The sequence below is a fragment of the Euleptes europaea genome, chromosome 19, assembly GCF_029931775.1.
Source record: "Euleptes europaea isolate rEulEur1 chromosome 19, rEulEur1.hap1, whole genome shotgun sequence".
Classification (NCBI taxonomy): Eukaryota; Metazoa; Chordata; class Lepidosauria; order Squamata; family Sphaerodactylidae; genus Euleptes; species Euleptes europaea.
The window spans coordinates 16,965,098-17,081,939 of NC_079330.1; the positions used below are offsets into that span (position 1 = coordinate 16,965,098).

At 47.7% G+C, this 116,842-nt stretch overlaps 5 protein-coding genes across 6 annotated transcripts; all 5 read left to right on the forward strand.

The window, feature by feature from the left end:
• The first annotated feature begins 6,653 nt into the window (after positions 1–6,653).
• On the forward strand, positions 6,654–7,298 carry LOC130491422 (claudin-3-like). The gene has a single exon (XM_056865157.1). The coding sequence runs from the start codon at positions 6,654–6,656 to the stop codon at positions 7,296–7,298; it is 645 nt and encodes a 214-aa protein (XP_056721135.1).
• Positions 7,299–20,311: 13,013 nt separating this feature from the next.
• Positions 20,312–29,844, forward strand: ABHD11 (abhydrolase domain containing 11). The gene is made up of 6 exons (XM_056865333.1): positions 20,312–20,418; positions 23,112–23,247; positions 24,185–24,358; positions 26,829–26,999; positions 27,961–28,142; positions 29,674–29,844. Exons 1-6 carry the CDS (start codon positions 20,312–20,314, stop codon positions 29,816–29,818), a joined length of 915 nt encoding a protein of 304 aa, XP_056721311.1. The 3' UTR covers positions 29,819–29,844.
• A 2,377-nt stretch (positions 29,845–32,221) lies between these two features.
• LOC130491223 (caspase-1-like) lies at positions 32,222–43,486 on the forward strand. Its single transcript, XM_056864932.1, has 8 exons — positions 32,222–32,248; positions 34,705–34,980; positions 35,490–35,623; positions 37,191–37,373; positions 39,324–39,558; positions 40,849–41,001; positions 42,071–42,180; positions 43,387–43,486. Exons 1-8 carry the CDS (start codon positions 32,242–32,244, stop codon positions 43,477–43,479), a joined length of 1,191 nt encoding a protein of 396 aa, XP_056720910.1. The 5' UTR covers positions 32,222–32,241; the 3' UTR covers positions 43,480–43,486.
• Positions 43,487–52,637: 9,151 nt separating this feature from the next.
• CASP1 (caspase 1) lies at positions 52,638–60,080 on the forward strand (the record flags this gene model as incomplete). The annotated part of the gene is made up of 3 exons (XM_056865580.1): positions 52,638–52,692; positions 58,643–58,752; positions 59,975–60,080. Coding segments are annotated over 3 exons (258 nt in total), but the record flags the coding sequence as incomplete, so codon positions are not given.
• Positions 60,081–70,874: 10,794 nt separating this feature from the next.
• On the forward strand, positions 70,875–114,458 carry MTMR4 (myotubularin related protein 4). Of its 2 annotated transcripts, none has more exons than XM_056864931.1 (18): positions 70,875–70,905; positions 86,390–86,479; positions 89,342–89,458; positions 91,366–91,448; positions 92,638–92,804; positions 93,606–93,702; positions 95,176–95,289; positions 97,664–97,860; positions 98,749–98,877; positions 99,585–99,696; positions 102,452–102,647; positions 104,400–104,585; positions 106,197–106,367; positions 106,461–106,615; positions 109,556–110,753; positions 111,439–111,549; positions 112,962–113,050; positions 114,090–114,458. In XM_056864931.1, the coding sequence occupies exons 1-18, from the start codon at positions 70,903–70,905 to the stop codon at positions 114,265–114,267; spliced, it is 3,393 nt and encodes a 1,130-aa protein (XP_056720909.1). In that variant the 5' UTR covers positions 70,875–70,902; the 3' UTR covers positions 114,268–114,458. The 2 variants fall into 2 exon arrangements, with proteins under 2 accessions (XP_056720909.1, XP_056720908.1); XM_056864930.1 differs by lacking the exon at positions 70,875–70,905 and adding an exon at positions 80,473–80,606.
• Positions 114,459–116,842: the final 2,384 nt, after the last annotated feature.

The window sequence follows — 116,842 nt, forward strand, 5'->3', positions numbered from 1 at the left end:
AGTCAGACTCGTTTCGTTTCCTTCTTCAGAATGAAATTCATAGCATAATATCCATCGGACCGCAACATTTGCTGTTCTTGGAGAGACTCATATGTCATCTGTCTGGGACTGCCAACCACCTCCATGTGCCTGCTCTGCAAGGGAGGATGGCTTATAAAACAGGGATGATTCATTCTGTCGGCTTGGGTTGCCAACCTCCAGGGACTAGCTGGAGATCTCCTGCTATTACAACTGATCTCCAGCCAATAGGGATCAATTCACCTGGAGAAAATGGCCACTTTGGCAATTGGACTCTATGGCATTGAAGTCCCTTCCCTCCCCAAACCCTGCACAGGCACAAAGGAGCCATGCATTAACGGCCTGGGAGAGAGATTTAGGGAGGGGAGGGACCTCGGTAGGGTATAATACCAAGCAGTCCACCTTCCAAAGCAGCCATTTTCTCCAGGAGACATGGAATAAATGGTTTGCATAAATAAATCATAAATAAGTGATTTATGGAGCCTGTTGTAATTCTGGGAGATCTCCAGCCCCACCTAGAGGTTGGCAAGCCTAGTGATGGTGCTGGGTGGTATGTGGAATACCATCACTGTGCCCACCAGGAGTGCCACTATTGTACACCACTGGCAAGTCCTTCCCTGGCAGCATGTAGTTAGGGGGCTCTGCTTCAGCGGGCCCTGCCCGAAACCCTGGGCCCTGGCAAAAAAAAAACAACCATCAGATATGCTGGCACTAGCCCTGGGTACATTCTCTGAGCCTGTCGTCCCAGCAGGATGGGAAAGAAATAAACAAAAAATTCCCCTGTTTTCATTATAACAAAAGGGGTGCTTTCTTCTATCTCCCTGGAATTGGGAGGATTCTGACTTAGGGAGAGGGGAACCATCTCTGAGAAAGTTTTCCCAGCCTAAACAAACAAAAAAAGTTCCCTCCAGAAATAAAACCAGTGGAAATGAATTCAGAAGAAGAAGAGGAGGAGGAGGAGGAGTTGGAGTTGGTTTTTATAGGCCAACTTTCTCTACCACTTAAGGAAGAATCAAACCGGCTTACAATCACTTTCCCTTCCCCTCCCCACAACAGACACCCTGTGAGGTAGGTGGGGCTGAGAGAGCTCTAAGAGAGCTGTGACGAGCCCAAGGTCACCCAGCTGGCTTCGTGCGTGGGAGTGGGGAACCCAACCCAGTTCACCAGATTAGCATCTGCCGCTCATGTGGAGGAGTGGGGAATCAAACCCGGTACTCCAGATTAGAGTCCCCCGCTCCAAACCACCACTCTTAACCACTACACCACGCTGGTAATAACAACAGGTCCAAACAGAAGTAATTGTTTAAATAAAACAATACAAATCTGACTCAATATTTGTCCGTTTTGCATTGTACAGTGTTACGCGTCTGGTCCACGTGAAAGCCAGGATTGACGTGGGCTGCAGGGAGCTTCTGCCTGGACAGCAGTGGTTTATAAACCCACAACAGGAAGCTCATTAGAGGTCCTTTCGATTCAGCCTCCCTTCCCCGTTACCATCGCTCTTAGCAGAAAGGTTGTAAAGTGTCCTGATAAAACAGCAACCCTCACAATATTTGCAAACTGAAGTCTGATGCCAACAGCGGGCCGTGTTTCCCTGCAGGCTGGCTGGCTTGGAGACACTCGAAACCCTGGCAGAAGGCCATGAATCAGGCGTGTCAGCGACAGAGATCGTCGGGTTGACGCTCTCATCCCCGAAATATGAGGAAATGGGAGAAAAACACTTGCAGTGCGCCACAATTCACAGCAACCACCACCAAAAAAACCCGCATTGAAAGGGTGCCTGCATCCAGGAGGAGGGAGGGCGATTTGGGGCGTGGTGGCAGCATCTCGGTTCGGAACGGCAGAGGGCGGTGGAGGGAGTGTGCGAAACCGTTGCATAAATCCCGATTCAGCCACTTCATGCTGGAGCAGGGTTGCCTACCTCCAGGTGGTAGCTGGAGATCTCCCACAATTACAACTGATCTCCAGGTGATAGAGATCAGTCCCCCTGGAGAAAATGACTGCTTTGGCAACTGGACTTTAGGGCATTGAAGTCCTTCCCCTCCTCAAACCCAGCCCTCCTCAGGCACCGCCCCAAAAACCTCCCGCCGGCGGCAAAGAAGGACCTGGCAACCCTACTTGTAAATGGGGATAGAGCTGGTGTGTTGGTTTGTTGCAAGGTCTGGTCCCTGCATTTGTATCTCTGCTTGATGTCTTATCGATAGAGAATGGGAGAACAATGTACTGTCCCCTAATTTATTGAAGGAAAATGTGGTTGATAGATAGTTAGGGTTGCCAGATCCCTCTTCGCCACTGGCAGGAGGTTTTTTGGGCGGAGCCTGAGGAGGGTGAGGTTTGGGGAGGGGAGGGACTTCAATGCCATAAATTGCCAAAGCTGCCATTTTCGCCAGGGGAACTGATCTGTATCGACTGAAGATCAGTTGTAATAGCGGGAGATCTCCATCTAGTACCTGGAGTTTGGCAACCCTATGGATAGTATGTATATGGAAAGAAAAGAGGTTTTTCTGAAGGGTGTGACACCAATACGGTTGCTAACCTCCAGGTACTAGCTGGAGATCTCCTGCTATTACAACTGATCTCCAGCCGATAGAGTACAGTTACGATGGAGAAACTGGCCGCTTTGGCAATTGGACTCCATGACATTGAAGTCCCTCCCCTCCTCAAACCCCGCCCTCCTCAGGCTCCACCCCAAAAACCTCCCGCCAGTTGCAAAGAGGGACCTGGCAACACTAGACACCGATCCTCCACAAACCACATGTTCAAGTGGGGAAAGGTTGATCCTTTTTATTTTAAAGAAAACATCATTGATGTTTCGATGAAGGAGGCTGGAATTCCCCTGAGAGCAGGCCAGGCACGTGGGACTCTTGTGGCATCCCTGTAGCACTTTCACTGTTGAAATGGTTTTTATAAGGCCTTACTTGGCCCTCCATAAAATCTTAGCTGCAACCAATCCTTTGCAATGAGAAAGAAAATTGATTCACTTCCTTGGCCGGGATGGACTGGAGGGAGGAGGTATGGCCCGAGACCGAAACTACACTCTTTCGTTGGATGGATTCTTTCTACTTCCTTGTCTAAACAAGGCAATGCATCCTAAGGACGGCGCGTGTGCCACCAAGAGACTGAATTGCTAAGAATGTGTATGCAGCGATAGCCGACGGGCAATAGTCAACAAACCGCCTTTGCTGGGATAGTTGGTTAAACAAGATGGCTGATAGGGGAGCCGTCCCAGCTTATATAAACTTCAGGTTGACACAGCGAACAGATCTTTATGAAGGATCATTTGCACAGACCAGAGCCAACTTCCACCAGTTCCACCAGAGCCAACTACACTAGAGCCAGCATGGTGTAGTGGTTAAGGGCGGTGGTTTGGAGCGGTGGACTCTGATCTGGAGAACCGGGGTCGATTCCCCACTCCTCCACATGAGCGGCGGAGGCTAATCTGGTGAACTGGATTTGTTTCCCCGCTCCTACACACAAAGCCAGCTGGGTGACCTTGGGCAAGGTACAGCTCTGGTAGAGTTCTCTCAGCCCCACCTACCTCACAGGGTGTCTGTTGTGGGGAAGGTAATTGCTAGCTGGTTTGAGTCTCCCTTAAGTGGTAGAGAAAGTCGGCATATAAAAAAACCCAACTCTCCTCCTTCTCCTTCTCCTTCTCCTTCTCCTTCTCCTTCTTCTTCTTCTTCTTCCTCCTCCTCCTCTGTCCCTGATAGTGGCTGTTCAGGTGCCTCGGAAGCAGAGCAGAGCCACAGGTGTTGGGGGCTTCCCAGCAGACCAGAAAGCCAGCTCCTTAAGCACATATGAAAACCACAACCAGTTGGCCAGCCTAGAAAGGTCTGATTAGGTGCTAGGCTTTCTAGTTTCTCTGCCTCCTGATTGGCTCCTGGCCTCTACCCAAGACGTTAGGAAGCCTTTCAAGGCATGTCAACGCCATTCCTCTGCCAATCTCAGCTGTTCACCTTGGCTTTTCTCATCCGCCACTTGAGGGGGATGCCCAATCTTCGTTCTGTTTCTAGGCTGCTTCCTAACTCTCCTGATCTTTGCAAGTGACCATCAACAGATATTAGCTGTTGCATGATGGGTACATGGAATCTCCATGTTCACCTTTAAATACCAGGTGCTGGAGACCAAAATGTCAATTGCCTTCATGACCTACTTGTGGGTTTCTCAGAAGTGTATAGTTGGTCCATGTTGGAAACAGGATGGTGTACTGGATGGAACTTCGGTCTGATCCAGGAAGCAGGCTCTTGAGTTCTTCGTTCATTGAACCATGGACAAATTGCTGGATCCCAAGATGGCGGCTCTTCCCTGCCTCGTGGAGTATTCACAGGAGCTGAGGCACAATGTTCTTCCAGCAAATATAGTCAGCCTTCTTTCCAGAAGGGTGTGGAGGAATAGAACTGATTCAAGTGTCGTTATGCAGGCCTGCAGAACGGCTCTTGGGCATTTACAGGGGTAGAGAAACGGCCAAGAAGGCCCTGAGGAAACTGAAGGCCTCAAGAGCTGCAAGACAGAAAGTCTTTCTCTGTCAGGCAAAAGGCCAAGTTCCTGTTATTTATGCCCGGCTTGTTTACCACAGAGGCCAGTACTGAACAGATGAAGCTTCTTTATACTGAGTCAGTCCTAGGGCTGCCAACCTCCTTCTGAGCTCCCTCCTGCCCCCAAACTCTGCCCTCCGCAGGCACCGACCCCAAATCTCCAGGAATTTCCCAAGCTAGAATTGGCAACCTTAGCATATGCCAGCTGGGCACCTTCTGTCTGCAAACCATACGCTGTACTACTGAGCCACAGCCCATTCCCACTACGGTCATCTTCCAAGGCCCTGCTTCGGGGGCTTCCACCTTCTGAGGCAGGGGGCAACCCAGGAAAGGGCCTTCTCAGTCATGGCACCAAAGCTCTGGAACTCTCTTCCCAGGTAGATTTGTTTGTACCCTTCTGTTGTCCCCTTCTGTTGCCATCTTTGTTTGTCCCCTTCTGTTTGCCATCTTCATCCAGCGGTAGGGTTGCCAACCTCTAGGTACTTAGAACAACTCTAGTACTGGGCTAGAACAACTCTAGTACAAAATCAAACAATGCACAAGCAAACTATGCAAACATATATTGTGAAACTTATACATCTACAAACAGGTGAAAACGTAAGTGAAAAATATATACAAGTGTATCCAAGTGTACTAGCTGGAGATCTCCTGCTATTACACCTGATCTCCAGTGAACAGAAATCAGTTCACCTGGAGAAAATGGCCACTTTGGCAATTGGATTCTATGGCATTGAAGTCCCTCCCCAAACCCCACCCTCCTCAGGCTCCGCCCCCAAACCGCCCACCGATGGCGAAGAGGGACCTGACAACCCTATCCAGTGGGTGAAGACTTTTTTGTTTCGTTTGGTATTCCCTCAGTGATCCCTCCTCTTTAACCAATATTTTAATTGCCGTTTTATGTCTTGTACATATTTTTAACTCTGTTTTCAATTGTTTTAATGTCTGTTTTGGGGGGTTGGTTTTAGTGGTTTTAAAATGTGGTTTTTATCATGTATGTTTTAAATTGTTAGCTGCCTTGGTAGCCTTTGTTAGGGTAGAAAGTTGGGGTATACATTTTGTAAATAAAAATAAATAAATAAATGTTGCCGACTCATGCTCCCTTTTACACCTGAAGGGGGCTCCGATGTCCAAGCACACTCAACCCCAAGTAATTCGCTAGATCAGGGGTGTCGAACTCGATTGTTATGAGATCTGGATATGACATAAATGTCACTTGGTTGGGCTGGGCCATGCCTCGGCAGCCCAGATCGAGAGTGGGGTGCATTTGGCTGCCTTGGCTAGTTTGCCAGCCTTATAAGAACATAAGAAAGGCCCTGCTGGATCAGACCCAGGCCCATCAAGTCCAGCAGTCTGTTCACACAGGGGCCAACCAGGTGCCTCTAGGAAGCCACTAACAAGACGAGTGCAGCAGCACCATCCTGCCTGTGTTCCACCGCACCCAAAATAATAGGCATGCTCCTCTGATACTAGAGAGAATAGGTATGCAGCATGACTAGTATCCATTCTAACTAACAGCCATGAATACCCCTCTCCTCCATAAATATGTCCACTCCCCTCTGTTTGACACCCCTTAGCTAGCCTATCCCAGCCTCAAGTGAGGAGGTTTTGGGTTCAAATGCCGGCAGTCATGCAACAAAATGGATGCCGAGAACATCAGCCTCACCCATGGATATTCGGGGACTCGTGAGGCCAGCTTAAAAGTCAAGAAAATCCTGCGTCGTTCAAAGCACTCCGGAAGGTGTTTCCCTTCTGCTGCCTTGTCCCTACTTGCCAGCCTCCACTTGAAACCAGAAGCGGTCACGGCAAACAAGAGGGTGGAATTCAAGGCCCGCTTCCAGCTTGCCCTCCCTGGTCGGCCTCCATCTCTCAGGGTTGCCATCTCCACAAACAAACAAAAGGGGATGGCGTGAAGGAGCGGCAGGGCGAGAGTCCGTTGGCAAAGCCACACCCCTTGCCTGAGCTAACACAGCCCTCCCCGGCTATAGCGACGGTTATAAATCAGTCCAAGCCAAGGTGCTTGAGCAGTTCTACCCGAAGCGACGCTCCGAGAACTACCGATTCCTCTGCTTGGCAAGCGCTAACCGATTCGGAGGCGTCAAAATGTCGATGGGCCTGGAAATCGGCGGGGTGTCCCTGTCCGTCCTGGGATGGATCGGCTGCATCCTGTGCTGCGGGCTGCCCATGTGGCGGGTGACGGCCTTCATCGGCTACAACATCGTCACTGCGCAGATCACCTGGGAGGGCCTGTGGATGGACTGCGTGGTGCAGAGCACCGGCCAGATGCAATGCAAGGTCTACGACTCCATGCTGGCGCTGGCCCCGGACCTGCAGGCCGCCCGTGCCCTGGTGGTCATTGCCGTCCTCATGGGCTGCCTGGGCATCCTCATCTTCTTGATGGGGGCGCAGTGCACCCGATGTATAGAGGAAGAGTCCACCAAGGCCAAAGTGACCATCGTCTCCGGGATCATCTTCCTGTTGTCCGGCATCCTGGTCCTCATCCCTGTCTCCTGGTCGGCCAACACCATCATCCGTGACTTCTACAACGTGGTGGTCCCCCAAGCCCAGAAGCGAGAACTGGGAGCTTCTCTCTACATTGGCTGGGCAGCGGCCGCCCTCTTTCTTTTCGGGGGTGCCTTGCTCTGCTGCTCCTGCCCCCCTAAAGACGACAGGTACAGACCCACAAACATGACCTACTCAGCCCCCAAGTCGACAGTGGCCAGCTACGACAAGAAGAACTACGTATGAAGCAGTCGCCTGCCCTGGGCATGAAACTAACCATCTGTTGCTTCACCTGCCGGGAGGCTCCTGAACTTTACTGTCACTTGCTCAAGAAAAGAGACATATATCTCGGGGATAAATATACAGAGATATGTTCTGCTTAAACTTTGGGGACTGAATGAAGTCTCTCGGCCGGCACTCCCCCACCACAATGAATTCCTGAAAAGGAGAAGGGGAAACCCTCGACTCGTCTTTCCTTGTCTTCTTGTGGATAGCCGTTGACTTAAAACACACCCCGCCCTGTCTTGGACTTTCGTCGAGTGCCTCCGCAAGATTAGACCCCGCTTCCCATCCCTCAAGCTTCAGCCAGGAAAGGCTGGCGTGGGGCCAGGGACCGGCTGGGCGCTGTTTGTAAGACTGGGAAGGCCCCAATGGGTGCGGCCTCCATATTGCTTCTGCTGTTCAAGGCCGGTCTACCTCAGACCTTTGTTTCTGTAGGGATTCCTTGGGAAAGTGATTGGTTTAAAGGGTGGGGGGAGGGTGTGATGATATTCTAGGGGACAGAGACCATGGGGAGATACGTCCTCCAAGCTTGCGATCGGGTTGATATTGAGAACGCTTGTGAGATGACAGGGGGTGGGAGATGGTATCAAACTAGACGCTCTTTTTAAAGATGAAATAGCAGCTTTAGAGTACCGAATTTGGTTTGATTGGGCGAAGAGGCCAGCGTTCTTGCTGGCGACAGGCTTTCAGGGAGGAATTAAGACGGCCTCCACCTCCTCCTCTATGCTGTGAAAGAAATCACTCTGCCTCTCACCCTAAGGTAATAGCTTTGTCCCAAACCAGGCCTCCGGGAAATAAATGGTTCCACCCAAGGTATAGGGAAGCGGCCATGGAGAAAGGTGGACAGGGCATCTGGGCAAACAGTCAGCCGTTGCTGGGAGCGAGAAGCTTGCGGTCGGTTGGTGAGGGAGAAAGAAAGATGTCCGGCATCCCTCGTTTTCTCAAGCCTGGCCCTTCAGCGCAAGCGGCAGCTGCCCCGGTCATGAGAAAACAAGCTGACAAGCAGGTGCCATCAACGAAAGATGGTGACAACTACTGGAGCAGGGCAGAGGAGTATATAAGAAGCTGCCGGAAAAGTGAACCTTGACTGGTCGCAGCTCTTCAGATTTTCTGTCATGGACGTTTTAACCAGAGATACCAAGGAGGATTCACAACCAGCGAAACGGGGAGGAAAACAGATTCATTGTTACGGGGCTTGAGGGAAACTGTGACTCCCCATCCTGCTTTGTGTTTGTGCTGTTATATGGTGTTTCCTTCTTTCTCCCACAAATAAAACTGTGTTTTAGTAACTCGATCAAATGTTGCATTCTTGAGAATTTGGGTCTGGCATGATTGGCAGCCGCTTCAAACTTCTTGGGAACAGCCGGGCTGTTCGGTCTCATAGTTCCATCCGCATTTACTGGCAAGCGTCTGCATTCTTGCTCTGGGTTTACTTTGTGGTTCAGTGTGTGCACAGCCCTTTTTTGTTGTATACACTGCAACGCTGCACTCGGTTTGTGCTTGCAGGGGGCTCCAGGAGGCGAGAGACTTGCGGGATCTCTCGCGGACAGGGCTTTGGGCTCGGCGACGAGTCCTAATCTTTGCTCAAAAGCACCAGCGCATCTCGACAGCAATCTAGGGGTAGCCGTAGGCAAATCACGAATATTCTGGAAACGGGTAAGGTTTCTGAAAAGAGAAGGATTTTAAAAGAGATTTTCTGCTTAGTGCTAGCCTGAGCGCGCCCTGATCCTGAACCACAACCCAGAATCCTACTCTGAGGTAGGGACGAGTAGATGCCTCAGGCAGTATATTTTGGGTGCCGTTAAGGGGAGGTGAATGGGAAACAAACAGAACTGGCCCTTGGGGCACAATACACCAGGAGGTTCTTCTGCCCAAGCGCCACTGAAATGAATGGGGATCTGTGCAAGGGACCATGAAGAATGGAGAGAGACATCTCCCCCTCCCCCTCCCCAGTGATGGTCATCTGCAGTACGGAAGCAGGTCGCTGCCCAGACAAGATGTGACGGAACTTAAGGAACTCACTGGCACAAGATGTGGCAATAAGGTGCCTCCAAAACACACACACACAGTTAGATACATTCCAGAAGCTTTAGCTATTACAGCTGTAAATATTCAGAGGCAGAATACTTCTGAGTAGGAGAATCTGGAGAGGGCAGGGAGTGGTCTATCACGCTCTGCATGGGAATCACTCCAATAATCTGTCTGGCCGCTGATGGAAATGGAACCAAATGCTGGTCTGGAGGGATCCTGCTCTAGCCATACAATTGTTTATATTCATATCAGGCAGAAGGCAAATTCTAGGTGGATGTTAAGACACAATAAATGGAACTTCCGTGTACAGAGGTAGTATACATCTGAGCAAAAGGGCTTTCTCTGTCATGCTTTGCCCACGAGCTTACTTTTGGCCACAAAATGGACCCGTGGCTTGAACCAGTAGGACCATTCTAGTTATTGGGCTTCAGGTGCTCCTTGTAGACTTCACTTTTGGAAACCGGAGTCTTATCCTGCACGGCTCTTCTGAAGTCACCTGGGGAATCGCAGGTTAATGTTAAATATTTTAAATCAAATAAATAGACAATGTTTCAGGGCACTCTGAATCGAATCCTGTGAAATTCGCTATGATTCTCTCGTCCCATATCAGGGCCAGGGTAGACTTGATCGGGAGGGGAGGGGCAGCCATGTTGTATAAAGCATGGGATTCGTTTTACCACTGAAAAGGGGGGGGGGGTCAATTACTGGAGATACCACAAGCATTTCTCGTTTCCGTCTTAGTTTTGTCTCTGCCCATTTCCTGGCCTTCATCTCTATTCTCTGATATGCATTAATGTAACTATGTTTCTACATCGGTTATATACACAGAGAGAGAGAGAAGATTAAAGTGCGGAAAGCACAAGCTAATGGAGCTGAAACATTCCCTCTCTCCCCCTTGACTTTTCCTCCCCTTGGTTTGCCACTCTGGGGCATTTTATTCTCCTTGAGGCTCAGGTTTTGGAGGTGGGTCTTGTATGCACCGGAGGGGGTTGTGTGCCCCTCATTCAAGCATCCGTCCAATAAAACCAGAGGCACGTTTACACTCTGCTTGTTGTATAGAAAGAACAGGCTCAAAGCAACGTGGTTGCCTGCACTGTATCAAACGTAGTCCTTATTTTGTGTATCTTTGCAGTTGTGGAGGGGAACATCTCAATTTTCCAACGTAAGTATCTTTCTTTCTTTTTCTCTTTCTTTTTCTCTTTCTTTCTTTCTTTTTCTCTTTTTCTTTCTTTCTTTCTTTCTCCCCCCCCCCATTCTTAGACCAAGATCTTGAACAATAAAACTTAAATAAGACACCTCCCTTCATCTCTTCCCTGCAGCCTCCAGAAAATGAGCAACAAAATCAGAATGCCGAGGGTCAGAGTCCTCTAAGAGGAACTGAACCATCGGCTCCAAAGTTGCTTGAGAAGATGTGGACCATTTGTTAAAACATGGTATAATCCATTTTAGCCTAAGTTGGTATACGTAAGGACAGTACAAAAGGATATGTATCAAGGAGTCCACTGACTGAAGAATCATAGAATCATATAGAGTTGGAAGGGACCACCAGGGTCATCTAGCCCAACCAGGGACACAGCCAACTTAAGTACCAAAATGCCCTGGGCCGGCCTGACTCCCACCCCACAACTGCCATTTCTGTCGTGGTTACGGAGCACGCTGGCCTTGAGATCAGAGCATCCCAATTCAAATGCCTCTGCGGGCGGGGTTTGGACAGTCACTAGTCTAGGCTAAATAGTGGGTCGAGATGATGAAGGCTAGCACGGGCCCTGATCAAAGGAAGTTGCTTGGATTCACTGGCTGCAGCGCCATGGATAGAATCGCTGGAAAGCCAGGGATCAAAGCTCACAGCTAGTTGTTGGGCGAGATGATATAAAGCCAACCTTTATCCCTTGGGTAGGAAGTCGGGGGAACATCATGATATCATAAATTGATAGAGAAATAAATGGAAGGGACAGAGACCAAAGCAAAGGCCGCATTGCTATCAATACAAATTTCACGGCTCCTTGGATGGAGCCCACATCTCCAATCCGGAAGCCACCCATCGAACAGAGGTCCTTCGAAGGCAAAACCAGCACATTGCAGGCAGACTCCAGGTTGTCTCTGATCTGGGGCTGCTTTAAAAAAAAAAAAAAAGTACTGGGACTAGGGTTGCCAGGTCCCTCTCTGCCACTGGCAGGAGGTATTTTGGGCGGAGCCTAACGAGGGTAGGGACTGGGGAGGGACTTCAATGCCATAGAGTCCAATTGCCAAAGCAGCCATTTTCTGCAAGGGAACTGATCTCTATCAGCTGGCGATCAATTGTAATAGCAGATCTCCAGCTAGTACCTGGAGGTTGGCAACCCTAACTGGGACTGAAGACAGCCTTCAAGATTAGCTTGAAATCTTACTTTCCCCTCCTCCCTGATTTTTGCTGTGGCTTGCAATTACTCAGTGTTGGTGGGGTATGTGCTTTGCACATGCCCAGAAACCCTCTTCTCTGCACTGTTCTCATGTACCAAGTCTGAGTTCCCTGGCACCGAAAAGACATCCTGGGACTGAGACCTGGCTGCAACCGAACCCGCATAGTGCTTGGGAATTAAAGTGACGTTATGTTTTGCCATTGCCTCACTAAGAGCGGTTCAGGCTGCTTGGTGCTTCCTGGAGAAGGAAGGGATGGATCTCCATTTCCCCGAATGCTTGGGGTTTGGGGCAGATTGAGCAAGCTTCTGTTTGTTTTCGCCTGTTCTGAGCTGCACCCGGTGTGATAGGCAGCCCACGCCCTCCCGCTTGGCTCAGTTCACCTGCTGTCGACCAAGAGCTATGTAAACTCTGTACAAAGGGATCTAAAGCAGGGGAGAGGGAGAGAGGTAAATAGAGTAGAAGGAAATGGCCTAAAAAGATGAGCTGAATGGTATAATCGTTTGGTGTCTCAGTACAACAAGGCTCCTTTGCCTTTAGCAGTTGGCTAGAAGAGATTTTACTCTGCATTAGAAGTTGCAGAAGCCAAAATTCCTTGACAATACCGAAGCCCCAATGTCATCCTTTGCACATAGACAATGCATTTAACCCTGGGATGGGCATTAAGGAAAACCTTCCTTTTCCAGTTCTTGAATGCAAACACCAGAAGCAGATATCACGGGTCCTTCCTGCCCGGGCAGGACACGAAGATTTACCGCACTGCAAGAAGCCTCCAGCCTAGAAGACAAAGCCACCTCGTTGTTGCTCCCAACAACTAGAATTCAGAGGAACACTGCCTCTGAACATGGAGGCTCCATTTAGTCATCATGCTGTTTCCATCATCCCCATGGAATCGATCGATCCCTCTTTTAAAGCGTCTAATAGACCTGTTTCAGACCACGCCTCAAGGCAGAATGTTTCAAAGGCCCTTTCCATGGATGAAAGGCGAGCGTTCTAGCGGAGAGAACTCCACGGAGCAATGGTCAAGCAGCTCTCTCTGTGGGTGATGCAGACTGAGGTCACCTGTGGTTCTGCTGGGATGCAGGGGGATCTATGGCAATGGGGCGGGGGACACCCTGGGATTATTCTGAGAGGGATTTCCAGGCACATGGGCAACAAGGGAAAAATGAGCACCTTCGTTTCAGGGTCACACTGGCTAAAACGCTTTGCTCCACAAAAAGAGACCATCGTAATGAAGAAAAAGAAGAGTTGGTTTTTATACTCTGCTTTTCTCTGCCGAAAAGAGTCTCAAAGTCTTACAATCACCTCCCCCCGCCAAACAGGCACCTTGGGAATACATTAATACACATGAAGCTGCCTTATACTGAATCAGTCCCTTAGTCCATCAAAGTCAGTATTGTCTACTCAGACCGGCAGCAGCTCTCCAGGGTCTCAGGCAGAGGTCTTTCACATCACCTACTTGCCTGTTCCCTTTAACTGGAGATGCCAGGGATTGAACCTGGGACCTTCTGCATGCCAAGCAGATGCTCTACCACTGAGCCACATCCCTTCCCCTTGAGAGATTGGCGGAGCTGAGAGTGTTCAGAGAGAACTGTGACTGGCCCAAGGTCACCCAGCAGGCTGCATGTGGGGGAGCGGGGAATCAAACCCGGTTCTCCAGATTAGAGTCCGCGGCTCTTAACCACTACGCCACGCTGGCTTTCGGTAACCCTGTACATTGTGGGCACATTGCTGTTTGTCCAAACACACCAGCGGGGGCAATGCGGGTGGCACAGCAACCGGAGTCCCAAAAACAGCAATGGCGGGCGGCGGCCCCTTTCATTGCCGACTTTAAGAATTTGGATCCCCCACTCTCAGCTAACATATTATTTTTTAAAATGCAAAGAACTGATATTTGTTTGCTTCTGCTGGGGGAGGGGAGCTGATGTCTGGGTGGAACTTGAGTAGCTCCCTGTGACAGAGGAGCCGTTGTCCACAGGAGGACACAGGACTCCGTGCAGGCTGAGCCAAGAACAAAGGATGGGTTTGTAGGGCCTCCACGCCCCGAGCATGTGACCGATACCTGGGACAGGTGCAAGAGACTTGGCCGGCAGCCAACCTGTGTGCCGCGCTCCCATTTAACTCTTCCTCTGCCGTCCAGGGTGGAAGCCCTGGCAGTCAGGTAGGCCTGGGGACACCTGGTGCCTTCTCTGGAGGATGGAGTAGTCAATGCACGTCTCTGTGCTCACCTGGCAGGGGCTGCCAACCTGATATCTCTCCTAGGAAAAGGGGAAGAGCCTTTTTTAAATGGAAGACACCAGGGCACAGGTGGAGTGCTGGAAGCTTTGCTGGTCCCTGATGGATAGCTCTCAAATCACCTGTAATCCACCTGCATGGATTGTGACACAACCCTCTCATCGTTACTGATAGAAGAAGAAGAAGAGGAGGAGGAGGAGGAGGAGGAGGAGAATTTGGGTTTTATATGCCGACTTTCTCTACCACTTAAGGAAAAATCAAACCGGCTTACAATCACCTTCCCTTCCCCTCTCCACAACAGACACCCTGTGAGGTAGGTGGGGCTGAGAGAGTTCTGAGAGAGTTGTGACTAGCCCAAGGTCACCCAGCTGGCTTCATGTGGAGGAGTAGGGAATCAAACCCGGTTCTCCAGATTAGAGTCCTTCGCTCATGTGGAGGAGTGGGGAACCCAACCTGGTTCTCCAGATCAGAGCTCTTAAGCACTACACCACACTGGTTCTTTATACTGAAATCCCTGGTGAGCTGTCATACATATGCTGCTGATCTACCTTCTGTTCCTGGATCCACCCTGCAATTGTGCCAGATAGTAGGAAGTGGTTGTGATAATTCAGCAGTTAAGGGAAAGCACACTGCACATGTTCAGAGATACTCCTCACATCTTCTTTCGTGCTTAATCAAGTTTCAGAGGCTGGGCGCTGGCACAGGTTCCCGGGAGGGGCGTGTGTACGTGTGTGTCAGAGTTTTGATCTGGAGGGAGTTGGTAGTTTAGAGCCAAAAGAGACCAAAAACTCCTCTGGCCCAGTCCCTGCTCAAAAACAGGAAAAGCCAACCTGCTGCTTCCATAGAGCAACAACAACAAAATGACGGCCACTGCACCATAGCAGGTACAAGAGACACCGGCCAGGAAATTTCAAACAAAGAAGCCATATTTGTGGATTGCACAGGTTGGGTTTGAGATCCCACCCTGTGTCAGACTCAAGCTGCAGGTTCTCCTCAATGTGCATGTGGGACCTGCTTGGGCTTACACCCATGGCCTGCATAAAGACGGGTTTTTTTCAGCCTCTCCCCCTCTGCCCTTCTCCCAATATCATCATCATCATTTTATTTGCAGCCATAGACCATCAAACAAATTGAAATTTACATAACTGAATAATATAGAGTAAAACAAGTACAAAATACTATTAAAATTTAGAAGCTTAAAAGGGGGGGAATGCAGAGGTACATAGCTAATTAATATCAAGTAGAACGAAAGCAGTATATTATTAAAGTTGGAATGCTTAATCATAGCAAAAGCATGGTAAAATGTCTATCAGAAAGAATATACATTAAGTATATATAGGGTTGCCAACCTCCAGGTACTGGCAATTCAAAATAAAAGCACCAGCAAAATTACACACATAGGTAACAATAATGCAATTGCTTTTAAAAATATATTCATTCAACTGTGGTTCTAATTGATACAAACAAATTGAGCAGGCAACTCAGTAGTAGTTTACAAATGGTCCAGTAATGACCCCAGTACAGAAACGCAAGGCGTTAAGAAAGAAATAAATTAATTAATGACAGGCAAATTGCTCAGTACTTGAGAGTCTCCGCTGCCTAATTTATTGCATTTGCACTTTATGTGTATGAACTCTCAAGTACTGAGCAATTTGCCTGTCATTAATTAATTTATTTATTTCTTAACGCCTTGCGTTTCTGTACTGGGGTCATTACTGGACCATTTGTAAACTACTACTGAGTTGCCTGCTCAATTTGTTTGTATCAATTAGAACCACAGTTGAATGAATATATTTTTAAAAGCAATTGCATTATTGTTACCTATGTGTGTAATTTTGCTGGTGCTTTTATTTTGAATTGCCAAAACTTTCCAGTAGCACTAATAGCCTGCTTTTGACTACAACCTCCAGGTACTAGCTGGAGATCTCCTGCTATTACAACTGATCTCCAGCCAATAGGGTTCAGTGCCCCTGGAGAAAATGGCCACTTTGGCAACTGGACTCTAAGGCGTTGAAGTCCCACCCCTCCCCAATCCCGCCCTCCTCAGGCTCCACCCCCAAAATCTCCCACCGATAGCAAAGAGGGACCTGGCGACCCTAAGTATGTAGATAAATAAAGTACGCAGAATGCACATTCCCAATTTCCTCGGCTACTCTTTGCCTAACCAAGCAAATCTGGCCAAGCTAGCAGATAAGTTAACTATTGTGTCTGATAGGAGGAGCGCAAGAAGTTGTTTTCGAACAAAGAAGTCATGTTCACAGATTGCACAGGTTGGGTCTGAGATCCCACCCTGCGTCAGACTCAAGTTGCAGGTTCTCCTCAATGTGCACATGGTACCTGGTTGGGCTCACACCCACAGCCTGCATAAAGATGGGTGTTTTCAGCCTTCCCCCTTCTGCCCTTCTCCCAATATCAAACAGTATCGGGTGGTGCCGTTTAGTCCAAACCCACATTCTTGGGTTTTTCCCCCAACAGACCAAACGGGGCCTCCCCCTGGGACTGTTGCAGGTTGGAGAAATGGTGCCAGGGGGGTGGCTGAAGTCCCTTCTCCGCATGCGCCACGGTCCTGACCCAAACTGGAGATGCCTGCAATTAATGTCTGGGCTAAATTTCAGTCGGCGGAAACCCCAAACCCAACTGGTGTAGTCTCAAATGTGTGAATTGGCATCAAGCGCTAGGAGAGGCACCATAAAATGACTCCAGGCGGCTGAAGCAAATGGAATCGAGCCACACACTAGGGCAGAAAATGAAACCTGGCTGACCAAGGTCCACCTAGTGCAGCACAGTTTCTGTAGGCTGCCAGCCAGCTGTCCCAGAAAACTCACAAGCAGCGCATGAAAATAGCCCTCCCCTGTCCCTTGCAGCTGTTCAAAGGTATACTGCACCTGAACAGAGGCTTCATTTAGCCAATCTAGCTGTTAATACATTGATAGACGGAGTCCACCAAGGCTGTGTCTGATGGGCTGATGCATGGGGAGGGGCCGTGGCTCAGTGGTAGAGCATCTGCTTGGCATGCAGAAGGTCCCAGGTTCAATCCCCGGCATCTCCAGTTCAAGGGACTAGGCAAGCAGGTGATGTGAAAGACCTTTGCCTGAGACTCTGGAGAGCTGCTGCCAGTCTTGAGTAGACAATACTGACTTTGATGGACCCAGGGTCTGATTCAGTAGAAGGCAGCTTCATGTGTTCATGTTGCTGTTGACATGTGTGCATGTGTTTGGGGTGGCACTGGATCTTACTGGGAGCCACTCCTGGCAGTTTATTGTGTTTCTCGTTGTATTTGCTGTTTTCAAACATTCTTCGGAACATTGATTAGAACAGGGGTCCCCAACGTGGTGCCTGTGGGAGCCATGGCGCCCGCCAACACCTTTTCTGGCACCCGCCAAGTGTTTTTAGGGAGTAGGCGGGGCCAGGTAGGGCTTTTGCCCAGCCAGGCTTCTGATTGACTACTGGATATTTGATTGGCTGTGCAGCTTTTTTTAAATGAACACACATGAACCCATGAAGCTGCCTTATACTGAATCAGACCCTTGGTCCATCAAAGTCAGTATTGTCTACTCAGACAGGCAGCGGCTCTCCAGGGCAGAAGTCTTTCCCATCACCTACTTGCCTAGTCCCTTTAACTGGAGATGCCGGGGATTGAACCTGGGACCTTCTGCAAGCCAAGCAGATGCTCTACCTCTGAACTACGGCTGCCACCACAGCACAAGAATCTGCACTGTGTTACTGAAGTTAAGCCGTGCCAATAATTTTACGATTGGCTCTGGCCCTGTGGCAGCCATTTTGTTGCTGCGCCCACCATGCCCTGTCAGAACTCCTACAGGCACATTGGGAACCCCTGAATGAGAAGATGACTCCTAAACTTTGGCTAAGAGCACTTGTGGGATAGATAGGTCTGAAATAAATGAATATTCTTCCCCAGTTGATTGCCCTCAGAATGTTGTGTTCAAAGAATATAAGAAAAGCCATACTGGAGCAGACCAGACCCCATCATGTTCAACAGTCTGTTCACACAGTGGCCAACCAGGTGTCTCTAGGAAGCCCACAAACAAGACAACTGCAGCAGCATTGTCCTGCCTGTGTTCCAATGCACTTAACATAATAGGCATGCTCTTCTGGTACTGGAGAGAATAGGTGAGCATCATGACTAGTATTCATTTTGACTAGCAGCCATGGCTAGCCCTCTCCTCCATGAACATGCCCACGCCCCTCTTAAACCCCGTCCAAGTTGGCAGCCATCACCACATCCTGGGGCAGGGAGTTCCGCAATTTAACTATGCATTGCGTGAAGAAATATTCAAAATATATTCTAAGTCCGACCATGGAGGTTTCGTTTAGTCCTTGCATATTCTCAGTTGAAATAGCTCAGGGAAGGGATTCAGCAAATCCACAAGGGATAAGACAACCAATTGGAATTGCAAAGAGAAATGGCCCTGGCCACATTCCAACAGAAAACGAAACGCATGGACGGCTCTGTTGAAATCAGCGGGCTGAATCATGTTCATTTCTGCGTTGAATCAGCTTCCCAGCACTGCCACGAGCATTCTGACCCTGCAAGACGACGGTTCACATTTTCAACGTTTTCTGCTCAGCATTGCTTCTCCAGTTCCTCTTAGTGACGCTTATCTGGCCCAAAGAAGAGGTTATCGGCTGCTCTTTTCCAACCCTCCTCAAGAGTGACAAACGATCACAAATGGACTGCTTCTGTAAACACTGCCTGCCAGAGCTTCTGTTTGCCTTGTGGGAAGGGCAGGTGGGGAGGGGGGGAAGAAGAGCGCTTGCAGTTTCACACAGAAAAATAAAGAAGTCCAAAGAAATGAAAATCCCCTCCAATGCAAGCCCTGCATACTTGGGGGGAAGGCAATCATACTGCCCTTGTACAAATCTATGGTGAGACCACACCTGGAATACTGTGTACAGTTCTGGTCACCTAAAAAAGGATATTGCAGAGCTTGAGAAGGTACAGAAAAGAGCAACCAAAATGATCAGGGGGCTCGAGCAACTGCCCTATGAGGAGTGGTTAAAATGCTTAGGGCTGTTCAGCTTGGAAAGAAGGTGGCTAAGGGGAGACATGATAGAGGTCCATAAAATTATGCATGGTTTGGAGAGAGTGGACAGGGAGCAGCTTTTCTCCCTCTCTCATACTAGAATGCGGGGTCATCTGCTGATGCTGGAGGGTGAGAGATTCAAAACAGATAAAAGGAAGTATTTCTTCACACAACACCTAGTTACACTGTGGAACTCCTTGCCCCAGGATGTGGTGATGGCTGCCAACCTGGAAGGCTTTAAGTGGACATGTTCATGGAGGAGAGGGGTATTCATGGCTATTAGTCAAAATGAATACCAGTCATGATGCATACTTATTCTCTCCAGTACTAGAGGAGCTTGCCTATTATATTAGGTGCTGTGGAACACAGGGAGGATAATGCTGCTGGAGTCGTCTTGTTTGTGGGCTTCCTAGAGGCCCCTGGTTGGCCACTGTGTGAACAGGCTGCCGGGCTTGATGGGCCTGGGTCTGATCCAGCAGGACTTTTCTTATGTTTTTATGTCATTAGGGACCCACATGTGCTCAGAGACACTCTTGGTTGTCATTTCCTGTGCTCAGCCTTTAGTACTGGACGGGTCTGAGATGGCAAGACCTGCGTTGCGGGAAGGGAGAAGAGGCAAAACCCCAAGGGGCGGAACGTGCCCCTTTCCACACCCCTCGACCCATCTCACAGGCGGCAAGTTGCATTCTCCTTTCCTCTGCAAACCTAAGAAAGGCCGTGCTTTGCAAGGCTTTGCAAGTATTTTTTTATTTATTTAGAAAAGTCTGTGCTCCCATCTCAAACGGGACACCTGAAGGAAACACAGTTGCACAGTAAGTTGCACAGACCCAGGCCCGTCAAGTCCAGCAGTCTGTTCACACAGAGGCCAACCAGGTGCTTCTAGGAAGCCCACAAACGAATGCAGCAGCATTTACCCTGCCTGTGTTCCACAGCACCTAATATAATAGGCACGCTCCTCTGATCCTGGAGAGAAGCCCAATTGCACGAAACCTGCCCGATCCACTTTTTTTACAATGCATCTTTCGAAAGAAGCGCTCTGTGTCACTCAGAAGCGAGCACAAACCCATCTCCGCGCGCCCCCTGGCGGTGCATGTGCGTATCACGCCCCATCCCTGCCCTTGAAAAGGCGGGTAAACACCGGCACTTAAACATTGAATGATCGGTCCTGCTGAGCCGGAAGTCCCCATGGTAACAGACCCGGAAGTAGCCCTGGGCCTTCCTTTTCCCGGCCTCCTTTGTCTCCTTAGTGACCGACAAGCCCTCCCAAAGATGCTCCGCGCGCTCGCTTTCCCCAGGTGGGCCCGAGCGTCGCCCCTCCGACCCCGCGTCGTCATCCTGGCCGAGGAAAGGAGGGCCGTCGCCAGCAACGTGATGACGTAAGTCCACCGGAAGGGGAGACTAAAGAGGAGGGCTTACGTTGGGCTAGGCCTTTTTTTTCCCCCAGAGTTCCCCGCGCGCGGTTTGCCGGGGCCTCAAACCCCTGGATGTGGATGCGGTGAATGCCCGGATGGAGCAACGGCCGGAGTGCCCGGATGGAAACCTGTTCCATGGGTAGCCGTGTCAAGTGCCCGGATGATGGCCACTATTGTGGCCAGCCTGAATTACAGGCCTGCTTCGCACGCTGATTTTCTCGTGCTGTGCGGATGATACTATTTTATTGTTAAGTTCATAGACATATATGTGCTTAATAATGTTTTGTGCCTCGTGCTGTGCGGATGATACTATTTTATTGTTAAGTTCATAGACATATATGTGCTTAATAATGTTTTGTGCCTCATGCTGTGCGGATAATACTATTTTATTATTAAGTTCATAGACATATATGTGCTTAATAATGTTTTGTGCCTCGTGCTGTGCGGATAATACTATTTTATTATTAAGTTCATAGACATATATGTGCTTAATAATGTTTTGTGCCTCATGCTGTGCGGATAATACTATTTTATTATTAAGTTCATAGACATATATGTGCTTAATAATGTTTTGTGCCTCGTGCTGTGCGGATAATATTTTATTATTAAGTTCATAGACATGTATGTGCTTAATGTTTTGTGCCTCGTGCTGTGCGGATAATACTATTTTATTATTAAGTTCATAGACATATATGTGCTTAATAATGTTTTGTGCCTCACAGAGGAAATAGGTGTAATAATAAATAATGCCCAAGCACGTGTAGCATGGGATAAAGAGAGCACGCCCCACCCCTTACTGTCCAACTGCCTCTTTCCTGCCTACAACTGATGTGGGCTTTGCAAGTATTTTTTTTATTTAGAAAAGTTTGTGCTTCCATCTCAAACGTGACACCTGAAGGAAACTCCTAAGTTGCACATGAAAGAGATTCAAAAGTGTAGAGGAGTAGTGGCGGTGATGTATTGTCTGCCGTGTTTTCCACAGACTTTCAAAGGCAGTGAAGTCAGCATCCATTGTTAATCCTCATAACAGCCCCTCGAGGTGGTAGAGCTCAAAGGGTGGGTCACCCAGTATGCCTCAGGGCACAACTGTAGTTCAAGTCCAACCACTGCACCGCAATGACTTTGTTTGAAGTCTATTTTTCGAATAGATTTATCTAAGTGTTGTTGCATTTTTTTATACCTCACCTCAGTCTTGTAATGTAATGCCTATAATCTTCATTGTTATTGGAAATGTATGCTTTTATACTCAGTCTGCATACTCACACTTATAAAGATGCTAAGCCCGGGGCATAAGGGTTAGCATCTAGCACAATACCATATTCTGCACACATATATAATGGCAATACCCCATGTATAAGGGGTCAAGTATTATTCTTTGGTTCCTATTCACTCCTGTGTGATCACTGAGTTAGCATGAACTAGCAGCCATTATGAATCAGGTGCCAGTGAGATCATCCTTCCAGGCCTGGTACAGCTAGCCACCCTAATGAGGCCCAAGGCAGTGATTTAAGGGTGTCAGATAAGAATGTTAAATTTCGTTTCTCCATTACAGATCATGTAGCCCCCTAAATCCACGCCTCAAAACCACACTGATAGGTTATGCTAATCCAAATGTATCCATTATTGGGTCTTTGTGTTTGTACGCACTATATGACATATTTGTAACACCCCTGACCAGAAGTTATAAACGTTGTTGCAATCCTTTGTTCTGGGTGTGAATTGTCCTGCACATTTGGGGCAATTCTCACCCGGTGTGTATATTGGGCCTAATAAACAAACTGCTTTGAACTCTCAACCTCCTACTGTGTTATTGTCATTGGGAATTAATACAATAATACAGGCATATCAGTAAGGGACCTGCATTTCCCAACAAGTGCTGGAAACAACAATTCCACGTTCTTAGCGGGAAGAGTTTTCATCTCTCCGAGACCTTGGGACAGCCTGAGATCTTTTTTGTGCCTTAAATGGCTGAACCACACAAGTTTACCAGGGAATCCATCCCTTTGAGTTTGTGGCACATTCCCAATGAAGGATTAGGCTGCACATCTGCTTAATCCTTCCTGTGTGCCATTTGGAGTCTAGCAGCCTGTGTCATGAAGGGCTTTTTCATTATGCCCAGCCTCTTTTGCTCTCCCTCCCGTTTTGTTTTGTCTTTGTTTTTGTTTTGTTCATCATTTCAGAGGAAGAATTCTACAAAAAGCTTGCTTGCTAAGCTATGTTGTTTTGGATTTGTCTTAATGAAAGGTGTTTCAGCACTGGTGTTTTTGGATTTGCATTTTGCTAAGCATGCGACCCCTCGGAGAGCACAGTTCCCTGAATGTGAGGATGTATGATATGTGGTGGTCCAATCCTTATTTTGGGTTGCATAACTTTTAAATTGTCCTCAATATTCTTTGGGAACTAGGACATGCGAATAAGGAACTGGGAATAGGGAACGACCTGGGAACCAACTTCAGCCTCTTATTTTGTTATGCTTTTTACTCTGTGGTATGAGCATAGCCAGGCAGGCTTCCAACAATCCTGTTGTATGGTTATTGGAACTCGATGTTGGTTTAATAGCTGTGGAGCAAATCCCTAGTACTTTTGCTAATACTTGATGTTTGTCTAGGGTGTAAGAAGTCCAGATCCTGCTAATTGCCTCCCTCCTCTATTGGCAGGCCACTGCCCCTCTCCTACACAGTGTTTGATGGCCCCTCACCTCAACCGCCGCTTGTTTTTCTACATGGGCTCTTTGGAAGCAAAACCAACTTCCAGTCCCTCGCCAAAAAGCTGGTGCTCCAGACCGGCCGCAAGGTATGCCGGGGGGAGGGGGGGCTCAGGAAGTGCACACTGTTTGCTGGGACCTCCGGATCAACTGCAACACCTCCAGATCAACTCATGACATCCTTGAGGCCCAATGATTTGTTTATCGAGAACAGTTATGTCTCTCACTTCTACTTAAAAAGCATTTAGGACGGCTTACAAAGAACATATAATAACAATCGATCAATAAAAAATAAAAACAGAATAACCAAGTCAATAAAATAGACAATGGGGTGGACACAACCAGCATTTCTGTTGATGAAGGAGGAAGGGTGCAGGGAGGAAGGGTCACTTTTGACCACCTGAAAAGGTTATGCAAGGGGCCTTAGGACCTACATGGACAAAACCCATGTGAGAAACGAGCTGTAGGGAGCAGAGGAGTGAGATAGATTGGAAAAGCTGGTCGGATCCAACCCAACAGTAAAACACCAGCAGTTAAAATTTCTACTATTGCCTACCCAAATCTAGCTTTAAAACCCTGGAGCCCTTAAAAGTATCCACAATAAAAATGATAACCGCCTTGGATTCTTTTGTGTATTTATGCCAAGGTTGTTGGTATGAGAAAGCAGGCTTTGTATACCCAATTGTCAGAGGAAATCCTGCCATCCTGAGAAGAAGAAGCAGTTCCTTCATTGCTTGATATGGCTCCTGCCAGGGTCTAAGCAAGGCCTGCCCTGTACCAACTTGTGTGTGTAAAGTGCCATCAAGTCACAGCTGACTTATGGCAACCCAGTAGGGTTTTCAAGGCAAGAGACGAAGAGAAGTGGTTTGCCATTGCCTTCCTCTGCATTGCAACCCTGGTATTTCTTGGTGGTCTCCCATCCAAGTACTAAGCAGGGCCAACCCTGCTTAGCTTCTGAGATTTGGCGAGATCAGCCTAGTCAGGGCATACCAACTTAGTGCTGTTCATCTTCTCCTGCCCAGTTAGGTGCTGACCATAGATGCCCGTAACCACGGCAGCAGCCCCCACAGCCCCTTGATGTCTTATGAAGCCATGAGCGCCGATGTCCAGCTCCTCCTACACCAGCTGCGCCTCCACAGGTGTGTCTTGATCGGGCATAGCATGGGTGGCAAGACGGCCATGGTACTCTCGCTCCAGCGGGTAAGTATGCTACTGAGCAGGCTGAAGCATCTAGCTGCTGGAGGGGGGAGGCTGCTGGATGGGGGAATGGGGGTCAGCGTGGGGATGGCAAGCCTGCAGACTCCCTGCTCAGCCATGTTCATTCTGCTCTTTAAGAATCCAGATTATGCACTGAGGAAGCTCATTCTGCGAACAGGTGGAATGACACAAGCTCAGCTCTTTGGCATGTCCTGTGCTCTGTCTGTATCTGACTCTGGAAGAAGAAGAGTTGGTTTTGATATGCCGACTTTCTCTGCCACTTAAGGAAGACTCAAACCGGCTTACAATCACCTTCCCTTCCCCTCCCCACAACAGACACCCTGTGAGGTAGGTGGGGCTGAGAGAGCTCTAAGAGGACTGACGAGCCCAAGGTCACGCAGCTGCCTGCATGTGTAGGAATGGAGAAACCAACCCAGTTCGCCAGATTAGCCTCCGCCGCTCATATGGAGGAGTGAGGAATCATACACGGTTCTCCAGATCAGAGTCCACCGCCCCAAACCACCGCTCTTAATCACTACACCATGCTGGCTCTCCAGGATCCAGGCTTTTGAAGAATCTGGTACTGTTTTGGCAAGGAGAGGAATGTGGCTCAGTGGCAAAGCTTCTGCTTTGCATGCGGAAGGTCCCAGGTACAACCCCCAGCATCTCAACGCTCAGGTGGCAGATGCAGGAAAGATCTGTCTGTTCCAGAGAACACCTGTCAGCCAGAGACTGAGCCAAATGGGCAAGTGGTCTGATTCAGTAGAAGGCAGCTACAGACGTTCAATAGCAACAGTCTAAGCTGTATTCTTCCGCTTTTAGCCCCAGGTGCCATAGCTCCGTGGCAGCTCATGGGTCTTGCAATGCAGAAGGGCCCACGTTGAGCCCCTAACATCTCCAATTAAAAGGATCTTGGGTAGCAGATGGTGGGAAATACCAACCCAGACCTGGGGGAGCTGCTGCCAGTCAGAACAGGCAATACTGAGCTGGAGGGGGAAATGTTCTGGCCTAGCAGGCAACTCCGTACATGGAGAAGCACTGTGGCTTGGCAGTACGCTATCTCTGGAGAGCTGCTACCAATCAGAGTAGGAAATACTGTGTGAGATGGACTGATAACATGCCAAGAAACTGTACAGCTTAGTTGAGTGTGCTGATAGAATGTGAGAGCTTGCATCATTCCTGGGAAGGATGGCCATGAGAAAGAGCCACGGCGTCACCTCTGCTGAGACGATGCCAAACACAAAGTCCGTTTTTTCTCTACAGCCATGAGGGTTACACTGTGCTTGAAACTGGAGGCTCTACAGATCTGTTCCCTTTCTGTGGTGCACCTGCCAGCGTGGTGTAGTGGTTAAGAGCGGTGGTTTGGAGCGGTGGACTCTGATCTGGAGAACCGGGTTTGATTCCTCGCTCCTCCACATGAGCGGCGGAGGCTAATCTGGTGAACTGGATTAGTTTCCCCACTCTTACACTTGAAGCCAGCTGGGTGATCTTGGTCTAATCACACACTCTCAGCCCCACCTACCTCACAGGGTGTCTGTTGTGGGGAAGGGAAGGTGATTGTAGGTCGGTTTGATTCTTCCTTAAGTGGCAGAGAAAGTCGGCATATAAAAACCAACTCTTCGTCTTCTGCATGTGGATAGTTCTGGCCAACTCATCTCAAAAAGGATATTGTAGAGATGGGAAAGGTGTGGCAACTGAAGTAATCAGGGTTGGAGCATTTTCTGTTTAAGAAATGGCTTTTTATATTTTATGAAAAACGATGGACGGGGAAAGAGGCCTCAAAGAAATTTATAAAATTACAAGGAATGTGATGAAAGTGGAGAGGGAAGCTTTTCTTCCCTCTCCCCAAATATTAGCTCTCTCACGGTGTCTGATGAAGTGAATGAGCTGCAGATTTCCACAACACCCAGTTAACTAATGGAACTCACCACTGCAGGATGTAGAGATGGCCGCTAGTTTAGATGGCTTTCAAAGGGATTAGACAAATTCGCAGATGGAGTACATTGGTCCTGCTAGCCATACGGGATCTTCATGTTCAGAGACGTGTCCTGAATACAAATTGCTGGGGGCGGGGGAGAACAAAAGTGGCTTCAGCCACTATGTCCTGCTTATAGGCCTTCCAGGAGACTTTGGGCGCTTTCACACATGCCGAATAATGCACTTTCAATCCACTTTGCAGCAGGATTTTACTGTGCGGAGCAGCAAAATCCACTTGCAAATGATCGTTAAAGTGCATTGAAAGTGGATTGAAAGTGCATTATTCAGCATCTGTGAAAGCACACTTCATTTGGTCACTTCAGAGAACAAGATGCTGTGCTAGAAGGCCTTTGGGTGTGACCTAGCATGGCTCTTCTGAGGTTCATGTGGATGGATTCTCCAGCTTCCCCAGGGAGGAGTCTGCCCTTTGCAGCTGACCCTTCTTGCCAGGTCTTCCTCTGACCCACCCCCCCTCGGCTTGCTTGTCCCCACTCAGCCGGAGCTGGTGGAGCGCCTGGTGTGTGTTGATATCAGCCCCAGCGAGACGTCCGCTGTCACCAGCTTCCAGGCCTTCGTGGCCGCCATGCGGGCTGTGGACATCCCATGGGGCCTCCCCCGCTCCACTGCTTGCCGGCTGGCCGAAGAGCAGCTGCGCTCAACCGTCCAGGTAAGATCACCTTTCCAAGGTCCAATTAAATCTAAGCCATTTCAAATGCAAAGATGTACTTCAACAATTAACAAAAGCAAAGGAAAAGTGGGGCAGGGAGGGGGGGTGAACCCAGTGTGACACAGCAAGATAAAATAATGTCCAAGCCCAACTGTTGAAATAGTTCAGAGTTGCTCAGTCAAATGCTTTCTGACATATCCCTTTATTGCCTATCAGAAAAATCGGTGTTCGATATTATCCATCGCAGATTGCTAGACATCGAATTGCAAGAACTCAACAGCAAAGTCAGGAACGGGGCTTGTGTGAGTTTGGGGATGGCAAAAGGTGAACATTCAGTGGCAACCTATTTTTTCTCATTTAACGGATCCAAAACAAAGGAGGGCCTATATGTTAGCAAGATTAAATGTGCTACCCTCATCAATATTACCGGGGAGATTTCAATCAACACCACTCACTGCAAAGTTATGTCCCTGTGGAATGAATCACATAGAATCGGTTGCACGTGTTCTTTTGCGCTGCCCTCTTTGTCAGAGAATCCGCCTTTCGTTTATCAACCCGTTGTTTGCTGGTAGGGAATGGCGCCCAGTTGAGCTCAAGGTAGCCTTTCTTATGTCTACTCAGGATGTGGCCACAATTGACCATGTAGCCAAGTTTTCGCAACATGCAATGTGGATCCGCGAAAGACACTGTAAATGGGAACAGGCGAGCTCCGTTGAGTAAAATTGTATGATTATGTTCTCTGCAGGTATCGTGTATGGCAATAAAGTATTGTTTGATTGATTGATTGCTTTCTGACATAAAGAAGGCCCAAACTGGCTTCCACAGCAGCATAAGAGCCAATGTGGTGTAGTGGGTTAAGAGTGGTAGACTCTAATCTGTGTCATTGCACAGAATGTGTGTTATTGGAAGGGGGGTGTTACTCTGGCACACCCCAAGCCTTTCCTGTCTTCTCTCTGCCCAGGAGCCAGCCATCCGCAACTTTATGCTTACCAATCTGGTGTCTTCTGAGGGCCAGTTTGTGTGGCGTGTGAACCTGGAGGCCGTCTCCCACCATCTGGATGAAATCATGAGTTTCCCTGACTTCCAGACGCCCTACTCGGGTCCCACACTTTTCCTGGGAGGCTCGAAATCTGGGTACATCAGGTGAGAGTTCTTGTTCCGAGATTTAGAAAAATCGTCCGGAGTTTAGCTTGCTAGGCCAATCTTGTCAGATCTTGGAAGCTAAGCAGGGTCGGACCTGGTTAGTATTTGGATGGGAGACCACCAAGGAATACCAGGGTCGCTGTGGAGAGGAAGGCACTGGCAAACCACCTCTGTTAGTCTCTTGCCTTGAAAACCCCATAAGTGGTTGCCATAAGTCAGCTGCGCCAATCCACAGTCCTGAAATGAGGGGTGACAGCTCTTCTTGAAGTGATTTTACTCATGTTAATAAGTGAATTAGCATGTTTTATTCGGATATACAGATATTCTATATTTATGTAAACTGGTGCTTTTATAGGGTTACTTGTGCTGGTCATTGACCGTAATAAAGATTATCTATCTGTCTATCTATGCAGAGGAATGCAATGGCAAACCACCTCTGTTAGTCTCTTGCCTTGAAAACCCCATAAGTGGTTGCCATAAGTCGGCTGCGACTTGACAACACTTTATACACAAGATCTGCAAGGCCTTGGCTCCCAAACTTGTTGTCATGATGAGATTTCATCCTAGGAAGATGATGTGGTAAAGACCACACCTGCTTCGCTGTACTATGTACATGCAAAATGAGGTAATGTATAGGCTAACCCTGAGTCTCACATAGTAGTAGTAGAAGAAGAGTTGGTTTTTATATACTGATTTTCTCTACCTTTTAAGGAGAATCAAACCGGCTTACCATCTCCTTCCCTTCCTCTCCTCACAACAAGACACCCTGTGAGGTAGGTGGGGCTGAGAGAGTTCAAAGAGAACTTTGACTAGCCCAAGGTCACCCAAGCAGTTCTCTAAATTAGAGTCCGCCGCTTGTGGAGGAGTGAGGAATCGAACCCGGTTCTCCAGATTAAAGTTCACTACTCTTAACCACTACAAACCACTGGTGTATCAGCTGGGATTTCTCTGGACTGAGAGCGTGCCTCTGTGTGCAAGGAGTTCCTGTTCCTCAACTGGCAGCTATTCGCTTGCATCAGTTGTTCTGAAGTAAGGCTTTTGCGTTGAGGTGTTGAGTGAGCAGCTCAATGGGTTGGACCCTCCAGCTTTTGCGCTGCATCTCGCCGAATTCGCCTTGTGATTGCAGCCTTCATTCCACATGGCTTGTTGTGTCCACATACATATTGTGATCACCAGCATAGCCTTTTTTGGGTGGTCAAAGGGGACTCCTCACCTTCCTACACCACCTACACATGAAAGTCAGCTGGGTGACCTTGGGCTAGTCACACTCTCTCAGTCCCACCTACCTCACAGGGTGTCTGTTGTGGGGAGGGGAAGGTGATTGTGAGCCGGTTTGAGTCTCCCTTAAGTGATAAAGTCGGCACATAAAAACTAACTCTTCTTCTCCTCCTCCTCCACCAATGGAAAAGCTGGCTGGGTCCAACACGATGGTTTCCAGACTGAGCCGATTTCTTTACAAAGGGAGCACGTGGGTGGGGGGGCTGCCAGTTTTGCTCTTTCTCAGTACTGTTCTCTGTCCCCCTTTCTGCAGCTCCAATGACTACCCGGAGATTGAGCGGCTTTTCCCCCAAGCTGAGATCCAGTACGTGCCCGATGCCGGACACTGGGTTCACGCCGATCAGCCCCAGCTGTTCCTCGCTGCTGTGTGTAACTTCCTGGAGCTGCCTCCACCATAGAGTTTTTTGAAGGATCTTCACAAACCGGCCTCCCAGAGAAGAACCAAGGCAGGAGTTGTGTCCTTTCTCCCGATGGGCAGTTCCCCACCCCCACCCCCCATGACTCCGCAAGCTCAGACTGGGGCTGTCTATGCATGTGATTTCCCCATGGTCAGTTTGGACAAACACCTGAGCGGCTGTACCATGTTGTGACGCTGTGAGCAGAACCTGTGGTGGCTGGAACACCACTTTCTTCACTTTTCCTCTGTACAGTGTGCAATATTAAAGTGATGGTTTGTTTTGCTTCTCTTTCTAGATTGGTTTTCTCTGACATACCAGAGGCCAAGAAGAAAGGGAGGCCGCCAGGACTTTATTTATTTATTTCAAACATTAGCGGCCTTTCTTCCTTACGGAGCTCGAGGCGGTTTACAAACATAGATAAAACACCACAAATAAAATGCGTTGAAAACATAAAACCAAAATTTAAAATGACTACTCGGGACTGGGACTGCTACTAAACTTAACCAAATGCAGTCCTAAATAAAACTGCCTCCCAAAGACTGAAAATGAAGGGATGAGCCAGATGGGCTGGTGTTTCCTCTTTTAAAGCATGGTGTGGTGGTTAGGAGCGGTGGACTCCAATCTGGAGAACCGGGTTTGATTCCCCACTCTTCCACATGAGCGGTGGACTCTAATCTGGTGAACCGGGTTGGTTTCCCCGCTCCTCCACATGAAGCCAGCTGGGTGACCTTGGGCAAGTCACAGTTCTTTCCGAACTCTCTTAGCCCCACCTAGCTTTCTTTAAAATTAAGGGCATTAAGGGAGATATTGCATCTAGGATTATTCAGCTCTGACCCCCTCAGGAGTTCAGTTTTAGGCCAAGTTCACAGGAGAGATTTACAGCCTTAGATTGGTAGAGTAACTCTGTTTAGGATTGCACTGTCAGTCGTGATAACCAGACCCCAAACTCACGCAAAATGCTGTTGGGAAACTCTGCGGGGGTGGGTGACCTGGCCGAGAGACATATGTGTGGAAAAGGTCTGTGGCACCCGCCTCTGGGAGGCCAGGGCTGACGATACAAAGCAGCCGATCCCACAAACACTGGACATCTGAGTTGGGTTGGGCAGCAGTGATGGGAGAGCGACTTTAGCCGGGTGTGGCACTTGCTTTGAGTGCAGAAAGTACTCTTAGGTTCAATTCCCTGGCATCTTCCGCAGCGGGTCTTTGCTTGGTGATGGGGCAGGGCTGTCCTATAGGCAGAGGATACAGTAATTGTTCCCAATGGTCTAATAAGACAGCATCAAATGTTTGCCTGGGGCCAGGCCCTTCCCCTTAGCAGCAGCAGGAAGAAGTAAAGGGGGGGGGTTGTTTTGTTTGCTTTCACTATTAGCAGACCAGAAGTGGCTCTTAGCTGTGTGGGATCGCGCTGGGCTTCCTAACGGCGTAAGGCCATGGCGGGTAGGTCACTCTATCCCATGAAATATGCCCTATGTTCTAATTCAGGGGTCCCCGACGTGGTTCTCATGGGTGCCATGGTGCCCACTGACACCTTTTCTGGTGCCTACCAAGTGCTTTTAGGGAGGGGAGGGGCCACATAGGGCTTTTGCCCAGGAAGACTTCTGTTTGACTATTGAAGATTCGATTGGTTGTGCAGATTAGGGTCAGTTCAGGCTTGATTTGATCTAAAACCCACTGATTTGTTTTTGGGGCGGTCCAGGGTATCCATAACACACTCCTCCAACACCACATTTCAAAAGAATCTACTTTCTTCCTATCCGCTTTCTTCATTGTCCAGCTCTCACACTCATACATAGTAATAGGGAATACGATGGCATGAATTAACCTGATCTTGGTTGCCAGTGACACATCCTTGCCCTTCAGAATCTTTTCTAGCGCCTCCATGGCTGCCCTTCCCAGTCTCAATCTCCTTCTGATTTCTTGGCTGCAGTCTCCCTTTTGGATGATGACGGAGCCAAGGAATAGAAAATAGAATCGCCTTGGATTGGCCGCTCTCTAAACGCACATTTCCCCCATCCAAATTCTCAGAACTCAAAAACAAGCCCCCATGCAGAGTTTTGAGAATTCACAAGGGGGAAATGTGCATCTAGAGTGGCAAATCCAAGGCAAAACCTCCCGTGCGTTTTCGCGCAAAGTATCTTTTTAAAAAATTAAAAATATGTATTTAAAATTTAAAAAAAAATCTTCCGCAGCGGATCTTTGCCCGGAGGCATGTCGGACCTCTCCTTCTATGAGTAGAGGAGGTAGTAAACGTGCCAGATGGTCTAATAAGGCAGCACCGGCCTCCTGGGGGCAGGCCCTTCCCCTTACCAGGAGCACGAGGAAGTCAAAGGAGGGGGTTCCTTCGTTTCGCTTTCTCTCTTAGCGGACCAGAAGCGGCTCTTAGCTGTGCGGGATCGCGCAGGGCTTCCTAACGGCGTGGGGCCATGGCGGGTAGGTGACTTCCTTGCAAACTTTTCCATCGGGATGTGTGTTTTTTTTGGGGGGGGGGTATACTTTGCTTCCTCGTTCAACCCCCCCCCCCTGCCCCGTTCCGTAAAACGCCTGCTCGCTCGGTCTCTCTTTCCCCTCTTTCCCCTCTCACCCCGATTCTTGCCTCGGGGGTCTCCATTGCCGGGGATCAGGCTGCCCCCCTCCCCAAAAAACACGCTTCCCCCCATTCTGTGCAAAGTTCCACCCTTCTGCTGCTCAGTTGTCTGAGCGGTAGAAACGCAGGAGGGGTGGGGGAGCGCGCGCCTGATGCAGAGGGCGAACATCTGGCCAGCTGCTCCTGCCCAGGGAAAGCGGCCGCTGCATCTCGCTCCTGTGCCCTCCAACCTGCTGCAGCCCCTGGGACCGGACACTTCCTTCTCTCCCTTCCTAATTGTTTAAAAATTGCTTCTCGACCTCCGTTCTAACCCGCCTGTTCCTAGCCACTTGCTGGAGGGTGGAGTCATAGAATCATAGAATTGGAAGGGACCACCAAGGTCATCTAGTCCAACCCTCTGCACAATGCAGGAAATTCACAACTACCTCCCCCCCCACACACCCCCATTGCCCAGAAGATGGCCAAGGTGCCCTCCCTCTCATGATCTGCCTAAGGTCATAGAATCAGCATTGCTGAGTCCTACCAGTAAGGGCTACAGTTTCCATTGAGCCAGGTGTGTCTCACTCCTCCCCCCTCCCCCGCCCGCACTGCTTTCCCGATTTGAAACTGCCCAGGAAGAGTCCAGAACACAGAATAAGAGCAGCGTCCCTTTTGGGCACACACAAATCTCCCTCTCTCCTGCCCACCTTGCAAGCTGCCGGCTGGGAAACTCACCTGCTGGTCTCCCAAGATTTTTGACCCTCCCCCTCTGCTCTGCTGGGGATGCTATATTTCCTTTTCCCATCTTCAGAGGCCAACCCATACAAGCAAATTCACCCTGGCCCACCTTTTCCCAAAGGAACAGGAGTATAGGAGACGGCGAAATCTTCACTGCTTCAGGCTCTGGAATGAAAGCTTCCTGCGCTGAGGTCACACTTTTGCCAATTGCCATCTGACTTGACATCACCCTCCATTGGCCTTAATCTGTTGCAGCAAAAAGAAACCAGAGGCGAGGGCGCACTTGAGAGACTCACCAGGCTTTTAAAATCCAGCATAACATGTTGGATGCTGCAGTCCACTTGGTCAAATGCAGGCAGGAGGTCCCTCCTGGTGTGCCGAGTGAGAGCCCGCTCCAATACTTCTAACAAAGTGGGCTCAGGTTCAAAAAACATTTTTTTTTGGGGGGGGGGGAATAAGAAAAACCTGGTGGGTCTTTTAAAGTGTTGCTGGACTCCTGTTTCTTTTCGAGCTAGGAAACGCTTGATCATAAAATCAGAAATGTAGAGTTGGAAGGGACCTCCAGGGTCATCTAGTTCAACCTTCTGCATAATGCAGGAAATTCACAACTGCCTCCCCCACACACACATACCCAGTGACCCCTACTCCATGCCAGGAAGATGGCAACCCCCCCCCCAAAAAAACACCAACCCTCTACGATTCCTGGGCATGTAAGAAGGGGCCACGAGAGCCAAGCACTGATGCAACCCTTCCTGCCCTCCCTCTCGTGATCTGCCTAAGTTCACAGAATCAGCATTGATTTCAGATGGTCATCTGGCCTCGGCTTATAAACCTCCAAAGAAGGAGAGCCCACCACCTCCCGAGGAAGCCTGTTCCACCGAGGAACCGCTCTGTCAGGAAGTTCTTCCTTGTATTTAGCTGGAAACTTTTGATTTAATTTCAACCCGCTTGTGCTCTTCAAACCTTCTGATGATCCTCAACTAGATCAAGAATAACCAAAACTGAATGTGACTGTTTTGTTGTCCCCACCCACCCCCCACCTCTGTTGAGGTTGCTTCCCAAGAATTCCTACTTCTTCTCAGCCCTCTGAAGCCCACGGGTCTGTCCGCAGCATTTAGGCATTGCTGAAAGTCTTTGATTCCATCCAACTCAAAGCGTTGGTGAAGGAAATGTCTTATAGTCTCCCACCTCTTCTGCCCTGCTGAGTCTAGGGCTCTGGCCTACTGTGTTTTTTATACAGCTCCACCTTATTTAAATGGGAGATCTTCTGAACTGGCTTGTGCCTGCCTCTCTCCACTCGACAACACCCCAAATCTTCCTCCCAAGAAGGAAGTTACCAGGTTTGATTCCCAGCTCCTCCACATGAAGCCTGCTAGGTGACCTTGGACTAGCCACAGCTCCCTCAGAACTCTCTCAGCCCCACCTCCCTCACAAGGTATCTGTTGTGGGGAGAGGGAAGGCGATTGTAAGCCAGTTTGAGACTCCTTAAAGGTAGAGGCAAGCGGAATATAAAAACCAACTCTTCTTCTTCTCTCCAACCCCTCGAGCTAAGGCAAGGAATGTGTGTGTGTGTGTTTCCTTACAGACAAGAAATTGGGAGACGTGCGAACACAGTTTGTGGAGAAGGTGAGCAAAGGTATCATCTGCGCAGTCCTGGATGATCTGCTACAAGAAGGGGTCCTGAATGATGAGGAAGTGGAAAGGGTGAAGGAGAAATCTGCTGTCACGCAAGACCAAGCAAGAATTTTAATCGATGGGGTCAGGAAGAAGGGCCCCAAAGCCAGCCTCATCGCCATCAAGAGCATCCGCTCCCGAGATGCTTTCTTGGCTGATCAGCTGAGTCTGACGGCCTTCTTGGGAGGTATGTATTACTTTGCAGTTTAGCTCCTGCCCAGTTTATGTGCAGGCTCGATACATTTGGCTCCCCCCAAGCGATTGCCCCTAACCCAATACCAGACGTGCTTTCCACAATTGGGCCTGAGCTGAGAACTCTTCCACAGATCTTAGTCCAACTCTCTAACCCAGTGGTGTCAAACATACGGCCCATGGGCCAGATCTCCCCCCCCCCAGGAGCAATTATTCGGCCTGTGAGCCAGCCGAGGCAGCCCCACCTCCCCCCGCTCTCGATTTGGGCTGGCGAGGCACAGCCCGACCAAGTGACATTTATGTCATATCCGGCCCTCGTAAAAATTGAGTTCAACACCCCTGCTCTAACCACTACCCCATGCTGGCTTTCTCTGTTACTCAATGAAAGGTGCGGTTACAATGTTTTATTTTAAAATTGTTTTCATTGTTTTCACTTTTTAAAACATACATCACTTATGTTAAAGGCAGTAACATAAATTAATAGAGATCTTCAATCTTTCTTAGCGCCAGGAAGTCTGGCTCCTGGTCCAAGAGCCATGTCCTCTGTGGAAGAAACCCAGCCGGTGGAATCCAGAGAGGGGATCAAGCTTTGCCCTCCAAACCTCTTTGAGAAGATCCAAAAGGAGGAATCTGACAAGGTGCCGATGGTGCTCAGTTGCCTTTTAGGACCGGGAAGTCAGTGTACCCAGCTGGATAGGGGCCCCTGCGGCCACTCAACAGTTCTGCTTAACAGATAGGTCTGGGTGTGAAAATTAAGTTCATATTTTGTCTGGAGTAAAGGAGAATATAACAGGAGACAGGCAACTCATGCACAGCTGGTGCTTGATGCCATTTGGTTGCTCCCCTTTACTGTGGGGGCTTCATGTGGGGAATAATCCTCATGTCGAAGCAGCGCAAGAGGGGAAATTATAGGCTTATAGTTGCCTATCTAAGCAGGTTCTGAGCAGAAATTTACAATCATCAGATGGAAGTCCCAAACATTGGTACTGCCAATAATCCAAAAAGGTAAATCTAGGGGGGGAAGCAAGATATGTATGTTGCTACAACAGAAGGGGACTTAAGCATGCTTTGGGGACAGGTTCTGGCTCTAGTTATAGGGCTTGGGTTTAAATGGTAAATTAAAGGTTCCTTTTTCCCAGGTTTGGAGAAAGGAGTGGAATCCAGGTGGGTGAGCTCTGATGTTCCCAGGTCCTGGAAACATTTCTTATTAAGGAAAGAAGGGGAAGAGTGTTGCAATTTGGCCTCTTATTGCTGGCAGGGAACACTTTCTGTATACATTTCCAACCCAACTGTGGGTTTTGGAGAGGCCTGGCTAGGACTGCCAACTTCTCAACTAGCTTCAGTCACGACATTGATATCAGCAGGAATTAGCTGGTGCTACTTTTCCTAAAATGGAGATAAATATTATCACTGGCTAACATCTGTGCATCTAGCACCTCCAATCGAAAACAACAAAAACCTATGTTGAAACTACAAAATAGTTATACAAAATAACAGCACACTGGCTCCAAGAAATAATCATATATTAATATTCACCCCAATATACACATAACTAACTTATTACTTAAGCTGTCTAACTACCTAAATAATCTTATAACCACAATATACAACGCTGAAACAAAAACAAAAGATAAATTTCCACAAGTAGGCTCTATAAGAATCCAACACATATACAGGGAAAGGCTAGTCCCAGTCAACATGTAAAGATTTCAGTTCAACAGGTAGAGTAAGCTGTTCAAAGTCCACCTCCAAGGCATAGGAATAGAGGAACTGAGTAAGATACATTGTCCAACCATCCTATGCCACCCCTCCAACCCACCCCCAATTTTTAAATCATACTCAAAAGGTCACCCTTCCTGTATTTGAGATTTGCAGTGATGATCTCAGCTGTAGATATTTTGTACTCTCTGCGATGTATCTCATAAGTACATTTACAGTACATCCCTTTAACATTTTGCTTCTTAAGCAGCCATTCCTCATGAGACAGCAACACCCTTCCTGCCATGATTGCTATGATTCAGGACCTTGCAAAGGTGCTAAATATTAAGAGTAACTCTAGTTCTTTGCTCTGCAAAGAGGGATCTGATCCCAGGAATTCAGGGGATTTGTACGATTCCTCTTTGGCCCGAAAGGTCCGTGTACTGTAGGAGCTACCCATAGCCTTCTGCAAGCCTGGCTTAGCGTCACTCCCTCACTTGCCAACAGATCTATCCTATTCTCCCGGACTCGAAGACACGCACTCGCTTTGCCTTGATCATCTGCAATATAGACTTTGAGTCTGCCCGCTTCTCCAGGAGGGATGGAGCTGAAGTGGACATGGCAGGGATGAAACACCTCCTGACTGTCCTGGGGTACACAGTGGAATCACATAAAAATTTATGCTCAGAGGTAAGTAGGGGACTTGGACAGATGGAGGCCAGGGACTGTCCTTTACCAGGACAGCGTAGTGTAGTGGTTAAAAGTGGTGGTTTGGAGCCGTGGACTCTGACCTGGAGAACTGGGTTTGATTCCCCATTCCTCCACATGAGCCGCGGACGCTAATCTGGCGAACTGCATTTGTTTCCCCACTTCTACACATGAAGCCAGCTGGGTGACCTTGGGCTAGTCACACTCTCTCAGCCCCACCTACCTCTGTTGTGGGGAGGGGAAGGGAAGGTGATTGCAAGCCGGTTTGATTCCTCCTTAAGTGGTAGAGAAAGTCAGCATATAAAAACCAACTCCTCTTCTTTACCAAGCTGACTGTTGGACAAGGTTGTTCTTATCGGTGCTCGGTTAAGGTTACCAGTTGATTTACCTTGTGGGGTCTCTTGTTCCTGTGGCAGCTGCCACTCAGGTGCAGTTAACCTTCCCCAGTGCCGTGATTAAAGAGCCAGCATGGTGCAGCGGTTAAGGTGTCAGATGAGGATCTGGGAAACCCAGGTTCAAATCCCCACTCTGCCATGGAAGCTTGCTGGATGACCTTGGGCCAGTCACGCACTCTCAGCCCTGACCCTGGCTAGTATTTGGCTGGCAGACCTCCAAAGGATACCAGGGTCATGACGCGGAGGCAGGCAATGCCAAACTACCTTTGAACGTCTCTTTCCTTGAGAACCCTACGGGGTCACCATAAGTCAGCTGTGACTTGACGGCAAAAATAAGTGTTGTGGTTCTTCTGCAGACCACAGGGCTCTCCACAGCTGCTTTTAAAGGCCAAGCGACACATCTGGAGTCTCCTGCATTCTGTAAAATTTATCCGAGCATTGCAGGAATTGTACAGCAAGGACAACCCGGTTCATAGCGAGAGTCAGACGTCAGTGAAATGTTCTTTTTTATAGAAAGGGGAACAGTAGCGGTCAGTTTAGCAGTTCCAGAAGCACGTGGAAGGTAAGGCTATTGCCTTCCTTTCCTTTATCCCTTAGAAGCTCCTTGATCCATTGATTTTGAACAGCATCTATCTTGAGCAGCATATATCCAAGAAGGTCGGACCTGAACCAACTGGTTGAAATTAAATCAAGAGTTTCCGTCTAGACATTAGGAAGAACTTTCTAACTGTTAGAGCGGTTCTTCAGTGGGACAGGCTTCCTCGGGAGGTGGTGGGCTCTCCTTCCCTGGAGGTTTTTAAGCCGAGGCTAGATGGCCATCTGTCAGCAATGCTGATTCTGTGACCTTAGGCAGATGATGAGAGGGAGGGCACCTTGGCCATCTTCTGGTCACTGGGGGGGGGTGCGGGGGGAGGTAGTTGTGAATTTCCTGCATTGTGCAGGGGGTTGGACTAGATGACCCTGGTGTCCCTTCCAACTCTGATTCTATCATGTTTAAGGGATATAAGGACTGAAACAAATCTTGCCACTGACAATGAAGCCTTGGGATCCCTGTCACTTAGTAAAAAAGCCATTGTGTCAGACACAGAGGCATTAGATTTATATGTTAAAAGGGGAGAGATACAATGTGATCGAAGTTCCTCATAAAAGAAGCATTCCAAAAGGACATGAGCTAATGAATCAATAGAGCCAGAAGAGCAAGGACAGGTCCTGTCTGGGTATGGTATGTTCAAAATTCTGCCCTGCATAACCACAGAGGGGTTAGCATTCAGTCTAGCTAAACAGAAGGCTCTAGAGAGACGAGGAGCTGTCAAATAATAAGTATAAGCAGGCAAACCACGTGGTGGAGCGGGGCTATTGCGGGAGAAGAACATCCTGCCACAAGTAGAGAAGCACTATAAGAAGTGGGGAGGGGCGCTCGGGCAGTGATCCTTGGGAAAATGAAAGGAGAAGAGCATCGGGGCACCCTGGTTGTCCTCTGAAAAGCTGCGTGGTTGGCTGTCGATTCAAGACTGACCTTCTGGCTTGTTGCTTACAGGGCATGGCCAGTCGGTTAAGAGAGTTTGCCGCTCGGAAGGAACATAAGACCTCGGACAGCACCTTCGTGGTGCTCATGTCTCATGGCCTGCGGGCCGGCCTGTGTGGCGTGAAGAGCCAGGGCGAGAACTCAGATATCCTGTCCCACGACACCATCTACTCCATCCTTAACAACAAGAACTGCCCTGGTCTGAGGGATAAGCCCAAAGTGATCATCATCCAAGCATGTCGCGGGGGTACGTTTTTGGCACGGAATTCAAGGGGGCGGGGAGAGAAGCAAAAAGGTTTCTTGTGTGGTGGTGGAAGCAGGAAGGATTCTCTAGTAGGCACGGCAGGCCTTCTAAGGGAGGGCAACTTTTTTGCCCGTCTCTGTTCCCCCATCTTTCACATCTGTTTGATCAGCAGAGGTTTCAAGGCGTTCACGTTTATCTCCAGACTGGGCAAGATCTCCTCACATGATTTCTGTAGATCAAATTGCTGTCAAAGGTACAGGAACAAGACTGGAGGATTTCCTTCGGGCCACTTGGCAATCCCATCACGAAATATAATATTGATCCTTGCCCGCTTTTCATCACTGGCTTTATGCCTTAAGACAGGGTGTCGAACTCAATTGTTATGAGGGCCAGATAAGACATGAATGTCACTTGGTTGGGCCGGGCTATGCCTCGCCAGCCCAGATCAAGAGGTGGGGGGGGGAACTGCCTCGGCTGGCTCGCGGGCTGGATAAGTGCTCTCCAGGGGCTGGATAAGTGCTCTCCTGGATCCAGCCCCTGGACCTTATGTTTGACACCCCGCCTTAGAATGTTCCAATTCCTTATGATTACTCGATGAAATACTTCAGAAGAAGCACTTAACAGTATGGATGTCATGCAAAATTAATAGATCTTAAAGTGAATTGTAAAATGGCAGCAAATTCATAAAAGAGCCACAGTGCAAAATAGTTCTTTATTTACTTCATTTATACCCCGCCTTTTCCCCCAATGAGGACCCAAAGCAAATTACATAGTTTGGGAAAGAGAACTATGTAATTTGCTTTGGGTCCCCATTGAGGGGGAAATGAAGTAAACTATTGTGCATTTGCTGCCATTTTATAACTCACTTTAAGTTGTATACTCACAACAGCCCTGCAAGGAAGGCTAGGCCAGCAGAGAATGACTGGCTGAAAACAGCTGAATGACTGGCTGAAAACTATCTGTTTGGGCAGAGGTTTCCAGGTGTGTGCATTCAGGCATTTAAAGACATGTCTTTAAAAGTGTCTGATATCTGCACTTTACGTCTTTCTGGTAGTTTTTTTTTTCTTACACCGATCACTATGTGCAGAGCCCTTTTCAATCTGGACAGGAGCCCAATGAGATTGACACCAGATCGAGAGGGCCCCATGCAAAGTGGCTGGGCAAGGAGGCTGCTTCCACAAGGGGAAGCGCCCGCAATGAAAGGGAGTATCCAGGAGACGTCACACCCAATTGTAAGATTTGGCCTCTAAAGAAGCGTTGTCCTTGGTCTATGAACACCGTTTTGTTTTCCAGAAAACAAAGGCGTGATATATGTGAGCAGCGCAGACGCGCCCTTGGCCGACTCCCTCTCACCTGCCCCGCGGCTCCTGGAAGATTATGAAAGTGATGCCATTCAGTGGGTGCATGTGGAGAGTGACTTAATCTGCTTCTGTTCCACAACCCCAGGTAAGAGGCTCCTGAAAGAAATGGCCAAGCAGGTTTTGGGTGATGCATGTAGGATTGATGGCTAGGGGTGCCAGCTTTTTCCTCTAGCCCAGGGGTGTCAGAAATCCAGCCCCTGGGCCAGATCTGCCTCTTTGAGAGCTTTTATCTGGCTCGTGAGCCAGCCAAGGCCACCCCACCCCCTAGTCCTGATCTGGGCTGGCAAGGCATGGCCTGGCCCATCCAAGTCACATTTATGCCATCATCCCTTATAACAAATGAGTTGGACACCCCTGCTCTAGTCTTGTTCCTGTGCTTTTAAACAGCACAGCAGAATAGCTGGACGATTAAATAGGTTCCCACTTCATGCCTGCCCCCCCCCCCCCACAAGATGCAGCGAGTAGTCTGGCCCGATTTTACTGATTGAATGATTTAAATATTTTTACCTCGCCTTTCCTCTTGGGTCAATTAATAATTAAATAATCATTACAACATTGCAGTTTACATTTACCGAAATGCAACACTAGTTTTTTTCACAGGCACGCTGTCAACAAAAAGAAGGGGTCATCTGTCATTCACATATAGGTTTATAGATATGTCCAATAAAATTTGTGTGTGTGCGTGTATAACATTCTTAAGGGGGGTCACTTTACATTCAGATACAGTCTTGAGGGAAAGATTGGACCACAGAGTTTTTGGGAGACCATGGAGCGAAGCAGGAGAAAACCCAGCAGGTGGACAGTTGTGCAACCATGTTGTATAGGAAGTCTCTCCCCCGCCCCCGAAAGAAAAAACCTACTGCAGTTTGGGGGAGGGGGAACAAAGAGCAAAACCTCCATGAGAAAGCAACCTAGGCACGAAAAGGAGTTTTGGGCAGTGGGACTTTTGACACACAGGAGTGGGAAAAGCATCATTGGCCAAATTCCCTCTTTGACCCAGTGTTAGTGAAGGCACAGAAGCTCTGTTGCCTTCTGCTGTTAGTGGCTCCTGTCTGCATTCCTGACATGCCGGTTGGGTCTCGCGTCTGGTCTCACATGCATTCTTGTGAAAACCTTAAACAACTGTGCTCTGCAGCTAACGTTGCCTCTTGCAGATAACGTGTCCTGGAGGAGCCCCCAAACGGGATCCATCTTCATTGTCCAGCTGATAAAGCATATGCAGGAACATGCCTGGCGCTGCCACTTGGAAGAGATCTTCAGGGAGGTAGGCCTACGAGCATCATTTGGTTTGGGATATGTCTTCATGTTACAGGTGAATGTACCTGACGCTGCTTTCTTTTCCAAATAAGGAAGTCAGAGTCCATCCAACTCTGTCTGCCTGCTCTGAGTGTCCGGCAAAAGGAGATTCCTCCCCCAACTTCCTCCTGAGAGCCTTTAACAGGAGAGGCAGGGACTGAACCTTCGTTGGGCTTTCTGAAGGCAAAGCAAGGGCTCTACCCTCGACCAACTGCCTTATACTAAATGAGACCCACCCTGCATTGCCTTCTCTTACTGACAGCTGCTCTTCAAGCTCTCAGGCTGAGAAAGGTCTTTTCCACACCTGACATCTTTGGTCGCTTATGGATGGGAGTTTTACCTGAGGTTCGTTGCTCGCTGGACTCACATTTTCCTCTTGTAAATTTATGCACCAGCAGCCTCCAAGCTCAAATCAAGAAGCATTTGAGTCCCCGCCCCTTGAAACACTGCTTTGAAATTGGCTGTAGTGCTTACTATGAGAGAAAAGCCCCGCTCCAAGGAAACTCAAGTGTCGTGTCAAAAAGCATTTAAAAAAGAAAACCAAAACCGAGCCCTCTAAAAGGAACCAGGGGGGTGGGTAGAGAGAAACCCAAGCCTCATTTTTAAAACCCTTTCTTCTGCTCTGAAAGAACTCCCAGAAAGCAGGAAGCATTGACGTCTCCGCCCCTTGCAATGCTGATTTGTAATTGGTTGTAGTGCTTTCTGTGAGAGAAACGTCACCCCCTCAAGCTTCCATGACCCGTGTTTTGCCTTATGCATGGTGATTTTAACTGGGCTGATCTCAGGGGAGATTGAAGACTTGGGTTAGGAACGGGATGTCCCGGGATTCGCGAGGGCTGGGCGCGAGGCCATCTCTAACGGACAGAAAACTCATGCATAACTCCAAGGAACAACTGAGGCAGACCGAGGGTGAACATGAGTGAAAGCACCCACGCACAACTGGCCTTTCAAATACTTGCCCAGGCCAACCCTGCTTAGCTTCAGAGATCAGACGAGATCAGGCTAGCCTGGCCTATCCCGGTCAGGGCTGGTTGGTAGGTAGCGCTGGCTTATTTAGAAGGCTCTATAACCCGTTCAAGTGCTTGGACCTGCTTTGCAGCCAGTCAACCTGTCTGGCTTCACCTTCCCCCCCCCCATCCTTGCTCTGATTTCTGTGGACCTTTTTGAATCCCAGGTCCAGCATGCATTTAAGAACAACCCGCTGCAGATGCCCACTAAGGAGAGAGCCACTCTTCTGAAAAGATTCTACCTGTTCCCGGGCCACTGAAGCCAAGAAGAACGTCCGTTTGCTGCTTCCAAACCAGCTCCCTCCAGATTTTCTTCTTCTCCAAATGTTCCCCTTGGATGCAGAGCCACACACTTCGAACCAAGTCTAGCACAGCTGTTTACAGACAGTAACTTTTCTGAGGCCTGGAGGCAATGCTGGAGCACCGTGAGGAGCCTGTCATCTGCTGGAGAAAGGAAGGTGGTCCTCTTGGGTCTCCGCTGACTCCAGTGGGTGTACTCCAGCAGTTGATTTGCTGGGGTGGCTTGCCACTGGCATGGGAAGGTGGTTGGATGCCAGCGTCTCTGCTTCCTCACCTTCCTCCACCACCACCTTGGTCTCATCTCTCGCCCTTTCCTCAGTTTGCACCATCAGTTGCAACAGCCTACCTAAACTAAAATAAACAGCCAGTGAGTTGCAAACCTTGGCTTGTTTCACAGATGTAACTCTTATTGCCCTTAATTTTCCTTGAAATTGCCCTTAATTTTCCTTGGAATCAAGGTTTGCTGGTCTTGTTTATCTCCTTTTCCAGAGTCCCACTGTTTTGACCCTCTGTGTGACATGCTTGATTTTGGCGATCTGTCCTTGGATTCTAGAGTGGTACCAGTTCTTAACAGTTATTATTTTTTTGCTACTCTTAATGAGAAATTAGAACAAGGGTTCCCAACCTTTTTGAGCCTGCAGGCACATTTGGAATTCTGACACAGCATGGTGGGCACAGCAAAAGAAATGGCTGCTGCAAAATGGCTGCCAGTGAGGCGGAGCCAGCCACAAAATGATTGCCACCGCTTAAGTAACACAGTGCAGATCCTTGTGCTGTGCTGGCAGCTGCTGTCAAAGCAACATTTTTTAAAAATCTGCACAACCTTGCTGGACAAAAGTCCTATGTGGCCCCACCCACTTCCTAAAAACACTTGGTGGGCACCAGAAGAGGTGTAAGCAGGTGCCATGGTACCCACAGGCACCATATAGAAGAAGAAAAGTTGGTTTTTATATCCTGATTTTCTCTACCATTAAGGAGTCTCAAACCAGCTTACAATTGCCTTCCCTTCCTCTCCCCACAACAGACACCCTGTGAGGTAGGTGGGGCTGAGAGAGTTCGGAGAGTATTGTGACTAGTCCAAGGTCACTCCGCAGGCTTCATGTGGAGGAGTGGGGAATTGAACCCAGTTCTGCAGATTAGAGTACACTGCTCTTAACCACTATACCACGCTGGCATATTTCAAGGGATACAGTGACCTACATCTGAGAACATCAACCATACATGTATTAAAGTGATCGGGACTGTTCCAGAACTTTTGTGGGGGTCTTTCCAAAGTTTGGGGATAAACCTGACACATGATGGCACACTGATGTGCTAGACAGGCTGCAGTGGGGGCATCACAACAACAGAAGGAACGTTCCAGCCATTTCTTCATGAAAATGTTCACAACTGTGCTGTTGCAGTAAAATTATCACAGCCAAACTGATTTGTGTCTGAAACATTTTGAAGCAAAACTGTTAGGGCAGGAGTGATACAATGAAACAAGATTCCACTTTTCCCTTTGTCCAGTTTAAAATTCTAGAATTATGTGTTCCTTTCATTTAGAACGTATGTTTCATTAAGAATAAATAAAATTCAGTTTGCAAGATGACAGTTAAACAAACCTTGTGCTTTAATGTTTGTGTTCCTGTTTGCCCAAATCCCTTAGAAACTTGAGGGTAAGTTTATAGAGCTCTGAACTGGCCTGCATTTTCTCTCTCTCACTAGAGATGCACTTTTAACAGCAGCATCACCTGAGGGAATTCATAGGTGACGGTTTTTGTGCCATAGAGGCAAATGTCATCGCCACCTACTCCCTCTATAACAAGGCACTGTCAAAGACACAGAGGCTATTAAAGAAACAACCTGAATTCAGTCCATGAAAGCCTAGGCCACAAAAATCTATAATTCTTTAAAATAACACCCAAATCATCAGTGTTTTTGAGAAATCAGAGCAAGACAAAGGGAGGGGGGCATGAAGACTTGCGAGGGAGGGAACGTATCATTCTACGCTCCAGAGCTGGGCTCTGCCAGACAGGAGTTGCATGAGATTATTCCCGCCCTCCTAGTTGAAGGGAGGGTAGATGTCTTATTGTACAGGTTGAGTATCCCCTATCCGGATATCCAGCCTGACCCAAAAACCAGACTTTCTGAGCCAGCATTTCAGGCCCTCCACAGCATGCCATTTTGGCAATTGGGACTCTATGCCATGGCATTGAAGTCCCTCCCCTCTTCAAACCCCGCCCTCCTCAGGCTCCACCCCCAAAATCTCCAGGTATTTCCCAACCTGGAGCTGGCAACCCTATTTTGACTCAACACCCAACACCAGGCTGTCCAGGGAGGAGACCACTGTGCTGAGCCTGAAATGCCGGGTCAGAAAGTCTGGTTTTCGGGTCAGTCCGGATAAAGGATACTCAAGCTGTATCTACCCTCCCTTCAACTAGAAGGAGGAGGGCGGGAATCATCTCATGCAAATCCTGCCCCGCAAAGCCATTTCCTTTATTAGAGAATGCTTGCAGCTAACAATTAAGGCCCATTAAGGGAGACCTCCTATCTAGGATTATTCAGCTCTGGCTCCCTCAGTTCAGTTTTAGGACAGGTTCACAGGAGAGATTTACAGTGCAATCCTACAGAGAGTTACATTTGGGCTTAGACTGGAGTAACTCTCTTTAGGATTTGCAGCATCAGTCGTGTTAACCATACTCTAAACTCACACCACCACATGCGGCTGGGAAACACTGCGGTTGATGATCTTGCCCTGGACGTGCGTGTGTGTGTGTGTTTATGAATCAATGTCCTCCAGAACATCCTATCCTTAACAGCCTTGCTCAGGTCTTGCAAATTGAGGGCTGTGGCTTCCTTTATAGTCAATCCATCTCTTGTTGGGTCTTCCTCTTTTCCTGCTGCCCTCAGCTTTTCCTAGCATGGTTGACTTTTCCAGTGACTCTTGTTTTCTCATAATGTGGCCAAACTTTGCGCATTCTTCCTTGATAATATCTCTCGTTTCCACCCATAGTTCTTCTGGTTGACATTCACTTGAACTTAGAAATGCAAATCTGTTATTTGTGTGCGGAAAATCAACATAAGAAAGGCCCTGATGGATCAGACCCAGGCCCATCAAGTCCAGCAGTCTGTTCACACAGTGGCCAACCAGGGGCCTCTAGGAAGCCCACAAACAAGACGACTGCAGCAGCACCGTCCTGCCTGTGTTCCACCGCACCCAAGATAATAGGCATGCTCCTCTGATCCTGGAGAAAACAGATATGCATTGTGGCTAGTATCCATTTTTACTAGTTGTCCTCTTACGGTCAACTCCCTAGTATCTTAGGGCTGTTTTAACCTATTGTTTTATGTGATTTTATAGTTTTATTGTATTTTTGTGGCTTATGTGACCCCGCCCGCTTGGGGCAGAGCGGGTTATAAGAATGATGAATCCGAAAAATCTTCCGCAGCGGATCTTTGCCCGGAGGCGGGTCGGAGCTCTCCATCTATGGGCAGAGGAGATGGTAAATGCCCCAGATGGTGTAATAAGGCCGCATCAAATGTTCTCCTGGGGGCAGGCCCTTCCCCTTACCAGCAGCAGGAGGAAGTCAAAGGAGGGGGTTCCTTCGTTTCGCTTTCTCTCTAGCGGACCAGAAGCGGCTCTTAGCTGTGCGGGATCGCGCTGGGCTGCCTAACGGCGGGGGGGCCATGGCGGGTAGGTGGCTTCCTTGCAAACTTTTCCATCCGCTTGTTGTTTTCCTTTGGGGGGGGGTACACTTGGCTTCCTCCTTCAGCCCCCCCCTGCCCCGTTCTGTCAAACTCCTGCTCGCCTGGTCCCCCTGCTTCTCCTCCACCACCACCACCACTCGATTCTTGCCACTGGGGTCTCCATTGCTGGAGATCAGGCTCCCACCACCCACCCACCCCAAAAAACCTCCTGCCATTCTGCGCAGAGTTCAACCCTTTTGCTGCTCGGTTGCCTGAGTGGTAGAAACAAGCGGGGCGGGGGAGCACGCGCCTATATCAGAGGGGAAACATCTGGCCAGCTGCTCTTGCCCAGGGAAAGCGTGCCTTGCATCGCGCTCTTCTGCTGAAACCTGCTGCAGCCCGTGGGATCGGAGACGTCCTTCTCTCGCTGCTTCTTCTTTTTTTAAATTGCTTCTCGGCCTCAGTTCTAACCCGCCTGTTCCCAGCCACTTGCTGGAGGGTGGAGTCATAGAATCGCAGAGTTGGAAGGGACCACCAGGGTCATCTAGTCCAACCCCCTGCACAAGGCAGGAAATTCACAACGACCTAGCCCCCACGCACCCTCAGGGACCCCTACTCCATGCCCAGAAGATGGCCAAGATGCCCTCCCTCTCATCCTCTGCCTACGGTCACCGAATCAGCATTGCTGAGTCCTACCAGTAAGGGCTACAGTTTCCATTGAGCCAGGTGTGTCTTCTTGAACCGACTAAAGTCTTCCTCATTCCCCGCCACCGCCCGCCTGCGCTGCTTTCCCGATTTGAAACTGCCCAGGAAGAGTCCAGAACACAGAATAAGAGCAGCGTCCCTTTGGGGCACACACAAATCTCCCTCTCTCCCGCCCACCTTCCAAGCTGCCAGCTGGGAAACTCACCTGCTGGTCTCCCAAGATTTTTGACCCTTCCCTCTGCTCTGCTGGGGATGCTATGTTCCCTTTTCCCATCTTCAGAGGCAAACCCATACAAGCAAATTTACCCTGGCCCACCTTCCCCATAGGAACAGAGATTATAGGAGACGGTGAAATCTTCACTGCTTCAGGCTGTGGAATTAATGTTTCCTGTACTGAGGTCACAGTTTTGCCATCTGACTTGAGGTCACCCTCTACTGGCGTTAATCCATTGTGGCAAAAAGAAGCCAGAGGCGAGGGCGCACTTGAGAGACTCACTGGGCTTTTAAAATCCAGCATAAAATGTTGGGATACTGCAGCCCACTTGGTCAAATGCAGGCAGGAGGTCCCTCCTACTGTGCCGAGTGAGAGCCCGCTCCAATACTTCCCATCTTCAGAGGCAAACCCATACAGGCAAATTCACCCTGGCCACCTTTCCCCAAAGGAACAGGGATTGTAGGAGATGGTGAAATCTTCACTTCTTCAGGCTATGGAACGAAAGCTTCCTGTACTGGGGTCACAGTTTTTACACTGTCCTCCATTGGCGTTAATATGTTGCGGCAAAAAGAAACCAGAGTAGGGTTGCCAGGGCGGGACGTTTGGGGGGCAGAGCCTGAGGAGGGCGGGGTTTGGGAAGGGAGGCTCTTCAATGCCATAGAGTCCATTTGCCAAAGCGGCCATTTTCCCTAGGGGTACTGATTTCTGTCAGCTGGAGATCAGTTGTAAGAGCAGGAGATCTCCAGCTAGTACCTGGAGGTTGAGCAACTGAAAACAGCACACAAGAGACATAAGAACATAAGAAAGGCCCTGCTGGATCAGACCAAGGCCCATCAAGTCCAGCAGTCTGTTCACACAGGGGCCAACCAGGTGCCTCTAGGAAGCCAAAAACAAGATGACTGCAGCAGCACCATCCTGCCTGTGTTCCACCTCACCCAAAATTATAGGCATGCTCCTCTGATACTAGAGAGAATAGGTATGCAGCATGACTTGTATCCATTCTAACTAATAGCCATGAATACCCCTCTCCTCCATGAATATGTCCACTCCCCTCTTAAAGCCCTCCAAGCTGGCAGCCATCACCATCATCCTGGGGCAGGGAGTTCCACAATTTAACTATGCGTTGTGTGAAAAAATACTTCCTTTTATCTGTTTTGAATCTCTCGCTCTCCAGCTTTAGCAGATGACCCCGTGTTCTAGTATTATGGGAGAGGGAGAAAAACTTCTCCCTGTCCACTCTCTCCAAACCATGCATAATTTTATAGACCTCTATCATGTCTCCCCTCAGCCGCCTTCTTTCCAAGCTAAATAGCCCTAAGCGTCCTAACCGCTCCCCATAGGACAGTTGCTCTAGTCCCCTAATCATTTTGGTTGCTCTTTTCTGCACCTTCTCAAGCTCTGTAATATCCGTTTTTAGGTGTGGTGACCAGAACTGTACACAGTATTCCAAGTGCGGTCTCACCATAGATTTGTACAAGGGCAGTATGTTATCAGCAGTTTTATTTTCTATTCCTCGTCTAATTATGGCCAGCATAGAATTTGCCTTTTTTACAGCAGCCGCACACTGGGTTGACATCTTCATTGAGCTATCCACTACCACCCCAAGATCCCTTTCTTGGTCAGTCGCTGCCAGCACAGATCCCATCAGTGTATATGTGAAGTTGGGATTTTTTGCCCCAATATGCATCACTTTACACTTACTCACATTGAATCTCATTTGCCATTTTAATGCCCATTCTTCCAGTATGCAGAGATCCTTCTGGAGCTGTTCACAGTCCAATTTTGTTTTAACCACCCTAAATAATTTGGTGTCATCTGCAAACTTGGCTACTTCACTGTTTAACCCCAACTCCAGGTCATTGATGAACAGGTTGAAAAGCACCGGTCCCAACACAGATCCCTGAGGCACCCCACTGCTCACATCCCGCCATTGTGAGAACTGACCATTTATACCTACTCTCTGCTTCCTATTTTTCAGCCAGCTCTCAATCCATAAGAGGACTTGTCCTCTTATCCCATGACTATGAAGTTTTCTTAGCAGTCTTTGGTGGGACTTTGTCAAAAGCTTTTTGGAAATCCAAATACACAATATCCACAGGCTCATTCCTGTCCACATGCTTATTGACGCTTTCAAAAAACTCTAATAGGTTAGTGAGACAGGACCTACCTTTACAGAAGCCATGTTGGGTTTTGACAATATGATATAAATATAATAAATTGACTATGTGAAAAAATGTGAAATATACAAAGGTACAAATAGAACAAAATGCACAAATATATACAAGGAATTCCCAGCCTAGACGATTCAAGCAATCATCGGAACAACTGATACAAAGGTAAGTATTCACTTCTGACCAAAGGTTTTGACAGTTGTTTGTTCTATAAAGTCTTGTATTTTTCTTTTACAGGAAGAAGTAGACAGAAGGCTTGGGAAACAACATCAAAATCAATCCATAGCTCAATCCATAGAGAACGTGTCATCTAGATCATGTGACCACGTTTCGCTATGGGCTTCATCAGCTATATAATCTGTGCATAATAATCATATTTAATTATTGACATTCATTTATGACTAGTTGTTTAAGAATTAATATTAAAAACATCAAATTATACAAACAGGAAAAATACATCATTCTTACCATAAGAGAAGAAATAGAATAACCCCAATAGGTATAGTTTCACAACGGACCAAAAAGGTTCCTCACAAAGATCTCAAAGATAGGATGAAAAAAACATTTCACTTTGTTTCAATAAGACTAGAAATGCAGGTGCAAGCAACGAAGCAAGAAGTCAGTTAGCTAACCTAAAGGAATGTGTCTTAAAGGAGCATAGCGCAATTTGATATAATTCCTATAAGAAACAAGAAAAATCAATTTCAGTATTTAAACCCCCAGGTGCAAGGGTCCGGAATAGAAAAATGAATTTAGTCTCCATTTGGAGAAGAATTTTTTGAGCATTTTGAAGGTCATATGGGTGTCCACGGAATTGCCATAATACACAAAAAGACAAGTCATTTTCACTATGACCTTTTTCTACAAAATGGGATGTTAAAGGCGCTTCCATAATGCAAGCCCGTATTCTCGCATGAACTAGACGACACGTCCTCTATTGGTTGAGCTATGGATTGATTTTGATGTTCTTTCCCAAGCCTTCTGTCTACTTCTTCCTGTAAAAGAAAAATACAAGACTTTATAGAACAAACAGCTTTCAAGACCTTTGGTCTGAAGTGAATACTTACCTTTGTATTTGATACATTGTATCAGTTGTTCCGATGATTGCTTGAATCGTCTAGGCTGGGAATTCCTTGTATACATTTGTGCATTTTGTTCTATTTGTACCTTTGTATATTTCACATTTTTTCACATAGTCACTTTATTATATTTATATCATATTGTCTTTTGCGTGCTGTTTTTGGTTGCTCTACCTACTATACAGCACGGAGCCTCTTCTTTTCTAGAAGTACCTGGAGGTTGGCAACCCTAAACCAGAGGCTAGGGGCACTTTAAAGACGCACCAGACTTTTTAACTGCAGCATAAAATGTTGGACGCTGCAGTCAACTTGGTCAAATGCAGGCAGTGGGGTCCCTTGCGGTGTGCCAAGCGAGAGCTCACACCATTGCTTCTGTTTTTTACACAGCTCCACTTTATTTAAATGGGAGATCTTCTCAGCTGGCGTGCCTGCCTCTCCACTCAACAACACCCCAAATTTGCCTCCCAAAAAGGAAGTTACTTGTCCATGCTTGCCTAGTGTGTTAGCAGGACTCAAGCTCCGATCTCAGGTTCCTTTCCAATGTTCTAGTCCACTGATCACATTGCATTTGCAAGGAGCACCCCTCTTCTCCAGCGTGGTATAGTGGTTAAGAGTGGCGGACTCTAGTCTGGAGAACCAGGTATGAGTCCCACTCCTTCACATGAGCAGCAGACTCTAATCTGGAGCACCAGGTTTGATTCCCTACTCCTCCACATGAGCAGTGGACTCTGATCTGGAGCTCCTCCATATGAAGCTTGCTGGGTGACCTTGGGCTGTTCACAGTTCACTTTGAACTCTCTCAGCCCCACGTCCCTCACAAGGTGGTTGTGGAGAGAGGAAGGGAAGGCGATTGTAAGCCGTTTTGAGACTCCTTAAAGGTAGAGAAAAGCGGGGTATAAAAATCTACTCTTTCTCTCCATCCCCCCAAGCTAAGGCAAGGATTGAGGGTGCGGGGGGGGGGGGGGAGCCAGTGTGGTGTAGTGGTTAAGAGCGGTGGTTTGGAGTGGTGGAGTCTGATCTGGAGAACCAGGTTTGATTCCCCACTCCTCCACATGAGCAGCGGACACTAATCTGGTGAACCAGGATGGTTTCCCCACTCCTACGCATGAAGCTGGGTGACCTTGCGCTCGCCAGTCCTCTTAGAGCTCTCTCAGCCCCACCTACCTCACAGGGTGTCTGTTGTGGGGAGGGGAAGGGAAGGTGAGTGTGAACCGGTTTGAGTCTCCCTTAAGTGGTAGAGAAAGTCGGCATATGAAAACCAACTCTTCTTCTTCTTCCTTACAGACAAGAAATTGCGAGACGTGCGAAAACAGTTTGTGAAGAAGCTGAGCGATGGTATTTTCAGTGGAGTCCTGGATGATCTGCTACAAAAAGAGGTCCTGAATGACGAGGAAGTGGAAAGGGTGAAGACATCTGCTGTCCCACAGGATCAAGCCAGAGCTTTGATTGATGGTGTCTGGAAGAAGGGCCACAAAGCCAGCCTCAAGGCCATCAAGAGCATCGACTATCGAGATGCTTTTGTGGCTGGTCGTCAGAGTCTGAAGGCCTTCTTGGAAGGTATGTGTAACTTTGCAGTTTAGCCTCTGCCCAGGGTATATGCAGGCTCAGTACATGCGGCTCCCCCCAAGTGATTGTCCCCAACCCAATTCCAGACGTGCTTCCCACAATCAGGCCTGAGAGCTGTTCTCCAGATCTTTGTCCAACCTTCTAACCACTCCACCATGCTGGCTCTCTCTGTTACTCAATAAAATATGTTGTTACAATCTTTTATTTTAAAGATGTTTTCATTTTTTTCACTTTTTAAAACATACATCACTTATGTTAAAGGCAATAACATAAATTAATACAAAACTTCAATCTTTCTTGGCTCCAGAAAGTCTGGCTCCTGGTCCAAGAGCCATATCCTCTGTGGAAGAAACCCAGCCGGTGGAATCCAGCGAGGGGATCAAGCTTTGCCCTCCAAACCTCTTTGAGAAGATCCAAAAGGAGGAATCTGACAAGGTGCTGATGGTGCTCAGTTGCCTTTTAGGACCTGGGAGTCAGTGGACCCAGCTGGATATGGGTCCCTTCGGCCATTCAACAATTCTGCTTAACAGATAGGTGTGGGTGTGAAAATTAAGTTCATATTTTGTCTGGAGTAAAGGAGAATATAACAGGAGCCAGACAACTCATGCACAGCTGGTGCTCGATGCCATTTGGATGCTCCCCTTTACTGTGGGGGCTTCATGTGGGGAATAATCCTCATGCTGAAGCAGCACAAGACGGGAAATTGTAGGCTTAAAGCTGCCTATCTAAGCAGGTTCTGAGCAGAGATTTTCAATCATCAGATGCGAGTCTCAAACGTTTCAACTGTCAGTAATCCCAAAAGGAAAATCTAGGAAGGAAGCAAGATATGTGTGTTGCTACAACAGAAGGGGTCTAAGCTGCTACATAAACATAGTGCGCTTTGGGGACAGATTCTGGCTCTAGTTATGGTGGTTGGATTTAAATGGTAAATTAAAGGTTCCTTTTTCTCAGGTTTGGAGAAAGGAGTGGAATCCAGGTAAGTGAGCTATGATTGGTGGAAGGTAAGGAGGGACCTCCCAGGTTCTGGAAACATTTCTTATTAAGGAAAGAAGGGGAAGAGTGTTCCGGTTTGGCCTCTTATTGCTGGGAGGGAACACGTTCTGTATACATTTCCAACCTAAGGGTGGGTTTTGGAGGGGTCTGGTTAGGACTGCACACTTCTCAGCTAGCTTCAGTCCCCATATTGGTATCAGCAGGAATTAGCTGGTGTTACTTTCCCTGAGATGGAGATAAATATTACCACTGACTACCATCTGTGCATCTAGAGGCTCCAAGGCATAGGAACAGAGGAAAAGAGTAACATACACTGGCCAACCATCCTATGCCACCCCCCAACCCACCCCCAATTTTTAAATCCTCATACTCAAAAAGTTACCCTTCCAAAATCTGAGATTTGCAGTGATAGTCTCAGCTGTAGATATTTTTAATCTCTGTGATATATCTCATAAGTACATTTACAGTATATCCCTCTTTGCCGTTTTGCCTCTTAAGCAGCCATTCCTGACGAGACAGCAATGCCCTTCCTGGTGCAATTGCTGTGATTCAGCACCTTGCAAAGAGAGAACTGATTCCAGGAAATCAGGGGATTTGTACGATTCCTCTTTGGTCCAAAAAGATTGTGTAGTGTAGGAGCTACCCATAGCCTTCTGCGAGCCTAGCTTAGTGCCTCTCTCCCGCTTCCCAACAGATCTATCCTATTCTCCGGGACTCGAAGACGCGCACTCGCTTGGCCTTGATCATCTGCAACATAGACTTTGAGTCTGTCCACCTCTCCAGGAGGGATGGAGCTGAAGTGGACATGGCAGGGATGGAACGCCTCCTGACCGGCCTGGGGTACACAGTGGAATCACATAAAAATTTATGCTCAGAGGTAGGTAGGGGACTTGGATGGATGGAGGCCAGGGACTGTCCTTTACCAATCTGACTGTTGGACAAAGTTGTTCTTGTTAGTGCTCTGTTAAGAGGGACACTCAGGCAGTGATCCTTGGGACAGGCCCTATGGGGAGGGGGACAGCTGGTGCATTGCATCAGGGTCCTTGAGTTCAAGGCGGCTAGAGAGTTCCCTGGAGTCTCATAAAAAGTTTGCACATGAAGACTAGTATTCATATGTTGGCCTACGTGGGATAGTTTTATATATCCTTTGCATTGTTGTTACATTGCGTTTTCAAGGTCTTTCACTAAGGGAAGACCATACCATTTAATTATGTTAAAATGTGCTTTCTTCTCTCTGACCCCTCTTTTCACTCTTGTAGGAGGGAGTATAGGGGCATGAGGCCTCAAATTCAAAAAATCAGCAAAGTGCTCCATTCCACCCCTGTCTGTTACCGCACTTGTATTCCCAGCGATGTATTAAGAGTTTGAAAATGTTATAAAAAATACTGTTCGCACTTTCTATGTATTCCCACTGATGTATTAAGAGTTTGAAAACGTTATAAAAAATACTGCTCGCACTTTGTTTGGCCCCTTTAGCTGTGAAGACGTCTTCCAACCATTTATAAGCCATGATATCCTAAAACCCTTTTAAAGCGATGTTTTTTATAACATTTTCAAACTCTTAATACATCGCTGGGAATACAAAGTGTGGTAACCCCCCCTGTTTCATCCTCTATACCTTTTTTTTTTTTTTTTTGGATCTTATGCTAAAAACCATTGTGGATTTAAAAAATGGCTACTGGAACAGGAAAGGGGCCCTGAAAGTTTTTTTTGCACCACCTTATAAAATTCCTCTGAGGAAAACGAAAGAAGAAGAGCATCGGGGCACTCTTGTTGTCCTCTAAAAGGTTTCACGGTTGGCTGTCAATTCAAGACTGACCTGGCTTGTTGCTTACAGGACATGGCCGATCGCTTAAGAGCGTTTGCTGCTCAGAAGGAACATACGACCTCGGACAGCACCTTCGTGGTGCTCATGTCTCATGGCCTGCGGGCCGGCCTGTGCGGCGTGAAGAGCCAGGGCGAGAACTCAGACATCCTGTCCCACGACACCATCTACTCCATCCTCAACAACAAGAACTGCCCCAGTCTGAGGGATAAGCCCAAAGTGATTATTATCCAAGCATGTCGCGGGGGTACGTTTTTGGCATAGAATTCAAGGGGGGAGGAAAGCAAAAAGGTTTCTTGTGCTGTGGTGGAAGCAGGAAGGATTCTCTTGTAGGCACGGCAGGCCCTCTTGTAAGGGGGGTGACTTTTTTGCCCGTCTCTGTTCCTCCGGCTTTCACATCTGCTTGATCAGCAGATGTTTCAAAGCATTCGTGTTTATCTCCAGGTTGGGTAAGATTTCCTCAGATGACTTCCTTAGATCAAATTGCTGTCAAAGATACAGGAACAGGACAGTAAGATTTTCTTCGGACCACTTGGCAATCCCATCACGAAATAGAATATTGATCCTTACCCACTTTTCAACACTGGCTTTATGCCTTAGGACAGGGGTGTCGGACTCAATTGTTACGAGGGCCGGATATGACATGAATTTCACTGGGTGGGGCCGGGCCATGTCTTGCCAGCCCAGATTGAGAGTGGGTGGGGGGTGGCTGCCTCAGCTGGTTCCCGACTGTAAAAGAGCTCTCAAGGGGCCAGATCTGACCCCTGGCCTTATGTTTGACACCCCTGCCTTAGAATGTTCCAATACCTTGTGATTACTCTGTGAAATACCTGTATTCTTCAGAAGAAGCATGTAACAGTGTGGATGTCATGCAAAATTAATAGATCTTAAAGTGAGGCAGCAAATTCATAAAAAAGACACAATGCAAAATAGTTCTTTATTAACTTCATTTACACCCCATCTTTTCCCCCAATGGGGACCCAAAGCAAATTACATAGTTCTCTTTTCCATTGTATTCTCACAAAAAGCCCTACGAGATAGGCTAGGCTGGCAGAGAGTGACTGGCTGAAAACAGCTGAATGTATCTGCTTGGGCAGAGGTTTCCAGACGTGTGCCTTCAGGCATTTAAAGACATGTCTTTAAAAGTGTCTGATATCTGCACTTTATTTCTGGTAGTTTTTTTCTCTCTTATACCAATCGCAATGTGCAGAGCACATTTCAATCTGAACAGGAGCCCAATGAGATCAACACCAGCTCTAGAGGGCCCCATGCAAAGTGGCTGGCAAGGAGGCTGCTTCCACAAGGGGAAGCGCCTGCAGTTAAGGGGGGCATCCAGGAAACATCACACCCAGTTGTCAGATTTGGCCCCAAAAGAAGCGCTGTCCTTGGTCTATAACCACCATTTTGTTTTCCAGAAAACAAAGGCGTGATATATGTGAGCATCGTGGACGCGCCCTTGGCTGACTCCCTCTCACCTTCCCCGGGGCTCCTGGAATATTCCGAAAGTGATGCCCTTCGGCGGGTGCATGTGGAGAGTGACTTAATCTGCTTCTGTTCCACAACCCCAGGTAAGAGGCTCCTGAAGGAAATGGCCAAGCAAGTTTTGGGGGATGCATGTAGGATTGATGGCTAGGGGTGCCAGCTTTTTCCTGTAGCCCAGGGGTGTCAAAAATCCATCCCGCCGGCCGGATTCCCCCCCTTGAGAGCTTCAAGTTTAAGTTCTTTATTATTACAGTCCACGGCTGTAATAAAGGAAAACTTAATTGCAAAAAAGGATAAAAGTAATATACAAAAATTCAATAATAAACACAGAATAGTCCTAATGGATGCCAGCTAAAACTACACATGTCTGACAACAAATTGGCGCTTGGACTCTCTCCTGGGCAAATATTAAAAATTAGGTCATTTCAGTAACTGAAATCACTGCCACTCTTCAGTGCTGAAGAGTGTTGAAGGCCCTTCCCTTCCTTGAGAGCTTTTATCCGGCCAGCCGAGGCAGCCCCCCTTACCAATCTGGGCTGGCAAGGCATGGCCCGGGCCATCCAGGTCACATTTATGTTATCTCTGGCCCTCATAACAAATGAGTTGGACACCTGCTCTAGTCTTGCTCCTGTGCTTTTAATAACAGCACAGCAGAATAACTGGATGAGGAAATAGGTTCCTGCTGTCTTCATGCCTCTCCCCCCAACCCCGGGAGCTACACAAGGTCCAGAGTGTTGAGTAGTCTGGCCCGATTTTACTGATTGAATGATTTAAATATTTTTACCTCGCCTTTCCTCTTGGGTCAATTAATAATTAAATAATCATTACAACATTGCAGTTTACATTTACCGAAATGCAACACTAGTTTTTTTCACAGGCACGCTGTCAACAAAAAGGAGGGGTCGTCTGTCATTCACATATAGGTTTATAGATATGTCCAATAAAATTTGTGTGAGTGCGTGTATAACATTCTTAAGTGGGGTTCACTTTACATTCAGATACAGTCTTGAGGGAAAGATTGGACCACAGAGTTTTTGGGAGACCATGGAGCGAAGCAGGAGAAAACCCAGCAGGTGGACAGTTGTGCAACCATGTTGTATAGGAAGTCTCTCCCCCGCCCCCGAAAGAAAAAACCTACTGCAGTTTGGGGGAGGGGGAACAAAGAGCAAAACCTCCATGAGAAAGCAACCTAGGCACGAAAAGGAGTTTTGGGCAGTGGGACTTTTGACACACAGGAGTAGGAAAAGCATCATTGGCCAAATTCCCTCTTTGACCCAGTGTTAGTGAAGGCACAGAAGCTCTGTTGCCTTCTGCTGTTAGTGGCTCCCGTCTGCTTTCCTGACATGCTGGTTGGGTCTCGCGGCATTCTTGCGAAAACCTTAGACAACTGTGCTCTGCAGCTAACGTTGCCTCTTGCAGATAACTTGTCCTGGAGGAGCCCCCAAACGGGATCCATCTTCATTGTGCAGCTGATAGAGCATATGCAGGAACATGCCTGGCGCTGCCACTTGGAAGAGATCTTCAGGGAGGTAGGTCTACGAGCATCATTTGGTTTGGGATATGTCTTCATGTTACAGGTGAATGTACCTGACGCTGCTTTCTTTTCCAAATAAGGAAGTCAGAGTCCGTCCAGCTCTGTCTGCCTGCTCTGAGTGTCCGGCAAAAGGAGATTCCTCCCCCAACTTCCTCCTGGGAGCCTTTAACAGGAAAGGCAGGGACTGAACCTTCGTTGGGCTTTCTGCAGGCAAAGCAAGGGCTCTACCCCCGACCAACTGCCTTATACCAAGTGAGACCCACCCTGCATTGCCTTCTCTTACTGACAGCTGCTCTTCAAGCTCTCAGTCTGAGAAGGGTCTTCCCCACACCTGACATCTTTGGTTGCTTATGCATGGGAGTTTTACCTGAGGTTCGTTGCTCGCTGGACTCACATTTTCCTCTTGCAAATTTATGCACCAGCAGCCTCCAAGCTCAAATCAAGAAGCATTTGAGTCCCCGCCCCTTGAAACGCTGCTTTGTAATTGGCTGTAGTGCTTACTATGAGAGAAAAGCCCCCCCCCATGGAAACCCAAGTGTCGTGTCAAAAAGCATTTAAAAAAGAAAACCAAAACAGAGCCTTCTAAAAAAAAATTGGGGGGGCGGTAGAGAGAAACCCAAGCCTCATTTTAAAAATCCTTTCTTCTGCTCAGAAAGAACTCCCAGAAAGCAGGAAGCATTGACGTCTCCGCCCCTTGCAATGCTGATTTGTAATTGGTTGTAGTGCTTTCTGTGAGAGAAACATCACCCCCTCAAGCTTCCATGACCCGCATTTTGCCTTATGCATGGTGATTTCACCCGGGCTGATTTCAGGGGAGATCGAAGACTTGGGTTAGGAACAGGATGTCCCGGGTTTCGCAAGGGCTGGGCGCGAGGTCATCTCTAATGGACGGAAAACTCATGCATAACTCTAAGGAACAACTGAGGCAGACCGAGGGCGAACATGAGTGAAAGCACCCACGCACAACTGGCCTTTCAAATACTTGCCAAGGCCAACCCTGCTTAGCTTCAGAGATCTGACGAGATCAGGCTAGCCTGGCCTATCCCGGTCAGGGCTGGTTGGTAGGTAGCGCTGGCTTATTTGGAAGGCTCAATAACCCGTTCAAGTGCTTGGACCTGTTTTGCAGCCAGTCAACCTGTCTGGCTTCACCTCCCCACCCCCCCACCCCCCCACCCCCCGTGCCTGCTCTGATTTCTGCGGACCTTTTTGAATCCCAGGTCCAGCACGCATTTAAGAACAACCCGCTGCAGATGCCCACCAAGGAGAGAGCCACTCTTCTGAAAAGATTCTACTTGTTCCCGGGCCACTGAAGCCAATCGAGAGCATCCGTTTGCTGTTTCCAAACCAGCTCCCTCCAGATTTTTTTCTTCTCCAAATGTTCCCCTGGGAAGCTGAGCCACACACTTCGAACCAAGTCTAGCACAGCTGTTTACAGACAGTAACTTTTCTGAGGCCTGGAGGCAATGCTGGAGCACCGTGAGGAGCCTGTCATCTGCTGGAGAAAGGAAGGTAGTCCTCTTGGGTCTCCTCTGACTCCAGTGGGTGTACTCAAGCAGTTGATTTGCTGGGGTGGCTTGCCACTGGCATGGGAAGGTGGTTGGATGCCAGCTTCTCTGCTTCCTCACCTGCCTCCACCACTACCACCTTGGTCTCATCTCTCTCCCTTTCCTCAATTTGCACCATCGTTTGCAACTGCCTAATCACTATGCCAATGAGTGACAGTAGAGTAGGGGTTTAGTTGTAAGCCTTGGCTTGTTTCAGGGATGTAACTCAAGGGTGAAATTGCCCTTAATGTTTCTTAAAATCAATAAATTTGTAAGGTTTGCTGGTCTTCTTTATCTCCCTTTCCAGAGTCCCACTGTTTTGGCTCTCTGAGTAGGGTTGCCAGGTCCCTCTTTGCCACCGGCGGGAGGTGTTTGGGGCAGAGCCTGAAGAGGGCAGGGTTTGGAGAGGGGAGGAACTTCAATGCCATAGTGTCCAATTGCCAAAGCAGCCATTTTCTCCAGGTGAACTGATTTCCATCGGCTGGAGATGAGTTGTAATAGCAGGAGATCTCCAGCTACTACCTGAAGGTTTTAAGCAAGATGTGTACTGTGATAATGCTGTGGAAAAATCCTATGTAGGAAATTTACTTTCAGTACACAGCTGTAACCCTACCTCTTGAGTGACATGCTTGATTTTGGCAGTCTATACTTGGTTTCTAGAGCGGCACTAGTTCTTAACAGTTACTTTTTATTTTTTATTATTATTTTTTGCTACTCTTAATAAGAAATTGGAACAGGGGTCCTTAACCTTTTTGAGCCTGTGGGCACAATTGGAATTCTGACAGGGCGAGGTGGGCACAGCAACAAAATGGCTGCTGCAAAATGGCTGCCGCAGCTTAACTTCAGTAACACAGTGCAGATCCTTGGGCTGTGGTGGCAGCTGCTGCCAACGCAACATTTAAAAAATCTGCACAACCAATCGAATCTTCAATAGTCAATCAGAAGTTTTCCTGGGCAAAAGCCCTATGTGGCCCCGCCCCTCCCTAAAAGCACTTGGTGGGCACCAGAAAAGGTGTCATGGCACCCATGGGAACCACGTCGGGGACCCCTGAATTAGAATATAGGGCATATTTCATGGGCTAGAGTGACATATGTAATGCCTGTAATCATTATTGTATGCTTATGTGTTCAGTTTGCATAATTGCTCTTCTGGAAAAGCTAGGCCTAAAGTATAGAAGCAGGTTTGAGATACTATGCATTCATGTGCGCACACACACACATGGGGGCTTTGGGAGGGTGGCAACCAGGAGCCAGGAGTCAGGGAATCAGGCTGTCGGTGCCTGATACAGCCATCCACCAAGACACGGCCCAGAATTACCTATGGCCTAAGGAATGTTCCCTGCCCCAGATCATGTAACCAGCTAAGGTGCCGCCTCAACTGCCATTGATAGGCCTATGCTAATCCAAAGGTGTCCATCATTGGGTCTTTGTGTATCTATGCACTATATTACGTATATTGTACCACCCCTGACCAGAGGTTATATATATTGTGGCAATCCTTTGTTCTGGTGTGCAAGCTGTCCTGAGCTTTTGGGAAGCTCCCACACGGTATGTATTATTAAGCTTAATAAACAAACTGCTTTGAATCATCAACCTCTTCCTGTGTTATGGTTATTGGGACTAAAGACCATGACACAGTCACTTCACATACATTATTGGAGAACAGCCACCATACATGTATTAATATAAATACACGGTGTTAATAGGGTTGCAAGGTCCCTCTTTGCCACCGGTGGGAGGTTTTTGGGGCAGAACCTAAGGGGGCGGGGTTTGGGGAGGGACTTCCATGCCATAGAGTCCAATTGCCAGAGCAGCCATTTTCTCCAGGGGAGCTGATCTCTGTCGGCTGCAGATCAGTTGTAACAGCAGGAGATATCCAGCTAGTACCTGGAGGTTGGTAACCCTGGGTGTTAATAAAACTTTATCTTCATATATAAAGTGATTGAGACTGTTTCAGAATTTTTGTGTGGGTTTCTCCAAAGTTTGGGGATAAACCTGACACATGGTAGCACACTGGTGCGCTAGACAGGCTGCAGTGGGGGCGTCACGACAACAGAAGGAATGTTCCAGCCATTTCTTCATGAAAGAAAGGTTTCCAACTGTGCTGTTGCAGTAAATTTATCACAGCCAAATGGATTGTGTCTGAAACTTTTTGAAGCAAAACTGGGAGAATGGGGGTGTTCTTGATACCATGAAACAAGATCCCACTTTTCCTTTTCTTCAGTTACAAATTTTAGAATTATGTTGTCCTTTTATTTAGAATGTACATCTCATTAAGAAGAAATAAAATTCAGTTTGCAAGATCATGGTTAAAAAAATAAACAAACCCTGTGCTTTAACTTTTGTGTTCCTGTTTGCCCAAATCCCTTGGAAACTTGAGGGTAAGTTTATAGAGCTTTGAACTGGCCTGTCGTTTTCTCTCTATATGTAGATGTGCTTTTAACAGCAGCAGCAGCATCTGAGGGAGTTCACAGGTTATAGTTTTTGTGGCATGGAGGTAAATGTCATGGCGGGCTACTTCCTCTATAACAAGGCACTTTCAAAGGTACAGAGGCTATTAAAGAAACAACCTTAATTCAGTCCATGAAAGCCTATGCCACAAAAATCTATAATTCTTTAAAGCAACACCCAAATCATCAGTGTTTTTGAGAAATCAGAGCAAGGTAAAGGAAGAATAAGAATTGGTTTTTTATATGCCGACTTTCTCTACTACTTAAGGGAGAATCAAACCGGCTTCCAATCACCTTCCCTTCCTCTCCCCACAACAGACACCCTGTGAGGTAGGTGGGTCTGAGAGTGTGTGACTAGCCCAAGGTCACCCAGCTGGCTTCATATGGAGGAGTGGGGAAACAAATCCAGTTCACCAGATTAGCTTCCGCCGCTCAATGTGGAGGAGTGGGGAATCAAACTCAGTTCTCCAGATCAGACTCCACTGCTCCAAACCACTGCTCTTAATTACTACACCACGCTGGGGGGGGGGGGCATGAGGACTTGCGAGGGAGGGAACATACCATTCCACACTCCAGTGCTAGGCTCTGTGGTCACCACTGTGGGAAGGTTCTCCCCCCTGGATAGCCAGGTGTTGGGTCAAAAGGGTTGGGGAGGGACTTCAATGCCTTAAAGTCCAATTGCCAAAGTGGCCATTTTCTCCAGAGGAACTGATCTCTGTTGCCTGGAGATCAGTTGTAATAGCGGGAGATCAGGTGGCAGAAAAAGGAAAGCAGTGTGCTACTCATCATAGTAAATGCAGTGGACTAGGTGAGCCTGAGTAGGAGAGACCAAGGAGAGCTTCCTCGTGAGGTGCCCAGAGAGATGGGAAGCAAAGGTACTATTTAGGCCATTGATGCCCCCGCCAACTGCTTCAAGGCTTCCTTTTGATTATGCATACCTTTCTCGACTGTCAAAAGGTCACCTCACGCTCCCCGAGCATTTCCATGTGTTTTGCCTGTGTTTTCTGGATTCTGACTAAAACAGGGTGACCGCGAAGGAAACAGCCCTGCATAAATGACCTCAATAACCCAGTCCCCAGGCCTTCTGAAGGTTGGGGTGCAGGACGACCGAGGGCAAGCTAATCCAACACGGGCACAAAGTTCCCAATGAGGTTCACAAAATACAAGCATAAGTGTGCTCTTTGAACAGAAAGAGTCCCCTACAGTCCAATAAGACTACAGGCCAATTTGGATATCAAATGAAACTTTGTAACGTTGAGAAGGCTGAACTCTTTGAACAATATATTATCATCAAATGCATTGTAGCATATCAATTGTTGCCAAAATAATTACAATGAACACATACTTGACTATTTGTTTTATATGTGTACAGTAGACATATGATTAATATTGCAGCTTGTCTTACACAACATTTTTCATGCTATTACCAGACCAGCGATCCATCTATTCCAGCATCCTGTTACCCACACTAGCCAACAAACAGAAGGCCTCCCCCTGCTGGTGCCTCCTAGCATTGGCATTCAGAGATATACTGCTTCTGTATGTGTAGGCTCCCTATACTGACGGCTATCATTATTAATTTGGTATTGAGTTGTGTTGTTTCTTTCTGTATGTTTTGGTGAGTTTGGGTGTTTTGTTCTGGTGTTGTTTTTACATGTTTATTTTGTAGTATTTTTCTATAGTCACGATGGCTAGTGGCCAAGGCCCTCCCTGTCTCCAAACATTCGTCCTAATGTTTAATTACTTTCTAATTGCAATATGATTTATTGTATATCATGATTAGAAAAATAGACGTTGCACAGAATTATGAAATTTGGAAGTAAAATACATGAACTACTGTTGCAAGTTAGCGACTGCATTAATTGCATTCATAACTGAAAGTTGCAAACACTCCTATAGTAACTGTCTGTCGAGATTAATTAACGAGTCCCTGCACATATTCCAGAACTGCCGCGCCCTGTAGTACGGACAATCAAAGGCGCGAGGAAGCCCCGCCGAATTCTCCCCACTCTGATTGGTCAACAGCCAATAATGAGCCGCCTCTGTAATCTTACTCTTCTCATTGGACAAAAGGGCAGGCGTATTGGAGGCGGGGACAGAAGGTGGTGCTGAGGGCGGGGCTGAGGATAAGAAAGTCTCGCCTCGCTCGGCCCGCCAACCCCGCCGGACGCGCCTCCCCGCCTAGCCAATCAACAGCCGCTTTGCTTCCCCCTCCCTTCTTCCCTTGACAGCTTCGTGGGAGGGGAACCAACATGAGGGCGGCCCCCCTTCCTTTCCTCTCCCTTCATTGGCCGGGCGGGAGGACGCGCTGTGATTTCTCATTGGCCGCCGAGGCCCGCCTCCTTCCCTCCCTAGTCATTCAGGAGCGGGGCCGCAGACTGACGGGGCCGTTTGCCCAATCCGAGCCGCCTACGCCAGACGGTCGCCCCTTGGCGGAGGCCACGTCCGCCCTCTGATTGGGAGGCCCTGCCTCGCGGCGGCGGGCGCGGATTGGCTGCGCGGCGGCAGGGCGGTGGGCGAGCGCGGCGAGGGGCTGGCGAGGTGGGCGGGAGCGGCACGCGGCGGCAGAGGTGGGAGCAGCGCAGGTGAGGTGAGTGCGCGGGGGGGGGGGTGGCCGGAGACCCCGTCGCCGCCTCGCGCCCCGCCCGCCCCGCCCCTTCCCCTCAGCGCGCTGCATGGCGGCGGTGGCGGCGGCCGTCGTGGGCGGAGCCTCGGTGGCAGGCCCCGCTTCCGTTGCAGGCTCGGGGCCAGGCAGGCCCTCGCGGCCCTGAGGAGGAGCGCCCCTGGGAGGCCCCGCCCACCACCCCGGAGGTTAGGAGACGAGACGGCGCTCTGCACATGCTCAGGTGACAGGGCGGAGAGGGCTCAGCTGCCGTCGCCGGGCCCTCTGCGCACGTGTGGCTCCCTGCAAGCCCGTGCTGTTTGTTTTGAAACGAGTGTGAGGGATCCCCGCTTCTCCGGCTTGTGACTGGGCCTCCCCTGAGGGGAAGGGGCTCTGCACGTTCATAGAATCATAGAGTTGGAAGGGACCGCCAGGGTCATCTAGTCCAACCCCCTGCACAATGCAGGAAATTCACAACTACCTCCCCCCCCCGCACACACACACAGTGACCCCTACTCCACGCCCAGAAGATGACCCCCCCCCCAAAAAAAACCTCCAGGGTCACTGGCTAATCTGGGGGCTGATGAGCATTTGCACAAATGACTTAGACCAGCCCTCTGGGCTCGTGCAGAGTGCCTTCTTGCCCTTGCTCCTTCGCTTCTCTGCAGCCTGCCTTCATATTGCCTTAAAAACTGAGAGGAATGCGTATGACCCACATTGCAGCCTCCTCCTACATGCTCTCTCTCTCTAAATTCCTAACGAGAGGGCAAAGTGCTAAGAAGGATGGAGGTTTTTATTTGTGTATTTATACGCTGTTTATTTTATACAGCTTGTCTCTTGCCTTTGTGCCCTTATGAGAGCCATCCAGGCGTCTTAGGGTGCAGACTTGCGTAGGTTTTAAAAACCTTTCACCCCAATACTCTTAATTCTCTACGCACAAGAAGAATCTGTTCATTTTATGTGATGGCCGACTGTCAACCCCTGCTGTCTGAAAGAGTCCAGAATATGAGTACTCTTTTGCTGTTTCGTGAGAAGGAAGCCACAGTCAAGCATATACATGTGTTTGATGCTTCCTTTTTAAAAAGAGACTTGCTGTATCAGTGTTTACTTCAGAGCTGTGTGACATCTTCATGAGCAAGAGATGGGAATGTAGAAAGGTTTTCTGCACATGCTTAGAGGGGAGGTTGATACAGTCAAAGATGTATGACTGAGTGCTGTGCTTTTCACTTGTACCTAATAACGTTGTGTTCCTCTGTACTGGAAGCCTGCCTAGGAGAGGGGAAGCACTTGAGGTGGAAGAAGGTACACAATATATGGGCATCCTATTGTGTGAAGAATGTGTATGTGCATCTTATTCTGCAGTTATCCTTTTAAAACATATGTGAACATGAACCTTATCAGTTGCTGGCTGTGGATATTTTCAAAGGATAAGAACTGAGAAATGCTTGTGAATAGTCAGTCTTGGCAGGATGTGTGAATCTGATTATAGAGTGGTGTGCGAATTACCCTGACCTCTGCATTCTGCTCTCATTAAGGGACTTTGTCATGTTTTATGGTTGTGCTGAAGCCTTGGCATCAGATGAACCTAAGTGAGTGTCTGGGTTGATGAAAGCCCTGCAGTGTATGAGGCTTATGTGTTGGGGACTAGGTGCTTGCTTTCTAAAAAGAAAGGACCCAGTAGCACTGCTGCAACTGGCTCTTCCTCAATTCCAGATGCATGTGTCAAGGAGGAATGTGCTGTGAAGAAATTTTACTTTTACCACTGGTATGCAATATACTATCAGTCTAAGCTATCAGTGCTGAAAAGAAGTGCCAGGACTGAGACACTTCAGAATATGTATCTTTTGCATGCTTAAATTATTAAAACTGGGTCACTGGTAGTACTGTTTGTTGACAGTCCTGTCCTTGTGAGAGAAATGGTTTTGTATAGTCATTGATGCAGAGAAATCAGTCTTTCTCAGAGGTGTTTTCATTTTCATTTTGAAGAGACCAGCTTCATATATTCCACGGCATTCCAAGCAGATTCCAGGGCGTGGTACTTACTCTATGTACATGCACATAAAACCTGGCGCGTAATGTCTGCAATAAGAAATCCATGCCCTGGAATCCTTTCCTGCAAACCCAGGTGTGTGCATTTGGGGGCTGTCTTCACTTGCGCGGGAAAGGCACATAATGAATGTTACAGAGATGCTAGAACCAAAGAACTGGAGGAGGTCGGAACGTAGGTGGATCGCATTACCCAATTTGCTGCTGCTAGTTCACCTGGGAAGGCGTTCTCTCAGTCACTGCTTCCTCAGTAGAGCCTTGGCCTAAATAATCTTTGCCTCATTTTCCCTGAATCTAAGAATTAGGCCATTTGTTATTGCCACCTGAATCCTCCTTGCTGCACTACGTTTTTTTTACCATCTTCAGTCTCTGGGCTTGTTTTTTTTCTAGACCACTGGATATAGGCTATGCTTTTCCAGCGTATGTTACACAACCTGGCATTTTGCTGGGCAGTCCTAACTCTGGCCTAATCGCAGATGGGTGGGAGCCGTCCTTGGGCAGGCCGCCATGGTGAATGGAAGCAACGACCAAATGCTGATGGCCTGCCAGGGTCCTGGGTTTTTCTGAGTTTTGGCTCCCGATGAGGCTTATGCATAGTTCTTCCTTTCCTGGCTTTTGACATACTTTAAATGTTTAAATCATCTTCGCGTCTCTCCAGACTCCCAAATTTAACTATCTCCTGCTTATTTTAGTGCTTCTATAGCTTTCCCTTTGAATGTTCAGTTATCTCCAATTGCGGAGATCCTTCTTAGACCAAACATGGTTATACAAATAATCTTTCTGCCAGTTACAAATGGCCAACTAATCTTTCTGAGTCACAAATAAATTCCTCACACTAAACAAGTATATTTCTATTATCCCCCCCCTGCAACTTCTATGTTTTTTTTATTAGTCAGGTGCTTAATGAAGTATGTAAATCACATGTAGGGCCTCTCTTTTACTGAGCAAGTGCCTGTTGACATGACAGAATTGATCCAATATTGCACGTTTTGTACCTTGTGCAATCTGGTTGTAATCAAGCTAACCTGGAAGTATTTGCTTGCAGGAAGCAGGGCTTGTTTTTCAAGTATTGTTCTGTGAGCAGTGTTGAGGTTCCAGGCTTCAGACCCTCATGTTTTGTAGCAACCAGCTTGTTATATGTGACATCTTGTCCACACTAGTTTCTGTAGCAAGATTGGCAGTAGGGTGGTACCTCTGCCAATCACTTTTAAACAGAAGACTGCCACCTGTAAGTGTAGGCAGCGACCAGCATTTAACAGTCTAGCTTTTTATTGCATATCAAAGATGTTGTCATCCACATTTATATCGGCACCTTTTTGGAAAACTAGTGAACATTACGCTGTTATAGCTTTACAAGCTACACCAGGGGTGTTGAACTCAATTGTTGCGAGGGCCGGATATGACATATGTGTCACTTAGTCGGGCTGGGCCATGCCTCGCCATCCCAGATTGGGGGGGGGGGGCTGCCTCGGTTTGCTTGCGGGCCGGATAAGAGCTCTTCCGTAGAGTTTTCAAGGCATACCTTTGTTATACCTTTGTATTTGTAAAAGGGGGAATGTGGATGAATATTTGTAGCACAAATGATCTGCTCCAATAAGCCATGCACAAGTTGCCCTTTGTCAGAAGCCTCTTGCCCAGTACAGTTTGAGCTTGTTGGCAATGGGCAGAGCTGTTGGGAGATGATAAATTGCTTCTAAGAATGTGCAAGGATATTGTTTATCCCCCCCCCAATTACCATGCAACTGACTCTTTTTTGCCCCTTTCTTCTTCTCCCCTCAGGAAAATGTCAGTTTCCAGTAAGATCAGGCACCTGCAAACAGAGGAAGACTGAAATTTCATAAGGTATTTTTTCAATTGTCTGTTTTTCAGAAAGCTTCCCTTCACTTGGGCACTTGCCAAACAAAAGCCTGTACATTCTTTGAGATCAGTCCTGGGTGGCACTGTAAATTCACTTCTATTTATTGAAAAATACCCACTAGGGAACGAGCGTCTACCAGATATTGCTTCGTGCTTCAGGCCTGGTAGCCAGCTGAAAAGGAGATAATATTGGTAGACTGCTGTCTTTCTAAATGCACCAAAGCGACAATTCACAAATCACTGCAGAGTAATCTTGGTAATTTTACTAGGATTAACATTAGATTAAACAGATAGTTAATTGTAACAGCAGAGTAGAAATTTCTGATTCCTTAACATTACTCCAGAGTTTACATAGCAGCGATTCTCTGTCAAGGAACTTACTGTAATTCTTTTCTGTGAAAATCTTGAGGATTCAACATTGGCTAGTCATGTTTTCTTGAAAACTGTGTTGTGTATACAGTGTGCTAAGCTTCACAACATTTAGGAATACAAATGCACATTATTAAAAGATCCAGGTGTTGTAAAAAGAGGAAACTAAAACACAAATGCAAGCAAAATAATCCATCGCTCCCCCCATCCATGTACACATGCTCATCATAAATAACATCTCTGTATTAAGAGAGAGAGTACTAGATGATATCTCAGAGGGGTCAGCCTGCCTCTCTGTGGTTGACTCATAAAGGGGGAATCCCACCTTCTTTTTCTGGCACTCATTGCTTAATACCTCTCTTCTGAGGCACAGAATTCAATCTTGCACGAGGTCAGTGGGGACAGAAATTCAGTTCTCCTAGAATGTTCACTTCTGCCTCTTTGCAGAACAAATTGAGTGACAGAGCAGTAAAATGCTCCACCTTGCAGATGTCAAGAACCAGGTTTTTGTCCCTTGCTTACTCATTAGTAGCAGCTTGGATGGCAGGGTTTAGAATTAGACTGGGGAGCAGGGGTCTTTTCTACGCCACAGATGACAGAGTAGGGAAGCCAGGTTGGAGGAGCTGAGAACGAACTGTTAAAAGGCGATGTGTCTCTTGATCAGAGTGGAATGTGATTAAAAGACCAAAGCTAGGAACTGGCTGTACACGATAGATGTACAGTTTGCATGTCTATAGCGAACAGGGAATTTTCCTTTGTGGAGGAGGGGGAAGAAACAGTCAAGTAGTCACTGATGTAAAGAGGAAGGTGCGGTGGTAGGAAGTTTCTGTTTTAGTCCCTGATACTTCTTCCTTCTCCCTGGTCAGCGGCCATTTCTTTTGTTTCCAAGAGGAGATCAGTTGTTTGAGCACATTCAGAACAGGTATAGCTACTAGTGCTTTGTTTGCTCATCTTTGGGGGGAAGAAGGCTTTGACCATTTCTTCTTCCACCCCACCCCATCCCCCAGTTAAACTTGTTCTTTCGTTCTGGATTGGATGTAACCCGATACCTTTTCTATCTCATGATTTAGCATCTTAAACCTGAGGTAGCGTAGACTGCAGAAGGCTCCTTGAAGAAAGCCTTGTCTGGGAGCACACGGGTTGCTCTGTTGAAACTGGAGTTGCTTCTCAGTCAGTTCATCCAGTTCCTACACTGGCTTTGTTGACTTTTCCCGCAGGTGGATCTTTCCAAGCAGCTCCAGAAAGAGAACAGACAGGTTGGCATCCAGAGAACTGCAATGGTGAGTGTGCTGCGTGTTCTGCCTTGCCTTCAACTTACTCTGTAGTGTATTTTCTGTGCATTTGGCTAAGAGGTCTGCCAGTGTTTGGTTCTGTGCCTGCGTGATTGGTTGGTTTCTGGAGGTTGGGAATACTGAGCACTGGAGGGAGGCAGACTGATTTGATCCAAGCTTGCAGACTCGATGCAACTGTCTCAGTTCTTTTTGGGCAGCGGATTTTTTCCCAGCTCACTTACTGTTTGTTGTTAGCTAGTATGATTTTGCTTGGCTTAGGAAACAATTAAAACAAAATCGATAAAGCAAATGAAGATCCGCAGTAACACACGAGCCGCAGCAGAACGAAGCCCAAAGGGGAGTTAAAAACAGCCAGAAACCGGTGACAAAATTAACAGGTCTTAAAGAGAGTTGCAAAAACGGCAGGTTATTCATTAAATGGCCACGGAACAAAAATGCGTGCATGATATCTGCGGCATTAAGACCATAATAAAAACATGACAGAATTATAAGCTTAAGAAATAAAAGCCTCTAAAGGCTTTTGAAGTAAAATAAATAAATAAGATGTGGCTAACTTCTGGGAGACCAAATGTGAGGGGGGAAGGGGAACCTAGGGCAGGGAATTCCACAAGCTGGGGATTCTGCACAGTAACACTCCTCACTTCTCTTCTAGAACTAACAGTGATGTTAGTCATGAGGTCAGGCAACCAAGGCAGTTTCTGTCTTATTTCCATGTCGGAAACCCTATTGAAAGGACTGAAAGTAATGTGTATCCTGGAGAAACGCCTGGAGTTGACTTGCTTCGCCTGTCGGGCTCTCTTTCTGTCATTGCAGTTATAAACACTTTGCAATTATAAATATTATTACTCTGTTCTTAGAGAGCCCGCTGGAAGAAGATGACCAGGCTCCTGTGCTGCTGTAGCAGAGAGTAACTTGATTCAGACAGCACACGCCAGCTGATGGGCATGAACATAGTTCTTTGTCACACTCATGCGCTTTCTCCCCTTGAGACTAGCTCATGGGGACTGAAGACAGAAGTCTTCCACTAACACCGGCTGGTTGTGATGTCTGGATGCAAGGGCCTAGCACTAACTGAGGTTCCTTTCCTTCTCTGTGAGTTGGATTCTTAAAGCCAGAGTGACATAGTGGTGAAGAGTTGCGGACTCTAATCTAGAGAACTGGGTTCAATTCCCCACTCCTCCACAAGAAGCCTGCTGGGTGACAGTTCTCTCAGAACTCTCTCAGCCCTTGTGGAGGCAGGCAATGGCAAACCACCTCTGAATGTGTCTTGCCTTGAAAACCCTACAGGGTCTCCATAAGTCAGCTGTGACTTGATGGCACACACACAGACACGCACTTGTTGGGTTTTTTTAAGCGCTTAGGGATGGAGAGCACCACAGTTAACTGGGTTTGTCCCTTTATGTTTATTCATGAAGCCTGCAGAATTGAGCCTCTGTTGCTGTCCTATTTAAGATCGGGCAGGCGGAGAAAAAATCCATACTTTTCCTCTACAAGGTCAAGGTAGATGTCCTAGGGCCATACAGCCGATTGCTCTGACTTCTTGTAGCTTTACATTCACTGGAAATGATATTCACTGAAAATAGTACGAATTTTGTGTTTGGCTGCTGCTATTGTACCTTTCTGAGGCTCTGGGCAACTGGTGCTTGCACGTTTTAAAAATTCCTTTTTTCTAGGTGAATGTTGACGTGTTATTGACGAATGGCAGAGTTATTTTAAGAAGGGTTGGGTTTATCAAGCCATTTGGTACAGCATCTGATGACACTGCCCTGAATTTGTTCAACTGGGGAAATGTGCATGTGAAGTGTACAACAAACGTGGGAGAGGAGATGTTCGGGTGCCAAAAGTCAAAATTGTAATACAGGTTATTTTGTTGATTTTTTTTTTTTTTTTGCTGACCACATGTTCTAGGTGTTTTCAGCGTTAGGTTTGGGAGATTTGTCTAATACTTGTCTTCTGATTCAAGGTACCTAGATGGTTTGCCTGTTTATTGCTCTATCTTTGTGTCATCTCCATTTTTCAATGTTGGAGAAACGTCAGTACTTGGGAAGCTTTCTGTTAAGTCATTGGACAATTGTGTGCAAAACATACTGTGGCAAGAGTGGCTGTGCCTTGACTCAGCAGCCGTGAGGTCTCAAATCTGCAGTTGCTAAGGTGAGATTGAAGCCTGCAGGAAGGGATGCTGAAACTGCATCATGCCTGCTAGAGTTCAAAAATTCCAGAAGTGAAGTGTTGTGCCACACAGAGCCCTTTTCTAAAGTGTTGATGCTTCAATGGAAAATGACAACTGAGATGGACGTGTGTTGTTTTAAAACATTTCATCTCACACCTTGTTGTTGTTCCTGAGAGTATAAAAACAAGTAAAATCAAGGGCATAAAAGACCCCCCCCATTTATACTCTACCTTTCTTCCCAGTGGGGACCCAGAGTGGCTTACATTGTTCTCGTCTCTCCCATGTTATCCTCGCAACAACCCTGTGAGGTAGGTTAGGCTGAGGTTGTGGGACTGGCCCAAGGTCACTTAGAAAGCGTGGTGTAGTAGTTAAGAGCGGTGTTGGAGCTCTCTCAGCCCCACCTACCTCACAGGGTGTCTGTTGTGGGGAGGGGAAGGTGATTGTAAGCTGGTTTGAGTCTCCCTTAATTAAGTGGGAGAGAAAGTCGGCATATAAAAGCCAACTCTTCTTCTTCCAAGCATCCATGGCAGAGTGGAGATTCCAACCTGGGTCTCCCAGATCCTAGTCCTGCACTGACCATTACACCACACCAGCTCCATCCTCTCCACCACAATAAAAAATCAAAGAGCAGGACAATAGCGGTGCAAAACCAGTCCAGTAAAAGCAATATAAAATACACTTAACTGAATTAGAAATAGGATGAACTGAAAGCAGTATCATTTCTTCAGGGCTTCTAAGAAACTATTGGAGGTGGGGAGGAGGGAAAAATCAGACTGGGAGAAAAAAAATTAGCAGAAAGGCTGGTTCTTTGGTTACGAAACTCAGCAAATGGACAATGTTGGTAGGCAGAGTTCCCCAATAAAGGCATCACCATTGAGAAGGCCACATCTCTGATGTTCACCTTCCTTGCCCTCACTGGGAGAAAGTCTGCAGAGCAGGAGCCGAGAGGCAGTTCTTAGCTGAGTGTTAGCACGGTTGGTATTGTGTAAACCAGCAAGGGCTCCTTGAGACTTAGGAAGATCTAAATGAGAATAGCATTTGTGAGATTGACACGTGCCTAGCTTTTCTGAGGCTGATGTGCAAAGGACCTAAGAATTAATGTCCCCCTTTATGTTAGCATAGAAAGCGCCATTAACTGGCGAAAAGAAATCATCTTTCAAAAGCCGGAATCCTTCCCAGCTAACAGAAGCTAAGGTCAAACAGGAGAATTTGCTGTCTTGAAGGTTGCTAAGAATTTCTAGTCCGTGGGAGGCACAGAGCTTTTCAGAAGCTCATGGGCCTTGAATTTGAAAGGAACAGTATTGATTGTTGTTGCAGAGGAGTTCTTCTATCCAGTGCTGATCCTGTCTGCTGAAGACATCTCAGGTGGGTGAAATGGATCAACAAAGCAGCAGGACCAGATGGCTAGTTACACTGGAGGAGGAACTGGCAAAACATGGCCAAATGTGATAAATTGGTGCCAAGTCCAAGTGTCTTGTATTATGGAAAAGAAATGATAGTTCACATGTGTTTTAAACACAATTAGGAATTGCAGAAGAGAGATCGTGGGAAAAGTCCAAGTGCGCACACATGCTGGATGAAAGCAGCCCTTGAAACTTTGTAGCCCCAGAACAGAATTTTGCACAGTGGACAAAATAAGGTGTTTGCGCACACTTGCTTTTATTTTTCTTATAGTAGATGGGATGGGAGAAAGCTATGCAGGGCACTAAGGCCTAATACTTCCTCTCTTGTCTGTCTCCCTCTTCCCTTCCACCACCCTGCTGCAAATTCTGGATTCTTAGCTTTGGCTGGACTTTGGCCACACACTTTCAGTAAGGACTAGAAACTTTTGTGATTTGTATTGCTTGTGTATGTATGGAGGTGCCCGTAAAAAAAGATGGGCATGTGAGCTCACCAAAGGAAGTGCCACTATCCAGATCTCTTTAAAGGCTTCTCTTTGTGAGGAATCCTCACTTGCTGTCTGTCAGCATTGGACAGAGGTCAATGAGTGGGAATTTGAACCTGGATCTTCCATATCCTAGTCCAAGACTCTTAACCAGTACACCACACTGGCCAGTAATAAAGATGGGCATGTGAGCTCACCAAAGAGAGTGCTCCACACTCCTGATCTCTTTAAAGGCTTCTCTTTGGAGGAATTCTGTCAGAAAAGGTGAATGAGTGGAGATTTGAACCTGGATCTTCCAGATCCTTGTCCGATATTCTTAACCACTACACCACACTGGCTCTCACCACACTAGAAGGCATTGTTAGACCCTTTGCTATGGGCCTGGGACACTGCTAACTTACTGAGGAAGCTGTAATCCTAGAAAATAACCATTGCGTCAACCATGGATCTAGATACTCTGTTCTTTATCAGTCTCTACAAAGATGGCGTGCTCTCTATCGCTGAAACAGTCATCTCTGGCCACCAAAGCTTTGCACCCACAATTGCTTCAGACTTGGGCACAGCTTGTACCTTCAGATTAATGGCATCACAGCGTGCCAACAAATTGATGGCTGGCTTGGAACAACCCCTTCAGCTTCTTTCCCCAAACACCCACTCGTTGACGACATTTTAAATATCCAGGCATATGGGAAGGAATCCCTTGAGAGATTTGATCAGGGCCGGACCCGAACAAGTCCCTTCAGCAGCTTCCCTTTCTAGACGCCACTGTGCAGCAGTATGTTGGGCATAGAAGCACCATCTTATTCCAGAAACCCCACTAGACATCTCCATGCGTCCAACTACCACCCAGAGGTCCACAGCCAGGCTCAGTGATGCGGTTGCATTTGTTCCAGTTCCGTGGGCAGAGACTCACACATCAGGCATACAGTGAAGTAAAAAAAAAAGACTGTCAAAGCCAGACTGGTGGCCAGAATACTAGAAGAAGAAGAGTTGGTTTTTATATGCTGACTTTCTCTACCACTTAAGGGAGACTCAAACCAGCTTACAATCTCCTTCCCTTCCCCACAACAGACACCCTGTGAGGTGGGTGGGGCTGAGTGTGTGTGACTGGCCCAAGGTCACCCAGCTGGCTTTGTGTGTAGGAGTGGGGAAACAAATCCAGTTCACCAGATTAGCCTCTGCCGCTCATGTGGAGGAGTGGGGAATCAAACCCGGTTCTCCAGATCAGAATCCACCACTCCAAACCACTGCTCTTAACCACTACACCATGCTGGATCTCAGGGTAGGTCCACAAGAGAAATTGACAGAGCTTGACTAGTTGTCACCTGCAGCTCCCAGCTCAAACCGCCCAATCAAAGATTTGCAGCCCATCCTTAGCAACCATACGTCTCTCTCAGGGCTCCGATGATAAACATTTGCTTCCTTAGAAACAACCGGTTGATGTAAAACAGTCGGGCGCCTAGTGGAGAAACAGACCGAGGAACTAAACCTTGCAACGAGCCCAGGTGTCAACTCTCTGTCCCCATTTTCTACTGTCCCCATTTTCTCTGTCCCCATTTTCTATCATTGGGCAGCACGATTACAGGGCCCAATGATGTCATCCATATCATCAGGAGTTCATCCTCTAATGTGATGTATCCTTCATCTGCTGACATGGCCCTTCTGTCTGCAAAGGATAGCCAGATCGCTCTGCAAAAGTATAAACGGGCCCGAATCTAACAATAAAACACGGCAGCATTCAGAAACTACTGGGAGAACATTTCAGTCTTCTCGAACACTGCTGCTGACCTCCAAGTCACCCTTTCTTCAGCTAAGGAGTTTCAGAGGAAGTCTTGAAATTGCTGAATTAGAGTTTATCAGGAAACTTGATGCTATCCATTTAGGGCCAAGGAAATGGGTTCCTCTCACGGGATGAGTGTTGAATTAGCTTTTGCTTAGAGAGTCCAGCGAGATCATGCTAGCACCTATAGCTGCTGCTGCGAAGGGTCACCGTGCTTACCTTGTGTACAGTTAAAGAAACGTCAGACACTGGCCCTCTTACATTTCAATGTCCTGTGATCTCACTGTCCCTGATGGTTTCCTCCTCCCTCCGTATAACTCTCTGCCAACTGTGGACATGCCTCATGCCTGTTAACAAAGTGGACCCTCGTTATTATAATCCAGATCTGTTAGTCTTCATGGTGTTTGCATGAGTCTTTTTTGTTTTGCTATAACAAATGCAGCTCCCCCCGAGGGGACTCAAACTATTTACTAAAAGTTTGATCTCTTTCTCGGGTTCTAATACAAATTGTTCGCCTTTAGTAATTTTTTTTTAAAAAATGTGATGTCAAATGTATGTGCCTACCTGCGTAACTGTGTGGGTTCTTTCTATGAAGACAACCAGTTTCAATAGTGTTTTACTGGGTCTGTAGCAAAGGGATTTCTGTTGAAAGCTATGGTAAGGCTCGACGAATCCCAGTGGCCATGGGGTCTAGAAATTTCATTGTGGCACATAGAATTGTCAGCACCAATTTAATTGCTTCTCTGCTTTTTGGCTAAGATCAAGTGTAGTATTGCAGCATTTCTGTGCAACCCGCAGTTATGATTTGTGGTTGCATCACAACTGCCCTTTGGCCTAGTTGCTGGGGGCAGGCGGTATGCATGGCGTCCCGTGGGAAATCCTTAATTTTTTGTCCTTTAAATGATACACAGGTCTTTCATCTATCTGCTCTTGAGGGCAAGGGCAAGCTACAGATTGGAACTGGCTGTGAATTGCTGCTACAGGCGCCTCTGTGTACGTGGAGGGGAGTCTCATGCGAGCGGCCAGGCCGTACCCATATATTTGTTGCAGTGTGTTGCGGTTGTGTGGGCAGCATGGTACAGGAACAATCCCAGGCGACTGCTTGCTAAAGCACATGGAGACTTGGTGCTGGTGCCTAGAAACTGGAGGGTGTCTCTTCCCCCCCCCCCCGTCTGTGTCAGTTCTTCTGCTCTTTAGCCTTCCCTGAAAAATGTTCATTCCCTGAAAAATGTTATTTTTTTAAAAGAAACTTAATGCTTGATATTCATAAAAAGACAACCACGGGATATTTGATCAGAAACAGATCAGTAAACCATATCAAATCACCAGCAAGGATTCCAGAAAAAAATAGAATCTTCCTTTATTTTGTCACTGGAAGACTCAAACTATTTAATAAATAGCCTCTTGGGTTCTAATACAAATTGCTTGCATTTCATAATTTTTAAAAAATGTGATATCAAATGTGCCTACCTGCAGAACAGTGTGGGTTCTTTCTATAAAGGCAACCAGTTTCAATAGTGTTTAACTGGGTTTGTAGCTAAGGGATTTCTGTTGAAAGCTATGGTAAGGCTCGATGAATCACAGCGGCCGTGGGGTCTAGAAATTTCATTTTGGCACCTAGCATTTTCAGCAACCATTTTATTGCAGTGTCTCTTTGTACCCCTCAGTAGAATTACAAAGCACATTTCGCGTCAAAATACATTCCCCATCAGAATATGTTTTTGTATGACATAAATGTGCATGTGCAAGAAGTTCTTGTTATTGCTTGTTTGTATGTTAACTTTACCCCATTCCATGGTGATAGATCAATTCATTTCTTAACCAGTTTCCCCCCCCTCTACTGGCTCCAACATTCAGTTAAATGGAGCTTTTAAAACAGTAATGAGATCATGTGAAATTGGTGAGAAGTTAGGTTAGGATTGGAGATCAGCTTTTCGTTGTGCAGCTTACCCCATAGTTATACATTATAACACTTTTGTCAGACTGTTAAAAAATTGTGAGAAACTAAAGAACTTAGAATTTGGTTTTGTGGTAGCAATAATTTGAAAGACCCGAAGTCTGAAAAATGAGTCTGGTTATTAAGTTTTGGGCCTGACCCCTAAAGCCAAAGGAAATTTGTGAAGGTTTGCACTGTAGAATTTGCGTCTGTGGTCTGGGAACTAGCCAGTGCCTGTTGGAAGCACTGTGACACCTTTCCAATTTGGGCAAGGTTTGTCTGGGGTTAAATTTTAATTGTGTGTTGTGTTAAGTGCCGTCAAATCACTTCCAAGTCTGGCAACCTTATGAACCAATGGCCTCCAAAGTGTCCTCTCCTTAACAGCCTTGCTCAGGTCTTGCAAACTGAGGGCTGTGGCTTCATTTATAGAGTCGATCCATCTCATGTTGGGTCTTCCTCTTTTCCTGCTGCCTTCAACTTTTCCTAGCATTATTGTCTTTTCCAGTGACTCTTGTCTTCTCATAATGTTACCAAAGTACAATAGCCTCAGTTTAGTCATTTTAGATTCTAGGGCTTGATTTGATCTAGGGCCCACTTATTCGGTTTTGGGGGGGTATTTTATTTTACCTGCTTTTAACTCAGCTTTTATCTCAGCTATTTTTACGTGTATGTAGCCCACTTGCACATTAGCGATGGGGTAAACTGAAAGTTCCCTGTGGAAAGATGATTGTAGCGCATGGGCTGCCCGAGGTGTGACGTGGAACTCCCTAGGGAAGCCCAGGCAGATGTCAGAGGAGGGTCGATACCCTCTCCCAGAGCAGTTTTAATTGGTCCAGGAATCAGGACGCCCTCCTTGATGAGATTGGAGTCCCCTTCCCTGACCAAAAGAAAGCATTTAACTCTGTACCTCCTAATTTCTTTCCCCCCAAGCAGACGACGGGAAACACCCCAGGCTAAACTCTCTCCACCTTTGCCTGTTCAGCCATTCTCTTTGCTCGGCGAAGTCCCTTTACAAGACATCTGAGTATCTCCTTCTTAGTGCAATGGATGCAGTGCCCTTTGGAGAAGCTTCTTTGGCCGGCTTGGGTGGTGTGTATGCAGCGCAAGGCTGGCCCCAGAAGGCCAACCAAGGTCTTTGCAACATTTCTTTCTAGTGCAGCCGTGGTCCAAGTTCGTCGTGTCCTGCTTTATGAGGGGTGGGCGGAGGTTCTGAGACGTCAGCTGCATGTTCTTTGGCTCCTGGCCAGAGGAGATTGCGGGCCCGGTAGCCGTGCGGCAGAGCTGGCAGAGCCGTTGAGTCCCTTTTGCTTTTCACGCAGCAAAGGCCGGCGGGAGGCTGCGCTTTGCACGAGCCCCACAAACCTGTGCGGACGCACGAGTCCCGAGCTGGATCCCAGCCAGGTCATCTTTCCCCCCTGCCAGAAGGCACAAAAGGCACGCGTCCCCTCCCCTGCTATTGTTCCCTCGCATTCCTGCACATGCCCTCCGGACGGCAGCAGCTCCGGCAGGCTCCATGCCGTAAGCCCAGCACAGGAGAGAAACGCAGCTGCAAACCTTCCCGTCCGACCGAGCCGGAGACTCCATTTTCTGTGCCGGCTGCCGGGGGGAGTCCCTGGCATGGCAGAGCCTCGTCTGGCTTCCATTGGAAGGAGGTGGAGTCTCTCCCTCCTCCTCCCCTCCCCTCCCCTCCATTGTCGGCAGCCGCCGAAGCGCCCGGTGCACCTGCTTCTGCCTCTGCAGCGGAGATGCTCTAGCTCCCGGAGGCTGCGCTTCCAGGCGTTCCTCGGTGTCCGAGCCCTTTGCGCCGACAGGGGCAGGAGAAAGCGATGCCACTCGCGGGCCCCCGGCCACGCCATCCCCTCTGGAAGCAACTATGACTCTGCCGGGCCGCGTCTCCTGCTCTATGCTCAACTGCTTTGTAAGTGGTCTCTCTCTTCCTCCCCCACCCCCTGCACCCCGCCCCTTTTCTTCTCTGTGCCGGGCCGCTCGTAAGCCAGCGTTTCCCCTCCTTGTCTTGAGATGGCTGGGGGAGGAGGGGGCAGAGAGGCTGGGAGCTGAGCATCCCCGGAATCGCCCGCCTGGAGGCATCCGGCCTTCTCGTGCAGCTCCCTCCTCAGCCTCGCATTCGGGGAGTGGTTCTCCTCCTCCCCCACTGATCTCACGCGCTTCCCGCAGATGCTGTCGGGTCGATCTCTTCTTGGAGGTTAGAGGTCGCCGTCCGGAGGACTGCGAAATAGTTGCCCAGTCCCCCACGGCGCGAAACCTAACAGGCAAGGAAGGCAGGAGATCAGTTCGCTGCCCTGGGATGGATCATGGGGATCCAGTGCAGCGGCCTTGGCCTGCCGAGGACAAATTCCTCATCAGTCTTCAGATGACAGCTCTGGTGCTCCTGTTCTGCGCTTTCTTCCTTGGATCAGGGCCACAGGGCAGTCTGAGAAGGGGGTCCAGGCTTGGTGAAGGCATAGGCCTTCCCAAACATTGCGCTTGCTGATATGTTGCTGAAACCAGGTTGGGCAAGCATTGATTCTCGGTCGGCTGGAGGGTGTCCTCCAGCTGGGCAGCAGTGGGGAAAGTGCCCTGCTGTGGGCCTGTGGCGAGCTAACCTTCTCAGAGGGAGATCCCTCCCTCTCCGCTCTGCCCATAGCGGGCTGCAATGGGCTACAGTTCTGTGTGCAGTTTCCTTAGCACAGAGCCCGCTGGCCTCCGGCCTCCCAATGGAACAGCGCTGACCAGGCCGAAGGGTATGTACAGCTTGGACTTGCTGGTTCTGAAAGGAAAAGGGGATCTGGTGGAAAGTCATTGAGTTGCTGAGTTGACCTCACAGGTAGATGGAGATGTGTGTTCTCCTGTGTTTGTGTGCCTCAGAGGGCTTGTTAGCTTTTGCCATGTCATAACGGTACAAATTAAGAGGACAGGCATTTTGACGAGTTGTCAACTCGGCCTGTGAAGCTACCAAGCCCAGCCCTTCATCCATCTAGCTTGTTATTGTCTCCTTGGGCTGGCAGTGGCTCTCCAGGGTCTCAGAGTGGGGTGGGTTTTTGTCAGCACTCACTCCCTGATGCTCCAGGCATTATATGTGGGACCTTCGACGTGCCATATATGTGCTCCACCGCTGAGCTACATCCCATATGGCTAAAAGCAAAAAACTAACTGCAGTCTTTGCCTGATGAACATGGGAACGTGCCTTATACTCAGACCCAATCTATTCCATTATTTTCTTCTGTCAGCTAACTTCCAGAGTCTTGGAGCAGAGAAAGGTCTTTCCGAATATCTTCTATCTACCTAACTGGAGATATCAGGGATTGCACCTACGATCGTCTTCATGCAAGGAGGGGGCTCTACCACTAAGTCATGGCCTCTTTCTTTAATTGGATTGCGCTTCGTTAAAAGATAAATATGTACAGAAACCCCAACTCCAGGGGCAGTTGGGGTGGTGGAGGAGAAGAGTTAGGGTTGCCAACTCTGGGTTGGGAAATACCTGGAGATTTGGGGTTGGTGGAGCCTGAAGAGGGCGGGGTTTGGGGAGGGGAGGGATTTCCATGCCATGACTCCGCCTTCCAAAGCAGCTGTTTTCTCCAGGTGAACGGATCTCTGTCCCCTGGAGATCAGTTGTAATAGCGGGAGATCTCCAGCCACCACCTGGAGGTTGGCAACCCTAAAAAGATTGGTCAAGTCTCCATGTTCATCTTTGTACGGTTGCTGCAGCTGTTATTACTATTGCTCACCGGTGCATGTGGTGCTTTATGGAGGAACATGAGGGTTTTTTTAATGATCCTGCCCCAAGAATCTTGCTGTCTAAAATTTGACAGAGCAGCAAAAGAAGAGTTCGTTTTTATATGCTGACATTCTCTACCACTTAAGGGAGACTCAAACCAGCTTACAAACCCTTCCCCTTCCCCACAACAGACACCCTGTGAGGTAGGTGGGGCTGAGAGAGCTCTAACAGAGCTGTAACTTGCCCAAGGTCACCCAGCTGGCTTCTTGTGTAGGAGTGGGGAAACAAATCCAGTTCACCAGATTAGCCTCCGCCGCTCATGTGGAGGAGTGGGGAATCAAACCCAGTTCTCCAGATCAGAGTCCACTGCTCCAAACCACCGCTCTTAACCACTATACCACGCTGGCTCTCAGCAGGGGACAGACCGAGGTACAAAGACCGGGGAAAGAATATGAGACACGTATACTTAAATAAATAACCCACGCTAGCCTCATCTCGTCAGATCTCAGAAGCTAAGCAGGTTCAACCCTGGCAAGTATTTGAATGGGAGACCTGCAAAGAATACCAGGGTCGTGATGCGGACGCAGGCAATGGCAAATCACCGCTGAACATCTGTTGCCTTGAAAGCCCCACCAGGGGTTGCCATAAGTCAGATGTGACTCGACAGCACAAAAACAAACAAAAGGTAATGCCCTGACCTGGATGGGCCAGGCTAGCCCGATCTCGTCAGATCCTGGAAGCTAAGCAGGGTCAGCCCTGCATTTTTCCTAAAACCTTTTTCTCCCTATTTCGTAACTTGTCCTGTTAAATGCCTCTCCACTTGCCCCATGGGGAAGAGAAACCAAGTGTGTAATAAAAGGTGAAACTACTCACACTGTGAAGCTCAAAAGCAGGCAAAAATCTAATTTGATATATTTAGAAGTGGCTGGTCAGAATTTCTAATTAAGCATGATGTCATTTTTCAAGGGGGGGAAAGGTTTTTTTTTAAAACGCATTCTAGAAATTCTGGTCTTTTTCCATGTCTGAAAGTGACCCACGGTGATTGTTAAATCCAGAATACATAAAGCCGTGCCTCTTAATAGGATCAAATGCAGGGGCATCCAAAATCAATTTATCCAAGGCTTAAAAGGGACCTATGAAGCTGCCTTATTCTGAGTCAGACCCTTCGTGCATCTGGCTCGGTCTTGCCTCCTCTGAGCTGGCAGTAGCTCTCTAGGATATCGGGCAGAGAAGCTCTTTGCTAATACCTGCGAACGTGAGATCCCTCAATGGGAGATGCTTGCATGTAAAGCAAGGGCTGTAGCACTGAGTCATGGCCCTTCACCAAACCTCCCCTGCTTCTGTTATGTGGTTAAAACACAGGGTTTCCCCTCCTCAAACGGTTCTCCTTCAGCAAGGCCCACTAGCAGCTTTGTGGAGTTCAGATCCATTTTCTGATTATTATTTTTAAAAACCTTTTTTTGGTCATTTTTAAAATATCAATGCTTTGGCTCTGTTCTTCTTGAATACCGCTGCTGGCATCTGGGCCTGGATTTAGCAAATAAAGTGAATGTGTGAAGATGCTTTATGCCAATTCTGATCATTGGTCTATTGAGACCAGGACTCTCGACTAGCAGCCAAGAGTCTTCTGCAGTACTTCTGTCTGAGAAACTTGTAGACCTGTGATTGATCTCAGAACCTTCTGAATGCAAAACATGAACTGTCCTTTTGAATTGTGTTTTTAATGGCACAGGGCCTACATTTTTTTGTATAGCAGGATTTAAATCCTCAACCATCACAGCCCATTCCGAGCAAAACCACTGTGTTTTAAAAGAGGGAGGTGTGAACACGTTAATCGGGACCCAGGACACCTTGAATGATGTGCTGATTTCTCAGAATCTTCTGTCTTCTAGGGAGAGGGAGGGCATCTTGGCCATCTTCTGGGCATGGAGTAGGGGTCACTGGGGGTGTGAGGGGGAGGTAGTTGTGAATTCCCTGCATTGTGCAAGGGGTTGGACTAGATGACCCTGGTGTTCCCTTCCAACTCTGTGATTCTTGGGAGGAAGTCTGGTTATCCTTACATTTTCCTTAGATTCTCCTATGGTTTACAAAGTTAAGATAAATAACATCGTTTCAGGTGGGTAGCTATGCTAGTCTGTAGTGACAGAATAAATTTTCAAGGGTATAAGCTTCCATGAGTCAAAACTTACTTTGTCAGATCAGGAAAAGTAGCTATAGGTAAAAATAACATGAGATGAGAAGGAAAAGAAAAGAGCCCCAGACTTTACTTGGTGTCCTTGCAAAGGAATGAAAATGGACTTTTAGGGCTATGTGAAGTTCCAGATGGAGACGGTAATGGAATCATGTTGGAGGGTATATCTAGGTTAAAAATGCAACATAAATCCGCCCCCTTCCCCCAGGGCTGGATGAAATATCTTAAGCACCTGCTGGTCTCTTAAAAGGAATGCATGCCGCTTCCTAGGGATTTGAAATATTTCCCCCCATCCTGCTAACTTCCTGAGTAAACCCCAAAGCCGATAGACTTATGCGCCCTTCTAGGCTATGAAAAGGGTAAAGGAGAAGTTACAAGGGGAAGCCCCCATCTTAAGGAGAGAGCTGCCTTTTAAGGCAGTTCTGGCCATGTTAAGAACAGTAGCAGGACTGAGGAAAAGTTATTTAGTATTTTTTCCATCTCTTGCGCAAATAAAACCAGTTAATTCCTGGGTAAAGAGAACAGCCTTGGGAAAGTATCAGACAGCTTATCTGCACAGCAGTTAAAATCCATCTGAATTGTCATAGCATTCCACTGAAGAACCCTGGGAACTGTAGTTTTTTTTTAAGATGATTTCATAATTTCTGACAGAGAATACTCTGCATCCTCCCGGAACTACAGTTCCCATGGTATTTAAAGAGAGCCATGATGGGTATATCACTCTCAAACCAATTCAACATGGCTTAGTGAAGATTGTGGTCAGAGAAATTCTGGAGACTGTGGAAGATGATTCACATATGGTCTTGGGAGCATTAAGGATACTGAGACAAGGCCTGAAATTAGTTCAGAAAGCTGCCTGGGCTTGGAAGGAAAGTTGAAGAATGTTGTTTCTATAAAAGAAGAAAAGAGCAGAGATTAGCCATGAAGACCTTAGAATTAAAGCAAAGATTCTCAGTTAGAGGTCTGGACTCTAATCCACACCTTGGGGCAAACTGCCAAATTGTGACACCCCCCCCCCCAAAGGAGCAGATTCTAGACCTTGAAATACATGTGCCCAAGTTTATTATACAGGTTAAGTATCCCTTGTCTGGACTGCTTGGGACCAGACGTTGTCTGTATTTCAGATCTTACCGTATTTTGGAATATTTGCATATACATAATGAGATATCTTGGGGATGGGACCCAAGTCTAAACATGAAATTCATTTATGTTTTATATAGCCTTTATACACATAGTCTGAATGTAATTTAAACAGTATTTTAAAAATAATTTTCTGTACATTAAACCATCAGAAAGCAAATTGGCGTGATGCTGAGTAATGCCTGCAAGCCACCTCAAAAAGTCTGGGTTTTGGTTCAGTCCGGATATCAGATGTCCAGATAAGGGATACTCAACCTGTATTTTATTTTGTACTTTAGCTAATAGATATTTTAGCTTATACTGGTGAGAATTTACTCCCCTCTGATACAAGTCCTGTTCAGCAGTCTTGGTTCCAAAGCAATGCAGAAATCAATAGAACAAGCCTTTCCACACCACAGACTGTCTCTAATATCTGGGACTTGTACTGTTGGCTGGCTAATCTCTGCAGAGAAAAGATGTGTTGCCCATGTCCAGGTCTTACATCCTGTAAGAGAATGGATTATTCAGTGGGGTGGGGGGCACAGAAGGTATGTGACTAGCCAGTCTCTACTGCACTGGGGGAAGAGTGTGTTCTCTGCAGTGGGGTGGCTGTTTTTTGTGTGTGAGTTAATCTGTCATGGATGTCTGGACTCATCTTCTTGTGTTTGCCATTCAGGGTGAGGAAGGCCCTCCCAGTCTGGAGTACATCCAGGCCAAGGACTTGTTTCCCCACAAAGAACTGATTAAAGAAGAAGAATCTTTACAGGTAAGCTGCCAAGGGAGGCCCTAGCAAGTGGGATGGGACTGCTTGCTGGGCAACGTGGTGTAGTGGTTAAGAGCGGTGGACTCTAATCTGGAAAACCGGGTTTGATTCCCCACTCCTCCACATGAGCGGCGGGCTCTAATGTGGTGAACTGGGTTGGTTTCCCCCCTCCTACACATGAAGCCTGCTGGGTGACCTTGGGCTAGTCACAGTTCTCTCCAAACTCTTAGCCCCACCTACCTCACAAATTGTCTATTGTGGGGAGAGGAAGGGCAGGTGGTTGTAAGCCGGTTTGACTCTCCTTAAAAGGTAGAGAAAGTCAGCCTATAAAAACCAACTCTTCTTCTTCTTCAAACCTGGGTGAAGCTTAAGGCCAGAAGGTGATCACATGTATAGGGCATCTTGCAGGCACATGGAAGCTTTGGACCCTGGCAACACCTACAGGGACAGACAACTACCTCTCAGGTGCCATTCAGGGCTTGTTTGACTATAGTCTCTTCTAATCTACCTCCTTCTGCTATGCTTCTCCTACTTGGAGGGCTCAGAGGAACCCAGGCGATTCTCCCAGAACAATGTCAGTGTGCCACATTAGCTGTTACAGTACCTTTTCCCTGCAAGGCACTGGTAATTTGTGAGGGGGGGAAATACTGTTAAATACTGAGCAAGGAACTGAAAAGTCGCAGTGTTCTCTGTGACCCAAAGTGGGTTATTTTAAGTGCCAGTGCGAACTAGCAATAAACTGGGGCAGTTAACAGGCAGGTAAAGATATCTTTTGAATATTGTAGAGCTGACTGGTGGCAACTGACTGGTGCAGAAGGCTACTGAGTGAGGCACCGCGACAGAGAACAGCTTATCCTTGGCAGCTGCCTGCCTTGCCTCTGCAGGTGGGAGCGCTCTGAGAAGGGCCTCTGAAGATTTGGGGCAGGTTATCCTTCAGAGGCCATGCTCTGGAACGGGCGTTCCTTCTACTTCTGCTTCGGAACAATCCAGCATTGAGCTCTAGGGAAACTAGAGAGGAACTGTCAGTGACTGCTCCATAACCTGGCGGCTTCCTTTTCTCCAGTGGTTTACCAAGTCCTTGTTCGGAAGCACTGTGAGAACAACTTTTTATATGGGTTGGCTTTTGACAGGGCAGGGCTTCAACATTTAATTGAGAATGAATTTTTTTAGCACATTGGTTGGCTCGATGTTTAGCAGTAGTTTTTTCAAATGCTAACAGTATTCAAATGCTTACAATATTAATTCCAAATAAAATAGACGCTCCGTCCAGGGTCAGAGCCAACTTGCTTTCCTTTAAGAACATAAGAAAGGCCATGCTGGATCAGACCAAGGCCCATCAAGTCCAGCAGTCTGTTCACACAGCGGCCAACCAGGTGCCTCTAGGAAGCCCACAAACAAGACGACTGCAGCAGCATTCTCCTGCCTGTGTTCCACAGCACCTAATAGAATAGGCATGCTCCTCTGATACTGAAGAGAAGAGGTGTGCATCATGACTAGTATCCATTTTTACTAGTAGCCATGAATATCCCTCTCCTCCATGAACATGTCCACTCCCCTCTTAAAGCCTTCTAAGTCGGCAGCCATCACCACATCCTGGGGCAAGGAGTTCCACAATTTTCTTCAATTAGCAGAATTATGGGGTCAGGAAGCAATTTTCCTCCAGGCCAGATTGGCCAGGGAACCTGGAGGGTTTTTTTGTTGTTGTTTTTTGCCATCTTCTGGGCATGGAGTAGGGGTCACTTGGGATGTGGGAGGAGGTAGTTGTGAATTTTCTGCATTGTGCTGGGAGTTGACTAGATGACCCTGGAGATCCCTTCCAGCTGTATGATTCTGTGTGCACTGCGAGTTAACTGAGAACTTCCAGTGAATGGCTGTTGAGCTGTCTTCAATTTTGCTGTGTCATTGTTGTCTGGAACAGTCTAACGGGGCAAAACTCCCATCTTGGGAATCCACTTGACAGCTGTATTCTCTCCCCCTGCCCCCTCATTTTTTACAAGCACATAACCACAATTTCTCAGTGCTGTTTCAGGGATTTGAGGGATTGGCTCTGAGAGGTTTAAAAAAAATGCAAGGCCAAAGGGATGCTGCAGTACTCCTTTGAGTGCCAGCAGCCAAAACACACTCTGCAAGCATGATTCCCCGGTCCTGTGGGAATTGCACATCCCCTGCAAAATTTCACACAAACTTGGAGATGTTAAGCTTTCCAGTTAACCAGCAAAAAAAAATTAGATCTATTTTTAAACAAGAAGGGGAGGTTCCCCAGTTTGATCAGGGAGATAAAAGAAGCTTGAACGCTTCAGTTCAAATGCAGTGTATTTTGAGCTCTGAGAACTTTCAAAGGATTTGGTGTCTTTTCCTTGAAGCTCTTTTAAAAGAACTTTAAAATACGGTTTTATCCATGTATTCTTGTCGTTTATATCCCACCCAAGGAGTGTAGATGGGATTGCCAGACTTCTTTCTTTCACAACAGCCCTTCATTCGCATAGCCATGAGCAACCGCTGTTTGCATAGCTAATGCGCAGCTGTGATTTTTGCATGCTTCCTTGAGGGGATTCTTTGAGGTGGGGGCGGAGCAAACACACAAGGTTGCATTAAAGGGGCTCTTAAGAAATGCGAAGCAGGTATGTGCCGGTTTCCTGAATGACCGTTCAGCGTGAAAAACTAAAAAAAAAAAATATGAAGGGCACTTCAGCCTGAAACAAGCTGGTAATTACCAAGCATAAATGGCCTACAAAGGCCCAGAGGAGCTTGGGGGTTATTCATACCCTGCCTCTCCAGAATCTGCTCAAGCCAGCATGTGGAGGTGTGAGACCGGATTAGTCTGGAAGGCATCTGCTTCAGTCGTGCACTTTTGCCTCTTCCTAGGTTCCATTCACGGTGCTCCAGGGAGAGGGTGTGGAATACCTGGGCCATGCGAGCGACGCCATCATTGCTATCTCCAACTACCGGCTCCATATAAAGTTTAAGGACTCTGTAATCAACGTAAGTTTTTCCTCTGTGTTCGGCAGCTTGTTCTGCCAGGGGTCTGCAATTTCCTGTTGGGGGTGGCTTCCCTCCCCCCCTTGAAAGGAAGTTGGAAGGGGCCAGAAGGCCATTGGGCCTTCCACCTCTGCCGCAAAACTTCACACCGACTCCATGCTCCCAGTCAACCCAGCCTGTGTGCAGAGCAGATCTTCCCACGTAACCCATGCGCCGGCAAGGAAAGGAATGCTTACGGTCTGTCACTGCCAGGGAGCGGGAGGGTCCCTTTCTATTGTGTTGCTTCAACAAAACCAGGCCCTTGCTTTGTTTAGGGGGGGATGTGATGGCATTCAGCTTCCTCCATATTGCTTTGTGCAGTGACTCGTGCTGAGAAGCCAGGATTAGTGCACTGGAGGGGGTGAACTCCATGTTAGCCCCTGCTCTGTACTGTCTCACAGGACCCGACTCTGCTGTGTCGGGGCTCCTGCATTTTTCCTGTTCCTTAGGCTCTTGGAACTAAATTGAGAGAACCTGTTCGAGCCATGTGTGGGCCAGGGCCTGGTCATGGGGAGGGCGGCTTCTGTGGCCAACCCCGAACTGATCCGCGTCTTTCTTCGGCTGTGTTTTCTCCTCCTTCCTGTACACAAAGGATCCCTTGAGAAAGAGGGCGAGTGAAACATGCCCTGCTGTCAACCCAGTTCCCCTCCTAGCTCCTCTGATACAAGCCAGCCCCCCTCCCCCCAATAACTCTGAATAGGAACTGAAACCCATGAAAATCCTGTGCGTTTGGCAAGGCAGCTGCTGCCGTTTTTAGTGGATGAAGGGCTGCTGCAGCTCAGATTTCTGCTGGACGATTTTTGGCTTTTGCGAGTTGCAAACCACCTAATAGCGTCTGATGGAAAAGGGGGTTGAATGCCCACTTTGTTGCTGTCACCTGAAAGTCAGCTTGTGAGCACTTCTGTCAAGCTGTGCCTATGAGCTGTGGAACATTTTTCTCTTCAAAGTGTCTTTCCCAGACCAGCTGAGTTGCGATTTCTGGTCTCTTGAAATGAACCTTTAGGGTTCTTTGGCCTTACTGAGCCCCATTGTTCCTGAAATCTACTCCCTCCCTCTCCCCCCAAGATGTGTTTCTCTTGAAGTCATGACAAAGGATTTTGTCCAGGGGTGGGGGGTGGGGGAATGAAATTTAGTTCCTAATCAATCCTAAACTTCCTTTAATGCTTTAACAGTATAAAATGCATAATTTATAACTGAGAACATATAAAATTGTACTCTTTTACATATTTATGAAATTTAAAAGTAAATGCTTTTTCCTCTCCCTATAAGCAAAATTGCAAATATGTATATCCTGTACTGGAGCTACAAACAGTTATCCTCGTTGCTACTTTAACACATTTTACCTTAGTTTTTTGCCAATCAAGAGGCAGGAAAAAAATAAAATCCATAAATAGAAAGCACAAATTTTATAGTAAAACAAAAGTATTATTTGAACAGAAGCATTCTTTAATGCTGTAGATTGTCTTACATAAAAGCTACATACGGTACATTTTGGGGTAAGTAAAACCTTGTCATTCCAAAAGAGAAAATATTTCATAGTAGTTTTTTTCAGTGGTATCCAAAATTTCCAATCTTTCCATTGGGAAAAAAATATTTTAAAAGACCTTGAGGTGAAAAAAGCTATACATTTCCCCCTGCAACACCCCCACCCCACCCCCCGGGCCTCTAGGTCTCTATCCCTGTCTTTACCTTCCACATTTACTGCTAGTACCCAACCTGTGAAATTTCTGCCATGTGGCATTTAGGACTGCATGCATTTTGGAGCCAGGTTCCAGGCCCTAGAGCCATGCAGGGGGGTCCTCCTGGATGCCTGCTTTGTTGGGTCAGGTATAGTCTCTGCTTGCTCACTTGTGCCCGATCTTTCTTTTTAGGTGCCTTTGAGGATGATGGAAAGCGTGGAGAGTCGGGACATGTTCCAGCTGCACATCGTATGCAAGGATTCCAAAGTAGTCAGGTAGCTGCTGCCTTATGCCATCTTGGGTATTACAGCTAAGCCAGGGTGGAGGAACTGGGCTCCTTATTCTGCAGAGTGGCTGGTCCACCTGTAGCACATCTGCTGTCCCCCAAGCCTTATTGTTGCTCTGCCGGATTAGTCCCATCATCCCACAGCAGCCCACCAGATGCCTGCAGGAAATTTCCCTAGCATCTGAATCTCGGAGGTAGACTGCCTCTGTCCATGCAGGTTCTGTTTAGCTGCCATGGCTAATAGTTGTTGATAGACCTGTCTTGGATTAAGCTGTCTAAATTGTGGCATTTAATGTAGTTCAGACTAGAAATGTGGTCCTGACGCGCAATAGAGTGGCAAAATGCCCAGCAGTCACCACACTTAAAAAAGGATATCGCAGAGCTTGAGAAGGTGCAGAAAAGAGCAACCAAAATAGAGTGCTAGAGCAACTGCCCTATGAGGAGCGGTTAAAACGCTTAGGGCTGTTTATCTTGGAAAGAAGGCGGTTAAGGGGAGACATGATAGAGGTCTATAAAATTATGCATGGTATGGAGAGAGTGGACAGGGAGAAGTATTTCTCCCTCCCTCATAATACTAGAACGTGGGGTCATCTACTTAAACTGGAGGGTGAGAGATTCAAAACAGATAAAAGGAAGTATTTCTTCACCCAACGCATAGTTAAATTATGGAACTCCCTGCCCCAAAATGTGATGATGGCTGCCAACTTGGAAGGCCTTAAGAGGGGAGTGAGTATGTTCATGGAGGATAGGGCTATCCATGGCTACTAGTCAAAATGGATACTAGTCATGATGCATACCTATTCTTTCCAGTATCAGAGGAACATGCCTATTATATTAGGTGCTGTGGAACACAGGCAAGATAATGCTGCTGCAGTCGTCTTGTTTGTGGGCTTCCTAGAGGCCCCTGGTTGGCCACTGTGTGAACAGACTGCTGGACTTGATAGGCCTTGGTATGATCCAGCATGGCTTTTCTTATGTTCTTATGTGTTTGCGTTAGTCATCTATGCTAGTGACCATTGCCGCTAGTCTTGGAAACAGGTGCACAATACAGCACTCATCATGTTCAGACTTTTTTGTAGATGTTTATTTTTGCACGTGCCCCGTTCAACCAAGAACCCCTCCCCGACAGTGTCGCCTTCCTGCAGCAGGTGAGAGTGTGCACCCCCTGTGTGTTGCAGGTGCCATTTCTCTACTTTCAAGCAATGCCAGGAGTGGCTGAAGCGGCTGAGCCGAGCCATCGCTCGCCCTACCAAGCTGGAAGACCTATTTGCGTTCGCTTATCACGCCTGGTGCTTGGGGGTTTGCGCCGACGAGGAGGACCAACATGCTCACCTCTGCCGCCCGGGTGAGTTCCCGTGCAGTTTCTGAGATTGGTTCCAAAAGGTTGTGGGGGGTGACGTCGGCAGCCCCCCAGGCATGGCACCTCGGTGCTGCGTCTTGCTCTCTCTTTTGTGCCTCTCTTAACGCAGGGACCGATTAAGAGCTCCACTGGAACCTTTTTCCTTTATTCCATTCTTTATGCTCGTGTACCAATAGGTCATGAGCAAAAGAAATTCAATACATTCCATGATACATAAATAACCGAACATACAAAAAATATAATTTCTAAACAGTACAGTTAAAAGGAGGTATCATTAAAAACCGTAGATAAAATTTTTGTCATGGCGAGGGTTACATTTGGATCAGGATCAGCTATATCTTGCTTTAGGGCAGGTCTCCACCTCTGAATGTGTATTGTGATCCATTTGTCTCTGGCAAGATCATGCTTTTTACAGTCTACAAAAAAATGCCAAACAGTGTCCAAACTCCCTGATCCACAATAACAAAGTCGCTCGGAAAAGGAAACCCCTGAAAATCTTGCTAACTCCTGCAGTGGCAGTTCATTTAATCTGGCCTTGGAGAAAAGCACTCTATATTTGGGAACAGATAAACATTTACAATAAGCAGGTAGAATCTTTGGAATGGGGAGGCCCAGATGGTGCAAAGAGCGCTCTGCAGCCAGTGCTCCATTTGTCAAGTTGCAACACTCTACATCTGACTAATTTACATGCAGAGGGATATTCCATTTGCTTTAACTGGAACCCGTGACGTCCTTGTGATTGAAGTCCTCTGTGTGGAGCCTTGTTAACCACGTGTGCCTTTGCAGGAGACCACGTGAAATACCGGTTTGAGATGGAGCTGGCCCGGATGGGCTTTGACTTGCAGAACGTTTGGAGGGTTTCTGACATCAACAACAACTACAAGTGAGTAATCAGGGTTTTTTCCTGGTCTTCCTGCAAGGGATATGAGCCCCGTGGGGCAGAGTGGTAAGCTGCAGTACTGCAGTCCAAGCTCTGCTCACGACCTGAGTTCGATCCCCACAGAAGTCGGTTTCAGGTAGCCGGCTCGAGGTTGACTCAGCCTTCCATCCTTCCGAGGTCGGTAAAATGAGTACCCAGCTTGCTGGGAGTAAAGGGAAGACGACTGGGGAAGGTACTGGCAAACCACCCCATAAACAAAGTCAGCCTAGTAAACGTCGGGATGTGACGTCACCCCATGGGTCAGGAATGACCAGACGCTTGAAAAGGGGACTTTTACCTTTTTACCCTCAAGGGAGAAGGCAAAGAGTCTGCAGCCACCCTGTTGTTATAGGTCTGGGCCAGCGTCCTCCATAGCAGCGCAAGAGACTTGATGCAGTTCAGACTAGAAATGCGGTCCTGACTTTGCAATATAGTGGCAAAACGCCTAGCAGCCCTTTGGATTGTTGACTCTGCTTTTCAGACACTTACAGTAATTTAAAGTCTAAGCATAAATCAAATGTTATTTAAAAGTGTTTGGGAAAGCAGTTCTTAGCAAGGTGTGGGTCTAGGTGCAATGGAAGTGTGCTCTGCTGCTGCATCTTCTCTCCAGCGTCAGGAATTGTTATTCTTGTCATGTGGTTATATGCGTGTATTCTGTAGTGCAAAAACCTCCATCTGTTGCTGGGCATCATTGTGTGCTCTTCCACCATTTCCACAGGGTCCCTTTCAGTATGGGACCAGGCTTGGGTGGGAGAGAACATTTTGCTTTTGCTGCAACAGAGTCTCCCACTGTGTTTGATGCAGAAAGCACTGTAAACATTTCCAAAACTTAAGATTTTTTCCAGTTGGAGACACCAGAAGAAGGTTGCTAACTCAGTCCTATTGCAGAAAACAAAAGGGGATAATCAGAGTCACCCTTCCTTGCCTTTGGTGAACCCCCTTCCCAAAAAGCAGAATCAAGCCTGCTTTATCCTGCTACATACAAAGATCCTAGAGCTGCGCTGTCTTTTAATGACTGTATTCTCTTAGTTTGCAATGGGTAGCCATGTTAATCAGTCTGTAGCAGTAGAAAAGAGCAAGAGTCCAGTAGCACCTTAAAAACTAACACAGTTTCTGGCAAGGCTTGAGCCTTTGTGAGTCACAGCTTACAAAATCTCTGAAGAAGTGAGCTGTGACTCACGAAAGCTCATACCTTGCCAGAAATTGTGTTAGTCTTGAAGGTGCTACTGGACTTTTTCCTACTGTGTTCTCTTAGTACCTGATAGTCACCTCATCATCAGTCAAGATCGCCACATCTCCTGTTTCCAACCCAACATCAAAAGCGCTTATCAGTCGTCTCTCACCATACGTTCCTTTACAAGTTTGGAAGGTTTGAAGTTTAATGTCATTTCAGTTACTCCTATCTTGTGGTCAGGCTCTGTGGCTTTTCCTCCGTAGGTTATGCACCAGCTATCCGCAGAAGCTGCTCGTTCCCGTCTGGATCACTGATAAGGAGCTGGAGAATGTGGCTTCCTTTCGGTCTTGGAAGAGGATTCCAGTGGTTGTGTACAGGTACGGAAACAGCTGTACAGTAGAGGACAATAAGTGCAGGCACAGTGGTAGAGAATGCGCTGATGGAGTTGCTGCGACGTGTAGACCCTTTCAGGGCTTATCACTTGAGGGACTCTATCTGATATTCATGCTCACCTCCGTCCACTTTTTCTTGCACAGCAGAGCTTCAATGAGGTGTTAACTCTTCACTTTGTCCACCGAGAACAGGTCAGAAAAGTAACCGCTTTTAACCAGGAGGATTAAATTTAGGTCATGCGTTAGGAACTGAAAAGAGCAGTCGAGAACTGGAACAGTAAGGCTGGGGACTCTGTTTCCTTGGAGATTCCCAAAATAAAATTGGACGAGTGTCTATCAGACGCTTTATTTTTAAAATTTCTGGTCAGTCTTTTGATCAGAATCAGACCTTAGAGGCATCTCAATATCTGTAAATAGCTGTAGAGCAGGGGTGTCAAACGTAAGGCCCGCGGGCCGGATCCAGCCCCTTGAGAGCTCTTCTCCGGCTCGCGAGCCAGCCAAGACAGCAACCCCCTCCAGTCCCAATCTGGGCTGGCAAGGCATGGCCCAGCCCAACCAAGTGACATTTATGTCATATCCGGCCCTTGTAACAATTGAGTTCAACACCCCTGCTATAGAGTATCCTACATTAGAAAAGATTGTCATAAGAACATATGAACATAAGAAAGGCCCTGCTGGATCAGACCAAGGCCCATCAAGTCCAGCAGTCTGTTCACACAGTGGCCAACCAGATGCCTCTAGGAAGCCACTAACAAGACGAGTGCAGCAGCACCATCCTGCCTGTGTTCCACCGCACCCAAAATAATAGAATAGGCATGCTCCTCTGATACTAGAGAGAATAGGTATGCAGCATGACTAGTATTCTAACTCAGCCATGAATACCCCTCTCCTCCATGAATATGTCCACTCCCCTCTTAAAGCCCTCCAAGCTGGCAGCCATCACCACTTCCTGGGGCAGGGAGTTCCACAATTTAACTATGCGTTGTGTGAAAAAATACTTCCTTTTATCTGTTTTGAATCTCTCACCCTCCAGCTTTAGCAGATGACCCCGTGTTCTAGTATTATGGGAGAGGGAGAAAAACTTCTCCCTGTCCACTCTCTCCAAACCATGCATAATTTTATAGACCTCTATCATGTCTCCCCTCAGCTGCCTTCTTTCCAAGCTAAACAGCCTTAAGCGTCTTAACCGCTTCCCATAGGACAGTTGCTCTAGTCCCCTAATCATTTTGGTTGATTGTCTAGGATCATTGACTTTTAACTTTTTTTAGGTTAGCGGGGGCTTGGCAATCTATAGTAATCTGAGGTTTTTTAGCGAATAGTAATTTGTTCAATTTATTTAAGAATTAAAAGAATTGTATATCCCATAGACTTTTAACTGGTCGGTCAATACCCACAACTTGGCCCCAGCCTGACCAAAGGGGGGTTCTACCAGCAGCAGCAGCATCATATACATTTTCAGGGGGGAAATCAAGAAGGAGGTCCCATCTCGCATGTCTGGAAAGGGTCTAGACGGCCCTTTGAGTTCATGGCCACGACTGTGATTATGTGCTTGACCTAAGTACCCCTGTTGCTGTTCATCACAGTTTTGGACATAGTCCTTTACATACAGGGCCACTGTATGACTGAGTTCTGGGTAGAATTCTATTATTTCTTGTACAGAATCTGCGTTCCTCAGATCATTTCATTTGCAATAACTTACTTTGCTAACAGTGTTTTGGGGGCAAAATTTAGAGACCCCCATCTCTACTAAAGACATTTCCAAGCAAGATGTAATATTTTCCCACAAGATCCTCGAAAACGCAGGGATGTTTTCTGCTTTTCTCTTATCCTCACCCTGTCAACCAAAAAATTCATACTTACTGATTGTTTCCAGTGAAAGGGAGGTTGAGGAATCTCCTATCAGAAGGGTCAGCCCAGACAATGAAACAAGTAACTAAATTCTGTGCTGCAGTATACAAGATCTGTCAGACAAAGCGGGGGCTTGGCAATCTAACCTAAAACGGAAAATACTATAGTAATCTGAGGTTTTTAGCGAATAGTAATTTGTTCAATTTATTTAAGAATTATATATCCCATAGTTTTAAATATTGTATCTTTTAATTCTATCTTGTAATTGATATGAATATTTTAATGGCTTTGCCGTATTAATAAATCTGAATCAATATCAAAATCCTGTAATTTGGCTTACTAGTCTAACATGGACCAGCCTGTATTGCTTGCTTGTGCATTGCCCAGGGGCCTCTCTGTTTTGAAGCGTTGATTTGATTTTTCGAGTGGAGAAAATGAAGTCATTCCATGACTGGCTTTTTGGAACAGGGCCCTGGATTCGAGAGCTAGATGAACTTGGTTTCTCTTTCAGACACTTGCGCAACGGGGCGGTGATTGCACGCTGCAGCCAGCCCGAAATAAGCTGGTGGGGCTGGCGCAATGCGGACGACGAGTACCTGGTGACCTCCATTGCCAAAGCCTGTGCCTTGAACCCTGGACAGAGGGTGGCTGGGGGGACTCCGCATTCTGGGCTCAGCGATGGGAACGAAGCTTGCGATGCAGGGTTTGGTAAGTGAGATGTACTTTGTTCCCTTGTTTTTTTTTTCAGGGTACCATGTATGGGTGTGAAAGCTGGACAATGAAGAAAGCTGACAGGAAGGAAGTAGATTCCTTTGAAATGTGGTGTTGGAAGAGAGTGTTACGGATACCGTGGACCGCCAGAATAACAAATAAACATGTTCCAGATCAAATCAAGCCTGAATATTCCCTAGAAGCTAAAGTGACTAAACTGAGGCTATCGTACTTTGGTCCCATTATGAGAAGATGAGATTCCCTGGAAAGGGGACAATCATGCTAGGAAAGGGGACAATCATGCTAGGAAAAGGCAGCAGGAAAAGAGGAAGACCCATGATGAGATGAACTGATTCTATAAAGGAAGCCACGGCCCTCAGTTTGCAAGACCTGAGCAAGGCTGTTTAACGAGAGGACGTTATAGAGGACATTGATTCGTAGGGCCATGAGTCGGAAACGACTTGACAGCACTTAACACACACACACACATTGTCCCTGGCGGAGAGAGCAAAGGCTGCTCTTGGATGCTGTCTGTTATTCCCAACAGAAACAGGGAAGTGTTGGCCACCTTTTGCATGTCACCACTAATGCACCGTCTGGAATACTCCAGTGAAGCTGGAAATAACAAAGTGGGGGGAAAGACTTCTGTTACTTGCTCGATGTTGCCTTTCCAACAGTAAAAATATTCTGTTCTAGAGTATTACTTAGTGCTCCTCATTCTGCTTTTACAAATTCAGTTAACGAGTAGATTATTCTAGTCACCAACCATGTCTTCTCAGTCCTGTACTTGCTTCAGCTTTTCTCCGAGTTGTGTGTTGCTGGGCAGCTTTTGCAGCATCAGCACTCAGTCAAGGGATGGGAGGATTCAGACTTCTTTCATTGCAGATTCATCACTGACGGCGGGCTCAAGCGTGGAGAGTTCAGCGGCTCCGCAAAAACTCTTGATCTTGGATGCCCGGTCTTATACAGCGGCGGTTGCCAACAGAGCCAAGGGAGGAGGCTGCGAGTGTGAAGGTACAAGCTTCATTGGGTGCTATAGCCCTTCTTGGGCCCCAGCGGCACATAAGGAGGTGGGGGCATGAGCAAGAGCCCAGCCACTTCATTCTAGCATCCCCATCCTGTGCCTTCCTGCCTCTGTGGGCTTCTTGAGTTAGAAGAGTTGGTTTTTGTACCCCTCTTTTCTCTACCAAAAGGAGTCTCAAAGCGGCTAACAATCACCCCTAGAACTGTGATTGGCCCAAGGTCACCCAGCAGGCTGCATGTGGGGAATCAAACCCGGTTCTCCAGATTAGAGTCCATCACTCATGTGGAGGAGCAGGGAATCAAACCCAGCTCCCCAGATTAGGGTCCGCCGCTCATGTGGAGGAGCAGGGAATCAAACCTGGTTCTCCAGATTAGAGTCCGCTGCTTTTAAGCACTACACCACACTGGCTGTCTTAGTGGGCTGAGGGTTCATAGGGGATGCCTTGTGCTGGTTGTGAGTGATTGGAATAAAAGGTACCACGAGGTGTCTTTCAGGGAATCTTATCCACTCCTTCTCATAAAGAAGCTATGCACTTATTTATGACCCAGGCACCAGGCATCCTGCTGTTTCTCATGACTGAGCCAGTTTAAACACAGGGCCTGCCCACTGACTTGTGGTCAAGTTCCTTCTGTGAAATGCTCCCTCTGACCCTCGAGACTGGCAACCAGCTGACCTCTCCATCCACGTTGTGTTTCAGAGTATTACCCAAACTGCGAGGTGGTGTTCATGGGTATGGCCAACATCCACTCCATCCGAAACAGCTTCCAGTACTTGCGGGCAGTTTGCAGTCAGATGCCGGATCCCAGCAAGTAAGTGCCGGACCCATTCCAGCCAGCATTCCCAGTGTACTATGGACGGGGTGGGGCTATGGCTCCGTGGCAGAGCATCTGCTTGGCATGCAGAAGGTCCCAGGTTCAATCCCCGGCATCTCCAGTTAAAGGGACCAGGCATGTAGGATATGTGAAAGACCCCTGCCTGAGACCCTGGAGAGCCGCTGCTGGTCTCGGTAGACAATGTTGATGGACCGAGGGTCTGAGTCAATATAAGGCAGCTTCATGTGTTCATGTGCTTCCAGTTCAGGGGGCCCTGGTCAGGATGGGACTGCAGCATGCGTTCTTTCCTGCTGGCAGAACTCAGAAAATGGGGATCTTAATGTAAACGAAGACCCGTTCTGTCGGAGAGAGTTCCTGCCTCTCCAGTTTCCTTTAAGCTTTTGGGTGGGCATAAACATATTTTTATATATTTCAGAAAGACATCTAAGGGTTGGAATATGATGAAGCCTTATAAAATGATGAATGGCCCAAAAGGAGTGAACAGAGAAATAATTTTTTTCTCCCTCTCTTGTAAAGCTGGAACTCAGAGATATCCAAAGAAACTGATGGGCAGTAGATTTGGATCAGACAAAATGCATTTTTTAAAAAGAATGTATGGAATGTATTGCCACAGGGTGCCGTTGCTAGCTTAGGTAGCTTTAGGAGGGGATTAGAGAAATTCACAGGAGACCACTGTGGAGCCCCGTGACGCAGAGTGGTAGAGCATCTGTTTGGCATGCAGAAGGTCCCAGGTTCAATCCTCGGTATCTCCAGTTAAAGGGACTAGGCAAGTAGATGATGTGAAAGACCTCAGCCTGAGAGCCTGGAGAGCCCCTGCCGGTCTGAGTAGACAATGCTGACTTGGTTGGGCCAAAGGTTTGATTCAGTATAAGGCAGCTTCATGTGTTCAAGCTCTGCTCACGACCTGAGTCAGATCCCAGTGGAAGTCGTTTCAGGTAGCTGGCTCAAGATTGACTCAGCCTTCCATCATTCCGAGGTCAATAAAATGAGTACCCAGCTTGCTGGGGGTAAAGCATAGACTACTGGGGAAGGCCATAGCAAACCACCCCGAAAACACAGTCTGCCTAGTAAACGTCATGAAGTGATGTCACCCCATGGGCCAATACAGTAATGACCCCAGTGCTTCCACCTTTACCTTTTTTTACCACTGGTCTGTGATCAGCAATGATGGCTAAATGGAACCTCTGTGAGAGGGGACTTTTGTCTGAATGCCTTGCTTGTGAACCTACCAGGGGCATCTAGTTGGCTACTGCTGGAAAGAGGTTGCTGGTCTAGATGGGCTTTTGGTCTGACCCAGCCAGGATCTCCTTAGTTTCAGAATGGCTCACACCACTGCTTTTCCCTAGACACTCAGGGCAACGTTCGTCTAATTTCTGCCCTTTTTATCCACACAGCAACCCTGAGGCTATGACTGGCTCAAGGTGACCTATTTTAACTTAACGGCTGCGCTATTAAAGGGTTCAAACCCAATTTTCATTGGCCCGCTTTTGCCGGCCTGCCTTCTGTGCCACATTGCAGCTTCTCAGACACGTTAAGGGCTGGTCTGGCTCTCCCCCCACCCCTGCTGTTTTTGCCTGACTTCTCTTGTTTGCTCCTTTTCATGCCTTTTCAAAAAGCATTCTGCCTCTCGCGTGTGCATTTGGCACAGGGTGGTGACCCCTGTATTGATCGCTTTCTTCCTGCCTTTTCGGCCTCAGCGCACCGCCCTTCTTTTCACCGGTGGCCATGGGAGTGGTTTTTTCCCCTTCCTTATTGAGGGCTAATAGTTTTAAAGAGCTGAAAGGGAGTTTTCCGTGTAGTGTTAGGCTCCTTGCCCTTGTTAGTTACTGGCACTGAAATGGTTACATTTAAGAACGTTTATTTATTTTTTTATAAATTTATTTCATATCCATAAAAATACAAACGTGCAATACATAACAACAAAACAAAAAACTACACAATACAAACATGGAAATCTAAAGTATACCAAAACAAGCTTTAACTCATTTTACCGACCTCGGAAGGATGGAAGACTGAGTCAACCTTGAGCCGGCTACCTGAAAGTGACTCCCGTCAGGATCGAACTCAGGTCATGAGCAGAGCTTGGACTGCAGTACTGCAGCTTACCATTCTGCGCCACGGGGCTCCTGTAATCGTCCCTATATTATGCTATTCTAATTTTATGATATTGTACGTACTACTTTATAGTCGATCATTCACTCTCATGATATATGTACTTTGGACTTGCATAATAAAACTAGCTAATATTGGATCGTTCTCATTTATAATCATAAACATATATAAATAACTTAGTGATTATAAATAAGAATATAAATAAATAAGAATGTGTTATTGTTTTTAATGAGAACCATGTCTTTCGTAAAGAGTGTTCCCCTTTTCCCCCCGAAAAAGAAATGAAAGCAGGGTCATAGAATCATGGAGTTGGAAGGGACCACCAAGCTCATCTAGTCCAATCCCCTGCACAATGCAGGAAATTCTGAACTACCTTCCCCCCCCCACACACACACACACACAGTGACCCATACTTCATGCCCAGAAGATGGCCATGGTGCCCTCCCTCTCATGATCTGCCTAAGGTCTTCTGTAGCTCTGAGTAGAAACCTTTTGTACAGTTGACTTTCCCACCTGGAGATGGGTCTGGAATCCTCTCTTTCCGCATCTGATGGCTTCAGTGATTCCTTACGCCAGTCGCAGGCTTAACGTTCTCCCCTTTCACATGTGCACATTTCAGCTGGCTGTCGGCTCTCGAGAGCACCAAGTGGCTGCAGCACCTCTCCGTCATGCTGAAGGCAGCCGTGTTGGTCTCCAACGCCGTCGACCGGGAAGGGCGCCCTGTGCTGGTCCACTGCTCAGATGGCTGGGACAGAACTCCCCAGATTGTGGCCCTGTCAAAGATTCTCCTGGACCCTTACTACAGGACGATGGAGGTAGAGTGCCACTGTCCTATGGGATTGGACAGGCCGTTTTAAAGAAACACTGACTGTGTGTATGTGCGTATAGCCCAAGGGTCCCCAGCTTTGTTGAATCTTTGAACACTTTTTAATTTTTGACAAACAGGTGTCAAGTCAACTTTATTAATACGGTCGACTGACCAATCATGTGCCAACACGTCAAAATTTCCAGGCACAATAGTTTTGTACCGCAGAATCACAGACTGCCCGTACAAATAAAGGTGTAAGGCCAATAAAAGCAAACCCTGGTTAGAATTATCACATTAAAATTGATAAAATTGTAAAATATTCTAACAATCATTCTCTAATAAAGCTCTGCGTATTTTTATAGCAACGGCGCAGAACTTGGCAGTTTGGAGCGTAAGCTGAGGGTCTTCTAATAGGAGCTTCTTTGCCAGCAGCTCAACTGACTCATCAGGGAATTTACCAAGTAGGGGACGACAAGCAGGATGTGAGGGGGCTACGATAAAAATGGCTGCCGTGGGTTGGGACCAATGACAAAGTGGCTGTCGCGTGGACCGGGTCCAGTGACAAAGCATTGAGAGGGTTGCGAGTCAAGTGTCCTCCTATAACGGAAGTAGCTGTTTCCAAATGGGAATGACCTACTGCCATGAAGATCGTTCCTCTTAGGCTCTTCTGAAGCACTTAGAATCATAGAGTTAGAAGGGACTTCCAGGGTCATCGAGTCCAACCCCCTGCGCAATGCAGGAAATTCACAACTACCTCCCGCCCCCACCCCAACACCACCAGTGACCTACTTCCTGCTCCAACGATGTGGAGGAAAGCTGGTTAGGGGTTCTTTGCTTTGATGAACGGAGGGGTGCCAGGTAACATGTAGGCTGGCACTCATGGGTTACCACACTGAGGTATAGTTTTCCTTGGTTTTTTTTTTTTTTTACATTGCATTGTAGACAAAAAGTAAAGTGATGTTTACAGGCCCCCTCGGTACCCCCCCCCCAGCTTCCTTGTCCCTTTAGGTGTCAGCTGTGCTGGCTAATTGAACAGGTAGGAGGCAGTGAGTGTTCATCTTCCGGCAAAGGCCTGTGTCTTTCTGTAAAGCAAGAATCAACCATCTGTTTCATTTTGGATTTTTTCAGCTCATCGAGCAGCAGGCCGCATGCTTTCTCGTAGACTTTGGGTGGCTTATCAAGCCTATTGTTTCAGCAATCATTTTTGACCCCTGATAGGCAGTAGGGAGGATAGCAGGGGAGGGGAAAGAAGACAAGATTGACAAAGGATATGTGTAAGCAGAGGCAGTTATTCATATGTAGTTGCAGCTGAGATAAGGACTAAAGGGCAAGGGCCAAAGGCTTCGCAGAAAGGTTTTGAAGAGAATTTGAAGGACAAGAGAGATGGTACTGTGCGTACTCAGGGAGGAAACTTTACTCGTACAGGGATGGAAGGGCGAATGGGTGGAATTGTATTAAAAAGCAAAGGGCCTTGGAGTGGCTGAATTGGAAGGATGCAGGAGATGGGCAAAGATATAATGGACAATAAGAACTGAAAAATAGGATATGGCTTTGGAGCGCTTTAAAGGTAAGAAGAAGGCAAATTATGCTGGCTATAGAAGAACAGAGAGGTCACTAAAGGGATTTGAGGAGAGGGGTTTTATGATCTGAGCAGTGGAAGGGACGACTCTAAAGAAACTCTAAAACCTCCAGCCTCTCCTATCATGGCATGCCCAGAGAGTAGACAGTGCTAAAATTCTTATACTCCTTTTGCTGGCAGGGTTTCCAGGTGTTGGTCGAATCCGATTGGCTGGATTTTGGCCACAAGTTCGGGGATCGCTGCGGCCATCAAGAGAAGGCGGAAGATCAAAACGAGCAGTGCCCCGTGTTTCTGCAGTGGTTGGATTCCGTGCACCAACTGCTCAAGCAATTCCCCTGCCTTTTTGAATTCAACGAAGCTTTCTTGGTAAGAGCAGGCCCGCGTCGAGGCTGGCTTTTCTAGCAGGAGGCTGGGCACGGCACCTGAGAGCTCACTTGGAAGACTCCAGCCTGACCTTGACTCTCGCTGTGATTGTGGTGGTGCTAATGCTCTGTGGTGGTTTGCTTTTCCCTTGATCAGTGAACTCAGCTTTTATCTCCTCGCAAGCCAGCCTGTGGTGTTCCTAGGTGGGCCCTCTGTTGGTGGTGTGGGATAAAGACGCCGTCTTTCTCAGAGCAGGTTTGTCTGAAATCCACAGGCTCTTCAGGGGCCTCGGGTTCTCTCTTGGCCAAAGGTGGCCACAGCAAAACTGTTGGGTCTGGGACCAAAATTTGAAAAAGGCTGCACTGTAAGAAATCACGATTGAATTGGGAAGAGAGAACTGTGCACTGAAATGTGTGTAATTATAATTGACCACAGGCAGATATTAATTGAGCTAAGCATGCACAACAATTTGCACTCGTCATTAGAAGAAGAGTTGGTTTTTATATCCCGACTTTACTACTTAAGGAAGAATCAAACCGGCTTACAATCACCTTCCCCTCCCAACAACAGACACCCTGTAAGGTAGGTGGGGCTGAGAGAGCTCTAAGAGAGCTGTGACTAGCCCAAGGTCACCCAGCAGGCTTCATGAGGAGTGGGGAAACCAATCCAGTTCACCAGATTAGTGTCTGCCGCTCATGTAGAGGAGTGGGGAATCAAACCCGGTTCTCCAGATTAGAGTCCACCGCTTCTAACCGCCGCTCTTAACCACTACACCATGCCAGCTATTTGATGAGAGTCCAACAGTGTGCATAATAGTATGTTGCACATTCTTCTATTTTCATATATTACTTGCACTCAACAGCATGCCAGGCCATTAATTAGTTTCAGGGTCGGACCTTTGTCATGAGCTATAATAGCATAGTGACTAAAGGAAAGGGGTGTGATCAGTTCACCCGTTCAGCTCTCACCTCTACCATGAACTCAGCAGGTAGCCTTAGGCAAGCCTCTTCCTGGTCAAACCCCACTTTAATCGCCAGTCTGAAACGTGTAAATAAAAATGTGGTGGAAAGTGCCATGAAGTCACAGCTCACTTGTGGCGACCCCGTAGGGTTTTCAAGGCAAGAGACGTTCAGAGGTGGTTTGCCATTGCCTGCCTCCGCATGGGCTGAGAGAGCTCGGAGAGAGCTGTGACTGGCCCGAGGTCACCCAGCAGGCTTCATGTGGAGGAATGGGGAATCGAACCTGCTTCTCCAGATTAGAGTTCACCGCTCTTAACCACTACACCACGCTGGCTCATAAAATAAAACAAAAATACTGGCCTACTTTTCTGGGCTGATGTAAGGATTACAGCATTATCACGTGTCTGAATCACCAAGCTGTATAAATCCTAGGTATGTTGTTGTTTTCATTATGCATGAATTAAGATAAACATTGATAATCCAGCAAACTTCCAAAATATTCATATCTCTTGTATTTGTTTAGCTTGATTGGGTATCCACTGTGTTCAGAGGCTTGTGTGTTTAATATATTTAAGACCAGAAGACTGAAAAAGAAGCACTCTCGAAGTCTCCTATGGGAGCTGGATCGAAGCCCTGATTTCTCTTGCTTCCGCAGGTGAAATTGGTGCAACATACGTACTCCTGCCTTTACGGGACCTTCCTTGGAAACAGCCCCTGCGAGCGAGAGATGCACAACATTGCCAAGCGCACCTGCTCTGTGTGGTCCCTTCTGAGAGCCGGCAACAAGAATTTCCACAATCTGCTCTACATTCCTGGAAGCGAGCAGGTGAGTGGGATGCCCCCTCCCCCCATGGAGGAAGGCTTGGAAAAGGGGAAGGTTTTCTGCTCTGTTCCTGAGTCTGTTCTCCTCCCTCAGCAGGTGCTGCATCCAGTGTGCCATGTGCGTGCGCTGCACCTCTGGACAGCAGTGTATCTCCCAGCATCATCTCCGTGTCCTCTCGGGGAAGAGGGCATGGATCTTTACTTGCCTTCTGGATCCCAATGCCAGGAATTTAGCAGCAGATCTCTTGACAGGTAGGAGAAAGTGAGCCCTGTCCTCTGAATCTTGTCAGTCAAGGCCTGGGTCTAGAGTGCACCCCACATTTCTTTTAGCTCTTTTCCCCAGTTTCAGCGGGGCCTGTGCAAGAGAAAACCTGGGGAGGGGCCGTGGCTCAGTGGCAGAGTATCTGCTTGGCATGCAGAAGGTCCCAGGTTCAATCCCCGGCATCTCCAGTTAAAGGGACTAGGTGAGTAAGTGATGCTAAAGACCTCTGCCTGAGACCCTGGAGAGCCACTGCTGGTCTGAGTAGACAATACTGGCTTTGACGGACTAAGGGTCTGATTCAGTAGAAGGCAGCTTTTTGTGTTCATGTGTGTTCCAAAACCCTGGTGGGTTGTGTTTATCCTTTTGTTGTATTTGGTATATGCTGCTCATTTGAATCTAACACAGGAAAGAATTCTTCAACGTGCATAGTGAATACCTCATTTTTTAAAAAAAATCTCCCTACTTGCTAAAGGGGGGTGGGAACAGAATCCCTTGCCCCTGGCTTTGATGACTTTGGAGAGGGGCCATGGCTCAGTGGTAGAGCATCCGCTTGGCATGCAGAAGGTCCCAGGTTCAATCCCCGGCATCTCCAGTTAAAGGGACCAGGCAAGTAGATGATGTGAAAGACCCGGCAATCCTGGAGAGCCGCTGCCGGTCTCAGTAGACAATACTGATTTTGATGGACCAAGGGTCTGATTCAGTATAAAGCAGCTTCATGTGTTCGTGTACAGTCAATCTGACACTAATCACTAGACCACTCTGCCTACTTGCTAAAGGGGTGTGGGAACAGAATCCCTTGCCCCTGGCTTTGATGACTTTGGAGAGGGGCCGTGGCTCAGTGGCAGAGCATCTGCTTGGCATGCAGAAGGTCCCAGGCTCAATCCCCGGCATCTCCAGTTAAAGGGACTAGGCAGGTAGGTGATGTGAAAGACCTCTGCCTGAGACTCTGGAGAGCTGCTGCCGGTCTGAAAAGACAATACTGACTTTGGTGGACCAAGGGTCTGATTCAATATAAGGCAGCTTCATGTGTGTTCATGTTTGCTCTGGACAGTGGGTTTTGTCAGACACATTTTGAAATGACAAGTACATTATATAGACTGGATGCCTCTCCAGTGATACTCAGGTTTTTCTGTTCATCTTGAGACAAGTGGCCTTAATTGCAGACTGTTGACCATTTGCATCTGGGAAAGAGGCCTGTAGGTAACGTTAGGCTTTTGCAACCACGACAGGATCACCGTTCTGCTCTGTTGTCTGTGAAGATTTACTTCAAGACCAGGAACCAGCTAGGAGGGCCCAAAAAAGAAGGGGGGGGGGACACAAAACAACCCTATAAACAGAATTAAGTACCTAGAAAGTCAAGCAGAAAACAGCTGATAAGGCCAACAATATGATTAAAAGCTAAACCATTAAAAAGTTTTCTGAATGCATATAATACAAGTTAAAACCCAAATGATGCTAATAACTCCTATATGGCCTTGCAAGAAGCCTTCCAAACATATACTAAAATAACACTATAGGCATAATATACAGTACGGCATACAATCATACATAAACCATAAACGAACAATCACATATAGACCATACACGTTTCGGCATATTTGCCTTCAGTGGTCTAAAAGACACTAGCACACCAGACTAAATTATATAAATCTTTGAACACATACATGAAGCTGCCTTATACTGAATCAGACCCGGGGTCTATCAAAGTATTGTCTACTATATTTGAAGGGATGTCATGTTGATGAGGGAACTAGCTTGATCTCTGTTTCTCCAGAGACTAGGACACGGAGTAATGGATTTAAACTAACAGAAAAGCGATTCCACCTAAACATTAGAAAGAACTTCCTGACGGTGAGGGCTGTTCGATGGTGGAATGCACTGCCTCAGAGGGTGGTGGAGTCCCCATCTTTGGAGGTCTTTAAGCAGAGGCTGGATGGCCATCTGTCGGGAGTGCTTTGATTGTGGGATCCTGTATGGTGGGGGGAGGGTTGGGGTCACGGGATGTGGGGGGGAGGTAGTTGTTAATTTCCTGCATTGGGCAGAGTGTTGGACTAGATGACCCTGGTGGTCCCTTCCAACTCTATGATTCTATGATACTCTGACCGGCACCGGCTCTCCACGGTCTCAGGCAGAAGTCTTTCACATCACCTTCTTGCCTAGTCCCTTTAACTGGAGATGGCGGGAATTGAACCTGGGACACACATGAAGCTGCTTATACTGAATCAGACCCTAGGTCCATCAAAGTCAGTAGTGTCTACTCAGAATGGCAGTGGCTCTCCAGGGTCGACTCAGGCAGAGGTCTTTCACATCACCTACTTTCCAAATCCCTTTAACTGGAGATGCCAGGGATTGAACCTGGGACCTTCTGCATGCCAAGCAGATGCTCTACCACTGAGCCACGGCCCCTTCCCTAAGAACTTTGTCATACTTTTTAATAGTTTAGCTTTTAATCATATTGTGGGCCTTGTCAGCTGTTTTTTGCTTGACCTAGGTCCGTGTTGTCGAACCTATGGCACGCGTGCCGGACTTGGCACGCCGAGCCCTCTCTGTGGGCACGCGTGGGGGCTTTGAAGGGCTCAGTGCGGAGCCCTTGAAAGCCCCCTCCCTTCCCTGGACTCTTTCGCCGGGCTTTGAAGGGCTCGGAGCCGTTCAAAGCCCCCCCTTCCCTGGACTCCCTGCCGCCCAGCTGGGAGGAAACCTCAGTATTCAGGTTAAATTGCCGTGTTGGCACTTTGCGATAAATAAGTGGGTTTGGGGTTGCAGTTTGGGCACTCAGTCTCTAAAAGGTTCGCCATCACTAGGTACTTAGTACCAGCTAGGAGGGCTCCTTCGAGAGAGTGATGTTGGCTGCCCAGTTTAGGCTCCATGGGGGGCCTCCTTAGTGACCCGTGTTCATCCTGTGATACCTTGACCATGTCTTGTGGTTTTAGGTTACCAAAGACAAGATCCATGGATGACCTGCTCTCAGCCTGCGATCCTGGCAGCCTGCTGACCCGCACGTCAAGCGACCCAAATCTTAACAACCACTGTCAAGATGTCAGGGTCAGCTTGGAGCCCAGACATCCTAACACCGAGGAGGCAGCGGCAGGCGACAAGACCGCGGGAGAGGAGCCATCTCGGGTGCCTGAGCAGCAGGAACTCCATCCTCCGCCAGCTGTTGGGAGTTGCAGCTCTGGCAGTGACAGAATTGATCAGCCGCTCGCGCTGCAGGAAAACGGGGAGGCACAGAAATTAAATAGCATCTCTCCAGAGGTAGTAACAGTAAACAAAGCAAGTCCAGCGGCGGCGGAAGGCCTCTGCCCAACACAAAGTGCTTTGGGGCGAAAAAAACCTTTGGGGGATTTGGTCAGAACAGAGGAGCGGTTGGAACAGTCTCCATGCAGCAATGTGAAAGGCGTTTGGGACTTGGTTGAACCTTCCGTCCAGCCTTCAGCGTGTCCTCCCGTTTGGAGCCCTCCAGTCCCTAGCATCCCGAAACAGGATGCTCTGGGGTGCCAAAACGAGGAGGATGGCAAGAGCAGCTGTTTCAGGCACGGGGAAGAAGGCAGCCAGGTGGGGAAAGCTCCTCCGGAGTGGTGGCGGAAAGGAATTTCACAGAGCCAGACCAGTGAATTCTCTCTTCTAGGAGCCAACTGGGACAGTTTTCAGGGGATGGGGGCTTCGCTTCCTGGGGGTGATGCGGGTCCTCGGCGGCTGTTCTCCTACGGCTGCTGTAACAAGAGGCTGAGTGGCAGGCCCTTCTGGACGTCGGGCTTGTGCCTCAGTGGCCAGTGGCCTCTGAAAGAAGGCGCAAAGCCCCCGGCTTGCTCGGGCCATTCGGGCGCGCACTGCACAGGCCTGGCTGCAAAATCCGGCAGGCTGTGGCTCCCCTGCCACCTGAAGCAGGCCCTCGGCACCAAGCTCGTGCCTCCGAGCAGCCCTTCCCCAGTGCCTCCTCTCTACCTGGACGACGACGGGCTCCCCTTCCCCACGGACGTGATCCAGCACCGGCTACGGCAGATCGAAGCCACCTACAAGCAGGAAGTCGAGCAACTGCGCAGGCAGGTGCGAGAGCTGCAGCTCAGATTGGACATCCGCCATTGCTACCCACCTCCAGCCGAACCACAGATGGACTATGAAGATGACTTCGTAAGTGAGGGCTCCGTGGGGGCGCTTCCAGGGGTTCACCCCACCCCCAGCTTCTCCTTAGCAAAGGCAATTGGTCATAGAATCCTAGATTGGAGGGACCAAAGGGCTTATAAACCCTCCTTCGTATGCACATGTGCCCCAAAGGTAGAGCTGTTTGTACATCATCCACTCCAGAGAACCAGCGGGGTGTAGTGAGTAAGAGCAGTGGTTTGGAGTGGTGGAACTCTGATCTGGGGAACCGGGTTTGATTCTCCACTACTGCACATGAGGTGCAGAGGCTAATCGGGTGAACTGGATTTGTTTCCCCAATCCTCCACATGAAGCCAGCTGGGTGACCCTGGGCTAGTCACAGTTCTCTTAGAGCTCTCTCAGCCTCACCTACCTCACAGGTACCCCTTCCCCTCCCCACCACTCCAAACCACCACTCTTAACCACTACACCATGCTGGAGGGGAAGAGAGGAGGTCTTCCGCCCCCAGCAGTGACGTTTCAAGCCTGTTTAGGCTCTCCTTTTGCAAAAGCCATTCCTCAGAGTTGCTGTGTGGATGCAGGAAACTTGAGTTGGTTCCAGATTCCCTGGACACAACTCATCAAACACCTGAATATGTGGTTAGGCCCTGAGGCTCAAAAGGGAAATGTGCAACGTGTAACCAAGTAGCAAATGGCTGTTTTCGCCTTCCTTGCAGACCTGTCTCAAGGAATCTGATGGCAGTGAAAATGAGGATTTCTACTCTGACCACAGTGAAGACTGCCTGTCGGAAGCAAGCTGGGAGCCTGTTGATAAAAGGGAAACGGAGGTGTGTCATTTGTTTCCTTGGAATAACCAGCAGCGATGTTGGAGGGTGGCTGGTGCTTTCAGGGTAGCTGTGGTGCCATTTTATAGGAGCAGGATGGGATGGGATGGGAGGCAGGATGATACAACGTAGGGTAAGCTTGGTATATCCAAAGGGTCGTTTCTGTTTTCCCACCTCTCCTCAAAGCGAGGTGTAATGGATTGTCTTTTCTTTTGCTCCCTTCAACAAGAACAATCCTCCAGTTCTGGTGAATGGGTCTTGTGTGTGTGTGTGTGTGTGTAAAGTGCCTTCAAGTCGCAGCCAACTTTATGGCGACCCCTTTTGGGGTTTTCATGGCAAGAGACTAACAGAGGTGGTTTGCCAGTGCCTTCCTCTGCACAGCAACCCTGGTATTCCTTGGTGTTCTTCCATCCAAATACTAACCAGGGCTGACCCTGCTTAGCTTCTGAGATCTGACGAGATCAGGCTAGCCTGGGCCATTCAGGTCAGGGCGAATGGGTCTTACCCATTGCAGTATCCTTTCCCTGGCAGTGGACAAATCTGGATGCACAAAGAATTTCATCACTGTGTCGTGTACCAAGCCTCACTCTTGTTATTTAAAGCACTTAGGGCTGTTTAGCCTGTAAAGAAGGCGGTTAAGGGGAGACATGATAGAGGTCTCTAAAATTAGGCATGGAGTGGACAGGGAGAAGCTTTTCTCCCTCTCTCATAACACTAGAACATGGGGTCATCTACTGAAGCTGGAGGGTGAGAGATTCAAAACAGATAAAAGGAAGTATTTCTTCACACAACACAGTGGAACCCCCTGCCCCAGGATGTGGTGATGGTTGCCAACTTGGATGGCTGTAAGAGGGGAGTGGACATGTTCATAGAGGAGAGGGCTATTCATGGCTACTAGTAAAAATGGCTACTAGTCATGATGCATACCTTTTCTCTCCAGTATCAGAGGAGCATGCCTGTTATATTAGATGCTGTGGAACACAATCAGGATAACGCTGCTTTAGTCGTCTTGCTTGTGGGCTTCCTAGAGGCACCTAGTTGGCCACTGTGTGAACAGATTGCTGGACTTGATGGGCCTGGGTCTGATCCAGCATGGCTTTTCTTATGTCCTTATGTACCCCAGGAACTGTTGTTCTCCTTCCAACTTCTTTTTGGATGCTTGAAAATGTTCAACGTGTCATTTTTTCCCCTCTGGAACATTCCTCGGCATCTGGTTTTTTTCCCCTGTCCATCATCCTTGTAGTGTTCCCTTCTGAACTTTTCCCTCCCCCCCGGTCCTTAAACATCCTTTTGAAAAACAAAGTACTTGCCACAAAGAATTCCAAAGGAGCCTTTAAACCTGTGCTGTTGGGACGCTGATCCGTCTAACGAACAGAGCCAAAGTAGGCCTTAATGTGAAGGTGGTTTCTTTGCAGGTCACACGCTGGGTTCCAGACCACATGGCCTCACACTGCTTTAACTGTGATTGTGAGTTCTGGCTGGCCAAGCGCAGGCATCACTGCAGGTAACATTCGGCAGTTACTAAACTTAACCTCTCTTCCTTTCATGTGGTTCTTTCCCCCTTGAAAACTGTTTCCCAAATATTTATTGGGGGTGGGGGGAGGTGAAACAATGGAATGTGTGTTCTTGAGATGTCCTTATTATAAGGAAGTAGAAAAGAGCAAGAGTCCAGTAGCACCTTAAAGACTAACAAAAATATTTTCTGGCAGGGTATGAGCTTTCGTGAGCCACAGCTCACTTCTTCAGATACAGCTAGAATGTGAATCCATCTGTCTTTAAGTAGAGGAGAGTGAATTCAGAATACCAGAAAATATTTTTGTTAGTCTTTAAGGTGCTACTGGACTCTTGCTCTTTTCTACTACTGCAGACAGACTAACATGGCTACCCACTGTAAATTATTATAAGGAAGTTAGATTAAAAAAATTTAAAGCCTCTGTTAGATAGGATTTCTGATGAAACCGATGAAATTAAACTGGATTTCCTGTTATCGGACAAAACACATCAGATATCATGCCAAGAAGCCAACAATTATTAAACTGTTGTGTGGAAAAACAGTAATTTGGGATGGGGATAGCTCATAGTATTTTCTTGAAAGAGTTCTGTATCACAGCCTTAGAATACAGTTAAGATACTCAAAGAGCAAGACTAGGTAATGGGTGAATGCACAGAGCCAGCCTGGTGTAGTGGTTAAGAGTGGTGGACTCTAATCTGAAGAGCCGGGTTTGATTCCCCACTCCTGCACATGAGCGGCAAAGGCTAATTTGGTGAACTGGGTTGGTTTCCCCACTCCTACACATGAAGCCAGCTGGGTGGCCTTGGGCTAGTCACACTCTCTCAGCCCCACCTACCTCACAGGGTGCCTGTTGTGGGGAGGGAAAGGGAAGGTGATTGTAAGCCGGTTTGATTCTTCCTTAAGTGGTAGAGAAAGTCGGCATATAAAAACCAACACTACTTCTTCTCTCTTCAGGTCAGATCCTCCACGTGCCAGCCTGATTTTGCCCCGGCTTAACGGTGTTTCTCTCCACCTTTTATCCCTTGCCCAGGAACTGCGGGAACGTGTTCTGTGCTGGCTGCTGCCACCTGAAGCTGCCCATTCCCGACCAGCAGCTCTATGATCCAGTCCTTGTCTGCAACTCCTGTTACGATCACATCCAGGTGTCCCGTGCCAGGGAGCTGATGAGCCAGCATCTGAAGAAGCCCATTGCCACAGCTTCGAGCTGAATGCCGGAAGAGGGAGCCCGTCCGAGCCTGGCCTTTTCAACTTGCAGACTGGAAGGAGAGGGCCGCCTCTGCTGCTGCTGAGGAGGTCGGTAACGCAGCGCTTGACCACCAAGCCTTGTATGCACTGTTGGTGATTTTTTTCCCCACTTGGTGCCCCATGTATTGGAGATGAGGAAATTGGATTAAAGAGTGATGATTATGGCTCACGCCATGGTACTGTGCGTGGTCTTGAAGATCTGGAGGCTAAATCGGAGACCGCAGTTGTCTTTTCTTCAGAGGGTTGGCGAGTGATGTGGTGCAGATAACTGCCTTGGTCCCCAAAGCAATAGGAAGGCATGATCAGAATAAGACCCTCTCTGCCCCACCTCACAAAGGCAGGCAGGCTGAATTGTGCAAGAAAGAAGGCAGCCTCTGGGTGGTCTGTCTAACTGGAGAGCTCTGGCCGCAGTAGTCCTATTTCAGTAGTGTTTGGCTCGCCAGCCAGCTGCTTCCCTGGAGGGCTCAAGGCCAGCACTAATACCAAAAGCAGGAAGAAGGACTCTCTTATCGAGCAGAGTGTCTCTCTGCACATTCCCTGTCACCTTTTCAGGGAACGGACTCTTTGCCCCAGCAGCTGGGCTGGTTGTATGTGAAAAGCAGAGTTAAGTTTGGCTTGCTGCTCTTCCTGCCAGCCCACTGCGAGTGTCGGGCAGCTGGTTCCAGCCTGGTGTTTTCATAGGAGTGACATCATGAGCCTCCCTGGATCTGTACCATCGGGTGTATTCTCCCCTCCTCTATGCTGCACTCGTGTCTCCCTATTTCTCGTTGCTCTTGATCCTGAAAACCTGATGCCCGGAGGGCAGGCAGACGACGTGGTTTTCTTTTCCTCCTGGAACGTTGCTGTTTAGTGTGCTTGAGGGGTTTCAGTCCAAAATGCTGCTAATGTTATTTCTCTGCACTTAAAAACTGTAGTCTGGAAAATAAATTGCGGGGGTGGGGGGATGCCAAGCTTATAAACGGGAGAGAGAGAACACTGGCTAACGGGGACCCCTTTCCCTGTTCCTGTCACTCGAGAAAGGTGTAAGAGACAATAAAAAGACCCTAACCATCACTGCAAGAATGTTCTTCGATAAATCCCTCATTTAGAAATAGGTCTCCTGAGCTCTGCCTGCTCCACTGTGGAGACTTTCCCTTCCATCGAAACAAATTCTCGATCGGCACTTTCTGAGAGAGATTCTGCTGACGTTTTCACCAGTTTTCACGAGCAGGGCCCATGTCATTTTATCCCACAGCATATATCTGTTGTTTGGGAGCGTAGAAGAAACAGGAGGGTGAAATGTATTTTTCATAGCTAGTCCAAGGGTCCTTAGACCCTCCATGTTGGAAGGGCGCTCAGTGCCTCTTGTCTTGATAGGAACTTGAAAATGCTATCCTCTCCATGACCAAGCTTGAATTTGTGCCGGCATCTCACTCTGTGCTGGATTTTTAAATTGTCAGCAGATTCGGTGTTTCCTCTACTACTTCACAACCTTCCACATTTCAGCCTGCTTCCAGTCTTGAGCCTAAAAGCCAGTATTGTCCTCTTGACACTGGATCTCTCCCTGAATTGCTCCATGGCCCCTTTCAGGGAGCGAGTCACTTCTTATTGCTAAAAGGTGGGATCTTTTTAAATTTGCCACTCTCTGAACTTTATCTGTACAAAAGTGTATATGTATGAAAGAAGGAGAGTTCAGATCTGGTTCCCATTTTCAGCTCATTTGCACAAACTGCAACAACAAAAACCTGGAGAGAGACAGAAGTCAGCCATGGTTAATCGGAACCCCTTTCAGCTCTCATGAATTTGTGTCACTGTCTTCAGGCAAAAAACAGACAAACCCACCCTCCAAAATCAGATCAATAGCTTTGTGACAAAACAATGTGCTGTAAGAAATTCAAATGCAGTTGAATAAAATCTCTATATTAGTGCTGCTTTGTTGAGTTGTATTATTGTGACTGAATGCTCTTCCTCCCCTCTTCATAGTTGGTTGCTGCCGGGCCTTCCTTTATGGTTATAGCTAGAGCTGTGTTCTTTTCTGGGCACAAAGCTGGCTTCTGTGTATTGCAGCTTTTGATAAATAAAACTCAGAGGGATAGGGTGTACCCAAGGATACATAGCAGACTAGCCTTGACATTCGGCATATTGTGTTCCCAAAATCTGAGGGGGAGGGCTTTTCCATTCTTCCGTTAATGGCTATGTTCAAGAATGTGAAACATTACAATTTTTTTATACAATTTAACACAGTTAAAGGAATGTAGCGGTTGATAGATATTAGGTTCAAGACCATGGACCAGTGTCGCTTTGAGCATAGATTCAGACTACTCGAAGTCTTGCCTTCTGCCCTCGATTCCAGGGCCACAATTCTGTGCACATTTACTTGGGAGCAAAACCCAAAAGTGGCCTTAACTTCCGATCAAATATGGCTAAAACCACGTAAGTGTGCAACAGGCTGTAAGCGGCCCAGCAGTGAGTGGGAAAGGCATGTTGTACATAGTCAGGAGTACTATATTCTAGAATATTTCATACCAGTTTTTTTGGGAAAGTAGTATAGCTACTTTG

What these genes read in the sequence shown, in the direction of transcription:
- LOC130491422 (XM_056865157.1), top strand. Translation starts at nt 6,654, where the DNA reads ATGTCGATGGGCCTGGAAATCGGCGGGGTGTCCCTGTCCGTCCTGGGA.
- ABHD11 (XM_056865333.1), top strand. Translation starts at nt 20,312, where the DNA reads ATGCTCCGCGCGCTCGCTTTCCCCAGGTGGGCCCGAGCGTCGCCCCTC. An exon ending in GTCGCCAGCAACGTGATGAC is followed by an intron (nt 20,419 to 23,111) that starts GTAAGTCCACCG and finishes CTCTATTGGCAG; the next exon opens with GCCACTGCCCCTCTCCTACA. An exon ending in TCGAAATCTGGGTACATCAG is followed by an intron (nt 28,143 to 29,673) that starts GTGAGAGTTCTT and finishes CCCTTTCTGCAG; the next exon opens with CTCCAATGACTACCCGGAGA.
- LOC130491223 (XM_056864932.1), top strand. An exon ending in AAAAGGAGGAATCTGACAAG is followed by an intron (nt 35,624 to 37,190) that starts GTGCCGATGGTG and finishes ACTTGCCAACAG; the next exon opens with ATCTATCCTATTCTCCCGGA. An exon ending in TGGAAGAGATCTTCAGGGAG is followed by an intron (nt 42,181 to 43,386) that starts GTAGGCCTACGA and finishes TTTGAATCCCAG; the next exon opens with GTCCAGCATGCATTTAAGAA.
- MTMR4 (XM_056864930.1), top strand. Translation starts at nt 80,562, where the DNA reads ATGACTCTGCCGGGCCGCGTCTCCTGCTCTATGCTCAACTGCTTT. An exon ending in AAGGATTCCAAAGTAGTCAG is followed by an intron (nt 91,449 to 92,637) that starts GTAGCTGCTGCC and finishes TGTGTGTTGCAG; the next exon opens with GTGCCATTTCTCTACTTTCA. An exon ending in TGCTCACCTCTGCCGCCCGG is followed by an intron (nt 92,805 to 93,605) that starts GTGAGTTCCCGT and finishes GTGCCTTTGCAG; the next exon opens with GAGACCACGTGAAATACCGG.